Here is a 144,179-nt window from a genome sequence, read left to right as displayed (position 1 = left end):
GTATATTGGGCTTGTTGTCATGTTTCAGACACATCCATCCACCTGGTCCTCACCCACCTTGTATATTGGGCTTGTTGTCATGTTTCAGACACATCCATCCACCTGGTCCTCACCCACCTTGTATATTGGGCTTGTTGTCATATTTCAGACACATCCATCCAACTGGTCCTCACCCACCTTGTATATTGGGCTTGTTGTCATGTTTCAGACACATCCATCCACCTGGTCCTCACCCACCTTGTATATTGGGCTTGTTGTCATGTTTCAGACACATCCATCCACCTGGTCCTCACCCACCTTGTATATTGGGCTTGTTGTCATATTTCAGACACATCCATCCAACTGGTCCTCACCCACCTTGTATATTGGGCTTGTTGTCATGTTTCAGACACATCCATCCACCTGGTCCTCACCCACCTTGTATAGTGGACTTGTTGTCATGGTTCAGGCACATCCATCCACCTGGTCCTCACCCACCTTGTATATTGGACTTGTTGTCATGTTTCAGACACATCCATCCACCTGGTCCTCATCCACCTTATATATTGGGCTTGTTGTCATGTTTCAGACACATCCATCCATCTGGTCCTCACCCACCTTGTATATTGGACTTGTTGTCATGTTTCAGACACATCCATCCACCTGGTCCTCACCCACCTTGTATATTGGGCTTGTTGTCATGTTTCAGACACATCCATCCATCTGGTCCTCAAACACCTTGTATAGTGGGCTTGTTGTTATATTTCAGACACATCCATCCACCTGGTCCTCACCCACCTTGTATTTTGGGCTTGTTGTCATGTTTCAGACACATCCATCCACCTGGTCCTCACCCACCTTGTATATTGGGCTTGTTGTCATGTTTCAGACACATCCATCCATCTGGTCCTCACCCACCTTGTATATTGGGCTTGTTGTCATGTTTCAGACACATCCATCCATCTGGTCCTCGCCCACCTTGTATATTGGGCTTGTTGTCATATTTCAGACACATCCATCCACCTGGTCCTTACCCACCTTGTATATTGGGCTTGTTGTCATGTTTCAGACACATCCATCCACCTGGTCCTCACCCACCTTGTATAGTGGGCTTGTTGTCATGTTTCAGACACATTCATCCACCTGGTCCTCACCCACCTTGTATATTGGGCTTGTTGTCATGTTTTAGACACATCCATCCACCTGGTCCTCACCCACCTTGTATATTGGGCTTGTTGTCATGTTTCAGACACATCCATCCACCTGGTCCTCACCCACATTGTATATTGGGCTTGTTGTCATGTTTCAGACACATCCATCCACCTGGTCCTCACCCACCTTGTATATTGGGCTTGTTGTCATGTTTCAGACACATCCATCCACCTGGTCCTCACCCACATTGTATATTGGAGTTGTTGTCATGTTTCAGAAACATCCATCCACCTGGTCCTCACCCACCTTGTCTATTGGGCTTGTTGTCATGTTTCAGACGCATTCATCCTCCTGGTCCTCACCCACCTTGTATATTGGGCGTGTTGTCATGTTTCAGACACATCCATCCACCTGGTCCTCACCCACCTTGACTATTGGGCTTGCTGTCATGTTTCAGACACATCCATCCACCTGGTCCTCTTCCACCTTGTATATTGGGCTTGTTGTCATGTTTCAGACACATCCATCCACCTGGTTCTCACCCACCTTGACTATTGGGCTTGTTGTCATGTTTCAGACACATCCATCCACCTGGTCCTCACCCACCTTGTATATTGGGCTTGTTGTCATGTTTCAGACACATCCATCCACCTGGTCCTAACCCACCTTGTCTATAGGGCTTGTTGTCATGTTTCAGACACATTCATCCACCTGGTCCTCACCCACCTTGTATATTGGGCTTGTTGTCATGTTTCAGACACATCCATCCACCTGGTCCTCTTCCACCTTGTATATTGGGCTTGTTGTCATGTTTCAGACACATCCATCCATCTAGTCCTCACCCACCTTATATATTGGGCTTGTTGTCATGTTTCAGACACATCCATCCACCTGGTCCTCACCCACCTTTTATATTGGGCGTGTTGTCATGTTTCAGACATATCCATCCACCTGGTCCTCACCCAACTTGTATATTGGACTTGTTGTCATGTTTCAGACACATCCATCCACCTGGTCCTCACCCACCTTGATGAGTGTGACCACCAGTTCCGTGACAGAGCCAATCTGCCCAACCTGTACCAGTCGAGTAAAGTACAGGAAGCTGTCAGGTTGATGTCAAAGAAGACTGGCGTACTCCCCTCGTCTATCAGTTTCGTCAGGAACTACGTTCATGAAACAGATGCGGATGTGATCTCTAAACTCCAGCATCTCAGGGTTCTTCAGAGAATTCTGTCCAGCTGCGTGGACCAAGAAGAGAAGAAACTCAACCAAGAGCAGCAAGAAAGAATGTACAGTGAAATCAGCAAACATGATCAGAACAGTACTATCGGTCCCTCTACCTATGGGAGTGTTAAAGCAATGTTGGCCGTGTTACTTGTGGCCTTAATGATTGCAGTCATGATCAAACTTTGCAACCTTCCTCCTCCTGCATAGACATACTGAGATGTTGTATACATACTGATTATCTTTAAGGTGTTGTTGTTGTTGTTGTTGTCGTTGTTAGTGTCGTTTTTACCTAACGCAGCACGCGGCAATAGTTTAGCTGTGTGACGATGATCTTACAGTGTACGTAAGGCAAAACGTGGAGAACATAAATGTATTGATGTATATTAATGATTACGTAGCGTCATTCTTTCGTCAGTGTCATCACAAACTGTTCCACTGTTATGACCTCGATTTGATTGTTACAAAATGTGTCTTTCATATACAATTAGTAGTAGATTTGATTCAATTGTTTTATAGGCATTACTTAGAAGTTGTCGGATGACAAGATAGACACAATTTTATGGATAACAACTTCTTTAATACCCTGAAAAGCGACGTTTCGGTATCGATCCTTATAGCGTTGTCAAGCAAGACTGGAGAAGAAGAAGAAGTTTTGTATCCATAAAATTGTGTCTATCTTCTCGATTTGATTGTTACAAAATGTGTATTTCATATACAATTAGTAGTTATTCCTTCCTTATTGAATTTGGTGCATATATATTTAAATGGTTGGTTTAACTCTTTTCACATTTAGAAATTACAATTTCCTTATTGTGAAAGTGATGATTGCATAAGTTGAATCTAATATTTCCAGTGGGGAGAATGTTTATGTTTATTTACTCGATTTTCTTTACTCTCAACTATGAGACAACATGCTAGAGCTGATGCCCTATAGTTGTTAACGATTCACACCTAATCAGTTGGTACAGTACTTCTTTGGTAATTGGGCGGTGGGTAGGGTAGTTATTAAAGCGCTCACAAGAAACACCGAAAACCCAGCTTCACTTCCCTAAATGGGTACAATGTGTGAAGCCCATTTCTGGTGTCCCCCACCGTGATATTGCTGGAATCTGGGTACAAGCTCCATAAATCCATACTCACTCACTCACCCCTTGATACCTGTGTTAGAATCTACACCCCAGAATGTCACTACTGATGTATTCAGGAAGTTGTTCCATACAGTATGTCACCTCAACCCGCGCCCGTTTGAACAAACGGCTCCTGCTAAGTTCATGTTATTAGGCCTCACAAGTGATTATCAATATGTTACTAGAGACTTCCAGTTAGATTGTTATATTTGAGAGTGGGATTATTTTTGTGTGTCCCAAAGTATGTGCAGGTTATCTCACCTCATGAGAAAGTAATCCTTGTCAATTGCTTTTGAACACATTAAATATATGTAAAACTCCTTGCCCGTACATGGAGGAATGGAACTCGACATAAATATTAGAAATTACATAGAAAATGTGTTACATGATGCTGTTGTCTCAACATGTTTCCAGTGAAATACAAACTAAAAGCCTACCTGGCTCTGGCTGTCTAGAAATATTTGCGATACTGGTGCATCGGCTTTTATTGCCTGTGCTGTTTTGCTGAATCATTATCATATAATATTTTGTATTTAATTCATTTTACTCTTCAACGTTCAGTCTGACATATATTACAGTATTTGTGTTCTCGCTCCATGGTAAATTTAGAGACTTATAGTCAAGTGAAACAGATGCGTGTCATAAAACCAAATCCTTTTTCACATGCTTTTTGCTTACTCGCAGTGCAAGGAAAATAAAGTAGATTAACATCATTGAGAAAAGGAAAATGTGTTTTGTTTGATGATGCTGGTTCTACGATTAATGTTTGTTCTCCATGAAGGCATGTACAGAAGAAAATAATATCCTAATCCCCTGGTGTTTTATGAATGGGTCAAGCACCTCATGCATTCACCATTATCGGGAACACAAGCAATATATGTTGAGCATTATTTTCAAGCCGTTAGTTTCTTGGAATAACTGTAATGTGTATTTTTCACAAGGTTTTTGCACCTGGGTTTAGTTGTTGGGATCTTATAATGCACATAGCGCACCTGAGCCTGTTACTATGGCAACAAAATGCATCTCTTTGTTCATGTCGATATTTGTGTTATATAAATGTATATTACATCCACATTATCGCGAAATACTAATTCAAAATTTAATCGCAGCAACAACACATGTTTTTTTTTTCTCAAATACATGTGTCTCTGTCATCCCGGTAATGACCGCCTCCGTGGTCTAATGGTAGTGCGTCCGCCCGGAGAGCGGAAGGTGCGAGGTCGATGCCGACCGCGTCATGCCAAAAGACGTTGAAAGATGGTACTTGTTGTTACCCTGTCTTGTGCTCGGCATTAAGGGGCTAAAACAAGGACTGGTCGGCTCGGAGTCATTATACTTTGTCTGAGTGGGGTATTCATGTTAAACTGCGGCATGGTATCTCAGTGAACTAACACTACAAACCGGCATCAGTCCGGACTAGTACAATCAGCCACACACTAAATACACGTGCATGCACGTCGCTATATAAGTTCAATTGTGTTGAACGCGACGTTAAACCCCATTTCACCTTACACCTTACATCCCGGTAATGCTCCAGACTGTCAAGGAGAGCAGTACTGAACGACAGACAATGTTTGCTTGGATACACTTCAGGAATTTCCCTGTTGAGCTGGAGAAGATTGTGTCAATGTGTTTGCAATCAGTTGCACAATAGTGAGGAGAAATGACATGCAGTTATAGCCTTATGTACGTGTAGTGTTAGCACATAGTGTCCGTAAATGGTGTCAAAGAATAAAACACGATGAATAACGACAGACTAGACACTATTGTGGCCATGCATACATGTTTATATCACACATCCTGCTTGTGCAATCACCTGTGCAAAACATGGCAGGTTGTTTATGAGATATTACCACATTGTTGAGTATATACAGAATGTTTATGAAAGCATGTTAAATATTTGGATGCTTTCAACTCACTTGTGTTTTTGCTATGATTATTCTTATTCAAATGATCCCATTCTCGATACAGTCGCTGTATTCTTGTACCGTGCATGGCATTAGGAACTGTCTGTCTGTTACCATCGCCACGAACAACACAAAAAAATGTAGACACAATTGAAATTTGTCATGGCTTTCAAAGAGATATGACTAATGAAATGATCTATGAATTGTTACTAAAACGGCAATTCCGAAATACAGAAGTTATGTGCCTACCATTCAATACAAATACGTTCCTACGTCTAGTTTATTAACATTGTATAACGACAAACAACAGGACGATTTCCGACCGTTACCCCTGCTTCAAAGTATGCCTCGGTTATGGCAACCTAACCCTAACCCTAACCCTAACCCTAACCCTAACCCTAACCTTAACCCTAACCTTAACTTATCGCTACATTTAAACCCTAACCCTAGATATACATTTACATTAATTAAATACTTCAGCAAAGCGTTATGATTTCTTTTTAAATTCGAGGCAGGGAATATGCAAATTATGAAAATTGAAATGTTGTTAATCAAAATATACACCCAAAACATTTTTTCTAAGCATATTTTATGCAACTCTTAATTGCTAGGCAGTGTTCAATATGGGCTCGCTTAGTTCCCAATGTAAATGCTGTGTTGGGGCGTCAGTAGGTTATACTGGTCCCTGCAGCTACACATGATGTATAGTGTGGGTGTCGATAGTTACATATGCACTACAATACACTACACTAGAAATTAGGGGTTAGCTGTGTCGAGTTAATCAAATGTTTAACATTCTTTCTTTAATCAGTACCAAACGCGATTGGTTTGTGTTATATTTTACCTGTAGTATTGTTTAAAGAAAGTATGCAAAGATGTTTGTTTCCCGACCACAAGCAGAGACATCAACCCAGTCCCTCTTTTGTAGCAACGTCACCACATACATTGCATTATGAAACATGGATGACAACATTTCCAAATGTTTGCTTCTCAGCGCTGGTATGAATACATATATTTATAGCCCGCTCCGAGAACAACTGAACAATTTCTGTGAATCAGCATGAACCAACAAATACAATGCTCGATGAAAATAACTAGAAATAGTTTCTGACACACCAGTGTCCTTGTGGGTAATATAATGTGAATTTGTTGTTGATTTGTTTCCAGTGTGAATTTAAATGGCAGGGTCGACAGTTGACGTGAAACTACAGACCATGACATGAAAGGGTAACTGTAGTTACTGGTTTCAATAGCTCACTGCACAAGGACATATTTGCATTGTGATATCTAGGTCGCTTATCCGCAGGCTGTACACATGCAGGCATGTCAAATACAGGTACAGACGTTTGTCTCTGTTTGAAATAACTTTGTGTATACAATTTACGGCAAAATGAATATAGCCTTAAAAGGAGATGAAATAATTAATAGTAACTATAATTCACTGAACCGCAGAAATACCACATGACGAAGTAGGATAATTAAAACTTGTTTGATTTATTCATCACAAGCAGTACAACGTATGAATATATGTTAAGTGTTGAGAGTAGCATGAATATGTACGGTTGTACTTTCGTGTGCATGTTGATAAGTCTACACTTGTCTCAACATACTACCCGATGTCTCTTCAACACTCCAGTCTGGTCTCTACGTACTACCAAATATCTCTACAACACTCCACACCTGTGTGTATCTACTACTCAATGTCTCTACAACACCCAAAACCCGTCTATGCATACTACCCTAGCTGTGTCTCTACAACACTCAAAACCCGTCTGTACATACTACCCTAGCTGTGTCTCTACAACACTCAAAACCCGTCTGTACATACTACCCTAGCTGTGTCTCTACAACACTCCACATCCGTCTGTATATACTACCCTAGCTGTGTCTCTACAACACTCAAAACCCGTCTGTACATACTACCCTAGCTGTGTCTCTACAACACTCAAAACCCGTCTGTACATACTACCCTAGCTGTGTCTCTACAACACTCAAAACCCGTCTATGCATACTACCCTAGCTGTGTCTCTACAACACTCAAAACCCATCTGTACATACTACCCTAGCTGTGTCTCTACAACACTCAAAACCCGTCTATGCATACTACCCTAGCTGTGTCTCTACAACACTCAAAACCCGTCTATGCATACTACCCTAGCTGTGTCTCTACAACACTCAAAACCCGTCTATGCATACTACCCTAGCTGTGTCTCTACAACACTCCACACCCATCTGTACATACTACCCTAGCTGTGTCTCTACAACACTCCACACCCGTCTATGCATACTACCCTAGCTGTGTCTCTACAACACTCCACACCCGTCTGTACATACTACCCTAGCTGTGTCTCTACAACACTCCACACCCGTCTATACATACTACCCTAGCTGTGTCTCTACAACACTCCACACCCGTCTATACATACTACCCTAGCTGTGTCTCTACAACACTCAAAACCCGTCTGTACATACTACCCTAGCTGTGTCTCTACAACACTCAAAACCCGTCTGTACATACTACCCTAGCTGTGTCTCTACAACACTCCACACCCGTCTGTACATACTACCCTAGCTGTGTCTCTACAACACTCAAAACCCGTCTGTACATACTACCCTAGCTGTGTTTCTAAAACACTCCACACCCGTGTGTACATACTACCCTAGCTGTGTCTCTACAACACTCAAAACCCGTCTGTACATACTACCCTAGCTGTGTCTCTACAACACCCAAAACCCGTCTGTACATACTACCCTAGCTGTGTCTCTACAACACTCAAAACCCGTCTATGCATACTACCCTAGCTGTGTCTCTACAACACTCAAAACCCGTCTGTACATACCACCCTAGCTGTGTCTCTACAACACTCAAAACCCGTCTGTACATACTACCCTAGCTGTGTCTCTACAACACTCCACACCCGTCTATGCATACTACCCAAGCTGTGTCTCTACAACACTCAAAACCCGTCTGTACATACTACCCTAGCTGTGTCTCTACAACACTCAAAACCCGTCTGTACATACTACCCTAGCTGTGTCTTTACAACACTCAAAACCCGTCTGTACATACTACCCTAGCTGTGTCTCTACAACACTCAAAACCCGTCTGTACATACTACCCTAGCTGTGTCTCTACAACACTCAAAACCCGTCTATGGATACTACCCTAGCTGTGTCTCTACAACACTCAAAACCCGTCTATGCATACTACCCTAGCTGTGTCTCTACAACACTCAAAACCTGTCTGTACATACTACCCTAGCTGTGTCTCTACAACACTCAAAACCCGTCTGTACATACTACCCTAGCTGTGTCTCTACAACACTCAAAACCCGTCTGTACATACTACCCTAGCTGTGTCTCTACAACACTCAAAACCCGTCTGTACATACCACCCTAGCTGTGTCTCTACAACACTCAAAACCCGTCTGTACATACTACCCTAGCTGTGTCTCTACAACACTCAAAACCCATCTATGCATACTACCCTAGCTGTGTCTCTACAACACTCAAAACCCCTCTGTACATACCACCCTAGCTGTGTCTCTACAACACTCAAAACCCGTCTGTACATACTACCCTAGCTGTGTCTCTACAACACTCAAAACCCATCTATGCATACTACCCTAGCTGTGTCTCTACAACACTCAAAACCCGTCTGTACATACTACCCTAGCTGTGTCTCTACAACACTCAAAACCCGTCTGTACATACTACCCTAGCTGTGTCTCTACAACACTCAAAACCCGTCTGTACATACCACCCTAGCTGTGTCTCTACAACACTCAAAACCCGTCTGTACATACTACCCTAGCTGTGTCTCTACAACACTCAAAACCCATCTATGCATACTACCCTAGCTGTGTCTCTACAACACTCAAAACCCGTCTGTACATACCACCCTAGCTGTGTCTCTACAACACTCAAAACCCGTCTGTACATACTACCCTAGCTGTGTCTCTACAACACTCCACACCCGTCTATGCATACTACCCTAGCTGTGTCTCTACAACACTCAAAACCCGTCTGTACATACTACCCTAGCTGTGTCTCTACAACACTCCACACCCGTCTATACATACTACCCTAGCTGTGTCTCTACAACACTCAAAACCCGTCTATGCATACTACCCTAGCTGTGTCTCTACAACACTCCACACCCGTCTATGCATACTACCCTAGCTGTGTCTCTACAACACTCAAAACCCGTCTGTACATACTACCCTAGCTGTGTCTCTACAACACTCAAAACCCGTCTGTACATACTACCGTAGCTGTGTCTCTACAACACTCCACACCCGTCTATGCATACTACCCTAGCTGTGTCTCTACAACACTCAAAACCCGTCTGTACATACTACCCTAGCTGTGTCTCTACAACACTCCACACCCGTCTATACATACTACCCTAGCTGTGTCTCTACAACACTCAAAACCCGTCTATGCATACTACCCTAGCTGTGTCTCTACAACACTCCACACCCGTCTATGCATACTACCCTAGCTGTGTCTCTACAACACTCAAAACCCGTCTGTACATACTACCCTAGCTGTGTCTCTACAACACACAAAACCCGTCTATGCATACTACCCTAGGTGTGTCTCTACACCACTCAAAACCCGTCTGTACATACTACCCTAGCTGTGTCTCTACAACACTCCACACCCGTCTATACATACTACCCTAGCTGTGTCTCTACAACACTCCACACCCGTCTGTGCATACTGCCATAGCTGTGTCTCTACAACACTCAAAACCCGTCTATACATACTACCCTAGCTGTGTCTCTATAACACTCCACACCCGTCTATGCATACTACCCTAGCTGTGTCTCTACAACACTCCACACCCGTCTGTACATTCTACCCTAGCTGTGTCTCTACAACACTCAAAACCCGTCTGTACATACTACCCTAGCTGTGTCTCTACAACACTCAAAACCCGTCTATACATACTACCCTCGCTGTGTCTGTACAACACTCCACACCCGTCTGTACATACTACCCTAGCTGTGTCTCTACAACACTCAAAACCCGTCTATACATAATACCCTAGCTGTGTCTCAACAACACTCCACATCCGTCTGTACATACTACCCTAGCTGTGTCTCTACACCACTCAAAACCCGTCTGTACATACTACCCTAGCTGTGTCTCTACAACACTCAAAACCCGTCTATGCATACTACCCTAGCTGTGTCTCTACAACACTCAAAACCCGTCTGTACATACTACCCTAGCTGTGTCTTTACAACACTCCACACCCGTCTATACATACTACCCTAGCTGTGTCTCTACAACACTCAAAACCCGTCTGTACATACTACCCTAGCTGTGTCTCTACAACACCCAAAACCCGTCTGTACATACTACCCTAGCTGTGTCTCTACAACACTCAAAACCCGTCTGTACATACTACCCTACCTGTGTCTCTACAACACTCCACACCCGTCTATGAATACTACCCTAGCTGTGTCTCTACAACACTCAAAACCCGTCTATGCATACTACCCTAGCTGTGTCTCTAAAACACTCCACACCCGTCTATGCATAATACCCTAGCTGTGTCTCTACAACACTCAAAACCCGTCTATGCATAATACCCTAGCTGTGTCTCTACAACACTCCACACCCGTCTATGCATAATACCCTAGCTGTGTCTCTACAACACTCAAAACCCGTCTGTACATACTACCCTAGCTGTGTCTCTACAACACCCAAAACCCGTCTATGCATACTACCCTAGCTGTGTCTCTACAACACTCAAAACCTGTCTGTACATACTACCCTAGCTGTGTCTCTACAACACTCCACACCCGTCTATGCATACTACCCTAGCTGTGTCTCTACAACACTCAAAACCTGTCTATGCATAGTACCCTAGCTGTGTCTCTACAACATTCCACACCCGTCTATGCATAATACCCTAGCTGTGTCTCTACAACACTCAAAACCCGTCTGTACATACTACCCTAGCTGTGTCTCTGCAACACCCAAAACCCGTCTATGCATACTTCCCTAGCTGTGTCTCTACAACACTCAAAACCCGTCTGTACATACTACCCTAGCTGTGTCTCTACAACACTCCACACCCGTCTATACATACTACCCTAGCTGTGTCTCTACAACACTCAAAACCCGTCTGTACATACTACCCTAGCTGTGTCTCTACAACACCCAAAACCCGTCTGTACATACTACCCTAGCTGTGTCTCTACAACACTCAAAACCCGTCTGTACATACTACCCTACCTGTGTCTCTACAACACTCCACACCCGTCTATGAATACTACCCTAGCTGTGTCTCTACAACACTCAAAACCCGTCTATGCATACTACCCTAGCTGTGTCTCTAAAACACTCCACACCCGTCTATGCATAATACCCTAGCTGTGTCTCTACAACACTCAAAACCCGTCTATGCATAATACCCTAGCTGTGTCTCTACAACACTCCACACCCGTCTATGCATAATACCCTAGCTGTGTCTCTACAACACTCAAAACCCGTCTGTACATACTACCCTAGCTGTGTCTCTACAACACCCAAAACCCGTCTATGCATACTACCCTAGCTGTGTCTCTACAACACTCAAAACCCGTCTGTACATACTACCCTAGCTGTGTCTCTACAACACTCCACACCCGTCTATGCATACTACCCTAGCTGTGTCTCTACAACACTCAAAACCTGTCTATGCATAGTACCCTAGCTGTGTCTCTACAACATTCCACACCCGTCTATGCATAATACCCTAGCTGTGTCTCTACAACACTCAAAACCCGTCTGTACATACTACCCTAGCTGTGTCTCTGCAACACCCAAAACCCGTCTATGCATACTACCCTAGCTATGTCTCTACAACACTCAAAACCCGTCTGTACATACTACCCTAGCTGTGTTTCTACAACACTCCACACCCGTGTGTACATACTACCCTAGCTGTGTCTCTACAATACTCAAAACCCGTCTATACATACTACCCTAGCTGTGTCTCTACAACACTCCACACCCGTCTATACATACTACCCTAGCTGTGTCTCTACAACACTCAAAACTCGTCTATACATACTACCCTAGCTGTGTCTCTACAACACTCAAAACCCGTCCATGCATACTACCCTAGCTGTGTCTCTACAACACTCAAAACTCGTCTATGCATACTACCCTAGCTGTGTCTCTACAACACTCAAAACCAGTCTATGCATACTACCCTAGCTGTGTCTCTACAACACTCAAAACCCGTCTGTACATACTACCCTAGCTGTGTCCCTACAACACTCCACACCCGTCTATGCATACTACCCTAGCTGTGTCTCTACAACACTCAAAACCCGTCTGTACATACTACCCTAGCTGTGTCTCTACAACACTCCACACCCGTCTATACATACTACCCTAGCTGTGTCTCTACAACACTCCACATCCGTCTGTACATACTACCCTAGCTGTGTCTCTACAACACTCAAAACCCGTCTGTACATACTACCCTAGCTGTGTCTCTACAACACTCAAAACCCGTCTGTACATACTACCCTAGCTGTGTCTCTACAACACTCCACACCCGTCTATGCATACTACCCTAGCTGTGTCTCTACAACACTCAAAACCCGTCTGTACATACTACCCTAGCTGTGTCTCTACAACACTCCACATCCGTCTGTACATACTACCCTAGCTGTGTCTCTACAACACTCAAAACCCGTCTGTACATACTACCCTAGCTGTGTCTCTACAACACTCCACATCCGTCTGTACATACTACCCTAGCTGTGTCTCTACAACACTCCACATCCGTCTGTACATACTACCCTAGCTGTGTCTCTACAACACTCAAAACCCGTCTGTACATACTACCCTAGCTGTGTCTCTACAACACTCAAAACCCGTCTGTACATACTACCCTAGCTGTGTCTCTACAACACTCAAAACCCGTCTGTACATACTACCCTAGCTGTGTCTCTACAACACTCAAAACCCGTCTATGGATACTACCCTAGCTGTGTCTCTACAACACTCAAAACCCGTCTATGCATACTACCCTAGCTGTGTCTCTACAACACTCAAAACCTGTCTGTACATACTACCCTAGCTGTGTCTCTACAACACTCAAAACACGTCTGTACATACTACCCTAGCTGTGTCTCTACAACACTCAAAACCCGTCTGTACATACTACCCTAGCTGTGTCTCTACAACACTCAAAACCCGTCTGTACATACCACCCTAGCTGTGTCTCTACAACACTCAAAACCCGTCTGTACATACTACCCTAGCTGTGTCTCTACAACACTCAAAACCCATCTATGCATACTACCCTAGCTGTGTCTCTACAACACTCAAAACCCGTCTGTACATACCACCCTAGCTGTGTCTATACAACACTCAAAACCCGTCTGTACATACTACCCTAGCTGTGTCTCTACAACACTCAAAACCCATCTATGCATACTACCCTAGCTGTGTCTCTACAACACTCAAAACCCGTCTGTACATACTACCCTAGCTGTGTCTCTACAACACTCAAAACCCGTCTGTACATACCACCCTAGCTGTGTCTCTACAACACTCAAAACCCGTCTGTACATACTACCCTAGCTGTGTCTCTACAACACTCAAAACCCATCTATGCATACTACCCTAGCTGTGTCTCTACAACACTCAAAACCCGTCTGTACATACCACCCTAGCTGTGTCTCTACAACACTCAAAACCCGTCTGTACATACTACCCTAGCTGTGTCTCTACAACACTCCACACCCGTCTATGCATACTACCCTAGCTGTGTCTCTACAACACTCAAAACCCGTCTGTACATACTACCCTAGCTGTGTCTCTACAACACTCCACACCCGTCTATACATACTACCCTAGCTGTGTCTCTACAACACTCAAAACCCGTCTATGCATACTACCCTAGCTGTGTCTCTACAACACTCCACACCCGTCTATGCATACTACCCTAGCTGTGTCTCTACAACACTCAAAACCCGTCTGTACATACTACCCTAGCTGTGTCTCTACAACACTCAAAACCCGTCTGTACATACTACCCTAGCTGTGTCTCTACAACACTCAACACCCGTCTATGCATACTACCCTAGCTGTGTCTCTACAACACTCAAAACCCGTCTGTACATACTACCCTAGCTGTGTCTCTACAACACTCCACACCCGTCTATACATACTACCCTAGCTGTGTCTCTACAACACTCAAAACCCGTCTATGCATACTACCCTAGCTGTGTCTCTACAACACTCCACACCCGTCTATGCATACTACCCTAGCTGTGTCTCTACAACACTCAAAACCCGTCTGTACATACTACCCTAGCTGTGTCTCTACAACACACAAAACCCGTCTATGCATACTACCCTAGGTGTGTCTCTACACCACTCAAAACCCGTCTGTACATACTACCCTAGCTGTGTCTCTACAACACTCCACACCCGTCTATACATACTACCCTAGCTGTGTCTCTACAACACTCCACACCCGTCTATGCATACTGCCATAGCTGTGTCTCTACAACACTCAAAACCCGTCTATACATACTACCCTAGCTGTGTCTCTACAACACTCCACACCCGTCTATGCATACTACCCTAGCTGTGTCTCTACAACACTCCACACCCGTCTGTACATTCTACCCTAGCTGTGTCTCTACAACACTCAAAACCCGTCTGTACATACTACCCTAGCTGTGTCTCTACAACACTCAAAACCCGTCTTCACATACTACCCTAGCTGTGTCTCTACAACACTCCACACCCGTCTGTACATACTACCCTAGCTGTGTCTCTACAACACCCAAAACCCGTCTATACATACTACCCTAGCTGTGTCTCCACAACACTCCACATCCGTCTGTACATACTACCCTAGCTGTGTCTCTACACCACTCAAAACCCGTCTGTACATACTACCCTAGCTGTGTCTCTACAACACTCAAAACCCGTCTATGCATACTACCCTAGCTGTGTCTCTACAACACTCAAAACCCGTCTGTACATACTACCCTAGCTGTGTCTCTACAACACTCCACACCCGTCTATACATACTACCCTAGCTGTGTCTCTACAACACTCAAAACCCGTCTGTACATACTACCCTAGCTGTGTCTCTACAACACCCAAAACCCGTCTGTACATACTACCCTAGCTGTGTCTCTACAACACTCAAAACCCGTCTGTACATACTACCCTACCTGTGTCTCTACAACACTCCACACCCGTCTATGAATACTACCCTAGCTGTGTCTCTACAACACTCAAAACCCGTCTATGCATACTACCCTAGCTGTGTCTCTAAAACACTCCACACCCGTCTATGCATAATACCCTAGCTGTGTCTCTACAACACTCAAAACCCGTCTATGCATAATACCCTAGCTGTGTCTCTACAACACTCCACACCCGTCTATGCATAATACCCTAGCTGTGTCTCTACAACACTCAAAACCCGTCTGTACATACTACCCTAGCTGTGTCTCTACAACACCCAAAACCCGTCTATGCATACTACCCTAGCTGTGTCTCTACAACACTTAAAACCCGTCTGTACATACTACCCTAGCTGTGTCTCTACAACACTCCACACCCGTCTATGCATACTACCCTAGCTGTGTCTCTACAACACTCAAAACGCGTCTATGCATAGTACCCTAGCTGTATCTCTACAACATTCCACACCCGTCTATGCATAATACCCTAGCTGTGTCTCTACAACACTCAAAACCCGTCTATGCATACTACCCTAGCTGTGTCTCTACAACACTCAAAACCCGTCTGTACATACTACCCTAGCTGTGTTTCTACAACACTCCACACCCGTGTGTACATACTACCCTAGCTGTGTCTCTACAATACTCAAAACCCGTCTATACATACTACCCTAGCTGTGTCTCTACAACACTCCACACCCGTCTATACATACTACCCTAGCTGTGTCTCTACAACACTCAAAACTCGTCTATACATACTACCCTAGCTGTGTCTCTACAACACTCAAAACCCGTCCATGCATACTACCCTAGCTGTGTCTCTACAACACTCAAAACTCGTCTATGCATACTACCCTAGCTGTGTCTCTACAACACTCAAAACCAGTCTATGCATACTACCCTAGCTGTGTCTCTACAACACTCAAAACCCGTCTGTACATACTACCCTAGCTGTGTCTCTACAACACTCCACACCCGTCTATGCATACTACCCTAGCTGTGTCTCTACAACACTCAAAACCCGTCTGTACATACTACCCTAGCTGTGTCTCTACAACACTCCACACCCGTCTATACATACTACCCTAGCTGTGTCTCTACAACACTCCACATCCGTCTGTACATACTACCCTAGCTGTGTCTCTACAACACTCAAAACCCGTCTGTACATACTACCCTAGCTGTGTCTCTACAACACTCAAAACCCGTCTGTACATACTACCCTAGCTGTGTCTCTACAACACTCAAAACCCGTCTGTACATACTACCCTAGCTGTGTCTCTACAACACTCAAAACCCGTCTGTACATACTACCCTAGCTGTGTCTCTACAACACTCCACACCCGTCTATACATACTACCCTAGCTGTGTCTCTACAACACTCCACATCCGTCTGTACATACTACCCTAGCTGTGTTTCTACACCACTCAAAACCCGTCTGTACATACTACCCTAGCTGTGTCTCTACAACACTCAAAACCCGTCTGTACATACTACCCTAGCTGTGTCTCTACAACACTCAAAACCCGTCTATGCATACTACCCTAGCTGTGTCTCTACAACACTCAAAACCCGTCTGTACATACTACCCTAGCTGTGTCTCTACAACACTCCACACCCGTCTATACATACTACCCTAGCTGTGTCTCTACAACACTCAAAACCCGTCTGTACATACTACCCTAGCTGTGTCTCTACAACACTCAAAACCCGTCTGTACATACTACCCTAGCTGTGTCTCTACAACACTCAAAACCCGTCTGTACATACTACCCTACCTGTGTCTCTACAACACTCCACACCCGTCTATGCATACTACCCTAGCTGTGTCTCTACAACACTCAAAACCCGTCTATGCATACTACCCTAGCTGTGTCTCTACAACACTCCACACCCGTCTATGCATAATACCCTAGCTGTGTCTCTACAACACTCAAAACCCGTCTATGCATAATACCCTAGATGTGTCTCTACAACACTCCACACCCGTCTATGCATACTACCCTAGATGTGTCTCTACAACACTCCACACCCGTCTATGCGTAATACCCTAGCTGTGTCTCTACAACACTCAAAACCCGTCTGTACATACTACCCTAGCTGTGTCTCTACAACACCCAAAACCCGTCTATGCATACTACCCTAGCTGTGTCTCTACAACACTCAAAACCCGTCTGTACATACTACCCTAGCTGTGTTTCTACAACACTCCACACCCGTGTGTACATACTACCCTAGCTGTGTCTCTACAATACTCAAAACCCGTCTATACATACTACCCTAGCTGTGTCTCTACAACACTCCACACCCGTCTATACATACTACCCTAGCTGTGTCTCTACAACACTCCACACCCGTCTATGCATACTACCCTAGGAGTGTCTCTACAACACTCAAAACCCGTCTATGCATACTACCCTAGCTGTGTCTCTACAACACTCAAAACTCGTCTATAGATACTACCCTAGCTGTGTCTCTACAACACTCAAAACCCGTCTATGCATACTACCCTAGCTGTGTCTCTACAACACTCAAAACCCGTCTATGCATACTACCCTAGCTGTGTCTCTACAACACTCAAAACCCGTCTGTACATACCACCCTAGCTGTGTCTCTGCAACAATCAAAACCCGTCTGTACATACTACCCTAGCTGTGTCTCTAGAACACTCCACACCCGTCTATGCATACTACCCTAGCTGTGTCTCTACAACACTCAAAACCCGTCTGTACATACTACCCTAGCTGTGTCTCTACAACACTCCACACCCGTCTATACATACTACCCTAGCTGTGTCTCTACAACACTCAAAACCCGTCTATGCATACTACCGTAGCTGTGTCTCTACAACACTCCACACCCGTCTATGCATACTACCCTAGCTGTGTCTCTACAACACTCAAAACCCTTCTATGCATACTACCCTAGCTGTGTCTCTACAACACTCAAAACCCGTCTGTACATACTACCCTAGCTGTGTCTCTACAACACTCCACACCCGTCTATGCATACTACCCTAGCTGTGTCTCTACAACACTCAAAACCCGTCTATGCATACTACCGTAGCTGTGTCTCTACAACACTCCACACCCGTCTATGCATACTACCCTAGCTGTGTCTCTACAACACTCAAAACCCGTCTATGCATACTACCCTAGCTGTGTCTCTACAACACTCAAAACCCGTCTGTACATACTACCCTAGCTGTGTCTCTACAACACTCAAAACCCGTCTATGCATACTACCCTAGCTGTGTCTCTACAACACTCAAAACCCGTCTATGCATACTACCCTAGCTGTGTCTCTACAACACTCAAAACCCGTCTATGCATACTACCCTAGCTGTGTCTCTACAACACTCAAAACCCGTCTATGCATACTACCCTAGCTGTGTCTCTACAACACTCAAAACCCGTCTATGCATACTACCCTAGCTGTGTCTCTACAACACTCAAAACCCGTCTGCACATACTACCCTAGCTGTGTCTCTACAACACTCCACACCCGTCTATACATACTACCCTAGCTGTGTCTCTACAACACTCAAAACTCGTCTATACATACTACCCTAGCTGTGTCTCTACAACACTCAAAACCCGTCCATGCATACTACCCTAGCTGTGTCTCTACAACACTCAAAACTCGTCTATGCATACTACCCTAGCTGTGTCTCTACAACACTGAAAACCCGTCTATGCATACTACCCTAGCTGTGTCTCTACAACACTCAAAACCCGTCTGTACATACTACCCTAGCTGTGTCTCTACAACACTCCACACCCGTCTATGCATACTACCCTAGCTGTGTCTCTACAACACTCAAAACCCGTCTGTACATACTACCCTAGCTGTGTCTCTACAACACTCCACACCCGTCTATACATACTACCCTAGCTGTGTCTCTACAACACTCCACATCCGTCTGTACATACTACCCTAGCTGTGTCTCTACAACACTCAAAACCCGTCTGTACATACTACCCTAGCTGTGTCTCTACAACACTCAAAACCCGTCTGTACATACTACCCTAGCTGTGTCTCTACAACACTCCACACCCGTCTATGCATACTACCCTAGCTGTGTCTCTACAACACTCAAAACCCGTCTGTACATACTACCCTAGCTGTGTCTCTACAACACTCCACATCCGTCTGTACATACTACCCTAGCTGTGTCTCTACAACACTCAAAACCCGTCTGTACATACTACCCTAGCTGTGTCTCTACAACACTCCACATCCGTCTGTACATACTACCCTAGCTGTGTCTCTACAACACTCCACATCCGTCTGTACATACTACCCTAGCTGTGTCTCTACAACACTCAAAACCCGTCTGTACATACTACCCTAGCTGTGTCTCTACAACACTCAAAACCCGTCTGTACATACTACCCTAGCTGTGTCTCTACAACACTCAAAACCCGTCTGTACATACTACCCTAGCTGTGTCTCTACAACACTCAAAACCCGTCTATGGATACTACCCTAGCTGTGTCTCTACAACACTCAAAACCCGTCTATGCATACTACCCTAGCTGTGTCTCTACAACACTCAAAACCTGTCTGTACATACTACCCTAGCTGTGTCTCTACAACACTCAAAACACGTCTGTACATACTACCCTAGCTGTGTCTCTACAACACTCAAAACCCGTCTGTACATACTACCCTAGCTGTGTCTCTACAACACTCAAAACCCGTCTGTACATACCACCCTAGCTGAGTCTCTACAACACTCAAAACCCGTCTGTACATACTACCCTAGCTGTGTCTCTACAACACTCAAAACCCATCTATGCATACTACCCTAGCTGTGTCTCTACAACACTCAAAACCCGTCTGTACATACCACCCTAGCTGTGTCTATACAACACTCAAAACCCGTCTGTACATACTACCCTAGCTGTGTCTCTACAACACTCAAAACCCATCTATGCATACTACCCTAGCTGTGTCTCTACAACACTCAAAACCCGTCTGTACATACTACCCTAGCTGTGTCTCTACAACACTCAAAACCCGTCTGTACATACCACCCTAGCTGTGTCTCTACAACACTCAAAACCCGTCTGTACATACTACCCTAGCTGTGTCTCTACAACACTCAAAACCCATCTATGCATACTACCCTAGCTGTGTCTCTACAACACTCAAAACCCGTCTGTACATACCACCCTAGCTGTGTCTCTACAACACTCAAAACCCGTCTGTACATACTACCCTAGCTGTGTCTCTACAACACTCCACACCCGTCTATGCATACTACCCTAGCTGTGTCTCTACAACACTCAAAACCCGTCTGTACATACTACCCTAGCTGTGTCTCTACAACACTCCACACCCGTCTATACATACTACCCTAGCTGTGTCTCTACAACACTCAAAACCCGTCTATGCATACTACCCTAGCTGTGTCTCTACAACACTCCACACCCGTCTATGCATACTACCCTAGCTGTGTCTCTACAACACTCAAAACCCGTCTGTACATACTACCCTAGCTGTGTCTCTACAACACTCAAAACCCGTCTGTACATACTACCCTAGCTGTGTCTCTACAACACTCAACACCCGTCTATGCATACTACCCTAGCTGTGTCTCTACAACACTCAAAACCCGTCTGTACATACTACCCTAGCTGTGTCTCTACAACACTCCACACCCGTCTATACATACTACCCTAGCTGTGTCTCTACAACACTCAAAACCCGTCTATGCATACTACCCTAGCTGTGTCTCTACAACACTCCACACCCGTCTATGCATACTACCCTAGCTGTGTCTCTACAACACTCAAAACCCGTCTGTACATACTACCCTAGCTGTGTCTCTACAACACACAAAACCCGTCTATGCATACTACCCTAGGTGTGTCTCTACACCACTCAAAACCCGTCTGTACATACTACCCTAGCTGTGTCTCTACAACACTCCACACCCGTCTATACATACTACCCTAGCTGTGTCTCTACAACACTCCACACCCGTCTATGCATACTGCCATAGCTCTGTCTCTACAACACTCAAAACCCGTCTATACATACTACCCTAGCTGTGTCTCTACAACACTCCACACCCGTCTATGCATACTACCCTAGCTGTGTCTCTACAACACTCCACACCCGTCTGTACATTCTACCCTAGCTGTGTCTCTACAACACTCAAAACCCGTCTGTACATACTACCCTAGCTGTGTCTCTACAACACTCAAAACCCGTCTTCACATACTACCCTAGCTGTGTCTCTACAACACTCCACACCCGTCTGTACATACTACCCTAGCTGTGTCTCTACAACACCCAAAACCCGTCTATACATACTACCCTAGCTGTGTCTCTACAACACTCCACATCCGTCTGTACATACTACCCTAGCTGTGTCTCTACACCACTCAAAACCCGTCTGTACATACTACCCTAGCTGTGTCTCTACAACACTCAAAACCCGTCTATGCATACTACCCTAGCTGTGTCTCTACAACACTCAAAACCCGTCTGTACATACTACCCTAGCTGTGTCTCTACAACACTCCACACCCGTCTATACATACTACCCTAGCTGTGTCTCTACAACACTCAAAACCCGTCTGTACATACTACCCTAGCTGTGTCTCTACAACACCCAAAACCCGTCTGTACATACTACCCTAGCTGTGTCTCTACAACACTCAAAACCCGTCTGTACATACTACCCTACCTGTGTCTCTACAACACTCCACACCCGTCTATGAATACTACCCTAGCTGTGTCTCTACAACACTCAAAACCCGTCTATGCATACTACCCTAGCTGTGTCTCTAAAACACTCCACACCCGTCTATGCATAATACCCTAGCTGTGTCTCCACAACACTCAAAACCCGTCTATGCATAATACCCTAGCTGTGTCTCTACAACACTCCACACCCGTCTATGCATAATACCCTAGCTGTGTCTCTACAACACTCAAAACCCGTCTGTACATACTACCCTAGCTGTGTCTCTACAACACCCAAAACCCGTCTATGCATACTACCCTAGCTGTGTCTCTACAACACTTAAAACCCGTCTGTACATACTACCCTAGCTGTGTCTCTACAACACTCCACACCCGTCTATGCATACTACCCTAGCTGTGTCTCTACAACACTCAAAACCCGTCTATGCATAGTACCCTAGCTGTGTCTCTACAACATTCCACACCCGTCTATGCATAATACCCTAGCTGTGTCTCTACAACACTGAAAACCCGTCTATGCATACTACCCTAGCTGTGTCTCTATAACACTCAAAACCCGTCTGTACATACTACCCTAGCTGTGTTTCTACAACACTCCACACCCGTGTGTATATACTACCCTAGCTGTGTCTCTACAATACTCAAAACCCGTCTATACATACTACCCTAGCTGTGTCTCTACAACACTCCACACCCGTCTATACATACTACCCTAGCTGTGTCTCTACAACACTCAAAACTCGTCTATACATACTACCCTAGCTGTGTCTCTACAACACTCAAAACCCGTCCATGCATACTACCCTAGCTGTGTCTCTACAACACTCAAAACTCGTCTATGCATACTACCCTAGCTGTGTCTCTACAACACTCAAAACCAGTCTATGCATACTACCCTAGCTGTGTCTCTACAACACTCAAAACCCGTCTGTACATACTACCCTAGCTGTGTCTCTACAACACTCCACACCCGTCTATGCATACTACCCTAGCTGTGTCTCTACAACACTCAAAACCCGTCTGTACATACTACCCTAGCTGTGTCTCTAGAACACTCCACACCCGTCTATACATACTACCCTAGCTGTGTCTCTACAACACTCCACATCCGTCTGTACATACTACCCTAGCTGTGTCTCTACAACACTCAAAACCCGTCTGTACATACTACCCTAGCTGTGTCTCTACAACACTCAAAACCCGTCTGTACATACTACCCTAGCTGTGTCTCTACAACACTCAAAACCCGTCTGTACATACTACCCTAGCTGTGTGTCTACAACACTCCACACCCGTCTATACATACTACCCTAGCTGTGTCTCTACAACACTCCACATCCGTCTGTACATACTACCCTAGCTGTGTCTCTACAACACTCAAAACCCGTCTGTACATACTACCCTAGCTGTGTCTCTACAACACTCAAAACCCGTCTGTACATACTACCCTAGCTGTGTCTCTACAACACTCAAAACCCGTCTGTACATACTACCCTAGCTGTGTCTCTACAACACTCAAAACCCGTCTGTGCATACTACCCTAGCTGTGTCTCTACAACACTCAAAACCCATCTGTACATACTACCCTAGCTGTGTCTCTACAACACTCAAAACCTGTCTATGCATACTACCCTAGCTGTGTCTCTACAACACTCAAAACCCGTCTATGCATACTACCCTTACTGTGTCTCTACAACACTCAAAACCCGTCTGTACATACTACCCTAGCTGTGTCTCTACAACACTCAAAACCCGTCTATGCATACTACCCTAGCTGTGTCTCTACAACACTCAAAACCCGTCTGTACATACTACCCTAGCTGTGTCTCTACAACACTCAAAACCAGTCTATGCATTCTACCCTAGCTGTGTCTCTACAACACTCAAAACCCGTCTATGCATACTACCCTAGCTGTGTCTCTACAACACTCAAAACCCGTCTATGCATACTACCCTAGCTGTGTCTCTACAACACTCAAAACCCATCTGTACATACTACCCTAGCCGTGTCTCTACAACACTCAAAACCCGTCTGTACATACTACCCTAGCTGTGTCTCTACAACACTCAAAACCCGTCTATGCATACTACCCTAGCTGTGTCTCTACAACACTCAAAACCCGTCTGTACATACCACCCTAGCTGTGTCTCTACAACACTCAAAACCCGTCTGTACATACTACCCTAGCTGTGTCTCTAGAACACTCCACACCCGTCTATGCATACTACCCTAGCTGTGTCTCTACAACACTCAAAACCCGTCTGTACATACTACCCTAGCTGTGTCTCTACAACACTCAAAACCCGTCTATACATACTACCCTAGCTGTGTCTCTACAACACTCCACACCCGTCTGTACATACTACCCTAGCTGTGTCTCTACAACACTCAAAACCCGTCTATACATACTACCCTAGCTGTGTCTCTACAACACTCCACATCCGTCTGTACATACTACCCTAGCTGTGTCTCTACACCACTCAAAACCCGTCTGTACATACTACCCTAGCTGTGTCTCTACAACACTCAAAACCCGTCTGTACATACTACCCTAGCTGTGTCTCTACAACACTCAAAACCCGTCTATGCATACTACCCTAGCTGTGTCTCTACAACACTCAAAACCCGTCTGTACATACTACCCTAGCTGTGTCTCTACAACACTCCACACCCGTCTATACATACTACCCTAGCTGTGTCTCTACAACACTCAAAACCCGTCTGTACATACTACCCTAGCTGTGTCTCTACAACACTCAAAACCCGTCTGTACATACTACCCTAGCTGTGTCTCTACAACACTCAAAACCCGTCTGTACATACTACCCTACCTGTGTCTCTACAACACTCCACACCCGTCTATGCATACTACCCTAGCTGTGTCTCTACAACACTCAAAACCCGTCTATGCATACTACCCTAGCTGTGTCTCTACAACACTCCACACCCGTCTATGCATAATACCCTAGCTGTGTCTCTACAACACTCAAAACCCGTCTATGCATAATACCCTAGATGTGTCTCTACAACACTCCACACCCGTCTATGCATAATACCCTAGCTGTGTCTCTACAACACTCCACACCCGTCTATGCGTAATACCCTAGCTGTGTCTCTACAACACTCAAAACCCGTCTGTACATACTACCCTAGCTGTGTCTCTACAACACCCAAAACCCGTCTATGCATACTACCCTAGCTGTGTCTCTACAACACTCAAAACCCGTCTGTACATACTACCCTAGCTGTGTTTCTACAACACTCCACACCCGTGTGTACATACTACCCTAGCTGTGTCTCTACAATACTCAAAACCCGTCTATACATACTACCCTAGCTGTGTCTCTACAACACTCCACACCCGTCTATACATACTACCCTAGCTGTGTCTCTACAACACTCCACACCCGTCTATGCATACTACCCTAGGAGTGTCTCTACAACACTCAAAACCCGTCTATGCATACTACCCTAGCTGTGTCTCTACAACACTCAAAACTCGTCTATAGATACTACCCTAGCTGTGTCTCTACAACACTCAAAACCCGTCCATGCATACTACCCTAGCTGTGTCTCTACAACACTCAAAACTCGTCTATGCATACTACCCTAGCTTTGTGTCTAAAACACTCAAAACCCGTCTATGCATACTACCCTAGCTGTGTCTCTACAACACTCAAAACCCGTCTGTACATACTACCCTAGCTGTGTCTCTACAACACTCCACACCCGTCTATGCATACTACCCTAGCTGTGTCTCTACAACACTCAAAACCCGTCTGTACATACTACCCTAGCTGTGTCTCTACAACACTCAAAACCCGTCTGTACATACTACCGTAGCTGTGTCTCTACAACACTCAAAACCCGTCTGTACATACTACCCTAGCTGTGTCTCTACAACACTCAAAACCCGTCTGTACATACTACCCTACCTGTGTCTCTACAACACTCCACACCCGTCTATGCATACTACCCTAGCTGTGTCTCTACAACACTCAAAACCCGTCTATGCATACTACCCTAGCTGTGTCTCTACAACACTCCACACCCGTCTATGCATAATACCCTAGCTGTGTCTCTACAACACTCAAAACCCGTCTATGCATAATACCCTAGATGTGTCTCTACAACACTCCACACCCGTCTATGCATAATACCCTAGATGTGTCTCTACAACACTCCACACCCGTCTATGCGTAATACCCTAGCTGTGTCTCTACAACACTCAAAACCCGTCTGTACATACTACCCTAGCTGTGTCTCTACAACACCCAAAACCCGTCTATGCATACTACCCTAGCTGTGTCTCTACAACACCCAAAACCCGTCTATGCATACTACCCTAGCTGTGTCTCTACAACACTCAAAACCCGTCTGTACATACTACCCTAGCTGTGTTTCTACAACACTCCACACCCGTGTGTACATACTACCCTAGCTGTGTCTCTACAACACTCCACACCCGTCTATACATACTACCCTAGCTGTGTCTCTACAACACTCCACACCCGTCTATGCATACTACCCTAGGAGTGTCTCTACAACACTCAAAACCCGTCTATGCATACTACCCTAGCTGTGTCTCTACAACACTCAAAACTCGTCTATAGATACTACCCTAGCTGTGTCTCTACAACACTCAAAACCCGTCCATGCATACTACCCTAGCTGTGTCTCTACAACACTCAAAACTCGTCTATGCATACTACCCTAGCTTTGTGTCTAAAACACTCAAAACCCGTCTATGCATACTACCCTAGCTGTGTCTCTACAACACTCAAAACCCGTCTGTACATACTACCCTAGCTGTGTCTCTACAACACTCCACACCCGTCTATGCATACTACCCTAGCTGTGTCTCTACAACACTCAAAACCCGTCTGTACATACTACCCTAGCTGTGTCTCTACAACACTCAAAACTCGTCTATACATACTACCCTAGCTGTGTCTCTACAACACTCCACATCCGTCTGTACATACTACCCTAGCTGTGTCTCTACAACACTCAAAACCCGTCTGTACATACTACCCTAGCTGTGTCTCTACAACACTCCACACCCGTCTATGCGTAATACCCTAGCTGTGTCTCTACAACACTCAAAACCCGTCTGTACATACTACCCTAGCTGTGTCTCTACAACACCCAAAACCCGTCTATGCATACTACCCTAGCTGTGTCTCTACAACACTCAAAACCCGTCTGTACATACTACCCTAGCTGTGTTTCTACAACACTCCACACCCGTGTGTACATACTACCCTAGCTGTGTCTCTACAATACTCAAAACCCGTCTATACATACTACCCTAGCTGTGTCTCTACAACACTCCACACCCGTCTATACATACTACCCTAGCTGTGTCTCTACAACACTCCACACCCGTCTATGCATACTACCCTAGGAGTGTCTCTACAACACTCAAAACCCGTCTATGCATACTACCCTAGCTGTGTCTCTACAACACTCAAAACTCGTCTATAGATACTACCCTAGCTGTGTCTCTACAACACTCAAAACCCGTCCATGCATACTACCCTAGCTGTGTCTCTACAACACTCAAAACTCGTCTATGCATACTACCCTAGCTTTGTGTCTAAAACACTCAAAACCCGTCTATGCATACTACCCTAGCTGTGTCTCTACAACACTCAAAACCCGTCTGTACATACTACCCTAGCTGTGTCTCTACAACACTCCACACCCGTCTATGCATACTACCCTAGCTGTGTCTCTACAACACTCAAAACCCGTCTGTACATACTACCCTAGCTGTGTCTCTACAACACTCAAAACTCGTCTATACATACTACCCTAGCTGTGTCTCTACAACACTCCACATCCGTCTGTACATACTACCCTAGCTGTGTCTCTACAACACTCAAAACCCGTCTGTACATACTACCCTAGCTGTGTCTCTACAACACTCAAAACCCGTCTGTACATACTACCCTAGCTGTGTCTCTACAACACTCAAAACCCGTCCGTACATACTACCCTAGCTGTGTCTCTACAACACTCAAAACCCATCTGTACATACTACCCTAGCTGTGTCTCTACAACACTCAAAACCCGTCTATGCATACTACCCTAGCTGTGTCTCTACAACACTCAAAACCCGTCTATGCATACTACCCTAGCTGTGTCTCTACAACACTCAAAACCCGTCTGTACATACTACCCTAGCTGTGTCTCTACAACACTCAAAACCCGTCTGTACATACTACCCTAGCTGTGTCTCTACAACACTCAAAACCCGTCTATGCATACTACCCTAGCTGTGTCTCTACAACACTCAAAACCCGTCTGTACATACTACCCTAGCTGTGTCTCTACAACACTCAAAACCCGTCTGTACATACTACCCTAGCTGTGTCTCTACAACACTCAAAACCCGTCTGTACATACTACCCTAGCTGTGTCTCTACAACACTCAAAACCCGTCTGTACATACTACCCTACCTGTGTCTCTACAACACTCCACACCCGTCTATGCATACTACCCTAGCTGTGTCTCTACAACACTCAAAACCCGTCTATGCATACTACCCTAGCTGTGTCTCTACAACACTCCACACCCGTCTATGCATAATACCCTAGCTGTGTCTCTACAACACTCAAAACCCGTCTATGCATAATACCCTAGATGTGTCTCTACAACACTCCACACCCGTCTATGCATAATACCCTAGCTGTGTCTCTACAACACTCCACACCCGTCTATGCGTAATACCCTAGCTGTGTCTCTACAACACTCAAAACCCGTCTGTACATACTACCCTAGCTGTGTCTCTACAACACCCAAAACCCGTCTATGCATACTACCCTAGCTGTGTCTCTACAACACTCAAAACCCGTATGTACATACTACCCTAGCTGTGTTTCTACAACACTCCACACCCGTGTGTACATACTACCCTAGCTGTGTCTCTACAATACTCAAAACCCGTCTATACATACTACCCTAGCTGTGTCTCTACAACACTCCACACCCGTCTATACATACTACCCTAGCTGTGTCTCTACAACACTCCACACCCGTCTATGCATACTACCCTAGGAGTGTCTCTACAACACTCAAAACCCGTCTATGCATACTACCCTAGCTGTGTCTCTACAACACTCAAAACTCGTCTATAGATACTACCCTAGCTGTGTCTCTACAACACTCAAAACCCGTCCATGCATACTACCCTAGCTGTGTCTCTACAACACTCAAAACTCGTCTATGCATACTACCCTAGCTTTGTGTCTAAAACACTCAAAACCCGTCTATGCATACTACCCTAGCTGTGTCTCTACAACACTCAAAACCCGTCTGTACATACTACCCTAGCTGTGTCTCTACAACACTCCACACCCGCCTATGCATACTACCCTAGCTGTGTCTCTACAACACTCAAAACCCGTCTGTACATACTACCCTAGCTGTGTCTCTACAACACTCAAAACCCGTCTGTACATACTACCCTAGCTGTGTCTCTACAACACTCAAAACCCGTCTGTACATACTACCCTAGCTGTGTCTCTACAACACTCAAAACCCGTCTGTACATACTACCCTGCCTGTGTCTCTACAACACTCCACACCCGTCTATGCATACTACCCTAGCTGTGTCTCTACAACACTCAAAACCCGTCTATGCATACTACCCTAGCTGTGTCTCTACAACACTCCACACCCGTCTATGCATAATACCCTAGCTGTGTCTCTACAACACTCAAAACCCGTCTATGCATAATACCCTAGATGTGTCTCTACAACACTCCACACCCGTCTATGCATAATACCCTAGATGTGTCTCTACAACACTCCACACCCGTCTATGCGTAATACCCTAGCTGTGTCTCTACAACACTCAAAACCCGTCTGTACATACTACCCTAGCTGTGTCTCTACAACACCCAAAACCCGTCTATGCATACTACCCTAGCTGTGTCTCTACAACACCCAAAACCCGTCTATGCATACTACCCTAGCTGTGTCTCTACAACACTCAAAACCCGTCTGTACATACTACCCTAGCTGTGTTTCTACAACACTCCACACCCGTGTGTACATACTACCCTAGCTGTGTCTCTACAACACTCCACACCCGTCTATACATACTACCCTAGCTGTGTCTCTACAACACTCCACACCCGTCTATGCATACTACCCTAGGAGTGTCTCTACAACACTCAAAACCCGTCTATGCATACTACCCTAGCTGTGTCTCTACAACACTCAAAACTCGTCTATAGATACTACCCTAGCTGTGTCTCTACAACACTCAAAACCCGTCCATGCATACTACCCTAGCTGTGTCTCTACAACACTCAAAACTCGTCTATGCATACTACCCTAGCTTTGTGTCTAAAACACTCAAAACCCGTCTATGCATACTACCCTAGCTGTGTCTCTACAACACTCAAAACCCGTCTGTACATACTACCCTAGCTGTGTCTCTACAACACTCCACACCCGTCTATGCATACTACCCTAGCTGTGTCTCTACAACACTCAAAACCCGTCTGTACATACTACCCTAGCTGTGTCTCTACAACACTCAAAACTCGTCTATACATACTACCCTAGCTGTGTCTCTACAACACTCCACATCCGTCTGTACATACTACCCTAGCTGTGTCTCTACAACACTCAAAACCCGTCTGTACATACTACCCTAGCTGTGTCTCTACAACACTCCACACCCGTCTATGCGTAATACCCTAGCTGTGTCTCTACAACACTCAAAACCCGTCTGTACATACTACCCTAGCTGTGTCTCTACAACACCCAAAACCCGTCTATGCATACTACCCTAGCTGTGTCTCTACAACACTCAAAACCCGTCTGTACATACTACCCTAGCTGTGTTTCTACAACACTCCACACCCGTGTGTACATACTACCCTAGCTGTGTCTCTACAATACTCAAAACCCGTCTATACATACTACCCTAGCTGTGTCTCTACAACACTCCACACCCGTCTATACATACTACCCTAGCTGTGTCTCTACAACACTCCACACCCGTCTATGCATACTACCCTAGGAGTGTCTCTACAACACTCAAAACCCGTCTATGCATACTACCCTAGCTGTGTCTCTACAACACTCAAAACTCGTCTATAGATACTACCCTAGCTGTGTCTCTACAACACTCAAAACCCGTCCATGCATACTACCCTAGCTGTGTCTCTACAACACTCAAAACTCGTCTATGCATACTACCCTAGCTTTGTGTCTAAAACACTCAAAACCCGTCTATGCATACTACCCTAGCTGTGTCTCTACAACACTCAAAACCCGTCTGTACATACTACCCTAGCTGTGTCTCTACAACACTCCACACCCGTCTATGCATACTACCCTAGCTGTGTCTCTACAACACTCAAAACCCGTCTGTACATACTACCCTAGCTGTGTCTCTACAACACTCAAAACTCGTCTATACATACTACCCTAGCTGTGTCTCTACAACACTCCACATCCGTCTGTACATACTACCCTAGCTGTGTCTCTACAACACTCAAAACCCGTCTGTACATACTACCCTAGCTGTGTCTCTACAACACTCAAAACCCGTCTGTACATACTACCCTAGCTGTGTCTCTACAACACTCAAAACCCGTCCGTACATACTACCCTAGCTGTGTCTCTACAACACTCAAAACCCATCTGTACATACTACCCTAGCTGTGTCTCTACAACACTCAAAACCCGTCTATGCATACTACCCTAGCTGTGTCTCTACAACACTCAAAACCCGTCTATGCATACTACCCTAGCTGTGTCTCTACAACACTCAAAACCCGTCTGTACATACTACCCTAGCTGTGTCTCTACAACACTCAAAACCCGTCTGTACATACTACCCTAGCTGTGTCTCTACAACACTCAAAACCCGTCTATGCATACTACCCTAGCTGTGTCTCTACAACACTCAAAACCCGTCTGTACATACTACCCTAGCTGTGTCTCTACAACACTCAAAACCCGTCTGTACATACTACCCTAGCTGTGTCTCTACAACACTCAAAACCCATCTATGCATACTACCCTAGCTGTGTCTCTACAACACTCAAAACCCGTCTGTACATACTACCCTAGCTGTGTCTCTACAACACTCAAAACCCGTCTGTACATACTACCCTAGCTGTGTCTCTACAACACTCAAAACCCGTCTATGCATACTACCCTAGCTGTGTCTCTACAACACTCAAAACCCGTCTGTACATACTACCCTAGCTGTGTCTCTACAACACTCAAAACCCGTCTATGCATACTACCCTAGCTGTGTCTCTACAACACTCAAAACCCGTCTATGCATACTACCCTAGCTGTGTCTCTACAACACTCAAAACCCGTCTATGCATACTACCCTAGCTGTGTCTCTACAACACTCAAAACCCGTCTGTACATACTACCCTAGCTGTGTCTCTACAACACTCAAAACCCGTCTGTACATACTACCCTAGCTGTGTCTCTACAACACTCAAAACCCGTCTATGCATACTACCCTAGCTGTGTCTCTACAACACTCAAAACCCGTCTGTACATACCACCCTAGCTGTGTCTCTACAACAATCAAAACCCGTCTGTACATACTACCCTAGCTGTGTCTCTAGAACACTCCACACCCGTCTATGCATACTACCCTAGCTGTGTCTCTACAACACTCAAAACCCGTCTGTACATACTACCCTAGCTGTGTCTCTACAACACTCCACACCCGTCTATACATACTACCCTAGCTGTGTCTCTACAACACTCAAAACCCGTCTATGCATACTACCGTAGCTGTGTCTCTACAACACTCCACACCCGTCTATGCATACTACCCTAGCTGTGTCTCTACAACACTCAAAACCCGTCTATGCATACTACCCTAGCTGTGTCTCTACAACACTCAAAACCCGTCTGTTCATACTACCCTAGCTGTGTCTCTACAACACTCAAAACCCGTCTATGCATACTACCCTAGCTGTGTCTCTACAACACTCAAAACCCGTCTATGCATACTACCCTAGCTGTGTCTCTACAACACTCAAAACCCGTCTATGCATACTACCCTAGCTGTGTCTCTACAACACTCAAAACCCGTCTGCACATACTACCCTAGCTGTGTCTCTACAACACTCAAAACCAGTCTATGGATACTACCCTAGCTGTGTCTCTACAACACTCAAAACCCGTCTGTACATACTACCCTAGCTGTGTCTCTACAACACTCCACACCCGTCTATACATACTACCCTAGCTGTGTCTCTACATTTATCAAAACCCGTCTATGCATACTACCCTAGCTGTGTCTCTACAACACTCCACACCCGTCTATGCATACTACCCTAGCTGTGTCTCTACAACACTCAAAACCCGTCTGTACATACTACCCTAGCTGTGTCTCTACAACACTCAAAACCCTTCTGTACATACTACCCTAGCTGTGTCTCTACAACACTCCACACCCGTCTATGCATACTACCCTAGCTGTGTCTCTACAACACTCAAAACCCGTCTGTACATACTACCCTAGCTGTGTCTCTACAACACTCCACACCCGTCTGTACATACTACCCTAGCTGTGTCTCTACAACACTCAAAACCCGTCTATACATACTACCCTAGCTGTGTCTCTACAACACTCCACATCCGTCTGTACATTCTACCCTAGCTGTGTCTCTACAACACTCAAATCCCGTCTGTACATACTACCCTAGCTGTGTCTCTACAACACTCAAAACCGTCTATGCATACTACCCTAGCTGTGTCTCTACAACACTCCACACCCGTCTGTACATACTACCCTAGCTGTGTCTCTACAACACTCAAAACCCGTCTATACATACTACCCTAGCTGTGTCTCTACAACACTCCACATCCGTCTGTACATACTACCCTAGCTGTGTCTCTACAACACTCAAAACCCATCTATGCATACTACCCTAGCTGTGTCTCTACAACACTCAAAACCCGTCTGTACATACTACCCTAGCTGTGTCTCTACAACACTCAAAACCCGTCTGTACATACTACCCTAGCTGTGTCTCTACAACACTCAAAACCCGTCTGTACATACTACCCTAGCTGTGTCTCTACAACACTCAAAACCCGTCTATGCATACTACCCTAGCTGTGTCTCTACAACACTCAAAACCCGTGTGTACATACTACCCTAGCTGTGTCTCTACAACACTCAAAACCCGTCTATGCATACTACCCTAGCTGTGTCTCTACAACACTCAAAACCCGTCTGTACATACTACCCTAGCTGTGTCTCTACAACACTCCACACCCGTCTGTACATACTACCCTAGCTGTGTCTCTACAACACTCAAAACCCGTCTGTACATACTACCCTAGCTGTGTCTCTACAACACTCAAAACCCGTCTGTACATACTACCCTAGCTGTGTCTCTACAACACTCAAAACCCGTCTATGCATACTACCCTAGCTGTGTCTCTACAACACTCAAAACCCATCTGTACATACTACCCTAGCTGTGTCTCTACAACACTCCACACCCGTCTATACATACTACCCTAGCTGTGTCTCTACAACACTCAAAACCCGTCTGTACATACTACCCTAGCTGTGTCTCTACAACACTCAAAACCCGTCTGTACATACTACCCTAGCTGTGTCTCTACAACACTCAAAACCCGTCTATGCAGACTACCGTAGCTGTGTCTCTACAACACTCCACACCCGTCTATGCATACTACCCTAGCTGTGTCTCTACAACACTCAAAACCCGTCTATGCATACTACCCTAGCTGTGTCTCTACAACACTCAAAACCCGTCTGTACATACTACCCTAGCTGTGTCTCTACAACACTCCACACCCGTCTATACATACTACCCTAGCTGTGTCTCTACAACACTCAAAACCCGTCTATGCATACTACCCTAGCTGTGTCTCTACAACACTCAAAACCCATCTGTACATACTACCCTAGCTGTGTCTCTACAACACTCAAAACCCGTCTATGCATACTACCCTAGCTGTGTCTCTACAACACTCAAAACCCGTCTATGCATACTACCCTAGCTGTGTCTCTACAACACTCAAAACCCGTCTATGCATACTACCCTAGCTGTGTCTCTACAACACTCAAAACCCGTCTGCACATACTACCCTAGCTGTGTCTCTACAACACTCAAAACCTGTCTGTACATACTACCCTAGCTGTGTCTCTACAACACTCAAAACCCGTCTATGCATACTACCCTAGCTGTGTCTCTACAACACTCAAATCCCGTCTGTACATACTACCCTAGCTGTGTCTCCACAACACTCAAAACCGTCTATACATACTACCCTAGCTGTGTCTCTACAACACTCCACACCCGTCTGTACATACTACCCTAGCTGTGTCTCTACAACACTCAAAACCCGTCTATACATACTACCCTAGCTGTGTCTCTACAACACTCAAAACCCGTCTGTACATACTACCCTAGCTGTGTCTCTACAACACTCAAAACCCGTCTGTACATACTACTCTAGCGGTGTCTCTACAACACTCAAAACCCGTCTATGCATACTACCCTAGCTGTGTCTCTACAACACTCAAAACCCGTGTGTACATACTACCCTAGCTGTGTCTCTACAACACTCAAAACCCGTCTATGCATACTACCCTAGCTGTGTCTCTACAACACTCAAAACCCGTCTGTACATACTACCCTAGCTGTGTCTCTACAACACTCCACACCCGTCTGTACATACTACCCTAGCTGTGTCTCTACAACACTCAAAACCCGTCTGTACATACTACCCTAGCTGTGTCTCTACAACACTCAAAACCCGTCTGTACATACTACCGTAGCTGTGTCTCTACAACACTCAAAACCCGTCTATGCATACTACCCTAGCTGTGTCTCTACAACACTCAAAACCCGTCTCTACATACTACCCTAGCTGTGTCTCTACAACACTCAAAACTCGTCTATACATACTACCCTAGCTGTGTCTCTACAACACTAAAAACCCGTCCATGCATACTACCCTAGCTGTGTCTCTACAACACTCAAAACTCGTCTATGCATACTACCCTAGCTGTGTCTCTACAACACTCAAAACCCGTCTATGCATACTACCCTAGCTGTGTCTCTACAACACTCAAAACCCGTCTGTACATACTACCCTAGCTGTGTCTCTACAACACTCCACACCCGTCTATGCATACTACCCTAGCTGTGTCTCTACAACACTCAAAACCCGTCTGTACATACTACCCTAGCTGTGTCTCTACAACACTCCACACCCGTCTGTACATACTACCCTAGCTGTGTCTCTACAACACTCCACATCCGTCTGTACATACTACCCTAGCTGTGTCTCTACAACACTCAAAACCCGTCTGTACATACTACCCTAGCTGTGTCTCTACAACACTCAAAACCCGTCTGTACATACTACCCTAGCTGTGTCTCTACAACACTCAAAACCCGTCTGTATATACTCCCCTAGCTGTGTCTCTACAACACTCAAAACCCATCTGTACATACTACCCTAGCTGTGTCTCTACAACACTCAAAACCCGTCTATGCATACTACCCTAGCTGTGTCTCTACAACACTCAAAACCCGTCTATGCATACTACCCTAGCTGTGTCTCTACAACACTCAAAACCCGTCTGTACATACTACCCTAGCTGTGTCTCTACAACACTCAAAACCCGTCTATGCATACTACCCTAGCTGTGTCTCTACAACACTCAAAACCCGTCTGTACATACCACCCTAGCTGTGTCTCTACAACACTCAAAACCCGTCTGTACATACTACCCTAGCTGTGTCTCTACAACACTCAAAACCCATCTATGCATACTACACTAGCTGTGTCTCTACAACACTCAAAACCCGTCTGTACATACTACCCTAGCTGTGTCTCTACAACACTCAAAACCCGTCTGAACATACTACCCTAGCTGTGTCTCTACAACACTCAAAACCCGTCTATGCATACTACCCTAGCTGTGTCTCTACAACACTCAAAACCCGTCTGTACATACTACCCTAGCTGTGTCTCTACAACACTCAAAACCCGTCTATGCATACTACCCTAGCTGTGTCTCTACAACACTCAAAACCCGTCTATGCATACTACCCTAGCTGTGTCTCTACAACACTCAAAACCCGTCTATGCATACTACCCTAGCTGTGTCTCTACAACACTCAAAACCCGTCTGTACATACTACCCTAGCTGTGTCTCTACAACATTCAAAACCCGTCTGTACATACTACCCTAGCTGTGTCTCTACAACACTCAAAACCCGTCTATGCATACTACCCTAGCTGTGTCTCTACAACACTCAAAACACGTCTGTACATACCACCCTAGCTGTGTCTCTACAACACTCAAAACCCGTCTGTACATACTATCCTAGCTGTGTCTCTACAACACTGAAAACCCATCTATGCATACTACCCTAGCTGTGTCTCTACAACACTCAAAACCCGTATGTACATACTACCCTAGCTGTGTCTCTACAACACTCAAAACCCGTCTGTACATACTACCCTAGCTGTGTCTCTACAACACTCAAAACCCGTCTATGCATACTACCCTAGCTGTGTCTCTACAACACTCAAAACCCGTCTGTACATACTACCCTAGCTGTGTCTCTACAACACTCAAAACCCGTCTATGCATACTACCCTAGCTGTGTCTCTACAACACTCAAAACCCGTCTATGCATACTACCCTAGCTGTGTCTCTACAACACTCAAAACCCGTCTATGCATACTACCCTAGCTGTGTCTCTACAACACTCAAAACCCGTCTGTACATACTACCCTAGCTGTGTCTCTACAACACTCAAAACCCGTCTGTACATACTACCCTAGCTGTGTCTCTACAACACTCAAAACCCGTCTATGCATACTACCCTAGCTGTGTCTCTACAACACTCAAAACCCGTCTGTACATACCACCCTAGCTGTGTCTCTACAACACTCAAAACCCGTCTGTACATACTACCCTAGCTGTGTCTCTAGAACACTCCACACCCGTCTATGCATACTACCCTAGCTGTGTCTCTACAACACTCAAAACCCGTCTGTACATACTACCCTAGCTGTGTCTCTACAACACTCAAAACCCGTCTATGCATACTACCGTAGCTGTGTCTCTACAACACTCCACACCCGTCTATGCATACTACCCTAGCTGTGTCTCTACAACACTCAAAACCCGTCTGTACATACTACCCTAGCTGTGTCTCTACAACACTCAAAACCCGTCTGTACATACTACCCTAGCTGTGTCTCTACAACACTCCACACCCGTCTATGCATACTACCCTAGCTGTGTCTCTACAACACTCAAAACCCGTCTGTACATACTACCCTAGCTGTGTCTCTACAACACTCAAAACCCGTCTATGCATACTACCCTAGCTGTGTCTCTACAACACTCAAAACCCGTCTGTACATACCACCCTAGCTGTGTCTCTACAACACTCAAAACCCGTCTGTACATACTACCCTAGCTGTGTCTCTACAACACTCAAAACCCATCTATGCATACTACACTAGCTGTGTCTCTACAACACTCAAAACCCGTCTGTACATACTACCCTAGCTGTGTCTCTACAACACTCAAAACCCGTCTGAACATACTACCCTAGCTGTGTCTCTACAACACTCAAAACCCGTCTATGCATACTACCCTAGCTGTGTCTCTACAACACTCAAAACCCGTCTGTACATACTACCCTAGCTGTTTCTCTACAACACTCAAAACCCGTCTATGCATACTACCCTAGCTGTGTCTCTACAACACTCAAAACCCGTCTATGGATACTACCCTAGCTGTGTCTCTACAACACTCAAAACCCGTCTATGCATACTACCCTAGCTGTGTCTCTACAACACTCAAAACCCGTCTGTACATACTACCCTAGCTGTGTCTCTACAACATTCAAAACCCGTCTGTACATACTACCCTAGCTGTGTCTCTACAACACTCAAAACCCGTCTATGCATACTACCCTAGCTGTGTCTCTACAACACTCAAAACCCGTTTGTACATACCACCCTAGCTGTGTCTCTACAACACTCAAAACCCGTCTGTACATACTACCCTAGCTGTGTCTCTACAACACTGAAAACCCATCTATGCATACTACCCTAGCTGTGTCTCTACAACACTCAAAACCCGTCTGTACATACTACCCTAGCTGTGTCTCTACAACACTCAAAACCCGTCTGTACATACTACCCTAGCTGTGTCTCTACAACACTCAAAACCCGTCTATGCATACTACCCTAGCTGTGTCTCTACAACACTCAAAACCCGTCTGTACATACTACCCTAGCTGTGTCTCTACAACACTCAAAACCCGTCTATGCATACTACCCTAGCTGTGTCTCTACAACACTCAAAACCCGTCTATGCATACTACCCTAGCTGTGTCTCTACAACACTCAAAACCCGTCTATGCATACTACCCTAGCTGTGTCTCTACAACACTCAAAACCCGTCTGTACATACTACCCTAGCTGTGTCTCTACAACACTCAAAACCCGTCTGTACATACTACCCTAGCTGTGTCTCTACAACACTCAAAACCCGTCTATGCATACTACCCTAGCTGTGTCTCTACAACACTCAAAACCCGTCTGTACATACCACCCTAGCTGTGTCTCTACAACACTCAAAACCCGTCTGTACATACTACCCTAGCTGTGTCTCTAGAACACTCCACACCCGTCTATGCATACTACCCTAGCTGTGTCTCTACAACACTCAAAACCCGTCTGTACATACTACCCTAGCTGTGTCTCTACAACACTCAAAACCCGTCTATGCATACTACCGTAGCTGTGTCTCTACAACACTCCACACCCGTCTATGCATACTACCCTAGCTGTGTCTCTACAACACTCAAAACCCGTCTGTACATACTACCCTAGCTGTGTCTCTACAACACTCAAAACCCGTCTGTACATACTACCCTAGCTGTGTCTCTACAACACTCCACACCCATCTATGCATACTACCCTAGCTGTGTCTCTACAACACTCAAAACCCGTCTGTACATACTACCCTAGCTGTGTCTCTACAACACTCCACACCCGTCTATACATACTACCCTAGCTGTGTCTCTACAACACTCAAAACCCGTCTATGCATACTACCCTAGCTGTGTCTCTACAACACTCCACACCCGTCTATGCATACTACCCTAGCTGTGTCTCTACAACACTCAAAACCCGTCTGTACATACTACCCTAGCTGTGTCTCTACAACACACAAAACCCTTCTATGCATACTACCCTAGCTGTGTCTCTACACCACTCAAAACCCGTCTGTACATACTACCCTAGCTGTGTCTCTACAACACTCCACACCCGTCTATACATACTACCCTAGCTGTGTCTCTACAACACTCCACACCCGTCTGTACATACTACCCTAGCTGTGTCTCTACAACACTCCACACCCGTCTTTACATACTACCCTAGCTGTGTCTCTACAACACTCAAAACCCATCTATACATACTACCCTAGCTGTGTCTCTACAACACTCCACATCCGTCTGTACATTCTACCCTAGCTGTGTCTCTACAACACTCAAAACCCGTCTGTACATACTACCCTAGCTGTGTCTCTACAACACTCAAAACCGTCTATACATACTACCCTAGCTGTGTCTCTACAACACTCCACACCCGTCTGTACATACTACCCTAGCTGTGTCTCTACAACACTGAAAACCCGTCTATACATACTACCCTAGCTGTGTCTCTACAACACTCAAAACCCGTCTGTACATACTACCCTAGCTGTGTCTCTACAACACTCAAAACCCGTCTGTACATACTACCCTAGCGGTGTCTCTACAACACTCAAAACCCGTCTATGCATAATACCCTAGCTGTGTCTCTCCAACACTCAAAACCCGTGTGTACATACTACCCTAGCTGTGTCTCTACAACACTCAAAACCCATCTATGCATACTACCCTAGCTGTGTCTCTACAACACTCAAAACCCGTCTGTACATACTACCCTAGCTGTGTCTCTACAACACTCCACACCCGTCTGTACATACTACCCTAGCTGTGTCTCTACAACACTCAAAACCCGTCTGTACATACTACCCTAGCTGTGTCTCTACAACACTCAAAACCCGTCTGTACATACTACCCTAGCTGTGTCTCTACAACACTCAAAACCCGTCTATGCATACTACCCTAGCTGTGTCTCTACAACACCCAAAACCCGTCTGTACATACTACCCTAGCTGTGTCTCTACAACACTCCACACCCGTCTATACATACTACCCTAGCTGTGTCTCTACAACACTCAAAACCCGTCTGTACATACTACCCTAGCTGTGTCTCTACAACACTCAAAACCCGTCTGTACATATTACCCTAGCTGTGTCTCTACAACACTCAAAACCCGTCTGTACATACTACCCTAGCTGTGTCTCTACAACACTCAAAACCCGTCTATGCATACTACCCTAGCTGTGTCTCTACAACACTCAAAACCCGTTTATGCATACTACCCTAGCTGTGTCTCTACAACACTCCACACCCGTCTATGCATAATACCCTAGCTGTGTCTCTACAACACTCAAAACCCGTCTATGCATAATACCCTAGCTGTGTCTCTACAACACTCCACACCCGTCTATGCATAATACCCTAGCTGTGTCTCTACAACACTCAAAACCCGTCTGTACATACTACCCTAGCTGTGTCTCTACAACACCCAAAACCCGTCTATGCATACTACCCTAGCTGTGTCTCTACAACACTCAAAACCCGTCTGTACATACTACCCTAGCTGTGTCTCTACAACACTCCACACCCGTCTATGCATACTACCCTAGCTGTGTCTCTACAACACTCAAAACCCGTCTATGCATACTACCCTAGCTGTGTCTCTACAACACTCCACACCCGTCTATGCATAATACCCTAGCTGTGTCTCTACAACACTCAAAACCCGTCTGTACATACTACCCTAGCTGTGTCTCTACAACACCCAAAACCCGTCTATGCATACTACCCCAGCTGTGTCTCTACAACACTCAAAACCCGTCTGTACATACTACCCTAGCTGTGTTTCTACAACACTCCACACCCGTGTGTACATACTACCCTAGCTGTGTCTCTACAACACTCAAAACCCGTCTATACATACTACCCTAGCTGTGTCTCTACAACACTCCACACCCGTCTATACATACTACCCTAGCTGTGTCTCTACAACACTCCACACCCGTCTATGCATACTACCCTAGCTGTGTCTCTACAACACTCAAAACCCGTCTATGCATACAACCCTAGCTGTGTCTCTACAACACTCAAAACTCGTCTATACATACTACCCTAGCTGTGTCTCTACAACACTCAAAACCCGTCTATACATACTACCCTAGCTGTGTCTCTACAACACTCAAAACCCGTCTATACATACTGTCTCGGCAACGCTCCACACCCGTGTCTACGTACTACATCATATTTCTACAACACTCCACACCCGTGTGTATAGTTAGATAGATAGACGCCTCAATATAGAATCTATGGAATGTCGATGTATAATTGTAGCTCATGATATTATTAAACATGTCTTTTTGTATTGTACATTGAATATGAATGACAGAAATGAACTATTTGAAATCATTTGTGGTGATAGATGTCTCTACATTTGCAAGACTATTTAGTGAGGACGATGATATAATCCTGTCTGTACTACTCGGCGGTATGCGTAAGTGTGTTAGCTCTTTATCACAAAGTCTATGGGGTGACCTTGTGGTTATTGTGTCAAGATACTGTAGGAAATGGCTGTTTCTATACAAAACAGTTATAAGAATGCTTGATTGTCATGCATTTTGTAGTTATCATTTCTCATAATATTGTTAAATTGTACTACTGTACAGCTCTGTAATTATACATAATATCATATATGATATGTTTCTTCAATATCTGGAGGAAATAAAGAATATCTATCTATCTATCTATCTATCTATCTATCTATCTATCTATCTTTCTATCTATCTATCTATCTATCTATCCATCTATCTATCTATCTATCTATCTATCTATCTATCTATCTATCTATCTATCTATCTATCAACACTCGACACCCGTGTGTATATACTACCCCATGTGTCTACAACACTCCAGACCCGTGTGTATATACTACTCCATGTATCTACAACACTCGTTTATGTACTACCCCGTGTATCTACAACACTCCACACCTGTGTGTACATACTACCCCATGTATCTACAACACTCCACACCCGTGTGTATATACTACTCCATGTATCTACAACACTCGTTTATGTACTACCCCTTGTATCTACAACACTCCACACCTGTGTGTACATACTACCCCATGTATCTACAACACTCCACACCCGTGTGTATATACTACCCATGTATCTACAACACTCCACACCCGTGTGTATATACTACTCCATGTATCTACAACACTCGTTTATGTACTACCCCGTGTATCTACAACACTCCACACCCGTGTGTATATACTACCCCATGTATCTACAACACTCGTTTATGTACTACCCCGTGTATCTACAACACTCCACACCCGTGTGTATATACTACCCCATGTATCTACAACACTCGTTTATGTACTACACCGTGTATCTACAACACTCCACACCCGTGTGTATATACTACCCATGTATCTACGACACTCCACACCCGTATGTATATACTACCCCATGTATCTACAACACTCGTTTATGTACTACCCCGTGTATCTACAACACTCCACACCCGTGTGTATATACTACCCCATGTATCTACAACACTCCACACCCGTGTGTATATACTACCCCGTGTATCTACAACACTCCACACCCGTGTGTATATACTTCCCCATGTATCTACAACACTCCAAACGCGTGTGTATATACTACCCTACATATCTACAACACTCCACACCCGTGTGTATATACTACCCCATGTATCTACAACACTCCACACCCGTGTGTATATACTACCTCATGTATCTACAACACTCCACACCCGTGTGTATATACTACTCCATGTATCTACAACACTCGTTTATGTACTACCCCGTGTATCTACAACACTCCACACCCGTGTGTATATACTACCCCATGTATCTACAACACTCGTTTATGTACTACCCCGTGTATCTACAACACTCCACACCCGTGTGTATATACTTCCCCATGTATCTACAACACTCCACACCCGTGTGTATATACTACCCGATGTATCTACAACACTCGTTTATGTACTACCACGTGTATCTACAACACTCCACACCCGTGTGTATATACTACCCCATGTATCTACAACACTCGTTTATGTACTACACCGTGTATCTACAACACTCCACACCCGTGTGTATATACTACCCCATGTATCTACAACACTCGTTTATGTACTACACCGTGTATCTACAACACTCCACACCCGTGTGTATATACTACCCCATGTATCTACAACACTCGTTTATGTACTACCCCGTGTATCTACAACACTCCACACCCGTGTGTATATACTACCCCATGTATCTACAACACTCCACACCCGTGTGTATATACTACCCCGTGTATCTACAACACTCCACACCCGTGTGTATATACTTCCCCATGTATCTACAACACTCCAAACCCGTGTGTATATACTACCCTACATATCTACAACACTCCACACCCGTGTGTATATACTACCCCATGTATCTACAACACTCCACACCCGTGTGTATATACTACCTCATGTATCTACAACACTCCACACCCGTGTGTATATACTACTCCATGTATCTACAACACTCGTTTATGTACTACCCCGTGTATCTACAACACTCCACACCCGTGTGTATATACTTCCCCATGTATCTACAACACTCCAAACCCGTGTGTATATACTACCCTACATATCTACAACACTCCACACCCGTGTGTATATACTACCCCGTGTATCTACAACACTCCACACCCGTGTGTATATACTACCCCGTGTATCTACAACACTCCACACCCGTGTGTATATACTACTCCATGTATCTACAACACTCGTTTATGTACTACCCCGTGTATCTACAACACTCCACACCCGTGTGTATATACTTCCCCATGTATCTACAACACTCCACACCCGTGTGTATATACTACCCCGTGTATCTACAACACTCAACACCCGTGTGTATACTACCCCATCTGTCTACAACACTCCACACCTGTGTGTATATACTACTCCATGTATCTACAACACTTCACACCTGTGTGTATATACTACCCCATGTATCTACAACACTCCACACCCGTGTGTATATACTTCCCCATGTATCTACAACACTCCACACCTGTGTGTATATACTACCTCATGTATCTACAACACTCCACACCTGTGTGTATATACTACCCCATGTATCTACAACACTCCACACCCGTGTGTATATACTAACCCGTGTATCTACAACACTCCACACCTGTGTGTATATACTACTCCATGTATCTACAACACTTCACACCTGTGTGTATATACTACCCCATGTATCTACAACACTCCACACCCGTGTGTATATACTACCCCATGTATCTACAACACTCCACACCCGTCTGTATATACTACCTCATGTATCTACAACACTCCACACCCGTGTGTATATACTACCCTACATATCTACAACTCTCCACACCCGTGTGTATATACTACCCCGTGTATCTACAACACTCCACACCCGTGTGTATATACTTCCCCATGTATCTACAACACTCCAAACCCGTGTGTATATACTACCCTACATATCTACAACACTCCACACCCGTGTGTATATACTACCCCGTGTATCTACAACACTCCACACCCGTGTGTATATACTACCCCGTGTATCTACAACACTCCACACCCGTGTGTATATACTACTCCATGTATCTACAACACTCGTTTATGTACTACCCCGTGTATCTACAACACTCCACACCCGTGTGTATATACTTCCCCATGTATCTACAACACTCCACACCCGTGTGTATATACTACCCCGTGTATCTACAACACTCAACACCCGTGTGTATACTACCCCATCTGTCTACAACACTCCACACCTGTGTGTATATACTACTCCATGTATCTACAACACTTCACACCTGTGTGTATATACTACCCCATGTATCTACAACACTCCACACCCGTGTGTATATACTACCCCATGTATCTACAACACTCCACACCCGTGTGTATATACTACCTCATGTATCTACAACACTCCACACCTGTGTGTATATACTACCCCATGTATCTACAACACTCAACACCCGTGTGTATATACTACCCCGTGTATCTACAACACTCCACACCTGTGTGTATATACTACTCCATGTATCTACAACACTTCACACCTGTGTGTATATACTATCCCCATGTATCTACAACACTCCACACCCGTGTGTATATACTACCCCATGTATCTACAACACTCCACACCCGTGTGTATATACTACCTCATGTATCTACAACACTCCACACCCGTGTGTATATACTACCCTACATATCTACAACACTCCACACCCGTGTGTATATACTACTCCATGTATCTACAACACTCGTTTATGTACTACCCCGTGTATCTACAACACTCCACACCCGTGTGTATATACTACCCCATGTATCTACAACACTCCACACCCGTGTGTACATACTACCCCGTGTATCTACAACACTCCACACCCGTGTGTATATACTACCCCGTGTATTTACAACACTCCACACCCGTGTGTATATACTACCCATGTATCTACAACACTCCACAACTGTGTGTATATACTACCCCATGTATCTACAACACTCCACACCCGTGTGTATATACTTCCCCATGTATCTACAACACTCCACACCCGTGTGTATACTACCCCATCTGTGTACAACACTCCACACCCGTGTGTATATACTACCCATGTATCTACAACACTCCACACACATGTGTATATACTACCCCGTGTATCTACAACACTCCACACCTGTGTGTATATACTACCCATGTATCTACAACACTCCACATCCGTGTGTATATACTACCCCATGTATCTACAACACTCCACACCTGTGTGTATACTACCCCATGTATATACAACACTCCACACCTGTGTGTATATACTACCCATGTATCTACAACACTCCACACCCATGTGTATATACTACCCCATGTATCTACAACACTCCACACCCGTGTGTATACTACCCCATGTATCTACAACACTCCACACCTGTGTGTATATACTACCCTATGTCTCTACAACACTCCACGCCCGTGTGTATATACTACCCGATGTATCTACAACACTCCACACCCGTGTGTATATACTACCCCATGTATCTACAACACTCCACACCCGTGTGTATATACTACCCCACGTATCTACAACACTCCACACCCGTGTGTACATACTACCCCATGTATCTACAATACTCCACGCCCGTGTGTATATACTACCCAATGTATCTACAACACTCCACAACCAGAATCTCAACAACTACCACTCTCACCACCACAACCAGAACACAAAATAGCAATCACTGTCTTTGTGGTGAGGCTCGCTGACTTGGTTGATTCATGTCGTCGTATTCCAATTGCGTAATCGAGGCACATGTCTTTCTATCACTGGACTATTTGGTCCAGATTCGACTATGTAAAGACCGCGGCCATAAGCTGTAATATTGCTGAAAGTGGCATTGAACAAGAAAGAAAGCATTGTCAACATCAATACCGTATGAGCTTTATGACACTTATCGGTAGGTATATCAAAACTGACATAGTAGTGTGCCGATGGACATTATAGGAGAGAGACTTTTCCGTCTGGCTCAGGTCCGAAACAGTGATGTGGAAGAGGCTCATTGTCAGGACACGCATGGTGCAATGGAGACTACTCCTTCAGTCACACCAACCTCATCACATCAGTGAGGTTGAAGAGGCTCACTGTCAGGACACACACAGTGCAAGGGAGACTACTCCTTCAGTCACACCAACATCATCACAGCAGTGAGGTGGAAGAGGCTCGCTGTCAGAACGCACAGTGCAAGGGAGACTACTCCTTCAGTCACACCAACATCATCACAGCAGTGAGGTTGAAGAGGCTCATTGTCAGGACACGCACAGTGCAAGGGAGACTACTCCTTCAGTCACACCAAAATCATCACAGCAGTGAGGTGAAAGAGGCTCCCTGTCAGGACACGCACAGTGCAAGGGAGACTACTCCTTCAGTCATACCAACATCATCACAGCAGTGAGGTGGAAGAGGCTCATTGTCAGGACACGCACAGTGCAAGGGAGACTACTCCTTCAGTCACACCAACATCATCACAGCAGTGAGGTGGAAGAGGCTCACTGTCAGGACACGCATAGTGCAAGGGAGAGTACTCCTTCAGTCACACCAACATCATCACAGCAGTGAGGTGAAAGAGGCTCCCTGTCAGGACACGCACAGTGCAAGGGAGGCTACTCCTTCAGTCACACCAACATCATCACAGCAGTAAGGTGGAAGACGCTCGCTGTCAGGACACGCACAGTGCAAGGGAGACTACTCCTTCAGTCACACCAACATCATCACCATAGCAGTGAGGTGGAAGAGGCTCACTGTCAGGACACGCATAGTGTAAGGGAGAGTACTCCTTCAGTCACACCAACATCATCACCATAGCAGTGAGGTGGAAGAGGCTCACTGTCAGGACACGCATAGTGCAAGGGAGAGTACTCCTTCAGTCACACCAACATCATCACAGCAGTGAGGTGAAAGAGGCTCCCTGTCAGGACACGCACAGTGCAAGGGAGGCTACTCCTTCAGTCACACCAACATCATCACCATAGCAGTGAGGTGGAAGAGGCTCACTGTCAGGACACGCATAGTGCAAGGGAGGCTACTCCTTCAGTCACACCAACATCATCACAGCAGTAAGGTGGAAGACGCTCGCTGTCAGGACACGCACAGTGCAAGGGAGACTACTCCTTCAGTCACACCAACATCATCACAGCAGTGAGGTGGAAGAGGCTCACTGTCAGGACACGCATAGTGTAAGGGAGAGTACTCCTTCAGTCACACCAACATCATCACCATAGCAGTGAGGTGGAAGAGGCTCACTGTCAGGACACGCATAGTGCAAGGGAGAGTACTCCTTCAGTCACACCAACATCATCACAGCAGTGAGGTGAAAGAGGCTCCCTGTCAGGACACGCACAGTGCAAGGGAGGCTACTCCTTCAGTCACACCAACATCATCACCATAGCAGTGAGGTGGAAGAGGCTCACTGTCAGGACACGCATAGTGCAAGGGAGAGTACTCCTTCAGTCACACCAACATCATCACAGCAGTGAGGTGAAAGAGGCTCCCTGTCAGGACACGCACAGTGCAAGGGAGGCTACTCCTTCAGTCACACCAACATCATCACAGCAGTAAGGTGGAAGACGCTCGCTGTCAGGACACGCACAGTGCAAGGGAGACTACTCCTTCAGTCACACCAACATCATCACAGCAGTGAGGTGGAAGAGCTCACTGTCAGGACACGCACAGTGCAAGGGAGACTAGGCGATACTGTGTCATACACAGCTACTTTCACATGTGTTTCTTTTGTTTGTTTGTTTGTAAAAGATCTCGGCGAGCGGAGGCCAGTTAACAAGTTGTATTTGTTATCCCTACATATTTGACGTATTGACAGCTTTCATGTTCCCTGTACTGCACTGATGCTTGTTGAACACCTCCCGGAGAGGTTGCCAAGAGTTATTCCCTTCAGCTGTTCATGATCTAAAACCTTACTCTGACGCCCTCTGTGCTTAAATCTGAAACTGTCAGTTCTCGTCCAGGAGAATCTTGTAGCCAACAATTGGTATGTGGATTAACCTCTCAATTCTCATCCCAGATAATTTTTAATACACAATTATGATTTATGCTTTTCGTTTACAATTTCATTTAAGTAAGAACTCAGTTCTGGAGAACCTGATCTTTTTTATTATCCGCATGACATTAGAACATTGCGGAATCCACCTGAAAGTTTAATATAAATACTAAATTATATTTTCTATAACTTCATCTGGAATGACAAACCTGATAACATAAAGAGGATCAATTTTATAATGAATAAGTTATCTTACGATGATAGACCTCAGTGCTTTTACTGATTCTTTAAAATTGTCATTTCTGAAACAAGCTATCAATATAACTGCAGCCAAAATATCATATTTTCCATTTCCACATTTTTTATTGAAGGAGCACGTGTCAGTATGCATTATTATGTCGATAACCCATGTTGGAGAGACGTTTTAAATACTTTGGCAAAGTTTTACAGTAGAGTCTTGTTGTTGAAACCCTGGGGCTTAATATTCACTTAATAGATTCGGACTTAGTGATAAAACTTTGAGTGAATAGGACGGTACATCCAGTTAAAAACATAGATAACGAAAAAGGTTTAATGAGTTTCCAGGTTTCCAGGACAACTGTGTGTGTGTATAAGCATACGTTTTTAGATCATAACAAATTGTTGATGAACATTCCTCAAAAGACAGCGGTATAAGGATCTACATCAAATCGTCGCCTTTTCAGTAAATTGTATCTACTTTGCCATCCGTCAGCTTCTGAGTAATGCCTATCAAACAATTCAACATTCCTCCATCCTGAAGGACAGGGTTGAAACACGCCCACAATTTGAACCTTTAGCGTAGGTGTTCCAAGAGCATGTCTTGCACTATCATTAACATCAAATCATATTAAAAGAGAGAGAAAATGTTATTATACCTTAATAAAACTAGTAAAGTACTCTATGTATGCTTTTAATGGCAAAGACAACTTACTGAACCTTTGGTTTTGCCCGAAATATTTAATCAATGTCAAACATATACAAGAGATATTAAATCAATAGATTTCCACTATAAATTTATACATGAGATAATGTATACAAAAGAGTAGCCTTTAGGCGTTCATTTCCATGTGATATGCATTTTAAGTATTTATATCTATCTGTATTTTCTGGTTGATGAGACAAACAGTTGTCACAAAAGCACTCTTCAATACGGATGAAATGTTTCATCAGTGTCTGAAGGCCTAAGTTCAACAATTGTATAGAATGGTGCCGTACTACAGTATCAAAATATCATCGACATGAGCTGCCAAGTATTTACTTTCAAACACTTCACTTTCTGAACGAATGACATGGGCACTGATAACAACTATTGCATTATATTTACACAATGTTACTTCAATGGGAACCTTGTGGTAAAATATGCAGGAACCTGGATGTCTGGCACTCTTTTCTAGTTCACTCTCGTCGAGAATACAGGATTCACGCTTTGCACAGAGTCGTAGACAGTGTATACTGTATAGCCATTGTATGTTTCTTATTTGTAAGGGGCGGTCGGGTAGCCTAGTGGTTAAAGCGTTCGCTCGTCACGCCGAAGACCCGGGTTCGATTCCCGACATGGGTACAATGTGTGAAGCCCACTTCTGGTGTCCCCTGCTGTGATATTGCTGGAAAATTGCTAAAAACGGCGTAAAACTATACTCACTCACTCACTCACTCTTTTTTGTAAACACATCAAATTCAATTCAAGTCTGTTAAATAAAATTAAGTTGTAGGTGTGAGAGGATCCGTTATTCGTAGATTCGTGGGTAGGGGATCATTTTCCATTGGTGGTCATTTCCATACCCTCTCTTGGGTGCCACGTGTTTAATGTGACACGATGATCAGAATATAGTGCAAAGGTGCTTCGTCACTCAATGTGTTTGCAAGCACCACGTGTTATCCTTAACATCTATTAAGCCTTATATCAGCACAGATGAGTTAAGCTTACGTACATACAAAAATATAACAAACAACAATACCACTACATATGTTCTGCAAACTCTGAAAGATATTCGGCCTTGCACATACAAAGCAAATAGGAGCATAAGCTAAACATCACACACTCAAATTTCAACAATCAACCTTATTAACAGTCTAACATGGAACATAGATTCGTTTGCTTTTGCCTGGCCAAGCCTAAAGTATCTACAGTCTGGTATGGTATATAAAACCTGATATGTAGAGTCTGCTGCCTGGAACTTTGATGACTATTTCACTACATGTAGGTATTCGAGATCGGCTAACCTCCTGCATATGCCCTTGAAAGTTGCTGGATAAGACAGCTACGTCCTTTATGTATATCGCGTCAATCAGTTCGCACACTCATGTTGATTTAGTTCCTCTGCCTAAACCTGTTTGCCTACAAGCTGCTCACTTTGAGGCGCCATATGAAACTTCTTCACAACAACTCCCTCAGACTTTCTTCATCGTACCCCATTCCACCAGTTCATCAGTCTGAAAGGGATACTCCATTTGCTCACTGCTGGCTGCACCTGAAACAAATAGTCCACACCGTAGCCTTCCTCCCACATGATCATCATCGCTCAGCTACAAAACATTCAATGAGAAACAGCAACTTCTCATCAGTTCAGATCAGTTCATCTGCTGTATCACTGATTTTGTTTCTTTTTCTTTTGTGTCCTTCAAACAAAAGTAAAAAAAGGCTTGGAGTACATTTACACTTGGCATGACTCCGAGCTATGGGACAAATAACACTGAAATAGTCATGGTGTATCATCTGTGTAAGGAAGTGCCTCCAAGTGGATAAAAGCACCAGACTTACCTAACACAGTTCTATATTACAGCCCTGAAGTGAATGTACCTTTAGCAGAGATGTTATGATCTTATTAACTGATCCTTCATCCAGTGCAAGTTGCTTCTCTATCTTGCCGGCCACATAGACGCAAAGCAGAGGCGGAGCTGTAGATAATTTCAATCATTATCACATCCTTTTGCATAGATAAAGCAATTGACATTAAGTGCGTAAGCATTAATTCTGTATCAAAATAATAAGGTGAAATAAAAAAATAAAATATTGATTTTGCTCAAAAGTAGTCCATGTCATTCATTCAGGATGTTCATAATTTTTATTTAAGCATCAGGAAACGTATATTTAATCCATTGATAAGTGATTTAAAGGTGTATGAAGACTCTTTTTTGTCAGCATTATACTGATAATGGTAACATGTTAAACGTACATTGAATTTATAATCTCATTAAATGTTTCATTGATGCCCCATTATATATTTACACTACAAATACATCACATCTGTATTTACTTTTCTGATTACAAACGTCCATTTGGAACTTACATCTTTCCTTTATCTCCGAAGTTGCTGCAGCCTGAAAAGTATGAAAATGTATCTTGTTAAACGTCTCTTGAAATACAAGCAGGGCACTATTAGTTTGTTTAACAAGTAATATAATTCCATTTTTCTCTCCGCCACAGAATCCTGGTTTCCGTTCCCGAAGTTTAACTAGTAATTATATATGCACTGTTATATATGATATACCTTTCTAAAACACTATCAATCTTCCAAAATATGACACAAAACGCATTTCAACTGATAATGGGATGAATTGCTTTGACATAAACATAAACGTTAATCTCTTTTCATGAATGGATTTTGAGGAAACAGTAAGAAAAACGTACAGCTTTATTTTGCCAACTTCTAGAATACCAATCAAACAGTTATTTGGAATCAATAAGACCGTTTATAGTTTCCACAATAACATTGAAATGGTGCACAGATATTGAAATATTTAACCACTGTACTAATTATTAAGTAAATAAAAAGCAGTGAGAATATACTGGTGATCACCAAGTCACATTTTGTATCACAGTGTCCTGTCATTATCACAATGATCCAGATAAACCAGTAATTGAAGCCATTAATATAGGACTGTGAAACCTGCAATATTTCAGAGGAAGAAATATACACGTTTGACAAGCTCAGTCTAAGAGATATGATTGATGACAAAAAGCACAATATCCGAGATCGAGTGATTTTCGTTACCTCTTGTTCCTGGTCCAGATATTTCAGCACCTCATCAAGTATTCCATTTAGTTTTCCTGGTGGCAACTTGAACTTCGTCTCCACCTTCTCTTGCAAAGCAGTTGTTGTTGTCTTCATTTCTTTCTGTATCTCCCGTAACCTGACTGAAATATGCCAGTTGAGAGAGGTTTTATCTGGTGACGAATCTATATTTAGAAACTGTACCTTCAGGATAATTACTGTGAACATTGATATGCATACAACGTGACATACCCATGTTTGGTTAATCTGGAAATATGTTACTCTGAACGATTACAGAGAACCTTACTGTCAGGATTAATGTGGTTTCGTGGTTAATACTCACGTATGTCTTCAAACTTTATGTCGCCCCCAGTTCTGGAATGTATAAAGAGTTATATCCTGACTCCAAGAACAAGAGTAAAGCTGAAGAGTTGAAGGATTAAAAGAAATTATTATATGGAGCTCTTTTGCTTGAATGAACTAGAAAAACACAAACCATCAATCTAATGTCATCAACAAAGTTGGTAGATATACCTGTTAGCTGTTCTTACAGACCCAAAGACCTAATGTGTGACCGTGATCGCAATCCAGTGTTTCCATCCAGCACATACGTTTTGATTTTTTATACAATAGCTGCATCAAGTTCTATTAAAGTTGATTGTTTGTCACTGCCTGTGGACTTTTACATCCCACGACCTACTCACTGTTCCAAATGGCAGAATTCATGTACAGGTTCGGTTACTTGCTTCAAATGTGGCGAGGTTAATCTTGATGGAAATAAATGGAAACCTCTGAACTCTCTAACTGTCAAGGTGATCATATGTCATCTTCAACTGAGTGCAGCAAATACAAGTATCAGTCCATTATGCAAAAAGTTAAATGTGAGCAAAAGATCAGCAACAAATAAAGCATCTCACCCAAGCGTCTTTTGATATTAAATATATCAACACGAGGCAAGCCTCGGAGTTTTTCCACTTTTATCAACGAGTGATGATATATGTGATATCAAAAGATACGAGTGCGAGATTTTATTTATCATCCAACATCATTCTTCCAACTTTTACAGTTTGTAGACAACAATAAGCAGTGTCTGCAAAAAGTACTGTACAAATCACTGCTAACAACTTCTTCAGTTGCAGAGCCATTAGTGATGTAATTTGATTGTGACGTCATGTTAACCAATGGCGTCAGAATGGCCTGCAAAGCATTGTGATGCAATTTCTTTGCAGCAATATCTACAATGTAGATTTTGCTTGATCTCACCCAAGCCATTTCTACTGTTGGAGCCAGTTTTGGATGATAAAACAAAATTAGTCGCACCTGCGAACACAACAGGACAATCTTATGGACAAGGAGGTATTCCCTCACATGAGTATTAGTGGTCGTACAGGTGGCCATTCTCCCCAAAACAAAGTCTGGTGTCGTTCCCCTTTTACTCCACCTTCATGCACAAATTTAATTCAGTAGTATTGCAGAGTTATACTTTTTAATTCAAAATTATTAACAGTCAGCAATCTGTTTTCAAGAGACGCATCGTAAACATACAGATCTAGACATATTTGACCTAAGGCACATTTTACAACTGCGCAAGTATGACTAGTGGTATGTTATGCAGTCTCTTGCGGCGTTGCTTAGTAACAGCCTCCATCTTGTACTCATCTCTCTGAGAATAAATCTTCGTCTACATCATTTATTTTCTCCTCAAGGTGATAAAGCGACTAGAGACTCTACTATTTCAGTCAGAAAGAACATTATTCAAAGTGCTGTTCATCTGAATACTAATCTTCAAGCTGTTGCTAGCCGACTTATATTGCATTACTCTTTGTATATCCCATCTACATCTGCAGTCTGACCTTCAGAATCTTTATGATAAGCTGCATCCTGCATCACCGTAGGGGATGTAAACGGGCAATCCACGTTAGTTGGAAGTACAAATACAAGCAAAAAGGGGAAAGTCATTGAAGATTTTATTTCTAATAATAACTTAGGTATATTTAATGATGATTCAAGCATCTACTTACATCCTGCCACTTAAAGTTTATCTGCCCTTGATTTGTCGCTCACAGACTTCGATGTTTACAATGAATTTGAATGTTTTTTCCATGACGACCTTTTTGGGAAGTGATCGCTTCCAAACTGTCCTAAAAGCTGTAAAACGGGATGATGACCCACCTTCATCACAATTGAATTTTACCAAGGCCAATTGGTCCTTGTGTGAAAAGTTAAGCACTGAAAATTTTTAATCTGTAAATTTCATAAATGTACCAGATCACATCCAGTTCTTTTCAGCTCAATCAATAAAATCGCTGACCAAACAATTTCTCAGTCCTCTGCCAATCGTAAAATGCAAAGGGGTGGTCGGGTAGCCTTGTGGTTAAAACATTTGCTTTTCATGCCGAAGACCCAGGTTCGATTACCGACATGGGTACAATGTGTGAAGGCCATTTCTCGTGTCCCCCGCCATGATATTGCTGGAATATTTCTAAAAGCGGCGTAAAACCATACTCACTCACCTAATATGCATAAACTTTATATTAATATTGAGTTTAAAGAAGCAAGAAAGTGTTGGAAGACAGCGGATAATATTTCCGCCGACATCCCACAGTTCACAATTTTAATAACGTCAAAATTGCTAGTGCCAAGGCACGAAGTGCTTATTAGCGAAATAAGCAACAACCATGTAGGACCTGTCTCCAAAAATTAATTCACTCACGCCCATGTCTAAGGTATGGAACATGGTTAAAAAGTAGAAAGCAAGTTTTCAAAATCTTCTGTAAACTATCTTAAAGATGGTGACACATTAATAACTGATAAATCTGAAATTGCAAATAAATGTGGTGACACTCTTGCCAAACATTCTTCATCATCAAAGTATGTCCCTGTGTTTCAGAAATATCAGAAACAACAGGGAACGAAAAAAGTAGATTTTGCTTATATTAACTGTAAGTATTTCATTGCATTAGCTACACACCGCTCTTGAGCAAGCTCGTGATCCTGCTGCAGGTGATGGCAATATCCACTGACAGTTACCGAATAATGTCCTGAGACACTTTTAGATATATTTAACCAAATATGGACTTCAGGGAATTTTCCTCCTTCCTGACATTATGCCATTTTAGTCCACATACCAAGACCTGGCCGGGATCATACAGATCCCTCAAATTACCGACCTTTATCCTTAACCAATTGCGTTTGCAAACCATGAAACGAATGGTGAATAATTGATTGGTTTGGTATTTGGAAAGAAATTATCTTATCACAAAATTTTAATGAAGTTTCCATCAAAATAGAAATAATATTGATCGTTTGGTACGATTATAATCCTTTGTAAAAAAATGATATTGTCAACAAACATCACAAAGTGTCAATATCTTTCGGTCGTGAGAAAGCTTATAAACTACTTAGAAGCATTTCATTCTGAATGATTTACATGATTGGAGAAGTTGTTCACCCCTTATATATCACAGTTATTAACAGAAAGGCAATTTCAAGTCCAAAAGGGTTCCATCCTGCCTGAAGATTATAGCCCGGATCAGGGTGTACTGCAAGGCAGTATTTTGTCTCTCACTCTGTTCAGTATTAAAACAAATAGTCTGCCAAAAGATTTAAGTGAGTCAGCAGATGGGTCACCTTCCGTGGGTGATTTTAATAATTTTTGTGGTAGAAATATGCACACAATAGAGAGGCACCAAATCTGTCTGAATGAAAGTTACAACTGGTCTATTGAAAACGGGAATAAATGTCCTAAATCCAGAGCAAATTCGATACATTTCCTAGAAAATATCTGCTGCATTTCGAATAGCAACCCAGCATTTGTTCAGGTCACTGATCCGCTCTAGACTTAATTACGGCCCCATTTTCTTTCGGCTCGGCTGCCTTTCAGACGTTTCCTATTCTTGTATGTGGAGGCAAATGAGCTATCCCTTCAGCAACGCTGTCTGAAATTATCCTTACTGTACATCACCAAATTATATTCTAGTCAGTGAAATCCAGTTTTAATTGCTCATTTTATCCTCTCTTTGAAGATATTCACAAAAAGAAATCATCTCCTGTTCCACACATCTGAATCAGAATCAGATCTGGGACATTTCGGCTTTTAATATTAAACTTCAAGATGTAGCTCCAACTCAACTTTTCTTACTTTGGCCTCATATTAAAAAAACTAAAGAAATCAGAACCAACCAACTATTTCACCAACCAGAATTCAATCAATAAAGAATCACCGATGACACCTATCAATCTATATTTACAGATGAATCTGTGATACCACTTCTTGTTTCCATACAGCGATTATAAACATGTGACCAAAGGTTACATCAACGAAAAGATGCAAACCAAGTGGTGACGCACATTACATCGAATCAAACCAATTATCGCTTATACCTTCTTGATTTGAAAGTATCGGAATGGGACGACATCGTACAACCAACCACACAGTTGTAATTATTTTAGTTACCAAGAATAATTTCACAACCAAGAAATTCACAATGAACAGTTATTACCTTTGGACAGAGTATATATTATTCTTTGACCGGTATCATATACAGCTATACATAAGGTGTGCACAAGTTTGAACACGGCGATACAGAATGATAATAATGAGTATATTAACCTCGGTTTTCCCAAAGGATTGAATCAGACAAGAATATAATTTATAAGATGGAAACTTACATCTCTCGAACTCGGTCTGGATCCGGCAATGCTTCTTACCCAGCTTCTTTAGATTTACAACAACTGATGTAACTGTCAACACAGTGACGTCATACTGGAAGTAGTCTCTCGGCTCGAGGATACGGTCGAAGGAACGTGGAGAATTGCATTCCACTAGTGATAGAAGTGTTTTTACGCCACTTTTATATAAGAATATACAATGCATTTAGATGTACTCGATGCATTTTTGTAGTTATGCAAGGTGGATTTAAGCCATTATGCTACAAGAAGTAGTACGTGGAAAAAACTCGGTGATATAGGTGACGTCACATGAACTATCATGTTGGCAAATTAAAATAGGTGATTTGGAACGTATTCACATTTTGTTTTTGCACATTAGACAAACAGTCAGTAAGATCGGTGTTGATATATGCTATAGTGATATCGTATATGTTCACGGTTGTATGCTGTACTGCATTCAACATGTACAATATGATTAATCTCACAATCACATTACAGTTAGGATCCTCTATTTAGTTCCCCTTGTGATGAAAGAATCACACTCAATCAAGTACTACTTGACTGTGTTGATTTTGTCCATCAAAAGAGATACATATTTCACTGTTAGAACAGTCACCTGTTTAGTCATGTTTATTCTTATTTAATACTGTGTTTTCTTAAAGAAATAGAAGTTATTGCTAAAGTGTGTTATCTTAATAATTGGTAGTGCTATTTGTCAGTCATATAGCTGGAATATTACCGAGTGCGGCGTTAAACAACAAACAAAGAAACCAACTTGGCTTGTTAGTGGTTGTATCCTCGCGGGAGGTTGAAGTATCGTAAAAGTATTGTCCCCCTAAGAGGGTGTGTACGTTCCACGTCATTCAAAATAGCTTCTTGCATCCGCGAATTTTTAAAGTAGAATATTTGTCTTTCTACCATAATATTGGAAATTATTCGATTCTGATTGGTCAGTTAGAGATGGTCAAATATCAATTAACCACTGATTCATAGAAAAGTACTTCTTTCTGTCATTGTCCTTAGTCATATTTAAGTAATTGTATCTACAATTATAGGTTACAAAATGCAAAGTTGCGGTCACTACACTATTCAAAGGATGTGTGGCAATACATTTCGTGCAGAAAACACTCTAGAAATCTTCAAAGAGAATGTTTTTAAGTTTTGGGGTCAACAGAGAGCTTGGAATTTGACCCTTTTGTAAATATGACTTGACGTCATATCTGTTGCGTCTCAATGAGCAATATGACCTCACTATGGTTACAAGTGATGTAGAATGAAAGCTTTGCAAAGCTTGCTTAGATTTCTTAAGGGTTGCCCAATTCATGTTATTTTCCATGCAGCCGTGCTTTCAATGTCTGTCGTATGTTCGAGTGTAAACAAAATGCCTGAGCATAATTGTACAGCGCCATATTTTGCTTAAAGGCTGTTATCGGTGATTCCGTAATTCAGATCGACAACCCACTCAAAACACTGAAATGAACCCATGCAACTTCATTCAATTTATTTTCTAATATCAAAGCGTTCGCGTTTATTTAGTCGTGGTACATAAAAATACTGTGCTTTCAATGTACGAAACACAGTATGTTTTTCTCCTTATGTTACTTTAAAGGCTAAGCGTGCATACAATCGCCAGCAGCTGAAGGGATGGTGTAAATCCAGATGTGCAACTGTCGAGGCAGCAGACGTATTTTAAGTCCCCATGGTCCCCAGCATATTGGCCTCATTTTGGTTGCTGGCAATCTATAGCCCGTTTTTATAATTCTTCATTTCAACGTTTTCTCAACTAGTTTTAAAATCGAAACTATGATACTCTAGTTGTGAAACAGTTCGTGTTATAAATTCTCGTCAAGAACTCACTCACTTGTCATCTTGGTTGTCCTTGTCCGCTTGCTTTCTGGCACCACCCACACCACCGTTGTCCTTGTCTTTGTTCTCCTGGTCCCTGGCATCACTAACCATAAGTTTGTCGTTTTCCATGTGGTTGCTAGGATCACTAGCAGTAGGGTTGTCCGTGTCCGCTTGCTTTCTGGCACCACCAACACCACCGTTGTCCTTGTCTTTGTTCTCCTGGTCCCTGGCATCACTAACCATAAGTTTGTCGTTTTCCATGTGGTTGCTAGGATCACTAGCAGTAGGGTTGTCCTTGTCCGCTTGCTTTCTGGCACCACCAACACCACCGTTGTCCTTGTCTTTGTTCTCCTGGTCCCTGGCATCACTAACCATAAGTTTGTCTTTTTCCATGTGGTTGCTAGGATCACTAGCAGTAGGGTTGTCCGTGTCCGCTTGCTTTCTGGCACCACCAACACCACCGTTGTCCTTGTCTTTGTTCTCCTGGTCCCTGGCATCACTAACCATAAGTGTGTCATTTTCCATGTGGTTGCTAGGATCACTAGCAGTAGGGTTGTCCTTGTCTGCTTGCTTTCTGGCACCACCAACACCACCGTTGTCCTTGTCTTTGTTCTCCTGGTCCCTGGCATCACTAACCATAAGTTTGTCTTTTTCCATGTGGTTGCTAGGATCACTAGCAGTAGGGTTGTCCTTGTCTGCTTGCTTTCTGGCACCACCAACACCACCGTTGTCCTTGTCTTTGTTCTCCTGGTCCCTGGCATCACTAACCATAAGTTTGTCGTTTTCCATGTGGTTGCTAGGATCACTAGCAGTAGGGTTGTCCTTGTCTGCTTGCTTTCTGGCACCACCAACACCACCGTTGTCCTTGTCTTTGTTCTCTGGGTTGCTAGCATCACTAACCATAAGTTTGTCTTTTTCCATGTGGTTGCTAGGATCACTAGCAGTAGGGTTGTCCTTGTCCGCTTGCTTTGTGGCACCACCAACACCACCGTTGTCCTTGTCTTTGTTCTCTGGGTTGCTAGCATCACTAACCATAAGTTTGTCTTTTTCCATGTGGTTGCTAGGATCACTAGCAGTAGGGTTGTCCTTGTCCGCTTGCTTTGTGGCACCACCAACACCACCGTTGTCCTTGTCTTTGTTCTCTGGGTTGCTAGCATCACTAACCATAAGTTTGTCTTTTTCCATGTGGTTGTTAGGATCACTAGCAGTAGGGTTGTCCTTGTCCGCTTGCTTTCTGGCACCACCATCACCACCGTTGTCCTTGTCTTTGTTCTCTGGGTTGCTAGCATCACTAACCATAAGTTTGTCTTTTTCCATGTGGTTGTTAGGATCACTAGCAGTAGGGTTGTCCCTGTCCGCTTGCTTTGTGGCACCACCAACACCACCGTTGTCCTTGTCTTTGTTCTCTGGGTTGCTAGCATCACTAACCATAGGTTTGTCTTTTTCCATGTGGTTGTTAGGATCACTAGCAGTAGGGTTGTCCTTGTCCGCTTGCTTTCTGGCACCACCAACACCACCGTTGTCCTTGTCTTTGTTCTCTGGGTTGCTAGCATCACTAACCATAAGTTTGTCTTTTTCCATGTGGTTGTTAGGATCACTAGCAGTAGGGTTGTCCTTGTCCGCTTGCTTTCTGGCACCACCAACACCACCGTTGTCCTTGTCTTTGTTCTCTGGGTTGCTAGCATCACTAACCATAAGTTTGTCTTTTTCCATGTGGTTGTTAGGATCACTAGCAGTAGGGTTGTCCTTGTCCGCTTGCTTTCTGGCACCACCAACACCACCGTTGTCCTTGTCTTTGTTCTCTGGGTTGCTAGCATCACTAACCATAGGTTTGTCTTTTTCCATGTGGTTGCTAGGATAACTAGCAGTAGGGTTGTCCTTGTCCGCTTGCTTTCTGGCACCACCAACACCACCGTTGTCCTTGTCTTTGTTCTCTGGGCTGCTAGCATCACTAACCATAAGTTTGTCTTTTTCCATGTGGTTGTTAGGATCACTAGCAGTAGGGTTGTCCGTGTCCGCTTGCTTTGTGGCACCACCAACACCACCGTTGTCCTTGTCTTTGTTCTCTGGGTTGCTAGCATCACTAACCATAGGTTTGTCTTTTTCCATGTGGCTGCTAGGATAACTAGCAGTAGGGTTGTCCTTGTCCGCTTGCTTTCTGGCACCACCAACACCACCGTTGTCCTTGTCTTTGTTCTCTGCGCTGCTAGCATCACTAACCATAAGTTTGTCTTTTTCCATGTGGTTGTTAGGATCACTAGCAGTAGGGTTGTCCTTGTCCGCTTGCTTTCTGGCACCACCAACACCACCGTTGTCCTTGTCTTTGTTCTCTGGGTTGCTAGCATCACTAACCATAAGTTTGTCTTTTTCCATGTGGTTGTTAGGATCACTAGCAGTAGGGTTGTCCCTGTCCGCTTGCTTTCTGGCACCACCAACACCATCGTTGTCCTTGTCTTTGTTCTCTGGATTGCTAGCATCACTAACCACAAGTTTGTCTTTTTCCATGTGGTTGCTAGGATCACTCGCAGTAGGGTTGTCCTTGTCCGCTTGCTTTCTGGCACCACCAACACCACCGTTGTCCTTGTCTTTGTTCTCTGGGTTGCTAGCATCACTAACCATAGGTTTGTCTTTTTCCATGTGGCTGCTAGGATCACTAGCAGTAGGGTTGTCCTTGTCCGCTTGCTTTCTGGCACCACCAACACCACCGTTGTCCTTGTCTTTGTTCTCTGGGTTGCTAGCATCACTAACCATAGGTTTGTCTTTTTCCATGTGGTTGCTAGGATAACTAGCAGTATGGTTGTCCTTGTCCGCTTGCTTTCTGGCACCACCAACACCACCGTTGTCCTTGTCTTTGTTCTCTGGGTTGCTAGCATCACTAACCATAAGTTTGTCTTTTTCCATGTGGTTGTTAGGATCACTAGCAGTAGGGTTGTCCTTGTCCGCTTGCTTTCTGGCACCACCAACACCACCGTTGTCCTTGTCTTTGTTCTCTGGATTGCTAGCATCACTAACCACAAGTTTGTCTTTTTCCATGTGGTTGCTTGGATCACTAGCAGTAGCGTCGTCATTGTCCGCTTGCTTTCTGGCACCACCAACACCACCGTTGTCCTTGTCTTTGTTCTCTGGGTTGGTAGTATCACTAACCATAAGTTTGTCTTTTTCCATGTGGTTGCTAGGATCACTAGCAGTAGGGTTGTCCTTGTCCGCTTGCTTTCTGGCACCACCAACACCACCGTTGTTCTTGTCTTTGTTCTCTGGGTTGCTAGCATCACTAACCATAAGTTTGTCTTTTTCCATGTGGTTGCTAGGATCACTAGCAGTAGGGTTGTCCTTGTCCGCTTGCTTTGTGGCACCACCAACACCACCGTTGTCCTTGTCTTTGTTCTCTGGGTTGCTGGCATCACTAACAGTTGGGTTGTCATTGTCCGTTTGGTTGCTGGTATCACCACCAGTAGGGTTCTGCTTGTTTTCTTGGTTGCTGGCATCACTAACAGTAGGGTTCTGCTTGTTTTCTTGGTTGCTGGTAACATTATCAGCAGGGTTGCCTCTGCCCCCTTGGCTGCTGGTAACATTATCAGTTGGCTTGCCTCTGTCCCCTTGGCTGCTGGTACCATTACCAGCATGGTTGCCTCTGCCCCCTTGGCTGCTGGTAACATCAGCAGGGTTGCCTCTGCCCCCTTGGCTGCTGGTAACATTATCAGTTGGCTTGCCTCTGTCCCCTTGGCTGCTGGTAACATTATCAGCAGGGTTGCCTCTGTTCCCCTGGCTGCTGGTAACATTACCAGCATGGTTGCCTCTGCCCCCTTGACTGCTGGTAACATTATCAGCAGGGTTGCCTCTGCCCCCTTGGCTGCTGGTAACATTATCAGTTGGCTTGCCTCTGTCCCCTTGGCTGCTGGTAACATTATCAGCAGGGTTGCCTCTGTTCCCTTGGCTGCTGGTAACATTATCAGCAGGGTTGCCTCTGCCCCCTTGGCTGCTGGTAACATTATCAGTAGGGTTGCCTCTGCCCCCTTGGCTGCTGGTAACATTATCAGCAGGGCTGCCTCTGTTCCCCTGGCTGCTGGTAACATTAACAGAAGGGTTGCCTTTGTTCTCTAGGCTGCTGGCAACATTATCAGTAGGGTTGCCTCTGCCCTCTTGGCTGCTGGTAACATTATCAGTAGGGTTGCCTCTGCCCCCTTGGCTGCTGGTAACATTATCAGTAGGGTTGCCTCTGTCCTCTTGGCTGCTGGTAACATTATCAATAGAGTTGACTCTGTCATCTTGGCTGCTGGTAACATTAACAGTAGGGTTGCCTCTGTGCCCTGTGCTCTGAAGCCAGTACTTGCTTGAACCTTTGTCAGAGATCTTTTCGTCTATTTGATGCAAGCATTGACATACATTATTAAGCATATTCATTGGCAGACTATCATAGCAGGTAGTAGGAAATTAATATTAGATCTATTACAATGATCTGGTAAACTCAACAGATAACGTTTCCCGTGAAGCCATGATTCACGCAAAGTCACGCACAATAGTATTTAGATCTGTTGGTTACAATTGAAACATAAAACAAATAATAATACGAAAATTGTCACATTGTTTCTGAGAAATCACATGCCCCGTTTATACCGATATCATAATTATACCCCCATTTACGAAGTAAATAGAGCGTATATAGCGTTCCGTTCGTCCGTCCTTCCGTCCGTCCGTCCTTCCCTCCGAGCTTTTGTACAGCCCATATTTTTTTAACCATTCACCCTAGCTTCACTTAACTTGCAACACACATTTACCACAATGAGTACTTGTGCATTTTGCTAGTTTGACGATTCTGAATTTTTTAATTACTCATCATCTTCAACAAATTAAACATGCTTGCAAATTGTTGCGGTTAACAACTTCTGAACAGCGCGGGCGTGTATCTGATATTTCCTGCACCAATTTAGAACAGAACAGAACAGAGTTTATTCTGGAAAACACACAATGGTGGTATAGAGAACATACATTACGAAGTATAATACAATTGTATGACGAATGTAGCACAATACAAGCAATTCGGAGTTAAAATATAATATGCATTATATATACATACATTATACAATATATACATACATATTTGCATACAATATATACATCATATTTGCATACATACTTGCGTAAATAATTATATATTAAGGTACTATCTTGATATGTAGTGGCATGTAGATCACTCATTGTAGCAGTGCGAGTTCATTCTATATATATTTACATAACTTTGTAAGAAGAGGTTTGAAATCACATTTCATTAAGTAGTTGTATTATGCACAGTAGGATACTTACAAAAATAGTCTGGTAATAGGGTTGTTCTAAGGTTGAGTAATTCATTACAGCTTAATAAGAAATGAAATTCGTCGCCGACAGCGGCTTTACATAAAGTACAATATCTGTTGATACGTGGTATTCCGTGCCATCTTCCTATTTCTATTGGCAACTTGTGATTTCTTGTTCTAAAACGCGTTAGCCAAATGTGCAGATTTTGTGGGAGAATTAAAAGATATGGTTCTAAAGTGGGTTCGCTTTTGAATAGTTTATAATTATCTGCCTTAGAGGAATTTTGAGTATAAGCTTGCCAAGATTGTTTATACTGATCTATACTATTTTCACTTGTTGTTTGACCCCCTGGACATCTGGTACAGCTTGTGATATCCACAAGTAATGCAGTCCAGCTTCTTGCAGGATTTGTTTTATCATATTCAATAGAGGAAATTGTTCCTTTTCAGATTTAGATGACAGGGATAGCATTATTGAGTACATGATTTGTGGTAGCGGTTTTGGGGAAAGTAGGATCTTACACCAGGACGAAATGATTCTTATAACTTTGATGTTAATTATTATAGGGTATCTTCCATAACTCACCATATACCATATAATCAGGGGTTGACTGCTGAATATTTAATTTATATTTACAGTATTTCAGATGAACCTTTTCCAATATATTAAGCTTTTCCAACCCACAGATTTCGCATCCATATAATAGTATAGGGAGAACTAATTGATCAAACAATTTCAGTTGACAGTCTAATGGGACATCTAGTTGCTTTATAAATTTGAAAACAGAGAACACTGCCCTACTGGCCTGATCACTAAAAAATCTTCCAGTCCCTGAAAAAGAACCCCTAGATAGACATATTCTTTCACTATTTCTATCTCTGATCCTTGTAATGTAAATTCAAAGTGTTTCCTGACATATCCCTTTGAGAATATTATTGTCTTTGTTTTATTCAGATTAACGTTGAGTTTCCATGTGTTACAATAATCTCCAAATACGTCCAGGGCATTCTGCAAATCTACGGCAGTTTTTGACAACAGAACTGTATCGTCCGCATACAAAAGTGAAAAAAGTTACAAGCGAAAACCAATCTCGTTTTCTGCATAGCCATTTACAAAATCAAACCCCTTTATAATATTTTCAAATAAATATGATTCTAGATAATTTATGTATAGTGCAAATAAGAAAGGTGAAACGTTTTCTCCTTGACGGACGCCTATGTTACATTGAAAAAACCCGGGATATTATCTTTATTATACTTAAAGCATGACTTGATATTTTGGTACATATTGTACATCAATCTGAAACACCTTCCAGTAACATTACTTTCAATCATTTTAAACCATAGTCCATTTCTCCAAACAGTATCAAAAGCTTTACTGAAATAAATAAATGCACAAAATATCCTTTTGCCGGATGCTTGGTAGATATCAATTAGCGATTTTAGTACATAGATATGATCTAATGTGCAGTGATTCTTTCTGAAGCCTGCTTGCGATTCACAAATTAAACAAATGGTGTCTGAAAAGGCTTGTAGCCTATTGTTTATTACAGAGGTGAAAAGCTTACCCAAGCAGCTTACGTGTTCTGTGGCTTGAGCCCTTACAAAATGAACAGCAGATGTTGTCATTAAGAAGTTGATGAAAATATTTACAAGTGCGCAGTGCCACACATAATCAAATCGGGGAAGGGGCGAGGGTTTAATAAGAAGAAAGTGAGAACTTATTTAAAAATGAAAGACATCCTGTATTATGGTATACAGAATGAAACCAAAGCCTCCTATGTAGAGCAAGTTATCCATCCCCCTGAGACCACCATGTGCAGATACTTCACTCACAAGCAGATTTATCATTATTTAGATAGTTGGCAATACAACCATTTAGACAAATGTTAACATAAGTATACAGCAATGGAAAATTACAAGCTAACAAAAGAAAAACTTGAAAAAGCTATCGAAGCATTTATGCTCCTGGACAAAATTATCAAATGGCGAGAATTACCACAAGGTGTATATCTTATCAAGGATGGGAAGCCATTCAAATACGGTTATCGATTATTTCTTTTCAATTGTGAAGAAGAGTATACCATGAACCAAGAACTTATCAAACATGTTGAATATCAATATGTTCAAATTAATAGTATGCGTATGAGTAAAAAAAAGTAGAAATATTTTTATTACAAAGTACATGACGATCCTTGGATATTAATCATATAATTCATATAAACTTAAGACCCCATAGAAGCATTGATACGGTCTTGTTCTGGCCCAAGTTGTGGTGAGCCAGGATCCTTTTTCTTAACAATTTAGCCTAAATACATGACGATCATTGGATCTCATCTCATAATTCGTATAAAAATAAGCATTCTGGGGGTATGGATCTGGTCTAGGTGTAATAGGTCCAGAATCCCCATCGTCTATGCTACTTAAGAGCTACGGACACAGGATCAAACTCTCCAGGAAGTGTGTGAAAGAAATATGCTGGTGGGTAGACAATCTGTCTGTCGGCCTTAAATGCCAAACCCCTTTAAGCAACCCACCCATAACTTATATTACAAACAGATGCTTCCAATCTCGGATGGGATGCAGTATGCAATCAAGATCAGAGTTGGGGTTGGTTGAGACTGGAGGAGAGCAAATTCTATAGCAATCCTCTCCAACTAAAAGCAGTTCCACTAGATCTTCAGTGTTTCTGCAAAACTCGGACGGACATGTCCCAATCTCAAAAGAAGAAATTAAATCTGCTATTCAAAATCTATAATAAAAAAAAACACGTAAAAAGCAATGGAATTGATAGACTAATAACAGAATTCTTTCAATACGCTCTTGAATCATCCGGTCGTATTTGGAAATATGATTTAATACAATAATGGATACCTCTTACTTTCCATAAGATTGGACACTTGGTACTATCGTTCAAATTCTCAAGAAAGTCTCAGTGACAGATGGTTAAAATTTTAGGGGATTATACTTACAAGTATATTCAGTCAGGTATTTATTAGCATTGTTAAGCAAACGCTAGGTATTGTGGTCGGGTACACTTGATAAGACCGAGGAAGAGAAAGCAGGTTACTCCACCACTGATAATATGTACTTACTTACTTACTTACTTTGGAGATTTAACGTGCGCTTTCCGACTGATGCGTATTTCGCACACGGGCCCGGCCAGGCCATTTAATGTGTTTCCGAAAGGGGCGAAAGTGGTCTGTGCAACCCAAGAGGGGGGTTTAGGGGTTGCTTATATAGAATTTGGGAATTTTGAGATTTGGAATAGATGCCGATGGGGTTGGGGAGGAGAACTAAGGGAGCTGGGTATGGTGGATGTTTGTTTCTTTATGTGATTTTGATTTGGTAGGTTATTATGTTTTTAGATGCGTTTTATTAGTTCCGTTTTTATTAAGAATACGCCTAAGGCCTTGAAGTTTTCCAGTTTATTTTGTGGGTTTAATATTGCTGCTAGAGTGAGAGCCTTGTTTAGATTGAGGGTGGTTTGTAATGCGGTTCGATGTGTTAGGTAGTGTGTGCAGTGGATGAGTGCGTGTTCTGGGGTTTCTGGTTGTTTGCAGTGTGGGCAGTTATCTGTAGTGTGTTTTTTTAAATTTTTTTAGGTGGTTATTTAGGTTGGTGTGTCCTGTTTGGAGTTAAGTGATTACTCTGTCGATTTTTTTTTATGGATGGAGAATTTTTGGTTTGGTTAGTGGTTTGCTGAGCACTTTTTTGATTTGGCTATTTGAGTTTAGATATAGGTTATGCCATTTTTTGGTGATTTTTTGCTTGTTTACACTTTTAATTTCTGATTTTGAGATGGGTAAGTTTAAGCTTATTTCTGGGATTTTGAGGGATAGTTTAGCTGCTTTATCGGCGTTTTCGTTACCGTATATTCCTACGTGGGCGGGTATCCACAAGAAGGTTATTTGTTTGCCTGCCTTAGTTAGGTCGTTGGAGCTTTTAAGTATTTGATATATTAATTTAGGTCGGTTTTTGGTATTTTTGTTTTGGAGGGCTGGCAGTCCACTTAGGGAGTCGGTAAGTATCAGGATTTTTTTGGTGTTTTTTGGATTCTTGATTATGGAGGGCTGAGGCCATGCCCATTAGTTCTGCCGTGAATATTGATTGGTTGTTTGGGAGTCGGAAGGATTGTGTGGTTTTAGTTGGTTGTGTGGTATGGACTCCGAAACCTGTGTGTTTGGAGGTCGGATCTGAGGATCCGTCCGTGTAAATGTGACACCAATTTGGCCAATTTTCGTGTATGTATGCTAGTGTGGTAGTTTTAGCTATGTTTGGGTCGGTTTGTTTATTTATTTGGCTAGCTAGTGTTGTGTCTATTTTGGGTATTTTAAGTTTAGGGGTGAAGATATTTGATTGTTTGCAGTTATGTTAAAGATTTTTAATTTGGTGTTCATTTAGGTAGTTTGTTATTCTTTGGGATATTGTGGTAAGTAAGGGGTGTTTACGAGCTAGAGCTTGTTTTTTGGGGCTGATGTTTTGGTTTATTAAGTTTTGGATGAGAGGGTTTGATTGGGACGCGGCCCAGAAATTTAAGCTTAGCTGTTCCCTGCGTAGACTTAGTGGCATTTCTCCTGTTAAGTGAGGTGTAGGAGGTGCCATGTTGGGTGCGTGTAATTCGTTTGAGAGCCTGATATTGTATTGAGTCAAGTTTTTTAGATAAAGATTTGTTTAGGGTGTTGTATATGGCGCAGCCGTAGTCTAGTTTTGATCTAATTAGTGATATGTAGAGAGAGAGGAGGGTATCTTTGGATGCTCCCAGTTAGAGCCAGTTAGGCATCTTAGGGTGCTTAGGTCTTTACTGCATTTAGTTGTTAGGTTTTGGATGTGAGTATAGTGTTTGGTCTATACCCACGGTTATTTTACGACTGTTTAGGAAGTCCTGGATGTAGTTTATTATCTGACCTTTGAGTCCTATTTTTTAAAGTTATTGTATTAGCCCATCGTGCCATACGATGTCGAAAGCTTTAGAGAAGTCTAAGAAGATGCCTGTGGTATATTGTTTATTTAGTTGTCCTGTCTTAATATCTTGTTCTAGTCGGGCGAGGTTATCTAGGGTTGAGCGGCCAGGAGTGAAACCGCTTTGATCTGGGTTTATGATGTTATTTTGGGTTAAGTAATGTTGTAATCTATTTTTAGCCATTGATTCCATTATTTTACATAAGTTTGAAGTTAGGGATATTGGTCTATATGAGGTAGCTTGATTAGCTGGTTTATTAGGTTTAGGGATTGGTATGACTAGGGCCTGTTTCCAGGGAGTAGGAACCTGTCCGTTTAGGTAGATGAGATTGTATAGTTTGAGTAGTGCCTGGAGTAGTTTTAGGGGGAGTTTTTTAATTATTTGGTAAGAAGTTAGGTCTAATCCTGGGGCTGTGCCCTTTTTCCTGTTTTGGATTACGTAGAGGAGCTCCTCCATTGTGTAGGGTTGATTTATTTCTAGATTGTTATTGTTTGGTTCTTTTGTGGGTTTGTTTTCTGTTTTAAGTTTATCTTGGAATTATTGACTGAAGTTGGTGTTACTGCTGACGGCCGAAAAGTGGTTGGCGAGATTATTTGCTTTTTGGGCGGGGTTGGTTGAGTTTTCAATGTTAGGTTGTTTTTTGTGTCGTTTTAAGCCTCTGATGGCGTGGATTTTGCGCCAGACCATTCTGGCATCTGTACGGTTATTTATACCTTCGCAGAATTTTTTCCAGTCTCTACTTTTGGCTATTTGGACTAGTTTTTGAACCTAGTGGATTAGTTCGTGGGCTATGTTTAAATATTTGTAGTCTCGTTTTGCTTTATTGAAGGCTGATTTACGTTTTCGTCTAGTCTGTTCTATTTCCTCATAATATGTTTATCCTCCAAGTTCTTATAGCGAGGTATATTCAACGTAAATGTGGACAATTGTGCGCTTTATTTCGATTCAGTCTGTAGAGACAAGTTATGGTGTGAAAAGACAATTAACAGAAGTAGTCCACATTCGCCGCCACAGGCAATCAAGCAACAGAGATCAAGGCTATTTCATCCAATCCGCCTACTATAAACTCATTAAACAATAATCACCTCACCTATGTACACATATATTAATCCTGTTCGATTGGCTTCCTCCTCATGTGGCCTCTGTCCATCATGTTGTTTCAGTATCATCCTTCTGTTAATCTCCCTGATGTATGAAATGTTAATCCTCTGCTGTCACTGTTAATCCTCCACCTACTATATATATTCTGTACTATGCTCATTGTTAAGCCTTGCTTGGCAAGGGTATAAGGATCTATACTGAAAGGTCGCCTTTACAGTAAATAAAGAACTTGTTATCTATAAGTTATCTCTACTTTGTCATCCGTCAACTTCTGAGTAATGCCTATCAAACAGTCCATATTTAATTATTGTGCATGAATTGTGATACAGCGAAGGTTTATACGAAATAGATGTTATTCTACATTGTCTTGCGCTTCACAGAATACCATTTACATTCTATACATGCAAGTGTGATTGTTAATTGCCACTTATCCAAAGAAATGTCCATAGTATAATAGAAGTATATTGTTACAGTTAGAATTATAGGCAGCAGAGTACTACCTCACCTATGATCTGTTGTGAATAATGCATACCTTTTAGTTGTTTTTCCAATAGGTGGGTTTTCATTTCCTTTATCTCATCGTGTAGCTTTTGATTCTGCAATCAAGTGTACAGATCACTACATGGAATTTTTTGGTATGGGCGTTTTGCAACGTTTTGGCACAATTCGAGTACCGTTATCAAGCAAGATATGATCACCACACGCAACTTAAGGAGTTATGTGCTGTTTGGGGAATTAAGGACAGATCGTTTTGTCTAAAAGTGTTCTTTTGCATGTATTGAATTCCCCATATAATTTAGAGAGATGGGGAACAGATCTTAAAATTGTTAAAAAAAAAATATAATTTCATTCTATTTTTTCTGAAAATAAATACACTGTAATTATCTTCTGAAAAAGAATATATTTGACATCAAAACACATCTGTGTAATATGGGGGTCACACGCTACTGAAAACCACAGCCCATTTCCTCAAAATCTGTCAATCCAACGTTTCGGTACAGGTGCTAATATAACGCTTTTATCGAGCAAGTGATCAACAACCGGGTTAACTTGAGGAGTTGAAATATTATAACCAGATATATTGAGGAGCCAGTTCACATAATTAGTCATAACATTTCGATAGTTTAATAGGCATATGCACAAATAAACTATTTGTGAAATGACTGCAACCCAAAATCATGATAAGGTGTCTTCAAGACGTGCCCAGCACACTTTAAGAAACAGTGATGTTACAAAGATGCTAAACAGACGTATTACCACGAAGATCATAGTATACACTTCCATTTTCGATTGATTTGGATTATACAATCTTTTGCCCACCCATCTCATATTCCTTCCATATATAATGTGTATGCGGTCTGGATGTTATATTTTCTGATAAAAAGGACATTTTGAATGACAGTGTTGAGAGCAGTTAGTCATGTAACCAGAAAGAATGTGCAAGAACAAAGTGAACTCGTAGTATATTTTATATATTATGGTGATGCGCCGTTATTTTCTTTTGGTCGCATAAAACATTTCTTTGAATCTATCCTTAACATCTGATTTTGATGTGTTCAGCTCTGTAAGTAATAGACATGCTGCAGTAATGGAAGGACTACTTACCTCTCTGTCTGATGCTTCTCGTGCCGTCCTTTCATCTGGGGATAACAAGTGTCTTACAATTTAGTTAATGTCGCTTGATTTTTGAAACTATCGATAATATTTTTAAAAAAAGAGGTCGCACTGTGTTATATAAGCACTTCATCACACGACATGACAGCTGCAACAAATGGTTATCATTTCTATATTTCAATGGTGTATAAGGCATACCTCGCAGTTGTTGTTTGATCCCATTCAAATCCACGTCCCTCAGCTTTTGTATCTGTAACGGTAAATAACGTCCATTACCGTTTCCTCAGTGCAAGTTGTCGAGATTTATACACATCTACATTGATCATCAATCAACTCTGACGTATAGGTAAGGTGCAAAGGCGACATGTATGCATGTATGTCTGTGTGTATGGCTGCTTGCACCAGTGAGGACTAATGCCGAGTTTATAGTTCCTGCCCACTGAGATACCATGCCGCAGTGATTAATGACTCCAAGCCGAACAGTCCATGTTCTAGCCCTTTTAAGGCCGAGTGCCGCCAGGGAATCAAAAAGGCCATTGGCATGGGATCAAACCCCCGGCTTTCCACTCTCCTTGTAGATGCTCCACTACTAGAACATGGTCTCATCTATTACGCCTACCGCTTGTGTCTGTGAAGATACAAAGTAACTTGCCTCTGCACGAATTGTCTCTCGTTCTTTCCTCTCATCTGAAACCAAATATGTCATGTTTGTTTTGGCAAGTGATTATGAAACGCCCCCATGGTCGCCCTCCCCACCAATGTGACGACAATTCACATTCAACACCAACCAAGCACCTTTAATTCATACGGCATTTTAATCTTGTACTAGGCCCGTAAGCAAACCCACTGGAGCTTATTTTAAATAAGTTTGGTAATATTAATATCAATGCAACAAAACGAACCTGCTGTTTGGTTGCGGAACTCAGTTTCTAACTTTGAAATCTGGAAATACAAAAAAGATAATTTCCATTCATTTCAAAGCAGAAACAACAAAATATCCATATAAAGGAGCGCAAAATCAAGTAGGAATCGCTTTATCCAAAGATTTTCAGCAGAAGAGGCATAATTTCAGAATTCAATTCTCATACAAGCATAGTTCGTTTGAACCATCACTATTGTATCAAGGACAGTGCACTTGCATCACAACAAGATGTCACTCCACTATTGTTTTGACTATTGTTACATGTTGATTCCCAAATTGAAACAATATGTTAACCCGGAAATCTGTCATAACAGAATTTAGTGTGAAACCAACAAACAACCAACATGTGGTATGCGATCAACCAAATTCACTAGGTTTACAAATCAATACAAATGTTACGGCCCAACAATTACAATGGCAGTGCACAAAAGAATTGTAGTACAATATTCAATGGCAGTTTAAACTGTGCAGAGGAAATGACAATGAAATAAAAATTATCACCTCGCAGTGACAGAGCTTCCGAAATAGGCCTAGGCTAGGAATCCAGGATGAAAAGTAATCTGCACATGAAAGCTGGTCCCTATATTATGTCTGATGAAATGTGTGAGATCAGATAGATATGCGATCAAACTAGCTTCCAGAACTTTCTGTACATTACCATACCAGACTAGTGGCACACAAACACTATAGAATATTCAACAGTCATGTTTCTATAACGCTTGACATCCATCCATGGTATTCAGGAAGTTCCATGAAATCCCAGTAGCACCACACTAGCATCCTGAATATAAATCTAACTTTACAGCTCAAACATACTGCACAATACCTTTCAACGACCTCTTATGTGAAACTAAAAACGTCAAATATGGCATTGGATGTTCCCTTTGTGGATTGATTTATGTTGGAGAGACACAACATAAATTATGGACAGCCAGCACAGATGTGTTTCCAATTGTGCCTACCAATAATCAAATTGTGAAAAAAAACACTCCATCCTCTTCATGAAATATTCCATACATCTTATAACAGTCGAATGCAGTCGAACTTCAGGAATGTCCAGAGAAAATCTTTGCATTCGACTGTTGTGTTCATCAATGCAATATGGATGTAATGACAAAATAAAAGATGTTGGCCGTCTTTCTAACCAGCGAACTGCCAACGTCAATGTATTGAGTATGTTTCCAGCATCACAAAGACGTCAACGCAGCCATGGTCAAAAGAAAAAAAGAGGGCCAAATGATGCCATTCATTTGGAAGATTTGTTATCTCACCTTCAGGAACCATTGGGACTGCACAACGTAAGAACAAGATTGTGCTCTGTATCATTGAAAGAAATGAATAACAAATAACGTGAGCAACGTCCTACCAATTGGGACCACAACTTTAAAATCATTGTGGATACTGTCGATGCAGATGCCAAACTATGGGTCAAAAGAGAAGAGGAACCTTTTGAATGTCTTTCAGAGTGGGTTAAGTCAATGCGTGGAGTTGTCATTGGTAAAGTGCACAAACTGGAAAGAGGAAACGGAATGGGAATAAAACCATTCTTTCCCAGCCACCTGACATCCAAAGTCTGGCTGCCTTACATGAAAAGTTTGTAGTTGACACTGACAAGGCCTCAAATTACATAACCATTATTTGTAAGCATCAGTACATCCAATTATTCAACTGTGCTAACTGAGGAAGAGATCTGTCAAAACCATAAATCAGTACTATCAACTTTTGGCTTGACTCAAAAAACTGAAAACATGTCCTTTCCTCTTTGTACTGGATTGCTAAACTCCCATAAAAGTCCGTTCTTAGAGAGATATATTGCTTATATACCACCAGATCCATGTATCAAAGACTAACAATAATCCTTAATACAATCAAGAAAGGACTTTCTTTATATTCATAGAAAGTATCTGAGACAAGTGGAATTAATACAATAAGGATTCTCAAAAACTCAAAGGCTTTGCTTGCCTTTTTGCAAATTCAAAAAAAGAATGAAGTTCCATTCTGTCAAAACAGTTGATTATTCAACCTTGTACACTATTATCCCACATGACAAACTTAAGGAAAAACTTCAGGCGTATATCGAAGATCTAATATCGTTCAATAACCATCAAGCAGCCATTCGCTGATTTACCCACCTAAACTAGAAAGACCAGTGAGACCGTTTCATCTGTTTCATATTTGGATCTATGCATAACGATTCAGAGTGACAAAGCACTCCCCACAGGACTGTATGATGAAGAGGGATGACTTCAACTTCCCCTCATGTCGAGCAATATTCCAGTAGCTGCAGCCTTTGGTGTTACATTTCCAAACGTTCAAGGCCTCAGTAAAGCTTTCAAAAAGCTTTATGGTAGGCATATGGAGGACTTTTCAAAAATTGATATTCAATCCAATTCCCTATTTAGACTTGTACCATATCAATAATGATGTTTTAGGTGAGCAAATGACTTACTTTCTTTTGCTGGTGTTTGCTACCAGGTAAGGCAGGTTATGCTTACCTTTTCCCAAACACCTGATATCATCTCTTTTTGATGGTGATTCATAAACACATGCTCATGATACAGAAGATATATCCATTGAATATTGAAAGGGTTTGTCGCATTGACCTAAATATAGTAACTCATCGCCTTTGCTTACATTTACTTGTACTACAGTCCTGAGAACCTTCTCCTTTTTGCACAGCAACTTAGTGGGAAAGTTTGACAACAATTCTGGTAGTAACCAGCCATTTAGTTCTTGGATCCTTTGAAATAGCTTCAACCTTTGCTTGTTTGAAATGTACCTGACCTTGGTCCGTGTCATGACCTAAAACTTGTACATGTGCCTGTGCAAATTCACTTTTCACTACATGTACAGTCGACTTGCTTCAATGAGTCTCTTGAAGAAGGCACAGATCCTCCTCAGGTGTTTGTCCCGGCTCCATTGAATGATTTATGAAATCATCAACGTTGGCTTCAACACCCTCAAGATTGGCTGTAATGTCATAGATGAGATGTTGTAAGGTGGTTGGAGTGTTCTTGATCCCAAATGGCATCACTTTGTATCGATAGACTCACTTGGAGTCACAAAAGCTGATACCCGCTTGGCACGCTCAGGCAGTGGAATCTGACAATACCCCTTCAATAGGTCAACCTTGCTGACGTACTTGGCTTGACTGTTCCTGCCTGCAAACCCTGACTTCTTAAACCTAATCCTGGGAGCTCTCAAATAATCAACCAAAGTAGCAGCCTTCTGTAACCTGCTCATCAAGATATGTCCGAATATCCGTTGACACACACTGCTTGACATTGTTATGGATGAGTGTTTGTGTGGGATGGATGAGTGTTACTGTGTGATGGATGAGTGTTACTGTGTGATGGATGAGTGTGTGGGATGGGTGAGTGTCACTGTGTGATGGATGAGTGTGTGGGATGGATGAGTGTTACTGTGTGATGGATGAGTGTTACTGTGTGATGGATGAGTGTGTGGGATGGATGAGTGTTACTGTGTGATGGATGAGTGTGTGGGATTGGTGAGTGTCACTGTGTGATGGATGAGTGTGTGGGATGGATGAGTGTTACTGTGTGATGGATGAGTGTTATTGTGTGATGGATGAGTGTTACTGTGTGATGGATGAGTGTTACTGTGTGACGGATGAGTGTTACTGTGTGATAAATGAGTGTTTCTGTGTGATGGATTACAGTTAGTAAGTGATGGATGAGAGTTTCTCTGTGATGACTGAGGGTTACTGTGTAATGGAAGAGTGTTACTGTGTGATGAGTGAGCGTTACTGTGTGATGGGTTAGTGTTACTGTGTGATGGATGAGTGTTATTGTGTGATGGGTGAGAGTTACTGTGTGATATATGAGTGTTACTGTGTGATGGATGAGTGTTACTGTGTGATGGGTGAGCGTTACTGTGTTATTGATGAGTGTAATTGTGTGATGGGTTAGTGTTACTGTGTGAGAGATGAGCGTTGCTGTTTGGTGGATGAGAGTTACTGTGTGATGGTTTTGTGTTACTGTGTGATGGGTGAGTGCTACTGTGTGATGGGTGAGTGTAATTGTGTGATGGATGAGTGTCACTGTGTGACAGATGAGTGTTACTGTGTGATGGATGACTGTTACTGTGTGATGGATGAGTGTGATAGGTTAGTGTTACTGTGTGAGAGATCAGCGTTGGTGTGTGATGGGTGAGCGTTACTGTGTTATTGATGAGTGTTACGGTGCGATGGATAAGTGTTTGTGTGTGATTGATGAGTGTTTGTGTGTGATGTAAGAGTGTTACTGTGTGATGGATGAGTGTTAATGTGTGATGGATGAGTGTTACTGTGTGATGGATGAGTGTTACTGTGTGATGGATGAGTGTTATTGTATCATGGATGAGTGTTAATGTGTGATGGATGAGTGTTACTGTGTGATGGATGAGTGTTACTGTGTGATGGATGAGTGTTACTGTGTGATGGATGAGTGTTAATGTGTGATGGATGAGTGTTACTGTGTGATGGATGAGTGTTACTGTGTGATGGATGAGTGTTATTGTATCATGGATGAGTGTTAATGTGTGATGGATGAGTGTTACTGTGTGATGGATGAGTGTTACTGTGTGATGGATGAGTGTTACTGTGTGGTGGATGAGAGTTACTGTGTTATGGTTGTGTGTTACTGTGTGATGGGTGTGTGTTACTGTGTTATGGTTGTGTGTTACTGTGTGATGGGTGAGCGTTACTGTGTTATGGATGAGTGTTTGTGTGTGATTGATGAGTGTTTGTGTGTGATGTAAGTGTGTTAATGTGTGATGGATGAGTGTTTTTGTGTAATGGAAGAGTGTTACTGTGTGATGGGTGAGCGTTACTGTGTTATTGATGAGTGTTACGGTGCGATGGATAAGTGTTTGTGTGTGATTGATGAGTGTTTGTGTGTGATGTAAGAGTGTTACTGTGTGATGGATGAGTGTTACTGTGTGATGGGTGAGCGTTACTGTGTGATGGGTGAGCGCTATTGTGATGGATGAGTGTTACTGTTTGATGGATGAGTGTTACTTTTTGATGGATGAGTGTTAATGTGTGATGGATGAGTGTTACTGTGTGATGGATGAGTGTTATTGTATCATGGATGAGTGTTAATGTGTGATGGATGAGTGTTACTGTGTAATGGATGAGTGTTAATGTGTGATGGATGAGTGTAACTGTGTGATGGATGAGTGTGTGGGATGGGTGAGTGTCACTGTGTGATGGATGAGTGTGTGGGATGGATGAGTGTTACTGTGTGATGGATGAGTGTTACTGTGTGATGGATGAGTGTGTGGGATGGATGAGTGTTACTGTGTGATGGATGAGTGTGTGGGATTGGTGAGTGTCACTGTGTGATGGATGAGTGTGTGGGATGGATGAGTGTTACTGTGTGATGGATGAGTGTTATTGTGTGATGGATGAGTGTTACTGTGTGATGGATGAGTGTTACTGTGTGACGGATGAGTGTTACTGTGTGATAAATGAGTGTTTCTGTGTGATGGATTACAGTTAGTAAGTGATGGATGAGAGTTTCTCTGTGATGACTGAGGGTTACTGTGTAATGGAAGAGTGTTACTGTGTGATGAGTGAGCGTTACTGTGTGATGGGTTAGTGTTACTGTGTGATGGATGAGTGTTATTGTGTGATGGGTGAGAGTTACTGTGTGATATATGAGTGTTACTGTGTGATGGATGAGTGTTACTGTGTGATGGGTGAGCGTTACTGTGTTATTGATGAGTGTAATTGTGTGATGGGTTAGTGTTACTGTGTGAGAGATGAGCGTTGCTGTTTGGTGGATGAGAGTTACTGTGTGATGGTTTTGTGTTACTGTGTGATGGGTGAGTGCTACTGTGTGATGGGTGAGTGTAATTGTGTGATGGATGAGTGTCACTGTGTGACAGATGAGTGTTACTGTGTGATGGATGACTGTTACTGTGTGATGGATGAGTGTGATAGGTTAGTGTTACTGTGTGAGAGATCAGCGTTGGTGTGTGATGGGTGAGCGTTACTGTGTTATTGATGAGTGTTACGGTGCGATGGATAAGTGTTTGTGTGTGATTGATGAGTGTTTGTGTGTGATGTAAGAGTGTTACTGTGTGATGGATGAGTGTTAATGTGTGATGGATGAGTGTTACTGTGTGATGGATGAGTGTTACTGTGTGATGGATGAGTGTTATTGTATCATGGATGAGTGTTAATGTGTGATGGATGAGTGTTACTGTGTGATGGATGAGTGTTACTGTGTGATGGATGAGTGTTACTGTGTGATGGATGAGTGTTAATGTGTGATGGATGAGTGTTACTGTGTGATGGATGAGTGTTACTGTGTGATGGATGAGTGTTATTGTATCATGGATGAGTGTTAATGTGTGATGGATGAGTGTTACTGTGTGATGGATGAGTGTTACTGTGTGATGGATGAGTGTTACTGTGTGGTGGATGAGAGTTACTGTGTTATGGTTGTGTGTTACTGTGTGATGGGTGTGTGTTACTGTGTTATGGTTGTGTGTTACTGTGTGATGGGTGAGCGTTACTGTGTTATGGATGAGTGTTTGTGTGTGATTGATGAGTGTTTGTGTGTGATGTAAGTGTGTTAATGTGTGATGGATGAGTGTTTTTGTGTAATGGAAGAGTGTTACTGTGTGATGGGTGAGCGTTACTGTGTTATTGATGAGTGTTACGGTGCGATGGATAAGTGTTTGTGTGTGATTGATGAGTGTTTGTGTGTGATGTAAGAGTGTTACTGTGTGATGGATGAGTGTTACTGTGTGATGGGTGAGCGTTACTGTGTGATGGGTGAGCGCTATTGTGATGGATGAGTGTTACTGTTTGATGGATGAGTGTTACTTTTTGATGGATGAGTGTTAATGTGTGATGGATGAGTGTTACTGTGTGATGGATGAGTGTTATTGTATCATGGATGAGTGTTAATGTGTGATGGATGAGTGTTACTGTGTAATGGATGAGTGTTAATGTGTGATGGATGAGTGTAACTGTGTGATGGATGAGTGTTACTGTGTGATGGATGAGTGTTAATGTGTGACGGATGAGTGTTACTGTGTGATGGATGAGTGTTACTGTGTGATGGGTGAGCGTTACTGTGTGATGGGTGAACGATACTGTGATGGATGAGTTTTACTGTGCGATGGATGAGTGTTACTGTGTGATGGATGAGTCACAAGAAAAAATACCCATATATACAAAATATACAATTTTGTATATTTGGTATTTCCAAAATATACAATTTTGTATAGTTGGTATTTCCAAAACTATACAATTTTGTATATATGGATAGATTTTACCACTGCTTCATTGAATTTTTGATCTCGTAAGAGGTTTTCTTGCGGTTTAAAAACCAATGTTACCGAACAGTATTTTTGCACGTGACAATAACACGTTAATACTAGTTCATTATGGCAACTATATTTGGAGAGTTATGAAATAATTTTTATTTCTTGATGTTGACAGCATTTTACATAAGAAATAGAACATTTGTGCAGATTTTAGTAACAGATAATGTAAATAATACTGCTGTCTTAATTAGATTGCGGTTTGAAAAAGCACTGTTTGTATAACGAAAGGCTGCTGCTGTTTTAATTAGGTCGGAGTTAGAAAAGCACTGTTTGTTTAACGAAAGGCTGCCGCTGTATAAACTTAATTGGGGTTAGAAAAGCACTGTTTGTATAACGAAAGGCTGCCGCTGTCTTAACTAGGTCGGGGTTAGAAAAGCACTGTTTGTATGGGGAAAGGCTGCCGCTGTCTTAACTAAATCGGGGTTAGAAAAAACACTGTTTGTATAGCGAATGATATACGCTGTCTTAAATAAATCGGGGTTAGAAAAGCACTGTTTGTATAACGAGAGGCTGTCGCTGTCTAAACTAGAATAACCACTAAACAGAATAGCAAGAGAGTAGCCTTTTAGCGATTGTCACGATCATTGCAAAATAATAGATAAAAAATCCATGAATTTAAAATTGAACAAGGAAACATATATAGGAAACACATCGTTGAAATAAATTCCTATTATATTACGTTCACGACATTAGTTCTGGAGTTTTCAAAGTAAAATTTAATATATATGTTTCTGTGATTTCATGTAATGGTGATTCTAAATATGAAATATTGGTTGATATTGTTTGTCAAACAGTTGTACACACCGTCCATTGTGATACTTCTACTTAAGGATGTTTGTTTAGTCAATTGGCATGCGTTCATTGTAAACAAGGATCATTAGTGTGAAAGGATTACTAAGTTTGTCATCCAGTATAATGCACTTCCACGATGAGCATAATTAGAACAGAGTTTGTAATTAGGTACATCCGGACTCCAGTTAATCAAGACAGCTACATCAGTTGAGAGTGTGAGCAACTGGAGAAGAGGCAAGCAACTCAATGTGATTAATGAATTAGTGGAATTTTAAAAATAAACGAAAGCCTGTCGCAAAAATGCATTCGAACATTGAACACGCACAATCGCAGATTTCTATGGTACATTTGAGGGTGAACGTGAACGAAGCCGTGCAGGATGCCTAACAGCGATTTGTCTTCAGAACACACAGTGAGCTCAGGTGAGTTTATTAATGATGATATTTTTATTCATTCATAGATATGGCGATCATGAGCGCTGACACTATATGTGTTCGCAATAGAACATTTGGAAGACTAGACACATATTGATTCACTATATGACTACATCAAATCCAGTATTTGTTTAATGCAACAGGTTTAAAGCATTCAAAATTGTGCATTATTATAAAATAAAATGTGTGTCGCTTCGTCTCCCATGTAAAATACATTAATTATTTGTTTTAAATATAATTTAATATTACTATGAGTTTTACATTATAACTAAAATTATGGAGTCTTGCATGTCGAGCCAACAAACTGTTGCACATATTATTCACATTGGAATTTCTGTTTACTGTGTTTGCGGTGGGGTCCAGACAATTCCCCAAAGGGACAATTCCAAATACTACTGCGTAAAATTTTAATGCTGATTTTGAGAAAATTACCAATTGGATGAAAGAAAGTAAAAATGAATCCAGAGAAAACAGAAGCTTTCTATTTCACGTTAAATTAAAGTCTTCCCAAGTGCAAAACCTAATCTTAAAATGAAAGGAATTAATATTTATGACTTTGGGAATAATATTTCAGTCAGATTCTGATATTGACGAGTTAAAAAGGAAATCCCTATGATTAATTGCCTAGAAGTCTTAGATACCTTTCTGGTGTCCACCGCCGTAAACCATACTCACTCACTCAGTTAAATAACTCCTTTCACATAAATCGTTAGAAGTTATGAACAAGCATATAATGCCCATATTTTGGATAATTGTACCAAGAACAAGAATTAATCCTTGAATGTTTCCACTAAGATTCATTCCGGACGCTGAAATATTGCCGAAGAGACGTTAAATTTTAACTCACTCACTCTATACGGACTATTTGTGGGGCGATAACGGGTACAGGCCACGAGAAAATATATAGAGAAACTAACACAGCCATTACACCTTTTTACAAGATGGAAAACATCTTTGCTGTTAGTAATTACATTTATAGAAATCAAACCAATATACAGGCTATATGTTGTAGAACAGAATGCTATGCCAAGTTATTCCTACCTGATACCATTAATAATTTGAATAGTCATCTGATATAGAGGATTATTAAACTTGGACAGTGTGACTTATATACAGTTAAGCCATGATACCAAATTTTGTCACATAATCCTTTATCGCCTCGGACTCGGTTGTAGTGATTTAAACTTCCATCGGCTTAAAAGACAATATATTAAGAAACGATTCGCCTTTCTATTCTAAAGGCAAAGTGAGTTTATATTCAGTGGTTTATGGAAAACAATTTGTCAAGTTAGCTATTTTGAAATCGGTCCATGTACATCCTACGTTCGGGTGAATTTGCACTAATGTTATAACTTAAGAATTAATTCATATCTTAAGACACGTATTAAGTATTAAACAGTTAAATAGCTTTTCTTATTAATTGAACACCTTTCCATCGACCGCACCAAACTGTTGACCAATCGTTTTTCATGTATTCTACGTCAAATAAGATCAGAACACGTGTATAATTACAACATCCCCAGGATACTAATAACAACGAAATGTACAAATTAACAAACATGACCAACATTATTATTTCATGATAATGTAGGTGTCATGCATGTAATTATAGCTATATAAACATATGTTTAATTATTCAGTTTGTGTGAAGTCGGTCAAAAATACAAGAAACAATTGATTCTGAAATTCTTTAATCATGTACTTTTAAGTATATTTTCCCAATATTATGTTATCCCCAAAAGGGCAATTATATTCCTGTTATATTTATCAGTCAATTTTTTAATACGAATTACGTAACATTTATGCTACTTTGATTTTTTTAAGACCAATGTTGTTGTTACAGATTCAGGGACCGACTAGGTTCATTACATGTCATAAAAGTGCCGGGACATAATGTGGTGGCAATACATTCTCTAATTAACACCTGTCACAAAGGGACGGGCCATTTGGGTTTGTCCTCAGGGAATGTGTTATGCAATTTGTGTATTCACGAAGTAACATTCAACAAGTCGGGTGATTAAGGATTGATGCATTTGTACTTCATATAAATAAATGAATTACATTATTTTCTTAATCGTGTGCGAAATACGCATTATGTCGGAAAGCGCAAGTTGAATCCCTAAATACTGACTTCGTTCCTAAATAAATCACAACCCTCACTTATAATTGTATCACTGTATCACTTTAAATTTTAATTATGTAAATCACGTATCTGTCACTTTTTAATGTAGAATACGTCAGTCACTCAACCAGTTCCACTATTATTTTCCCAAAAGATCAAAGATTAAAAACAGTTATCAAGATTTAATTTCCATATCGTTAGATATATTTAATGTTAACATTGAAACATCTTCATGTATTATTCTGTATTGAATGACATTAGATATATGCTCCTATACCGCCGCTGGTGTCTTAATTTGCGAGAATTAAACATTTAGTTTGCATCCAACCATGCGCGTCCCAAATTATACAGCGTCAAGCTTTCAGAGCTCCAAATAAGTTTTCCAAAGTAGAAATTAAGCAAAATGAATATTTATCAAGTTTCCTTTTGCTAGAACATATGCATGCTGTTATGGTTTTTCAAAAAAAATCTTCGTTCTCTCTGTTGTTAACAATATTAAAACAACAAGTACTATAAAATATAATACGGAAATATATTACATATCATTTACGCATCCGGCTGCTCACAAAACAATGCTATTAAACAATATTTGTGTCCCAGGGACTGAATACCAATTAGACCAAGCCAGCTCTACAGATACTGACTCTCTCAAAGACAGCAAGCTACATTATACAGTTAATTGAAAACTGTAATCTCAAACATATCTAATGCTACTTCAACACTTTATCATATACTTAGCAGTTGAATATTCTGTAAAATTGAAATTAATCCTCTATTAGTTTACAGTGACGATTCTTGCAGGCTATATAATGCAGGCACGGCCCGTTATGTATCATTCAATCTTTATCTTTCTCACTTTCTTATAAAGGCATAATGATCGATAATCTCTTCTGTTGCAGTGTGAAATGTTAATTTATTGTGAGTAAGTCTAATCCCTTTCTCCAGGCATAAATTGATCACTCACCAACAACTGACAAGGGATTACTCCTCGTTAAGGCAATACTAAGTGATACAATATACTGCAGATTAATTAACTAATTAAGGGTTAAATGAGATTGTTTACTCAGAGTGTGATGTAATCCGTTTGATGTTGAATCTTCAAAAAGGGTAAGCAAACCCAACACTACCAGTAGCACCTGGCATTCCCAAATAGTGTTGTTCTAATACATCAAGCTATAATACTGACACGTTGCTTAAGGGTTATCGGAATAAATTTGAATTTGATTTTCACATATTCTCCTCCATTGCTCATGAGCATATACATGGATATACATACATATGCATTATGAATTTGAAATGCAATTGTAAATAAAGTTGTTGTTTTTCTTCAGAAGAGTCGTAACCGAGTCCTCGGGATACGCCATCGCAATCTTCCCGTCCAGAAGAAACAGAGGTACGAGGACGCATTAAAGATAGCTCAGTTGATGCCCTCCGAGGAAAGTAACTATGACGAAGACGGCATAAAGATTTTTTACAGTACGATCAAAGAACTGCGAGTCGACGGAACTGCAGATGGCGAAGAGGCTCGCAGATGATACATACATGAAGAAGCTGGACAGTACAGCAGCTTTCCCTAAGGCAAGACGTGTCCGTTGACCACCATCCAAAAACCCATTCCCTGACATGAAGAAGTATATGTCATGGGTCAATACCGAGTATGGATCAATACCGAGTATGAAATCCCGTGGTGTGGTGTGGTGTGGTGTGGTGTGGTGTGGTGTGGTGTGGTGTGGTGTGTGTAACGTAATATATGTGGGTGGGTTAGTGACTGAATTTACGTGTGTGTGTGTTCGTTGTACTTCTATGGGGGGTGGGGGTGGGGGTGGGGGTGGTGGTGGTGGTGGTGGGGGGGGGGGGGGGGGGGGGGGGTTGTTGGTTTAAATAGTGACACTTTAATAAACTATTCTTCTTCTTCTTCTTTTTGTTCATTGTCAAGATGCTGTGTATTACTTCCCAGACTGCTGACATGTGTTATCATTTTTTATCTTCAAATATCACGATGTGCCCCCTGATACCGTCATTATGTTGATTGCCTGATTGTTTAGAACTATCAGTTGCGATATGTTATATGATTGCTTTGTATAACATCAGCATGCTGTTCACTTTCATTGGGACTGGATGCTTTGCACAATAGCGATAGTATCTCACTGTTAATTATTTTTTTATCATTTGCATTTACATAAGTAAAGAACATATCAATTTAATCTGAATACGTCAATGTGTCAATTTCTTGTTCTAAAAAGTACAGGTATAAGTATTCATATTCGACTTCTTATCATTTGTATTTGTAAGAATTTTTTAAAATTTTCTTGCGCCTGTTGTACATTACATTTATGGTCGTAGTTTGTTGACTTTGCTAACAATATTAGACTGAGCCCCAAGAAATGTTTTGAACATTTGATTGCATTTTAAGCAATTTTGTGCCGTCTGGACAATATATGGAGTTAAATCAGTACTTTTAAAAAATCGGGAATAGTTTCTGCGCACCCGGCCACCTGGGTTCCAGCCACTAATGCCTAAGTCCACTTTTGCCTACAAATAAATAAAACAGTGTGAAATAAATCCTACACAATGAAAACAACATACCCATGCTAGGAATGAACTCTTTGAAATTTCTTTGAAATCATCAAATATCTGCTGGTGTATATACTATAAGAACTAATGCAATGATGCAGAAATGATGCACTGATAGTAGGTGTCGCTGAAAATCACTGGTGCATGACTTTGTTTATTGTAGGCCGTAGGCATTAGTGGATGTAGGCATTAGTGGACAAGGACGCCACCTGGGAGCAATACTGCCACAAACGTGCAATGTCCCTTTCCCCATGTTGAAGCATATTGAGAAAAGCATACCTTTGTACTTATTATCTTTTGTAAAACATAAAACATTAATACAACATATATCCCCGTGTTATGGGTTTTCGGACGCTGAATAAACATTCATAGTTTTTTCACATGAACAACTGTAAAACATCTCATTCACTTATAAAAGACGAGTGTTATTGTGTGATGGATGAGTGTTACTGTGTGATGGATGAGTGTTACTGTGTGATGGATGAGTGTTACTGTGTGATGGATGAGCGTTACTGTGTGATGGGTGAGCGTTACTGTGTGATGGATGAGTGTTACTGTGCGATGGATGAGTGTTACTGTGTGATGGATAAGTGTTACTTTGCGATGGATAAGTGTTACTGTGCGATGGATGAGCGTTACTGTGTGATGGATGGGTGTTTGTGTGGGATGGGTGAGTGTTACTGTGTGATGGATGAGTGTTTGTGTGTGATGGGTGACTGTTACTGTATGATGGCTGAGTGTTAGTGTGTGATGGATGAGTGTTACAGTGTGATGGGTTAGTGTTACTGTGTGATGGATGAGTGTTTGTGTGTGATGGGTGACTGTTACTGTGTGATGGATGAGTGTTACTGTGTGATGGATGAGTGTTAATGTGTGATGGGTGAGTGTTACTGTGTGGTGGGGCCTGTTACTGTGTGATTGATGACCGTTGCGGTGTGATGGATGAGTGTTTGTGTGTGACGGATGACTGTTACTGTGTGATGGCTAAGTGTCACTGTGTGATGGGGACTGTTACTGTGTGATGGATGAGTGTTTCTGTGTGATGCATGAGTGTAACTGTGTCATGGATGAGTGTTACTGTGTCGTGGATGAGTGTTACTGTGTGATGGATGAGTGTTAATGTGAGACGGACGAGTGTTACTGTGTCATGCATGAGTGTTACTGTGTAATTGGTGACTGTTACTGTGTAATAAATAACTGTTACTGTTTGATGGATGAGTGTTAATGTGTAATGGATGAGTGTTACTGTGTGATAGATGAGTGTTACTGTGTGATGGATGAGAGTTACTGTGTGATGGGTGACTGTTACTGTATAATAAATGACTGTTACTGTTTGATGGATGAGGGTTACTGTGTGATGGATGAGTGTTACTGTGTGATGGATGAGTGTTACTGTGTGATGGGGACTGTTACTGAGTGATGGATGAGTGTTACTGTGTGATGGGTGAGTGTTACTTTGTGATGGCTAAGTGTCACTGTGTGATGGGGACTGTTACTGTGTGATGGATGAGTGTTATTGTGTGATGGATGAGTGTTATTGTGTGATGGATGAGTGTGACTGTGTGATGGATGAGTGTTACTTAGTGATGGATGAGTGTTATTGTGTAATGGATGAGTGTTACTGTTTGATGGATGAGTGTTACTGTGTGATGGATGAGTGTTATTGTGTGATGGATGAGTGTTACTGTGTGATGGATGAGTGTTTCTGTGTGATGGCTGAGTGTTATTGTGTGATGGATGAGTGTTAGTGTGTGATGGCTGATTGTTACTGTGTGATGGGTGAATGTTAGTGTGTGATGGAGGAGTGTTAGTGTGTGATGGATGAGTGTTGTTGTGTGATGGATGAGAGTTACTGTGTGATGGATGAGTGTAACTGTGTGATGGATGAGTGTTTCTGTGTGATGGATGAGTGTTATTGTGTGATGGATCAGTGTTATTTTGTGATGGATGAATGTTACTGTGTGATGGATGAGTGTTACTGTGTGACCGATGAGTGTTACTGTGTGATGAATGAATGTTTCTGTGTGATGGATGAGTGTTAGTGTGTGAAGGATGAGTGTTATTGTGTGATGGATGAGTGTTACTGTGTAATGGATGAGTGTTACTGTGTGATGAATGAATGTTTCTGTGTGATGGGTGACTGTTACTGTGTAATTAAAGGGCTGTTACTGTGTGATTGATGAGTGTTACTGTGTGATGGATGAGTGTTACTGTGTGATGGATGAGTGTTATTGTATGATGGCTGAGTGTTACTGTTTGATGGATGAGTGTTACTGTGTGATGGATGAGTGTTATTGTGTGATGGATGAGTGTTACTGTGTGATGGATGAGTGTTATTGTGTGATGGATGAGTGTTACTGTGTGATGGATGAGTGTTATTGTATGATGGCTGATTGTTACTGCTTGATTGCTGAGTGTTACTGTGTGATGGATGAGTGTTAGTGTGTGATGGAGGATTGTTATTGTGTGATGGATGAGTGTTACTGTGTGATGGATGAGTGTTTCTGTGTAATGGCTGAGTGTTACTGTGTGATGGGTGACTGTTACTGTGTAATTAAAGGGCTGTTACTGTGTGATTGATGAGTGTTACTGTGTGATGGATGAGTGTTACTGTGTGATGGATGAGTGTTATTGTATGATGGCTGAGTGTTACTGTTTGATGGATGAGTGTTACTGTGTGATGGATGAGTGTTATTGTGTGATGGATGAGTGTTACTGTGTGATGGATGAGTGTTATTGTGTGATGGATGAGTGTTACTGTGTGATGGATGAGTGTTATTGTATGATGGCTGATTGTTACTGCTTGATTGCTGAGTGTTACTGTGTGATGGATGAGTGTTACTGTGTGATGGCTGAGTGTTACTGTGTAATGGATGACTGTTATTGTGTGATGGATGAGTGTTAGTGTGTGATGGCTGATTGTTACTGTGTGATGGGTGAATGTTAGTGTGTGATGGAGGAGTGTTAGTGTGTGATGGATGAGTGTTGTTGTGTGATGGATGAGAGTTACTGTGTGATGGATGAGTGTAACTGTGTGATGGATGAGTGTTTCTGTGTGATGGATGAGTGTTATTGTGTGATGGATCAGTGTTATTTTGTGATGGATGAATGTTACTGTGTGATGGATGAGTGTTACTGTGTGACCGATGAGTGTTACTGTGTGATGAATGAATGTTTCTGTGTGATGGATGAGTGTTAGTGTGTGAAGGATGAGTGTTATTGTGTGATGGATGAGTGTTACTGTGTAATGGATGAGTGTTACTGTGTGATGAATGAATGTTTCTGAGTGATGGATGAGTGTTAGTGTGTGATGGATGAGTGTTATTGTGTGATGGATGAGTGTTATTGTGTGATGGATGAGTGTTACTTTGTGATGGATGAGTGTTACTTTGTGATGGATGAGTGTTAGTGTCTGATGGATGAGTGTTACTGTGTGATGGGTGACTGTTACTGTGTAATAAGTGACTGTTACTGTTTGATGGATGAGTGTTTGTGTGGGATGGATGAGTGTTACTGTGTGATGAATGAATGTTTCTGTATGATGGATGAGTGTTACTTTGTGATGGATGAGTGTTACTTTGTGATGGATGAGTGTTACTTTGTGATGGATGAGTGTTACTTTGTGATGGATGAGTGTTACTGTGTGATGGATGAGTGTTACTGTGTGATGGGTGACTGTTACTGTGTAATAAATGACTGTTACTGTTTGATGGATGAGTGTTACTGTGTGATGGATGAGTGTTATTGTATGATGGCTGAGTGTTACTGTTTGATGGATGAGTGTTATTGTGTGATGGATGAGTGTTATTGTGTGATGGATGAGTGTTACTGTGTGATGGATGAGTGTTACTGTGTGATGGGTGACTGTTACTGTGTAATAAATGACTGTTACTGTTGATGGATGAGTGTTACTGTGTGATTGATGAGTGTTACTGTGTGATGGATGAGTGTTACTGTGTGATTGATGAGTGTTATTGTGTGATGGATGAGTGTTACTGTGTGATGGATGAGTGTTACTGTGTGATATATGAGTGTTACTGTGTGATGGATGAGTGTTTCTGTGTGATGGATGAGTGTTACTGTGTAATGGATGACTGTTATTGTGTGATGGATGAGTGTTACTGTGTGTTGGCTGATTGTTACTGCTTGATTGCTGAGTGTTAGTGTGTGATGGAGGAGTGTTAGTGTGTGATGGAGGAGTGTTATTGTGTGATGGATGAGTGTTACTGTGTGATTGATGAGTGTTACTGTGTGATTGATGAGTGTTATTGTGTGTTGGATGAGTGTTACTGTGTGATGGATGAGTGTTACTGTGTGATATATGAGTGTTACTGTGTGATGGATGAGTGTTTCTGTGTGATGGATGAGTGTTACTGTGTAATGGATGACTGTTATTGTGTGATGGATGAGTGTTACTGTGTGATGGCTGATTGTTACTGCTTGATTGCTGAGTGTTAGTGTGTGATGGAGGAGTGTTATTGTGTGATGGATGAGTGTTACTGTGTGATGGATGAGTGTTATTGTGTGATGGATGAGTGTTACTGTGTGATGGATGAGTGTTACTGTGTGATGGATGAGTGTTACTGTGTGATGGATGAGTGTTACTGTGTGATGGATGAGTGTTACTGTGTAATGGATGACTGTTATTGTGTGATGGATGAGTGTTACTGTGTGATGGCTGATTGTTATTGCTTGATTGCTGAGTGTTAGTGTGTGATGGAGGAGTGTTAGTGTGTGATGGATGAGTGTTAGTATGTGATGGATGAGTGTTAGTGTGTGATGGGTAACTGTTAGTGTGTGATGTTTTTGATGTGCTATTGACAATATGCGACCGATTGTGATGATATTTAATTTGTTAATAGTGTGTGATAGTAGTGTGAAAAAAAGTGTGACGTATGTTTGATTCGTGTGTGGCAACATGAGGATGTACAACGTGTACGTGAGAATTAGTGATTAGGTTTGTAACGAGTATGTGAGTATTACGAGTTATGAGTAAGCGTTACAGTGTTTTAAAAGTGTCCTGTGGATGTGTGACAACAAATTTATTTATTACAATATGTTGCGATAAGTTATCCGATGGGTGTGTGAGACAATAAGCTAGATAATGCATGCACAGTATGCTGACCATATACGCGCAGGTAACCAACCACAAATCATCTCTGGCTAACAGGACCACAGTTTCCAACAGTGCCCAATCAGAGTAAAATGTCCAGGTATCTTATGGTGTGTGGGATACAATCCGAGATGAAAATATATCTTACCTCTCTTGACAACCTTGAAATATCCTCACGTACAGCTGTAATTAAAGACAAATATATAAAATCCCGGAGTTATCATTTGTTCAAAGACTGGATATTACATAATCACTTCAATTCTTGTAATATTACATTGTGTACTTAAACTATTTAGCTGAGAAACTGTTTAAAGTGGGGTAATAAAACTTAAACGTACATTCAGGGACTATATTCTTGCTTGCATATGTATTGCTGAATGACATGTATATGCAATAGTACATATACTCAACAACAAAAGTTCCTGTGACACCAATTTTTTTGTCTATTTTTCAAACAAGTAAAGTTTGATTTTCAATCTTGTAGTACATGTATGGAATCAAGTCACAAAAACGCAACTGCTGTAGAAAAGCATGCATTCCATGCAAAAGTTGACTTTTATGCAAGCCCCATGCATTTCACGACCCAAGAATGGGTACAAAAACATGTGCGTTAACGGGATTCCATATGCATTGTTTAGCATCTTGCTGACAACAACCACTCAGAAAAACAACAAAATTACGCAATTATTCAACATTATGAAATGCCACGCCTGTCCGAAAATGAGCGTCTGCGAGCCATTGGTATGCTTGAAGCAGGATGTTGCAAGACAATTTAACGTCCATAGAAACACCATTTGGTTTTTATAGCAACGTTGGCAACAGACGAATGCAGTCAGAGACCATCCTCAGAGTGGCAGGCCACGTGTAACCAATAATCGACAAGACAACTGGATTAGAACAAGACAACTGGATTCGTACAACACACCTACGAAATCGATTCCAGCCACCAACAGTGACTGCAAGAAGCATCCCTGGCCTTCGACGAATATCTTCACAAACCGTACTTCGTCGCCTCAGATGTGCAGGGATTGTCGCCAGAAGACCCGCCAGACATCCCATTTTGACAGGAAACCAGCGCCAAGCACGTCACGCTGGTGCAGACAGCGTCTACGCTGGACGGCCATGCATTTGGGACAAGTTCTATTCCTTGACGAGTCTCGTTTTCATCTCAGCCACAGCGATGGACGGATTCGAGTGTACCGACGTCGAGGTGAACGTTACGTCAATCATTGTGTCATGGAAGAAGATCGGTTCGGGGGCGGCAGCGTTATGGTATGGGGTGGGATTACAGCAAGACAGAGGACCCGTTTGATAGTGGTAGAGGGAAATCTCATTTGACAGCGCTACCGCGACGAGATCATCGGCCCTGTTGTTCTACCGTTTTTGCGTCGTTATGGCCCAGGCATTACCTTTCAACATGACAACGCCCGGCCCCGTATTGCTCGACTTATTCAGGATTCTCTTCAACAAAACAACGTGAATGTCATCCCCTGGCCGGCTCGCTCCTCTGATCTCTCACCAATCGAGCACATGTGGGATGAGATGGATCGGCGCCTTCGACGTCAATCACGTGTTCCACAGACACTCCAGGAACTTCGAAACATGCTCCAGCAGATATGGACAGATATCCTAAAGGACTTTGTGCGACGCCTGGTCCATTCCATGATGTGTTGCTTGCATCACAACCAGAGATGTTGACACACACGCTATTGATTTGTAATTTGACATTTTGGCATGTTCATGTTTTTTTTTATGAAATGACGCATTTTCTGAAGTCAGTATGGCAAGTTAAATCATTTGAACACTTACAGGAGTCTTTTATCTTTTGCAAACCGAAATTGTTTCAAATTTGGTAAAAAACATAACTTTGCATTAAATCTAATTCAATGTCACAGGAACTTTTGTTGTTCTGTATATATTTATGAAAACCCAAGTACTAAATGTGACTTACATGACACGTCATTATGATACTGTTCCAGTTTATCCGCCAGGTTCTTCAACTGCAATTTGGAAAACAAGTTTCAAGAAAAAGTTTCCTAGAACTCGAAAAGGGGCAGTAGTTTTCAGTGTAGTTTTCCACGATTCAAGTGCGAGAGATACAAGAAGAAACCCATACTGGAAAAGGACAATCGAAAGGACAATACTTATGTATACCTTTTTTTCAAGAGCCGGGATGCCATCCACTTTCTCTGAAAAATTAACAATACTGCACTTGAGCTTTCTTTTTGTGTTATCTATTCTTATGTATTGTACAGATATATTTTGATGTGTATAAAAAAACTCAACCGAGAAGTTCATGAAATAGACAATCTGCAATCAGTGTATGACACATGCTGTCACGTTAAACGACATTGACGGGATATAGTTTTTCGTCTCAATATTTCTGACAATCAGACATTAGGAAAAGAGAAATAAAGATGAACGATAATCCAAATTACCTTTTGTATTATTTGAATGTTTTTGAAGCTGATTTTGCACTTCATCTCTCTGTAAATATAGCAACAAATGTATTCACAATCATCCGATGATGCAGAAGTATTGAAGCAGTGCATCTTTAGATATTGATAACAAATATTAATTGTGGAGGCTTGTACTGTGCAACCTGTAGACGCACGTGCAGCAAATACTTACTGCCTGACATGATATATGCTGCACATTAACTAGACTCTCATTCACGTGTGGGCCGCCAGAAACATATGGTAGTTGGTTCGAATCACTATTTATGCTTCTAGGTATGTCAGCACCATACTCGTGCTAGGGGGTTTCACCAAAGTGGTAAACGTCTAAGACCTGTATCACTTCAGGCTTATCTTGCTCATTGAACTGAAGCGCATGTGATATGACTGGAACACTGGTCAAAGCAGCGTTAAACCCCACTCACTCACATTTGGTCAGGTGTTTATAACCACTGAATGAATGAATGTATGGTTTACCTGTGCCATAAGCTGTGGTAGTACTTTATCTTCCAGTCCTGCATAACATGAAATATTGCAATCTTCAAACACGCACAATTTCGATTCATTAGAATGTGTTGCGACATGTCTCAAGTTGGTTGACATTATCAAACATGATGTGAGACATATGTTCAATGAAATCTGTCGTTATTAGCAATGTCTATTTGACACAAAGCATTTGATGGTGCAGGGGATATTATACTGACTTGATAGTTCATCAGTGCGTGATCCAAGCTGTTCCTTCAGCCCTTCCAGCTGGAGACAAAATCATTGGCATACATCATTGACTGTATCGGGGTTTTCACATAAAAGTAATGTAAACACAGATAGTTTACTTAGGGCATCATTCTGTCTTCACGCTAACCATTTTCCCATTTCAAAACAGCCTTACATAACATTTTCAGTGGAATCATAAATATATATGAGTCATATAAAAGAATATATGTTTCCTCTTAATACTTTAGTTTGTATGTGTGAAATGCGTTAACAAAAAAGTTGAGCACTTGTCTGATGTGTATGCAAAGTTTAAATTAGTCAGTTGTACAGTTCATGAGTTATGCTCCAGAAAATAATGAACGGGAGACTGTTTTTGATTAATTAGTTGTTACTCAAGAATGGCAATGTTATTCTAGTAATATGCATGTTGTTAGGAAGATCGTATATTGTTCCCCGGAAGTTACCTGACAGTGCGTCGGAAGGCCAGAAATTAGAGGAGAATATGCTTGAACAGGACCAAACAACCACAACTTTACATTGAAATAATAAAATTGTATTCATAACTCGTTTTGTAGCAAAGACCCGCAAGTTTGACATTATGTCGCTTCACTGGTTAAGAGTTTGTCCATAGTGTCTTTATGATTATTACGATTATTATTAAATGCTGCAAAGAGAGTTTGTGTGATCTTGGCACTGTCATGCTGGTTAGGCTCATCATCAGCTCAGGGCCTTTGTCCCCTCTACACGCAGCCCAGACTGCGAATCGGACTTCTCCCGGGAAGCGCTGTATTGCTGGCAGCAAACCCAGGTACTCTCTCAGTGTCCGTCAACAGATTGAGAGGTTCCAATCTTCAGGCCCCGAGAACAATGGGGAGTCAGACAACTCGGTACATGGGATGCAAGCGTGACATTTCAAAAGTGAGGTCCGCATATTTGTCATGTTTTTCCTCAATCTTCCTAACTTTATTGCGAGCGTTCACCTCTGAACTCCAGTTTGTCTTATGTTTACATTATATTTTTATTATTTTTATTATTATTATTAGAAGTAGAAGTAGAAATAGTAGTTGCAGCAGCAGCAGCAGCAGCAGTAGTATTAGTAGTATTAGTATTAGTAGTAGTAGTAGTAAGAGTAGTTATCTTTACAGAAGGGAGGTAACTCTAAAATTCATTACATTGCGGGAAGATTCAGCCATTTTAACTAATATTTCCGCGGACATAACAAAATAATTACAATTTTCCTTTCACAAATCACAATGAATACATGGCACCCGTAGATACATTCTCACTACATTGTTAACTGCGTGCGCTGAGTGTATACGTACCAGTGTTATGTCACTATGAAGGAATGCTACAGTACCTGGCCACAGATGTTGCGCGTGTCCTCAACATTAGCTGCAAATGTGATAAACGAAAACTTCAAACTATTCACTCGAGGAACCTATTTGAATATTCATCACAAAAAAGACATACAATTAATTTTCGTGACACACATGAGGGTTCGATATCAATCTCCTATCGTTTCATATGATATTTTCATGACAAAACACACAATAATGTATACATACCAAAGGCTTCTTGTTGTTGGAGGGTTTTTTCCAGCTTTTTAATCTGCAACGTCAAACAAAATTAAAATTACCTACTGAATTTGTTATCTTAGTGAAGAATGGTTAATGTTGGGTGTTCAACTTTCTTTCTATTCTATAATGTATTTATGTTGTCCGCCCACAGCTACCTTATGACAGACATACAATAATATTGAACAAACTTCTAGCGTCTACTCACCTGTGATTCTATGCTCATGACGTTGTTTTTCTTATCTGTTGAATAATAATGTTTGGAAATATTAATATATCTATATGTCATTATCTAAAAGATCAACGTTTGATATATTCTTTTGTTTGACATTACATTGACACTTTTATATCATGCATGATGAATTTTCCATGACCATTGAACCACAAATCTAAGCTGCGATTACGTTTAGAGAAATTTTATCAGGTTCAGACGTTCATAAGAAAACAATGGTAATGTTTCAAGTGTTCATCCATTAGCCATTCAGTTACACTGGATATATGATATATAAACCTGTCAATGGAGAAGAATTACTCGGATCAAACGTGATGCAAGAAGTGAATACCAACCATGTATTTTCCGCCCTTCTATGCACAGTTTTCCCTCTAATTCCCCGAGCTGCAAACATACATTATGTAATGCATATTCTACCATGAATTTGGAATTTACTCGATTCTGATTGGTCAATCAGAGGCTATTACATCACAATAAACCCCCTCTGATTGAAACAGCTGGTTTGACGGCCGCATCACCTCGGAAACTAATATTCATAGAATAGTACTATTTTCAGTCATTGTCGGTAGGCATATTTAAATAATTATATCTAAACTTACAGGTTACAAAATACACAGATGCGGTTACTACAATATTCAAAGGGTGTGCAGAAAAACACGACAGAAATCAACAAAGGGAATGTATTTACATTTTGGAGACAACAGAGAGCTTGGAATTTTGGCGCTTTTCTATATACGACTATGATGTCATATCTTTTGCGTCACAATGAGCGATATGACGTCATAATGGTGACGTGCGATGTGGAGCGAAAGCCTTGCAAAGCTTGCTTTGTTTTCTTTAGGGATGCCCACCTCATGTTAGCTTACCAAGTTGCTGTGGTTATATATGCTTTCAATGCCTTGTCATATGTTCGAGTGAAGTATTACGGTGTAAACAAACTGCTTGAGTATATACATCACCATATTTTGTTCGGTGATTCCGTCATACAGATCGTTAACCCACTCAAAACACTGAACTTAACCCGTGCCGCTTCACTCAGTATATTTGCTAACACCAAAGAGTTCGCGTTTTATTTAGTCATGGTAGAATGGAGATAAACATACTGTGTTTTCAATGTAGAGCTAGGTTACCTGTAGATTTAACCGCGCTAAATTTAACATTTGAAACCACACGCTGCGCGTTCGGTTCCAAATTCAATTTAGCGGGGTTAAATCTACAGGTAACCTAGCTCTACATTGAAAACTCAGTATGTTTATCTCCTAAGTGAAGAAAGTAAAGATCAATTGGTGAGAAACATAGTGCTCTTTGAGGATGCCATGAATTTTGTTTATATTATGTTTATACAGCTTTGTAAAAAAAACAATTAGTGCGAGATTAAAGGATGTCTAACATGTATGTTCTGTTTTTGAAAGGAATATTTGACAAGGTGATGGCAAAAGTAATTGTGTTTTTGCAGACATAGGTTTCCGTATATGGTGTTTTGAGTATAAATCATTGAAATGATCAGGAATAAGGTATTCCTGACATGATGTGGAAATATTAGTACAGTAGACGTTAATTGGAGATAAACACTGAGGTAGCTTGAAGAAACAGCTTCTTTGGCCAGGGGGTAAACACTTGTGAGGGATGGTAAAATGGACTTATTGTATTTAAATTCAGACACAAATACTAAATGGAAATTTGATTAATTCACAGTTCTACTAACATAATACAATAGTGATAGCGACCCATCTGGGCTCACATCTTTGGTCCCGTCGTTGGCAATATAGAAGGGAAAGAGGGAGTGAGGGTTTCTATTCCTCGGGGGCATAGCAGGGGGCGGCTTGGATTTCTGTATCGAGAATAGATATTCAGTGACAAAACCAGATATTTTATTATTTATTATATTTTTATTTTAAACTGTTAGCCTTTTTTTTTTATTATGACAAAGACGTTCCAACGAAACAACCAACAAATGGTATACAGCCAACAACTGTATAACACAACTAAGTATACAAAGGATATAATTACTGCACAGCAATTTCAATGGCGGAATGGAATAGAGTGGTAGTACAATATCCAATTGCAGTGTAAAATTTTAAAAAGTATGGCAGGAGGAGCTGTATTTTTGAATTGCACACGGTCATCGTATAGCTCTTGTTCATATTCGAGGAAATCTTAATCTGATGCGCTACAGGGACGTGATTCTTGCTCAGCATGATGTCCCGTACCTCAACGCCAACAAGACGTTTCAGCAAGACAGTGCCACAAGTCACACCGCACGCACCAAAAGTCAGGACACGAATCCAATAGAACATTTGTGGGACTCTTTGGACAGACGTGTAAGGTGACGTCAAACTCATTTCCGACCTATAATTAAGCCAATGCTCCTGCAAGTGCTTGAAAGGTCAATGAACAGTATGGCCAAACATATGTCAAAAGGACTAAAACCAAGGGACTCCTGAACTGACTCCCTCCAAGCAAACACCAACAAGAGGGATGGCAAATGGGACTTTTTGTCGTTGATGCACACACCAAAGTAATTTTTTTATTATAATGATAATAATCGATGTATTAATATAGCACAACAATTCACAAAATAAATATGCTCTTTGTGATTTGGCAACTGCAAGACTGTTGAAACATAAATATCCTAATCTGATATTTGATAGAGGAAACAGAGGGAGCAGATTTTCCAGCAGATTGTTCCACGAAGACGGAATGTTCTTTTGCCGAAAGTTTTAACATGGGGAACTGTGGAGAGATGTTTGTTGTTTGTTTGTTGTTTAACGCCACACGCAGCAATATTCCACCTTAATGACGGCGGTCCGTAAGAAATCGAGTCTGGACCAAACAATCCAGTGATTGAGATCGATCAATGAAATTGGGATTGATGACATGTATCAACCAAGTCAGCAAGCCTGACCACCCGATCCCATAAGTCGCCTCTTACGACAAGCATAGTCGCCTTATACGGCAAACATGGGTTGCTGATGACCTTTTCGACCCCGGATCTCCACGGGTCTGAACAGATTTAGGTGAGTATTGAAGATTAGGAGGACATTGCATAGTACATTTGAACATACTAAATGTGTGATATTTGCATTAGTAACATTGTCACAAATGATACACTGAAAACATATTGAAATTTTTTCAATTCTGATGAATTTTTTTTTAAATTTGAAATGAGACAAGCTCATTATGCCATTCAAATTAAATCAACAAATCAACGAAACCTGTACCCTGACAAACTTCAATATAAATATGGTTATAATATTTTGGATGAATTGTCTTGAAGAGTGAGTGAGTGAGTGAGTATGGTTTTTTACGCCGCTTTTAGCAATATTCCAGCAATATCACGGCGGGGGACACCAGAAATGGGCTTCACACATTGTACCCATGTCGGGAATCGAACCCGGGTCTTTGGCGTAACGAGCGAACGCTTTAACCACTAGGCTACCCGACCGCTCCTGTCTTGAAGGGAAATATACTTACGTTTTGTCTTAGAGGCTGTTCGGTGTCTGCAAACAATTTGTAATGAAGTAAGACATGGATATTGTGCACAGTTTGATTGTCCTGATGACATGAAATATACTCTTCAAAAGTAGAAACGCAAAGCCAGATTTGTGTGAGGTTCGAAAATACCTTTATATGAGGAACTGTACAAGTTATGGAGGCAACATGTTGCAGAGAGAACACATGGTGGTCATCTCAGTTATCGGTACACGGGAAAAGTAAAAGGTGAAGGTCTATTACCATCAATGACGCGTATGTCCCCCGTTGGAATCGATAGCGGCCTGACAGCTCCTGCCCATGGAAGAGACGAGTATGCGAATCCCACCCTGGGGCATGGTAGCCCACTCGGCCTGCAACGCAAAAGCCAAGTGCTGCAACGTCTGGGGTTGTGGTTGACGTCTATCCATTTTATCTCATTGGTGCTCTATCGGGTTCAAATCCGGGCATCTGGAGGGCCAGGGGAGAACATCAACGTTGTTGTTGTGTAGACAGGCTCTTGTGATCCGTGCTGTATGCTGTCGAGCGTCGTCATGCTGGAATACACCGTTGCGGTTGGCTGTAATTGGGAGGACGTGTGGTTGGAGAATTTCGTTAATGTATCGTTGAGTCCTGGATATGAATCAAACCTGTCCTGTCATGACGAGAGATATCCGCCCACATCATAATGCTACCCCCGCCACACCTCTCCACTTCCTGTACGCAGTTTCCAAAGTAACGATCTCCCCGACGTCTGTAGACCCGTTCAGTCCCTTCGACGGAGGAGAAATCGTGACATCTCTCCATCGCAGTTGAGGCCATACCCTGTGTTGACGACACCAGTGCAGTCGTTGTTGACGATGTTGTCGACTCAATATGACGCGTTGGACAGGACGTCTTGTTTGCAGATCTGCTGCTCTAAAGCGGTTTCATATGGTCTGGTAGGAGATTCTGCGCAGTCCGGGTATTTGGGATGCGGTTGATGGCTGTGGTCGTCCTTTCACGTAGGTGGCGCAGTCGGATGTAGCGATCTCCGGCGGGGTTTCTTACTCTTGGTCGTCCCGACCTTGGCCGATCACGTGTTGACTCATGCTGTTGAAACCAATCCAATAGCTTTATGCTGGTGCTGGGCGCTACATTGAAAACACTGGCTACAGCTGATTGGGATTCCCCTGTCTGCAAGCAGCCTATGATGTCGTTTCTTTGCATTTCTGTTAATCTTGGCATGTTCTGGAACTATCACTGTCCGATTGACGCAGATGCCAGGCAATCAACCTTGCACTTTAATACCGTTCACAGTGCTGCCGCATTAAACCTCTTCATTCCGCACCTTTTGGACCGCTAATTCTGATTTTATGGCATTCCTTTTTCTGAAGAGTATATGTCATGAATAAACAGAATATGAAGCACGACAAGAGTCACCAGAATGAAACGGCAGAACGCAGTCATATGACATTATAAATCATATTATGAGAATAACTAATGAATTTATCTTTTGAAGGGAAATTTATGTCAAACATCTACAGGTTTCATGTGCCGTAAACAGATCTGAGATGTTTTCTCTTTGATAAACGTATGGGACAGGATGCAACCTGGTTTTGACTGGTGCAACTAGTGAGTGAGTGAGTTTGGTTTTACACTGCTTTTAACAATATTCCAGCAATATCACGTCTCAATGCAGAATGCCCGTTGTTTCACGTTGCACATAAGGATCCAGGTTACTATTGTCGGGAACGCACTGTTCACTGTTCTCGGAATTCAGATTAAATTTTAATTTCGCTTATTGTTCCTATCCAGACTCAATCTACTCTCCTTGATGTAAAAAATAATGTAATCAATTTTTTTGGCTTACCACTTATTCAATCAAGTATGCATGTCACTCAGGTTATGAATTTACCGGATTATCTGGCTGCTTCGGAGGCGAAAGATCAGTATATTGAATTTTCGGCTAGGGATTTTCAAACATGTTATGAAGAGAGCGAAAAACACTGTCCAATTTTTCATAGTCCAAACAAAAAAAATCGCTCACATGCGCACTTCTTTGTTTACTCAAGACGCACAAGAAATTAAATCCTTGTGTGATACTAATAAATTCCGATTATATGGGCTACTTTAAATGGCTCTCGAAACCGCACCAAGCACAATTCTTTTAACTTTCCCTGTCACTGTGTGTTGAAACTTGATGAATTCAACATAGACATGAAAATTCATAACTGTGAGAAAAAGACAACTGCTTCAAAATTATATCCACCTAATCTCTTACTTCTATCTGATTTTTTTAATGCATCCACCTTGAAAAACATTAAAAGTTTACATACCCTTCTTGAGGATTCCGCTTTTACGATCCAACATTTATTAATTGATGATAAAGATTTTGATGAAATTCGTAGAAAGGACAGAATTTCAAGTTGATTTACGCTTTGTTTCACAACGTATGAAAGGCTCAGGTCATTTCTGATATTTTAACTGATGGTAATTGGATGGAGTCCCTTCCACCCTACGCCCGGGATTTAACCAACCCATATCACTTAACGGCAAGCATAGCTGTGGGTTTATCCCTATTTCTCTTAATAATCGTTATTTTCTAATTGCCGAAGTTCGACGCTTATTTTTCGCATTGACCTTACTTACAACAGGCTCCCCAACTGACGGTTTGACAATTTGGAAAACACACCAAACTACACCCTATTCAAATTACCCCCGTCCTTCATTTATGTCATTGATTAAATCCGCTATTTCCATGGATGTTTTATTGATCATATGACAGTATTTCTAGTATTTATTTTACCTTTTCGAAGAAACAAAAAGTTCAATCGACCGGTTACGTCATTGGTTTTACACTTGACAAATTCCTTTGCTTGTCATGAAATTATGGTCTCACAATTATATCTGTGTCCCTGAGACCTCACGTTAACGGCTGGAAATCCTTTAACTAATTTTCGTATTCAGCAGGTATTCGTAACTTATTTTGTTCTGTTTGATTGTCACAATCTGCAAATTCACACCCCAACACAATCTATATATATTTCGGGAAAAATTTGTGTAAGTTGGGTAATGGCGTTTGGTTTAAAACGATCCCTTCCTTCAACGACAGGTGTTTTTATGGTACTGTAACATTGTGGAGTCGCCTTTCCGTTACCTCTGACATAATTCATATATTAATTGCAATCTGCCATGAGAAGATGATGATGATGATTCCTTTATCTAGACAGGTTATTCTTGCCCGTAATATCTCATATTGCAATGGCCTTGTTTCAACCATTCTACGGACCAGTTATTTGTGAGTGTTATTAACGCTTGTCAGCAGGGTACAGTGAAAAGATAAGGCTATAAAATGGTTACTAATTTGAAACATAATTTTATCTGTTCAATGTTCCATGTTCCAAAGTAAATGTAATATCTTGTGTTAAGTTTTAATGTTACATATCATATTAGTTCTCCTCTTTTACAAATACCGAATCACAATGAGAAAGTTTAATTCTGTTTATTATAACTCATTATTGCGACAATATTGTATTAATTATGTTTCTATAAATACAATAGTTGTATTCCGCATTGGTGTCTCTTATATGATGGTCACTTGGTAGTTACCTTACGTTACATTAGTCTGTTTTTGCAATTGTATATCTTCTATATTACTCGTTACGTTCAATTACTAGATCAGTGTTTCAGTTACAGCCAAAAGGCTGGCAGCCCTATTGTAATCGGCCGATTTATTTATTATTATTGTTATTCCGCCGTTTTTTGTACCAGAGCTAGCAAAGTAACCACTGGCTCGATTTAGTTAAGTTCTAGATACGTAAAAATTCCCAAGGCAGTAGGCCCAAAGGCCAAGGGCAGATAACTGAAAACAAGTAATTTTTGAAGCTATATTTTGCCCTATTGCTCCAAAACCGATAGTCCGATTATTTTCAAAACTTGCATGTGTCTGCTGCTTAACATTATGTGTTCTTTGACTTTGGTCATTGGTTACTTTGTTTGGCAGCCATATTGGATTCAAAGTTTTCACAGGTGATTTGGGGTACCTGTCTTCAAAGCCATTCACCCACCTATGAATCTCCTGCATGAAATGCATTCAAACTTTCTGTGAATTGTCTCCATACACAATACAACAAGTTGTCTTAACCGATTTTGGATATCTTTTTTAGTTGCAAAATTGGATTCAAGGTTTTCAAGGCAAAAAACTGACAGTTCGAGTATAAATACTGAATGAAGCGCTCATACAATATACGATTTACCCCCGTTCACCGGCTTTGACTCCACAGCAATAGCCAGTCTTGTCGCAAATGTCTCCCACATTATGTACATGTCTACTACCTTTGAAGATCAGGGTTAGAATTGGTCTTCAGAAACCCATGCTTGTTTTAAGAGGCGACAATGTTTGTCTTAAGAGCCGATTATCGGTATCGGGTGGTCAGGCTCCCTGACTTGGTGCTTCATTACCCAATTGCCAAATGCTACCGTACCTTACTTTTGACGACATTGTTAAAAGCATTCCATTTGAGGACTCGAACATGGTCTAGGTCGAAAATGGGTTTATAGTCCGGTCAATATAGTGTCAAATCCTACCAAACCCACCACAAATTGCAACAGAAATGATTTCTCCTGTTTCATGTTCAGAAGGCATCCCCTCACAACATATTTAAAATCTAGGAAATGCTAAGTTGGGGAAAATTGTTTAGTTTGGGTATGATCTTTTGAGGGTAAATCAATGTAAAATACAAAAAAGCCCAAAAACTTAATGTTTCATTTTTCCTTTTACCATATTAAGTTAGATATTAAATGAAAGCTGGCATCACATGCAGTCTTTTTGTATCTATAGTTTGTATCTAATTTGCATAAAAGTGAAATAATCGGCCTTTGAAACAAAAATAAAAACAAAATTGGGGGGAAAATACATATATCCATATTTATTCATCTACATAATTTTTGTTAGTCTTAACTATATTTATTTGATAATATTAAAAATTGTTTATTTGTTTGAAAACCTTCATTTTAAAACATTTCCTTTTTAAATGTTATATGTCAAGAGAGGTCATCAATAAATGTTGACAAATATAAGATTCCCAACAAGTTACACATTGGCGGCCAAGTTTACCAAGGAGACAGGATAACAAGGTCATCAGTAAAGGCAATGGCAAGAGCACATGTCTTTGTAGATACCAGTGTGAAGGCTTTGCTGGTAGCAAAGGTTTTTCAAGTTTCAACAAACAAATCTGAACAGAAGTTTGAAGGACTAGTCCAAGAGATCATGAGAAAAATGATCTCTTTTTTTTTTTACTTAGTACCAGTCTGCTGCGATTCGCTGTGCAGAGTTGCGTCCCTTGGGCACGCCAGAAACCTATGGTTGTGGGTTCGAATCCCGGTTCGCCCCGATTATGTTTCTAGGTTTGTCAGCACCATAGCCATGCACCATGGGCTTCACCGAAGTGGTAAATGTCTGAGACCTGCATCACTTCGCCCTTTCCTCCCACTTTGAGCTGACACGCCGTGATATAACTGGAATACTGTTAAAAGCAGCGTTAAACCCAACTCACACACTCACTCACTCATGAGAGAACCAATGGAGGAATTGTCAGAGGAACCAGTAGTGAAGCGACAAAGGAACACCCAGATTGCTCACCTGACAATGAAGATCTTACAGACATATGTACTCTATTTGATGATTTGATTAGTGGAATGTTTTCTACTGATGATGTTAGCTCATCCAATGCCTTGTCGAGTGTTGTCGACAAACTTCAAACAATGATGGACTCCATGAAGAACTTGAGAACAGCAAAGCTCATGATGCAATACATGGAGATGATGGATATCCTAAGGAGTTTGATTCGAGGTGAGAGAACTGGCAATAGGAATCTCAAATCCTTATATTATATGCTCCATGATCGCACAACTGCAAGAAATGCATCCAGAAGTTCACAAGATGTTTGAGGATGGTCACCCCATTGTTCTGATCTAGTTATCGAACAGGTCCTCATGTGAAATTTAAAAACAAATGGTGGACTAACTATAACAAGAGGAACTGGAATGAACGAGACACAACGTCTTGTATGGCTGATGCCCATGCCTGTCTGAACAGAGATAAACAATACAATGCAAGAGTTGACTCAGGTTGAAAACAGAAGCAGTGAACAGCATACAGATATGACCATGGCAAGGATTCACAGAAATGCATCAGATGTGAAAAACCTGGTAGACTATCTCGCTGATCGAGATCCATTTTATGAAGACCCTGTCCTCAGAAATAGTGCAAATGACATCACAACTAATAACACAGTCAACGCAGATGAAGCAAAAAGTGTTGGATCGATGATCTTGAATTCAATACCTGGCAAAATTGTATCTGACTTTCATTCAAGAAATCCAATCAAGCTGTGACATGATATTGCAGACCATCTGTTTAAGGTGAGGAAATTGCAGAACCTGTTAACCCTCTACTCTTGTTCCAGAGACTAGTTACAGCAGCTGGTGATACATCAGACACCTTGAAGGAACCTTGTATGAGCTGTACATATCCAACTTCTTTGTTTGAATCCACTATTCTACTGAAGCAAGCTAACAAACCACTTCTCTCTAATGCCACATGGGAAAGGTTTGATGTCAGGCACTCGCTTCTGATTCCAAAAGAAGTTCAGTATATGCTTGATGGTTGATTACTACTGCAGCGTTTACCATGGCCTCGTGGAATCACTTACCATGATGTATGTGGCATGTACTGCAAATATGCCACCGGTCATTATGGCATGCCAACAATTGTCTTTGATGGCTACAACGAGAACCGACGTCTACATCTACAGGTGCTCACAACCCCCGCATACACGCTGTGACTCTATCGGCATACAACACCTGTAGATCTTTAGGCAGCGACCAGTTAATACTCAAGCAGTGTCCAGAAAAGTCTAACTCTCGCTTTGTCACCCCATCTGAGGCCCAGACTGTGTGCACAGGACATGTATTCAGACATTTACTTTAAGAACGTTGGACAGTGTTCCATTAGTTGACTTTTCGAAACAAGAAAGGAGCTAGTGAACTCGATTGGGACCAGCAACACATGAACCTTCGTGAATGGTGGAGCCATTTTAGGCCATGTGCAGTGACATTTATGAATCACTATTAATTAATTAGATATTGTACTTGAATAACATATCGCGAAAATTATGTTTTGTGGTTATACGAAGTAACGTAGGATCATTTATCTTAGTCTATAGCATGTAAATACATTTTGACTGTTAACGTATTCCTTGTTTTCCGGATATTTATAAGATTTTGAAATTGGTTACAATTTAATATATGGAATGATCGATTCTGTTTTACTTTTATTGTGTATATTGTGATTGTTTTTTAACCTATCAGCTCTTGTCAACAGGCGGAGGATGATACAAGGTAAAAATGCATCCTAAAACTTTAGAAAACTATAACAAAGTCAACCTTTAAATTGAAGGTTATTGCTTTAAAAACGATGGAGACAGAGAGCCGAAGTGTTGGCGCAAAGAAGCAGGAAATCAATAGGGCGATGACAGTGGCAGGATATTTCGGAATAGCTTCAGTGTTGTTGTCGCCAATTAATCCTAAGACATCTTTTAATCGGTCACTAGGTTCCGCTAAATTTCCAATCACGACACAAACAGGAGCTCATGGTCTGATATTGTTTTCATCCAATTAAAATGGTATACGAGGACATGTGACAAAAGACAGGCGAGCCCCGAACACTTTCTAATGATACCATCACCATCAGGAGAGGAGAGCGTGGTTTGCAGTCGATCGAGTCGAACCCCGATCGTTCTAAGTTCACCCCCCTTTGTGACGAGCCTGGCTGGTCTGATCCTGTCGTGTATTGATAGATGGACTGGGAGTAAGAAAAACTAATGTAAGTATAAAGCTGGTGTTGCGTTTCTTTATTATGCGCGTATAAATGCCGATGGAGACAATTCGGAGTAAGCGTCGTTAGACCTTGACTGAGCTGAGCCAATGCTGACAAGGCGAGTTGCAAAGTCATGGCTTAACTGACCATGATGACCAGGAACGGCAATACTTTCAGTGATTGTAGTAGGGTCGCACTTGACACCCGAAAGCAGTTACGACTGCTCAAAAGTCTGACTACTTTACAAACCATTTGTCAAATTGAAGTTTTATCGGTCTGTGACCGATGACGGACGGACAACTTAAATGTAGCACAACATTTTATCGCTACAATGACAAACAAAAATTGGAATCAGAAATTGATTCGGGGTGAAAATCCGGGGTGGAATAGGTCTTCAGCAGCCCATGCTTGCCGTAAAAGGTGACTATGCTTGTCGTAAGAGGCGACTTACGGGATCGGGTGTCAGGCTCGCTGACTTGGTTATTGCATGTATCCCAATTGCGTGGATCGATGCTCATTATCAATCACTGGATTGTCTGGTCCTGACTAGGTTATTTACAGGCCGCCGTCATATAGCTGGAATATTGCTGAGTCACTGAACCAAGGCTTTTAACTTTCTCAACTGATTGTTAAGGATATTTGAAAATGTGATGATAAAATTATTAATAAATGGTTCGTAGCGTTGTCATGGTAAGACTGTGATTGCTGTGATAGTGAACAAGGAAGTGTGTTTTACATTTATTTACCTTGGTTATTTGTGATCTTGCAACCAAATGAGCCATACACAACTGCTGCAGCATTTGCGATATTGGCTTTAAGGTTTGTCCCCTTCATTGCTGCAACAGATTGGGGGGATGTTCCAGGCGTGTCATCCTGGTGCTGGGCCTCAGTCGTCAGTCCCGAATTTCTTTCTTCCTTTCTGATGTTCTTTCTTTCGTCAGTGAACCGCGTTTGAGAACACATGCTGATAGCCGATCTTGTGTTTCCTAACTAAAATGACAACACTTGCAAAACCGGTGGGACACAGAGAGAGAGAGAGAGAGAGAGAGAGAGAGAGAGAGAGAGAGAGAGAGAGAGAGAGAGAGAGAGAGAGAGAGAGAGAGAGAGAGAGAGAGAGAGTATATATATTCTTGCTTCATGATAGATAACTGCATCTGGCAGTAAACATTGGTTCCCTCAATCCCTCAAAAGCGTTTGAGCAGCAGTATGGTTTGAATATCAGGTGCAATGTTTCGTTATTATTGTATATATTGCAGTGACTGTGTTCAAAAGATTCTATTGGTAAAAACAGCACATTGCTTGTAAATGCCATTATTGTCAAAGGCCAATCTCTGCACTTGTATAAACTTAACTAAAAAATAACATATCGTTTTTTTATTGGTTCCCAAAAAAATCATTTAATGTACTATAGTCAAACTAGATTTTATTGTTCATCGATCACTTGATTGTCTGGTTTGTTTACAGGCCGCCGTCGAATGGCATGAGTACTACTGTGCATCAGACAATAATTACTTGTTTTTTGTGCTAACTGTGTGAGTGGCGGGCCCTACCGGTAGGCAGAACATGCTTATCTCTTTCGCAAACATCTGGTGTCATCACTGATTTTTAGTGATCCATTCATATAATTTGTACATCTATATTGACCTTTACGCCACATTGTGTATCCTTTTCGGTGGAAAATCTAGACAGGTTATTCTCTTGTATTTACAAAATATATTTCGTAAATGAAATATGTGCACAGAAGATCCTTCTATACCAAATACTAAAGCAAAGTCTATAAGTAATACATGTTACTCACATGTCATACAGCAATGATTAATTCAAATTTTTACCAATTAATAAAGTTTGTTATAAATAGCAAATCTGTCATTGTAATTTGCTGTACTAATATAGCGATGTGGATAATAATTATGATTATTATATGTGGATAATAATAATAATTATAATCATAATCATTATGCACGCAAGCATATTTTGTTAACTTCAAGACAAATTATTTGTCTTGAAGTTAACACAATATACTTGCGTGCATTTGTTCTCGTTATGCCCTTAAAATAAAATCAGGAAATCAATCAATCCTTACAAATTGCAAAACAATTATGGTTATATGGATAAATTGTGTTTAGAGAAATATACCTACGTTATGTTTTGGAGGTTCTTCTGAGTCTGTAAACAACAATTTGTGATAAGTATGACATGAATATTGAACACATTTTGATTGTTTAGAGGTGATGATACATACGTTAAAAATATATCATTAAGGAAAACAATGATTACGAGCAGTAAACATACAACAGAATAAGTCATAAGGGTTATGAAAGTAACCCGTAACTTTTTCAAGTGTGGGTGTTGAATCATGTGCGGATATGGGCTACTGTTTTGTGTTGTTGTTTGGCTCCTTCTGACACTGTGAATATTGTGATAGCGGCGTATTGGACAATGTATCATACGTTTACATGTATTTACCTGTGATCTTGCTAGCAACTGGATCATGTACAACTCCTGCAGCATTTGAGGTACCGAAGTTTGCGTTTATCACCGTTGTTGCTGGTTGTTGGTGGATAAATGTATCTGGACTGTCATCTTGGACCCTGGTCTCTGTTTTCTTGAGGTTCCTTCTTGCGTCAATGAGCACTGTTGAGTAACTCATGTTGATCGCCGATCTTGTATTTCCAATGCAAGACGTACACTACCTGTAAAAACATGCGCATTCAAATAGAAAACATCTGGCAGTAAAGATTAGTTCTCACAGCGTCCAGCGTTCAATATAGAGCACACAATCATCCATGACACTCCTGTTGGGAGATTTAAGAGCTTGTGGAAGATTAAATATGGAACTAGCAAATTCTAAATAGAGCAAAACATACCTGAATACATGTGTTGAATCCCAATACAAACTACATACAGACCACATTTTATTACATTACATATTATGGCCACAGGAACAAGCACATGTATTTCCAGCTCCTTTGGCGTAGTGATTTCACAGAAGACCTTGTTTAAAACGGTAGACGGACTGCTGACTAAAGGTCCACGATTTGCCATTGAACTGACACAACCACAACAATTTCACTAAAATGCTTATCGAGTTTTGAAATTTGTTTGTACGTTTTATGGACACCTGGAGTCATGACTATTTGATAGTGATTCTCTAACACATGCTTATGACTTTTTGTTGATTTCATTTCCCTATTATTGCCTTGTTGGTTACAGGAATGTGACCAAAAATATAAACATGACCTGGATGCATCGGGGCAAGATCAACCTTCAAGCGCGGATTTATATATGACGTCAGATAAGTAATCGAGTCGAACGGGAGCATGAGGATGGAAAACACCCTGACGCGTGAACCTTCTTATGGCTCTAGCAAATTGGGAATAGTACCGATTGATGAATGTATTGCTTGTGTTCGGATAATCGCAAACCAATTCGGACGATGTTGAATTGACCGGTGGGAATTGAACGGAGTGCTCTGAAACTTGTGTTTTGTGTTAATTTTCAACGTCAGGGTGTGTTATATTTGGAGTTTTAGATTTGTCATGTGTGCTGTAATACTTTTCTTAGCTGGTGTTTCTTGTCACCTGAGATGGACCTACTCTATGACTTGATACCAGCTTCATTTATGTGCCCCGTCATTCCTCATGTGCCACCGCTTCTCGGCCTAGAATGCACGGAGAATGTTCGCCAATTCCGTCTACGGATATTTTGTCGCCTCCGATGACCAATCGGAAAAAACAGGTAGGCAAGTTTTTTAAATTTAAGTTTCTTTCCTTACCTTTTTATGTTTTATGGTTTCGATAGTGAATCAGGTTTTAGTTTGGGAGTGATCAGGAGCAGTCGCTTTGATCTGTGTCAGCAGCCACATCTGAGCAGGGTACGACATTGTTTTCATTCGTGCTAGTTCCTGTCATTTCCGAAAACAAGGCATCAAGGTCAATATCGCTCAATAAATCAATTTCGTTCACCTCTGTAATTTTACAGAATTCATTTTCTTCACTTGCGTTATTAGTATTGAAAGATAGCCATTCCATATCCTAATCACGGTAAGGATAAGCCATTTTGTTTCATCTAGCAGCTAGACGACATTAAATTCCAGAACCAAAGCATTTATTTATCTTTAAGTCAGTTGAAATGTTACAAGACAAGGCAAAAATACTCAATTCATTATATTCCTGATAAATGCAGGGATTAAAAAGAAAATAGAAATATGAGTTGATTGTAATCAAAAGTTCTCACAATCAATTTCACAAAAAAATGAACTACAAATATCAGATCACGTGTCTACCTATTCAGCCAATCAGCCAATCAGCATGAAAGAAACAGTGTAAACTTTAAAGTATGAAAGTATAGGGGGTTATTGTATGTTCATTGTTTATAAACGACATCATTTTTCCATATCTGATACAGGAATGTTTCAAATGTCGACGGATCTGTAAAACCATGAACGAGTTGTTTTATTTGTATGCTACCCTCCCTAAATGTTGTGTATAATGTTGGTTTTTGGTCATGAAACTTATTTTACAACCCCAAAACACTTTGTAGAAAACTCAGCGTAGTAGCTCACATTTAGATATTTTTCTGTTGCATGCTGACTTTTATGAGATCTGTAATTATGCATAATACCTTGCACTATCTGCTCATAAAGAGCTCCAGTTTAGATAAAACATCTCTTCAAGCTTTTTTCGAAAACCATGAACAAACATATTTTCATACGCAACACCTTGATTTAAACACACATAGCCAAATCCACAAGAAAAATGCAAGTTATTTATTTTGGAAGCCTATGTTGTGCAGCCAATATTGTCATAATGAAACATCATATTATATGAATTTTTTGGTCATTGTTGTTCGCCTATTTTCTAAATTTGAAACTAGTACTGTGTTTGGCATACACCATAATTTTAGGGGTCGGTAGACCGACGTTAAGACATTTTTCACATGCAAATAAGTGCATTTTATCAATAAACTCAAGCCTCTGAAAAACCCATACTTCAGCACAATATATAAGCATTGGTTGAAATTGTGATTCAAAAAGTAAAAAATAGCTTAATAACGTTGACAATAATCCATGCAGTGCTTTGCTACCCTTTACAACCAAATGTGAAATCATTTCTTTCCAAATCTATATTATTGACTAATATAATCAGATGATAGTTGTGCGCACTGTGTACCATAATAATATTGATATGGTGTCAAATGTGGCTGTTGTAAGAACTTCAATTAACTTCTTTATTATGAGGAACACAACTTTCCGGAGTATATGCTTACTCCTTCATCAGGTGAATGAATGTCAAGAGGCAGAACAGAACAGAACAGAACTTTATTACTCATGAATCACGTATTGTGATATAGAGCATACAATATACATGATTATATTTACATACGTGTATCAGTGTGCATAAACATAATGTAATCACAAACATAGTATATACAGCAATTGAATTCTTACTTAAAAAGTTGTAAACCATCCTTTAAGTATTTCGCCAGCTTTATAACAAGAGGTTTGTAGGAGCAAACCATAAGCCATATTTCTTAATTCATGAAGCGATGGACCTTGTAGAAGAAAGTGGAATTCATCTCTAATATAACTGTTGCATAATGTACAGAATCTCTGATCTTTATTAACATTGAACCATCTTCCCTTTTCAATTGGTAATCTGTGTTAGCTCTTCTAAATTTGACTATCCACTTCGCTAAGTTGTATGGTAATGATAATAAATATTCCCCAAGGCGAGGCTTATCTTTGAACATTGTATAGTATTTACCCTTGGAAAATAAAGTAGCAGTTTCATTCCATTTTGGATAAAAGTTATCTAACAAGATGGCTTTAGTATTTGTCTTTAACCAAGTTAAACTGGGGAAGGACTCGGTGTCCCAAATCCAATTCAAACCAACCTCATACAAAATATCTCCTATTGTTGTTAACCATACAAAATGTATATTATTTGTGGAATTAATATGAAAAAGAGGTCGATACATTCTACTGGACAATTTTTTTCAGAATTTAATATGATCTTTCCCCAAAATGCAACCATTCTGACTTTTATTTGAATTTCTAGAGTATACTCCCAAGGCCACCGTATACCATGTAGTGGATGGCTTCAATCTTAAGATAAATTTGCAAAATTTTAAGTGAACACGTTCTATGATTGTTACACTCTTATATCCCCAAATTTCAGCTGCATATAGAGGAATCAGTTGTACTAACTGCTCGAAGAGTTTAAGTTGACAATCAGTTGGAATATCCAGCAATCGTGTCTTTCTGAAGATAGCGTACATTGCTTTTGAAGCTTGGTCTGATAATGTCTTCATCACTTTACTTAATCTGCCAGTGTTAATAAAAGTTATACAAAGCTACGAAAATTCTTTCACAATATCTAACAGACTGTGGCGTTTGGAAAAGACTCTTACTTTTGTTTTTGAAATATTTACCTCAGGTTTCCATAATTCACAATTCTCTTAAAAAGCATTAAGTGCTCTTTGCAATTCACATGTTGATTCAGCAAGCAATACTGTGCCATCAGCATATAATAAAATAAAAAGCTTTACATATAAACTCAATTGCAAATCAAACTTTTCGCTTACATATTTTAAACCGGATACATCTTTATTTTCAAGGAATGTTTCTAGATCATTTAAGAAAAGGGCAAACAGGAAAGGTGACAAGTTTTCACCCTGTCCCACGCCAATCTTACAAAAAAATAAAGAAGAGTTATTTCCTTCCAGGAAAACATATGATTTTATACCTTGATACATGTTATATATAACATTAAAACACTTTCCACCAAGATTTGAGTTTAACATTTTGAACCATAGACTGTTTCTATCAATAAAACAGTACAGTATAATTTCTTGATCTGGTTTAAGTACAGTTCAAATAAGACTTTTAATACAAAAATATTGTCAAGAGTTGAGTATTTCTTCCTGAAGCCGGCTTGGTTTTCCTTTATAAGATTGATTGAGTCCGAGAAAGCTTGGAGGCGATCGGAGATTATTGAGGTGAATAACTTGCCGAGGCAGCTTACTATCGTTATGCCCCTATAGTTACCATGGTCGCTTGGGTCACCTATGTTTTTATATATGGGCTTTATTTCACCAATTAACCACCTGTTAACGCAAGAATATTTTATATAATGCTTAGATTTACCTTCGTGATATATTTTACCACTTATAAATTCTACTTGTATTTTTTTTTATGTCTCTCATAACTCATATTGAGTGGTTATGTACTTTTATCTATGTTCTATGTATATATGTATGTAGTATGTGGTACAGAAGTGAGACGTAAATAAACAATTGTCTGTCTGTCTTATTGTATACACAATCTAATCCACTGGCCTTATTGGCCTAATCCACTGTACTTCATCCTCAGTTATTTGGACATCTGATTGTGCATGAATTAGTGACGTGTCAATATAATTTACATTGTCATCATTAGGAACACCATACAAGTTCTTACAATGTTCATATAAACTGTTCAGATCAATACATTTGTTACATTTATGTTTCTTATAAAACGATTTTGATAGTGACCAAAATGTTTTCTGGTCTTTAGCCTTTGTTTCTCGCAGCTTTATTTTACATTCATTTTTGTAATTTTTAATAGATGCTTTAATAGTTTTATTATAGTTTTTACTTGCCACATTGAAATTATATTGAACTGTTTTGGCTTTCCCATAAAGACGTTTGCATTTGAGATATTCTTTACGGGCCGCCCTACAGTCCGCGTTGAAACAAGCTTTGTTATGTTTATTTAATTGCTTTACACTTGTGGTGCCAAAGGTAAATTGTGCTGCAGAAACACGATTTTGTGCAATATTATTTACAGGGATATTTACATCATCTACTGTAATATTTTCTGCTAGAAGATCTAGGAATTGACTAATCTCATGTACACATTCATCCTTTATACTATTTACATATTAATCTCTCTTTTCAGGAATCCATCGTTTCACCTTAGGTGATGTTGATGTATTGTTGCGCTCGTGGGTATCAACATTATTATTATAACTTGTGCACGAGAGTGTAAAACACAAACCACAATGAACATCAGACATGAGTCCATCATAATCTAGCACCTTAAAGTTATCGAGTATTGAAATCAACTACACTTGAGTTTTTGCAGGTGAACTTCCCGATGCACCTGTCTTCCCCACGATAAAAGCTTATGACCATGCGAATTACCAACTTTATCCATATAAGTTCTTTCTATAGATGAGTTATGATGAGACAGTACATCAAGATCTTGTTTCAAAATATCACCTGCCAGGTTATTTTCTATGAGGTATTCGTCAATTACGATATAATCAGGTAGGTCTTTTGTCCTCGAGTTAATATCTCCAGTTAAACTTACATATTTAGACATGTTCATTATATCAACAATATCTTTCTCTAGTTTGTCAAATAATTCAATATGATAATACTTATTATTCTCAGGTGGCATGTATACACATCCTAATATAACATCATCAGTCTCGCTTCAAAGTGACTTGATATTTTGCACCATAGTGCAATATCACATGTTTTACTTAACAGTGTCACGTGTTTACTTATAGTGTCCTTTACTGCAATTAACATATATCCTGTTATATTTACATCGTCTAGGCTTGTGAGTTTAGTTTCTGTGAAGCACAGTATATCATGATCACTTATGTTGTTAAGAAAATCTGAATTTAGGAGTCGAGTTCGAATTCCACAGACATTAAGCGATAGGACCATAAGCTTACAGTGGTCACATGCATGCCCGTGTCTGTCCTATGTAGGTGTTCCAGTTGGTCTCCTTGTGTCGGCTCGCAGTTCGTCTATGGTATGATCTCTTACTAGGATCCTAGAATTGGATTGTGGCAAGGCTTTTCCAGGAACATATCTCTGTCCATTAACATATAGCCTGTCCACAGTCAGGGCAACTCTATCTCCTGCTCTATTAGCTGCTCTCCTCGCTGGGTACAGTAGTTTGCGCCTTTCCTCTATTTCCTCAGGGAATTGTTCCTTAACATAATATTCCTCTACCTTTAGTTGATCAAACGCTGCTTGTCTTACATGTTGACACTCCTTGAAATCACCGAACTTTACAATGATCGGCCTAGGTCTCTGATCATTCACTCTTCTGGCTCCCATTCTATGTACACGCACTAGATCCTGTTCAATTTTCAGTTGTTCCTGCATAAATGTTTTTAGTACAGCCTCTGCATCTTCTTCCTGTGTTTCGTCTATACCAACGAATATTAGATTGTCCCTCATTGACCTAGCCTGTAAGTGTAATTATCTTTCGCGCAAACTTTCAACTTCTGACTGAACAGACTTACTCAATTCAGGCCCTGAACTTGAGATGACGTCCTTTAGCTCCTCTATATCCTTTCTGCTATCTCCAATGAATTTCTTCATTTGTGTTATTTCTTCTTCTTGAAATTTCGCACTTACCTCTAAATCCCTTGTACATCCTCTTTCATGTTCGTAATCCTGGTGTTCATCTGTCCTAGTGTGGATTCTGTTTGATCAAGCTTGGTAAGCTTAATATCCATCAGCTCCATCTTCTTAAATACGTCACCCATGTTTGAGGCAGAGAGCATATATATGTACATGTAAGGACAAAAAAAATACTAAGATAACAAAAGGTGGAAACTAAGACAAAATTGTTATGGATGAGCAACTTCTTTATTACAAATGGGCGACGTTTCGGTGTAGATTCTAACACCATTATCAAGCAAATGATGTACAAACTATACATCATAAAGCCATAAGCAGAGACCTAGGATACTACATCACTCCAGCTTACCATGATCTCATCAGCTCGCCAAAACAACACTGAACTATTATCTCCCCACTGGCTTCCCACACATTCCTTCTTAGTAAACCTTGTGTTAATCCCATACCCTTCAATCACTCTACATCAACCCTATATCTTGTATAAACTTGTCTTATCATAACTACCTATCAATCAGTGTACATCAACCTCATCTGTTATATAAACATCTATCTATTGTTATGTATATATATCATGCTCATACCTAGTTTGTACAGTATGTCATTTCGTTCGATTTTTCATTTTCATAGTTTTCACGCCATTTCATAATTTTCATGTTGGAGTAGATAGTCATGTCCCCGGCACGGGAACCCAAACAGCCGTCCTAGGACATCCCTAGTCACCAACCCCACTTCAAACGTCGTTACACAAGAAAAAATACCCATATATACAAAATATACAATTTTGTATATTTGGTATTTCCAAAATATACAATTTTGTATAGTTGGTATATCCAAAACTATACAATTTTATATATATGGTTAGATTTTACCACTGCTTCATTGAATTTCTTCACCCCTTATAGAAGGTTTCACATAATATGTGGTTGCAAAGTTTACTAATGATACCGAACAGTATTATTATTGCATGTGACAATAATGCTTTAATACTATTTTCATTATGACAACTATATGATGTTATGAAATAATTTGTATTTCGTTATGCTTTACATAAGAAATAGAACATTTGTACAGATCTTAATAACAGCTTGATCAATATAAAATGCGTACGCCAGCTGTTTATGATCTATACATACAAGTAGTTGAAAGTAGTTTTAAACATTGATGTTTATCGTTCCAAAGCTCTGTTCTCCAGCTCAGTTCATGTTTGTTTACGAGAACGTTTTTAATATGGGCAATTCTCTTCTTTCGGGACATTGAAGCAGTCATAATATTCATAACATCATAAATATTTAGATTACAGGCAATTCTAACAACTTAAGTACTCCGTGAAATTTTACATAGAAACCATTTTCTTCATCAAAGCGTTACAAGTACTGTTATTAAATCTTGGGGTAGTCTAAAAACATTAGCATGTAATGTAACAAACGGGGAGGAGAGACCCATGTCTCCATTAGTGGCTATACTGGAGGTACCGTTACTAACACCAAGAAATAATTTACAGGCTCTATTTTGGATTAGATTAACGTTTTATACCTCATATACCAGAGCCATAGAACATTACCGGCTCAACAAGACTTTCATACAGTTTCATAAAAACATCATAAGACATACACCCAACAGAATAAGACAAAGCATGGCTGGCAGAATTGTACAACTCTTTCACAGTTTCACATATCTAGATGCTCGTCAACCTGTAGTCCCAGATAACGATATGATTCTACATAGACCAGTGTTTGCCCAACGTAGAGGAATCTGGTTAATCTGTATCACTTAACGAGTTTTAATAGCTTACTCTGCCCACAGTCGAGAGCAGCACAGTAATTAGTAGTTTAGACCAGGTGAATACACTGGTCACACTTGACTGGTCTGTTTGATGATTCGGTCACCTGCCAAATGGGATGTCTGACAATTGGGTGTGAACCTTACAGAGGAAGTTATTTTATGAATGCGTCACGTGTTTCAAAAGAGATGACCATTATCTAAGTAAAATACTTCTAAGATCATAAAGGACATAACATTTAATAAAGTGAAATTCATTTTCGACAAACTTTTATGAACAAATTTAAAACAGTGCGGGCAGATTCTATTTTCTAAAAGGGTTGGGGGGTTGTAAATCGTCCTGTTTCGATCCAGATCTAAAACTAGCTAAAATGCGACGGTGGTCCCTGTATTTAAAACATAAGGAGCAACAACGTTACGATCATGAAAGTTCTCAATGTATTGCCCTTAACGTTATGTTTATCGTTCCAAAGCTCTGTTCTCCAGCTCAGTTCATCTTTGTTTACGAGAACGTTTTTAATATGGGCAATTTTCTTCTTTCGGGACATTGGAGCAGTCATAATATTCATAACATCATAAATATTAAGATTACAGGCAATTTTAACAACTTTAGTACTCCATGAACTTTTACATAGTAACCATTTTCTTCATCAAAGCGTTAGAAGTATTGTTATTAAATCTTGGGGTAGTCTAAGAAAATTAGCATGTAATGTAACAAACGGGGAGGAGAGACCTCTCGTGGCTATACTGGAGGTACCGTTACTAACACCAAGAAATAATTTACAGGCTCTATTTTGGATTAGATTAACGTTTTATACCTCATATACCAGAGCCATAGAACATTACCGGCTCAACAAGACTTTCATACAGTTTCATACAATCATAAGACATACACCCAACAGAATAAGACAAAGCATGGCTGGCAGAATTGTACAACTCTTTCACAGTTTCACATATCTCGATGCTCGTCAACCCGTAGTCCCAGAAAACGATATGATTCTACATAGACCAGTGTTTGCCCAGCGTAGAGGAATGAAACCGATGATCTCGGTTGTGATTTCTAAAATGAATTACGTTTGTCTTATTCATATTCACTGACAGTTGCCAACGTGTTGACCATTCATGCAGTACATTAAGCGTGGATTGTAATGAACATTCATTGGGGGCAGTTAATGCAATATCGGCAGCATACATTAAAATGGAGAGCATAGTCTCATCAACAAGTACGACACAATTGAGATTGTTAATAGCCAGGTCGTTAACATACACAGAAAATATAGCTGGGGATAATTTACAGCCTTACTTTACACCATGTTAAACAGTAAAACGTACTGTAAGAAATTCTCCTACAAGTGCAGTACAATTGACATCAACATACAATCGACTGGATAGCATTCAATATCTTTCCTCGAACTCCAATATTCCTCAGCTTCGCTATAAACGGTGTGTTTTTTTACATCAACAAATGTAACAAAGGATGATTGTTTTGTTTTTTTCTATACTGAACTAAAGACGTTTAAACCTATAAATGATCAATACAGTCTCATTTGGATCTAAAATCATTTTGCTTATCAGCTATGATATTGTCCTTTTCAAGCCACTCAGTCTTTATTTGAGTAGATAAGCATACACTTGTTAGGAATAGATGTTACAATGATACCAAAGGGTTTTTAAAATCCTTCATACCTCTCTTAGGAATAGGATGGATATATCGCTGTTCCACATAGCTGGTACAGTTTCATTTACAAAGCAATAGTTAATAATTCTGTACAACAAATCAACTGAACTTACATTTTTACACTTCGGCAGGAATATCATCCACACCTGTAGCCTTTCCATTCTTAAGTCTAAAGACTAAAGACTAATGGGATGTCTGGGAGTGAACCTTACATGTTTATCATTTATCCCATCCATTTCTTGAACTAGCTACTCCGAATTGAGCCATAATTCATTCACCACAGTCCTAAGGGGAAATTCAAACATATCCACCTATAATTCACGACTACTGCAATCTTGTCAAATAACATGTGCTTGACATCAGGTCGATTTTATTGATATCATGAAATGACTGTTGGAATATCATCTATGCATTATCCTGTCTAAAAATCTAGATATATTTACAATATGATGTATGCATTTTTGAATCATTGTATTCCGGAGTGGTCTTGACCAATCCGCTTCATGTACATTTTCAGAAAAACAGAACATAACATGGGAATACCGTTCGATTTGAGCCTCGCTCAATTTCCATCTGCGCTGTGATTTTTTATTTATTTTTTTTAAATGAAAATTTTACAGGGACTAGCTGTGCTACCACAATACTTGTGTTAATTAATATTGATAACATTGAATGTTAAACCATTTTTACAGTTTTGTCTAATTTTAGCGATAATGAAAACTGAGTAGAGATAAGATATATTGATGAACAACGTCTTTATTACAGTAAGGAGCGACGCTTAGGTGTATGTTGTAACACCATTATCAAGCAAGTGATGTTGTTCATCCACAGATCTTATCCACTCTCAATACTCCAACTTCTAAATTCCTCGCAAAGAAGATAATGATACTTGTTTTGAATCTTGCCATCGTACAAAATATTCTTCGCACAGTATTCAAGAAACAATGTAATATTAATATCATATTACGCCATCAATATATGTTGTGCAATATTTGAGAGGTTGGCACCTGTCGGGACGGTGTGAGATGCTAAAACTGTTCTTGTATAGTCTAGTATCCTTTGGCTAGTGACAGCTACCACTGTTTATTCCCATTCAAGTTGCTAACGGTGTTTCATCTAAACAGTATTATGGGAACGGAAATTAAAACATTACTTCATTCGTTATGCTACCATTTTTGAATATATGTCCATGAGATTAATCTGTTCATTTTTCCGTATTTTTATTACGGAACTTATAGCTTTGTGTGGCATAAACGATCAAATAGTAAGATGACTACAATTAAAGGGCATTAATAACGAGAGGCTGTTCACATATATGTACATCATATATGTATCACGCGAATCATTTCTGATTTTACCCGACGTAAGAGCTAGAAACGTTACCTACTTCCGGCGCAGCGGTTCAAGATGTTGGCGCTATCTAGATTGGGTCCCTGATACATGCAGCTCTATTTGATGGGTGTATTGTACTTAATAAGCTAAACTTTTATAAATCTATTTTTTGCAAATATATACTAGTCACTCCAACTAATCATTGTTACTAAAATATATAGGATTGTTGTCGATAACGTGTCCATTAGTATGTCTGTTTTACGTCTGTTCTACTAATTATTGACACTAAGAAACTCGTACAATTTTTTAAATCGTTACTAAACGTGTTTTGTACTTGTCTACATCTTAATTGAAAAGTGGGAGAAAAGTTGCTTACTGTATTTTGCGGCCTTTGATGGTTCTGATGAACAAGATGACAACGTCAAAATCGTAGTATTCAGGAGTCGATGAGGATTCAGGAGTTTTTGAATTGATGCAGAATCAAGGTTCATCCCTTCCGACCCGTTGGGGGTTATTATAGGCCTAATAGTGCACCACGTGATTTATGTCCAGGCCCCCGTGACATGCAGTTGACATGTGACATGTAATTAACTAATTGAATTGCAAAAACAATTCCGACAGCAAATAACCGCATCCACAACAACAATGTGTGGATGCAAAGAAAGAAACCATTTTTAACCCCTTTCTGTATATTTGTATTTGTATTTCTTTCTGAAACTATCATTCTACAAACAGTTGTGTTCACCGCCCATTGTGATACTTCTACTTAAGAAAATAAAAAAGGATGTTTATTTAGTCATTTGACATGCGTTCATTGTAAACAAAGATTAATGTAAAAGGATTACTTAGTTCGTCATCCAGTATAATGCACTTCCTCGATTAGCATAATTAGAACAGAGTTTGTAATTAGTTATAGCCTGACTCTAATTAACCAAGGCAGCTACATCAGTTGTGATTTATGAATTTGTGGAATCTTAATAAATAAACGACCGCCTGTCGCAAAAATGCATTCGAACATTGGACACGCACAGTCGCAGATTTTCCTTTCGTACATTTGAGGGTGAACGTGAACGAAGCCGTGCAAGATGCTTTACAGCGATTTGTCTTCAGAACACATATTGAGCTCAGGTAAGTTTATTAATGATGATATTTTCATTCATTCATAGATATGGCGATCATGAGCGCTGACACTATATGTATTCGCAATAGAACATTTGAAAGACTAGACACAAATTGAGTCACAATATGACAACATCAAATCAAAGAATTTGTTTAATGCAACAGATTTAAGGCATTGAAATTGTACATTATTATAAAATACATGAGTGTCGCTACGTCTCATGTCAAAAACAGCAATGAATTATTTATAAAAAAAAATAATTTAATATTACTATGACTTTATAGCTAAAATTATGGAGTCTTGCATGTCGAGCCAACAAATTATAGTACATATTATTCACCTTGGAATTTCTGTTTACTGTGCTTGCGGTGGGGTCCACCCAATTCCCAAAATGGACAGTTCCAAATACTACTGCGTAAAATATTAATGCTGATTTGGAGAAAATTACCAAATGAATGAATGCACGTAAAACTTAATACAGGGAAAAAAGAAAACTGTTCAATATCACGTCAAAGTGTGCCCAAGTGCAAAACCTAATCTTAAAATGAAAGGACTTTGTTATTAATATTTCAGTCAGATTCTGATATTGGCGAGTTAAAGAGGTAAGCCCTATGATTAATTGTCTTAAATACCTTTCTGGTGTCCACCGCCGTGAACCATACTCACTCACTCAGATAAATAACCCCTTTTACATAAGTCATGAACAAGCATATATATATTGCCAATATTTTGCTCCCATGTTTTGGACAATTGTACCAAAGAACAAGAATTAATCCTAGAATGTCTACACATAAATTCATTACGGACGCTGAAATAATGCCGATGAGACGTTAATTTTTACCTCGCCCACTCACTGATTACGGACTATTTGTGGGGCGATAAGAGGTACAAGCCACGAGAAAATGTATAGTGAGACCAACGTAGCCATTACACCTTTTTACAAGATGGAAAACATCTTTGCTGCTAGTGATTACATATAAAGAAATCTAACCAATTCACAGGCTATACGTTGTAGAACTGAATGCTATGCCAAGTCATTCCTACCTGATACCATTAATAATTGGAATAGTCACCGGAAAAAGAGGATTATTAAACTTGGACAGTGTTATATTCAGTTAAGCCATGATACCAGATTTTGTCACTCTAAACTTCCATTGGCTTAAAAAAAACATCTCAGATAACACATCATGCATGCTCTTGTGGCTGTCACAATGGTACACTGCATTTATTTTTTCACATGCCCCAACTACAATATATTAAGAAACGATTCTATGCTAAAGGTTAAGTGAGTTTCTAATCAGTGGTTTATTGGAAACAATTTGAACAGTGCCTAATTTAGCTATTTTAAAATCGGCCATGTACATCCGACGTTCGGGTGGATTTGCACATATATAATAACTAGTAGTAAGAATTAATACATACTTTGAGACACGTATTAAGTATTAAACAGTTTAATAGCTTTTCTTAGGAAACCCCTTTCCATCAACTGCACTATTGACCTATCTTTTTTGTTCTGTTTTGATGTATTGATGTATTATTTAATACAATATGTATATCTCCCCTCATCCCAATGTTAATAAAAGGAAGCTTGGTGGGGACTTTTGGGATATAAGAAATGAATACAGACTGCCATATTGTCTGAATGTCTTAACAATCACCGGGTTTGACCACGTAGACAGGATATCATTCGGGTTTCTCATAATTACTCCATGAGCATGCTTGGTATTTTAGCTTGGGGATATTAAATGTAAGTTTGTTATCAGAGGAGATTGATAGTGAACTTTTAGTACCAGTTTGATATGATATCTATATGACTTTTTTCTGTTTGACAAAGGATTAAGGGTATATGTGTGGGTAATCCTTCCACGCTGATGAAAGAAAGTCACTCTACTAGTTCATGTAATCTACGTCAAATAAGATCAGAACACATGCATTATTACAACATACTCAGGATACCAATAACAACGAAATGTACAAATTAACAAACATGATCAATATTATTATTACATGTTAATGCCATGTATGTAAATAAAGCTATATAAACATATGTTTAATTTTTCAGCTTGTGTGAAGTCGTCCATAAACGTATATTTTCCCAAAATTATATTATCCTCAAAAGGGCAATTATATTCATATTACATTTTTTCAGTCTTTTTTTTAATTCGAATTACGTAACATTTATGTTACTTTGATTTTATTAGACCCATGTTGTTGTTACAGACCCAGGGATTGACTAGGTTCATTACATGTCATAAAAGTGCCGGGACATAATGTGGTGGCAATACATTCTCTCAGACTGATGCCATTCGGTTCATGGATGGTCTTTTTATAGAGAGGGAGAGATGTTTTCTTAGGTTGTGCTAAAGGGTATCCATGAACCTCGCCTGTGGATGAATCTGTCCTGTTTGGTATCAGATGGAGGTTCGGTCATCAACCATGGGGTTGGCATCTCATCTTCTTTTTCTTCCGCTTGTGGATCCAGCTGCCTCGAAGAAGGTGGGGTTGGCATCTCATCTTCTTTTTCTTCCGCTTGTGGATCCAACTGCTGCTGCCTCCTTCTTCTCTCCTTGTGACTTTGGGGGGAGAGCTTGGGGAGGGGGAACTGGGTGTGGGGTGTTTTTGTTGTGGCGTGAGGTTGTTGTTGTTGTTGCTTCTGCATCCATTGCCATCGTTGAGGATTTCCAGTCATTTCATGAGGGACATGACTGTTGGCCAAATGGTGACTCAAAATGGTCCAACCTGCATGCCCCTCTTTGTTTTGTTTTTTCGTTGACGCACTAAATCGTTGACCAAGTCAACCATGTGTGTGCCAGGGATAGGTTTCCCTTCCACGATCACGGTTCCCTCTGGGGTCCAACTCAAGTTAGGATTGTTTTGAATCCTTGTCATCAAATTCATGGCTTTACTGGTCATGGCTTTAGGAACACTCATGACCACTTCGTCTATCACTTGTTGAGGAGGGGCAGGTCTACCTGGGGTGCCCATCGTCGATGGTGGTGGTGGTGATGGTGTCACTTTAAGTTGATGTGGTTTGGTGTTGTTGTTGTTGTCGCTGCAACTCTAGCATGTGTTGCAACAGTTGGTTGTATTCTTGTTCCCGCAGGGGGCACGGGTGGCCCAGTTGTCTAAGGCACCGCGATTCGCTGTGCAGAGTTGCGTCCATTGGTCGTGCCAGAAACCTATGATTGTGGGTTCGAATCCCGGTTCGCCCCAATTATGTTTCTAGGTTTGTCAGCACCATACCCGTGCTCGTGGGTTTCACCGAAGTGGTAAACGTCTGAGACCTGCATCACTTCGGGCTTTCCTCCCACATTAAGCTGACACGCCGCGATATAACTGGAATACTGTTAAAAAGCGGCGTTAAACCCAACTCACTCACTCACTCACTCTTGTTCCCGCAAGTGAAAAGGCTGCTGTGCCCTCTGCATCAACGTGTCCATCTGTTCCAAATTTTGGAGACGTTTCTTTTCCAAGAGGGGCGTGTGAAGTGTCTGAAGATGCCATTGTTTGGTGGCCTGTAGACTTTCCATGTGTCTTCAGGCACTAACACCATCATGCGTGCGTACTTCATGGTGGTACTTCACACACTGATCCCAACCTTTCTGGTGTCAGACCATTTATTACTTTCCTCCACACAAAGAGGCTAGGGCAGAACCGATCAGAGGAATGAGTCCTCCTAATAATCCTCCTCTATGTTTACGCTTCTTGCTCAGAGGGACTTTTTTTTTCATGAGCGTATTCAAGACTTTGCCGTGACGTTGCAAGTGTTGACGTTGAGTCGTGGTCATGGGAATATTGCCTGCATACAAGTTCACAACACGTTCACAAAGGGCATGGATGAGATAGTAGGAGCATGTTTGAGAATGGCTTTGCGCATTGCTGGAGCCGCAACACACCTCTGTTTCCTAAGGCACCAAGACATCATTCTTTCCTGCATGACAGTGTTCACCTGAATGAGGGATCTGCAGCCTCTCTCTTTTATCAAGCAGTGGCAGGATGGAGACGCAGCCGTTGTTCTGCCTTCTTGGACTTTCTCTGGGTGCGCATAACCAATCGTCTGAGGCCATCCGCTTGATACGCTTTCGTGAGAGGATTTTGAGCCTTGGCTCCTTTGGGCTTCCTTTTGATTCTCGACATCATCGTAGGGCGGCAATCCTGTTTTGTGAGGAGGGGTGCTTGAAGATAATGTTGTCATTGCATTTATTCTTTCCCTTCGTAGGATCAACCTGTTTCTGTCTTCGCCCCATGATGACTGTGGCTCAACTGAAGGGAGGTCAGTGGGTTTGCCTGCTTTTAAATCTCAACATGTCATAGGATCGACACATACACGAGTGGCATCTTGGATCAGGTGGGCACGTGCTCGATAGTCTTGCAACGTGATGGTTTTCAAGTCCAAGAACAGGTAAGTGTAAGGCTCTCGGTTGGCATTTTCATAGGCTTCACGCAGAAAAGGAACTTTGCCCAGAAACACCTGGCGAGCCAGACTGTCAATCTGTGATGCATCTCTCGGATTTTTAAAGAGGACCATGTAGAGAGCATTCAGACTGATGGTGCGATGTTGCGGTGATTGGGTGAACAAGTTCTGAGTGAGATACAGCACAGATGTGTGACTTTTCTTGGTGAACCATAGCAGCACTTCCATTTCTTCTTCTTTCGTATTGTCGCCCAGTAAATCATCGATGACCAGCCAATGAGGGGCCACCCCTTTTTCTGGCAAGGCACGATCCGCTTCTTTCATGCTATGCACAAACTCAAGAGCGACACCTAAGTGGTCTGCCATCTCTTCCAGCTCATGATGGAGCGGTTGCCATTCGCTGTACACCCACACGATGCAATGAGGTGGTGTATGCAACACCTCAGGGCGATGCATGTGCTCAATACATGATTTCACAAAGGAACTTTTTCCTGACCCTGTGGGCCCTGCAATGAACATCGTAATAGGGGGGTGTAGGGTCAAAGGGGAGGTCATGACCTCTTCCTCCTCCTCACGTGATGCCATCCTGTGTTCAGGGTGACTGACACAAGGCGACGGTGGCGGTGGGGGTAGAGGAGGGTGGCTTCCTGGATAAGTGTTGTCCTGTCGGGGTTGCACAGGTTTATGGAACCGTCTCCTATGTCTCTCCATATTATCATGTCTAATGAACTGACTTCCACAGTCTGAACACGAAGTGGACTCCGTGACGTCTTGCATGTGATAAGAATCTATCATGTGTGCTGGGTGACTGACACCAGGCAACTGATTCTTTCAAGCATGACTTTTCTCTTTTCTCTTTTTTCTTTTCTTTTTTCACACACAGGTGCGGGTCTCTGATTGATCGAACAGTGGGTTGTGCTTTCTCTCCCATGATCCATACAATTTCCTGTCAAAAAGAAACACAAGGGTCAGACCGTTTAAGAAAACCGAGGCTAAGGCCAGTCGCCAGAACGGACCAATCGGCACGCTGCGTTGTCGACCAATCAGCGAGCAGCATGTTGTTCCAATCAGCGTGCAGCAATGTTCGATCCGGTCCCTCTCCTATAAAAAGGGTGAAGCCACTCACCTCGTCACAGTCCTAGCACTAAATGAGATCAATCATGTCGTCTCGATACAGCTGTCTGAAGTGTCAGACCAACAGTCAACAATGCCCGTGGATGAGTAAAGACTATTCGTCGACAAGGGTGGCCTACCCACCTGATGATCGCAGAGTGCGCACTGTTTTGAGAACAAGTCTGAGGCTATTGCACCATTACAACGAACCATACAACGCGGAATTGACATACCCGACCGTTGGAGTGGACCGTATTATTATCTAGTATCGAGATCAAGGAAAGGTCGTATTATTATCTAGTATTGAGATCATCTTCAAGATCCAACGGCGCTTTTCAGGGCCACCCGGCTCTCCCGAAAGAATGCTTTTCATCCTTTGCTTTGACTACCCTCTCACCATCCGTCCTCCAAAACAAAGAATCCACCTCCTCCTCCCTCCCTCCCACCTTCCCGCCTCAACTTAGTATTCAGGCGTCCATTCCACAATATGATCGTAGCGCTAAGGTGATCGCCGCTCACATACTTTGCCTTAGACGAACGACTGTCATCGTGCTACAATACGATCGCCTTGTGGAACGAAACCTTGCACCTCAAAGTTTACAATCATGTCTTAATACCCGAAGACATGATTTGTGGAATTTTGTTATGCAAGATCCTTCGGCAACGTGACGTCAACCTAGCAACAAATTTGCTCGGTCATCGACTGTGCATGAGCTCGTTAGTGATCTATCATCTCCACACCCAATCGACACACACCCTTCCACACCCTCCCCACCTCCTCCTCCCTCCCTCCCTTCCCTTCCTGCATTCCTCCCTTCCCGCCATCTTGGAGGGGCAAGCCTGGCCTCAGACCACAGTTATCCCCCTAAGTTTTACCATGAACCGGAAGGAAAATAGGAGAATATAGTTCCCTGTTTAAATGGGCTGTTCAGCCTGTGGCAATTTTTTTGGAGTGACTTGTGATAGCTTAAATGAAAGATAAGACATTGTAGTTTGCTGTCAATTTTTTGTTAGCCCCAATCTGTGAAGGTATTGATTCCAGCTTCCCATGATTTGACCCCAAGTTGAAGGCCGTTGTGTGTGTTTCGGCTCGAAACTTCCGGTGAGCATTGTTGACAGTGGTTACTGCGAAAGCGAGATGGTGAATGCTGGCCGAAACTTTGCATGTTAAGTGACAAGTGGAAGGTTGGTCAGCATGCAACAGGAGAACAGCCTACGACTGATAATAATTATGGTGGGCTGTCATGTCACTGTAGATAGCAAAGAAGGAAATTAATTGTGGTCTGAGGCCTGATATGGTGAGGCTAGTGCATATGTTTGATTCACTATATCTCTATCATTATGCAAGAAATTGACTTGAAACTTGGCACATATATTCATAGTAAGTGTTGAAATCTGTGTACATGTGTTTTCAGGTTGAAATATTTTTATATTTTTTTTAACGATTTTGTGTACTTTTTCGAACGTGCGATTTTATGCATGTTGTTGAAATGAGTGAATGCTAGCATCATAATAAGTCACATGAGTTCCAATATGGTAGAATCATGTATCACTACACCTGTCGTGCCTCGTTTGCACTTGGACAATATTAATATGGCCAACATCGAAGCCTTTTTTAAGAAATACAGAGAAATATTTGCTCGGCATTCAGCCAAAAGTGACCAACATGGCACGTGTCAAAACGGCCCATGTCACATCTGGTCAAGGGCATGTAAGCCCAGTGGATATGGGGTTTTGAGATACTATTGCCCCATATCCAACAAGTGGCGCACCATAAATGCCAATAGACTCAGCTACATCGTGCATAGGGAAGATTTCGACATAGGTGATTTGGACATCAGCCATTTGTGCCATAATTCCAAATGCACCTATGTCGAACATCTTTCTGCTGAGCCTCATAGCATTAATGCAGACAGAGTAGCCTGTGTCAACAGGGGTGCATGCAAAGGCCATGCGCCATATGCAGATTGCCTTTTGGCTTTGAAGCTGTGAAAAGAAACAACAACAAGCAAAGTAAATGATTAAGATTTTATTCATTAACTGATGTTCAGCACAGTGACAGCTGATTGTTAGCATTGCATATACAAAAAACATAGCTGTACAGCAACTGTTACCTATTTCAACTCAATTTTTTACACAAAGTCAGTCATAAGCTAGTCATTAGCTACAGTATTACTGCACATGTTCATTTCTTTGAATATGAATGGTCAGCTTGTTTGCTAAAACATGGCACAGGGTCAAGTTGACCCTTTTTGTAGTCCCCCCTCTGTTTGTCACTCAGTTTTGACTTTAAATGTTCACTAATTTTGCTCCCATGCTGTACAAGCTTTCTTTTCACAACACTGGGGCTTTTCTGGTATTCCTTGTGATAGGCAGCTTCCTTGTCCATTTGTTCAAGTGACCGCACTGCTCGACTTGATAGTTCAACACCAGAGTTTTGGCACTTGTCGATTGCTGATGTCCCGGGGCCATTGTTGAGCCTATGAATAGTCGATGAAGCCCTCCCGATCATATTTCTTGAAAAGTTCACGTTCTTTGGCAAAGAAATACTCATTGATCGGTTCACGGCTTCACATTTCTGTGTGTCTGTGTACAGTTTCATTTGTTCGACAACTTCAACACTCAGCTTCATCTTGAGAATTTCAATCAGCAAGTGTTTATCATTGTCATCCATATTGAAATGAGTGATTTTGTTGCAGACGAGGAACATGGACCGCTGCCACCAGCTGTTTGTTACACCGCCTCGACACACAACAGAGTACCGGGCACACCTGGAGCAGTCGCCGCTGTAGCACTTAAGGGTTGCTTCGAGCACTCTAGGTAAGATACTACGAAGTGCTTTCATGTCGCCTGCATGATCCTTCATGAGTTCTTTCAGTATCAGGCTGCACCGTGCCTTTACATCCTGACTTAGCACCTTCTTAGCCTCCAATTTCTGTGTACGAGTAGTGCCGGGGAACATATCTGGGTTGAAATCAGCTCTGTAGCATTGCCGAAACTGTCCTTGAGCCAAGTGGGTGGGATCAGCTAGCCTCTGCACCTTCCACATAGGGTCTAACACTTTCAGAGCTTGGTCTATTCCTTCTGCAGACTTAGAATCCCCATCAGTAGTAGCATACTTAATGAGCACACCCTGTAGCGCAAGCTGATTTCCAATGTCCTCTCCCATATTGAACTCGGAAAACGGAGCGAAGGCCGACATGTTTGCTGTACAGTCTGGGTGCCCCCCTGGACACTTCACATCCATTCCTTTTCCTTTCAGCCAAGCACCAGTCCAGCACAGCTTATTCTGGAATGACGCGCCGATGATGAACTTCTTATCGGTAACAGTTTCGCAGGCTATGCCGATTGCTTGTGATGCATTCTGCCCTGGCTTCTTCCTGCTTGCTATTGTCGTTGAGTTGTATCGGCCATCCATGGCAATATTCATCTCGCATGGCTCAGTACCCCTCTTCCGATTAACTTCCTTTACCAATTCAACTTTTTCAGCCATATGCTGTGTATTCAGTTCAGTAACAGCAATAGCCACCTTGTTAGAGGTCCTCTGCATACTGCTCCTGCATGGGGGCGGAATGTCCATGTTCGCCATCAGTAACCTGGCTCTTGTGTTTCCAATAGGGGTGTCTTGAAGACCCAAGGCAAGTCCTACGTTAGGGGCTGCTGGGTTTGGTCCAGGTTTGCCTGTCTTGATTTCTTTATACAGCTTCATTTCAGGTGCTGTGAAGTCACATACAACACATTTCAGTGTCACTTTCCAGCATGCTCCCCATTTTCTCTCCTTGGCTATCTGCAGCTGAGGGTCGTCGCAGTCAGTGGATGTCGAACGATGCAGTCGCAGAGCTGTGTTCCATGCTTCGGCCACCTTTTCATTGTCAACTAGTCGCATACCCTCCAAGTCATCTTTGCTTGACTCTTGTTTCAGGTCTTGCATGCTGGCCGCAGTAGGCCGCAACAGCCTCACAGAGGTAGAGATGCCCTCACAGTCAGGTGTCGACAGCCCAGTGCCATCCAGCCTAGACTTGGTAACCAGTGAGAAGTCTTCAGCACTCATCCTAGTGACAGTCCTGGGTATCTGGGGTGGAGAGTCACTTTCTGTCTCTTCAGACTCAAGGGTGAGACCTTTGTTCCAGGGAGTGTGGTCCTTGCTGAACTGTGACTTGATTCTCTTGCGATCGCCTTTCATCGTGATTGTCTCGGACAGAACTAATGTGCTCTGAGCACAAGATGTACCTATATACCCCATCACTGTGTAATGTCAATGGCAATGACAAGCGTGTAAATGTATTAGAAACTCTCGAGACATACATATGTCTTGTGCCAGCAGTCCAAATTGCAGTTGAGCTGTACACGCAGTTTGACACCTTGTCATGTATTGGCCTGGTGTCAGCTGAGAGTGGTCACACCTGGTGACTCGCTGCACTTGATTGGCTGTACACAGCTACCTGTCCCACCAATCATTTTAATGAGTAAAGACAGGGCTTTCATGTGAATAAAAATTTAACAGTTTCAATTTTCATTTTTGTTGAAAAATATGAACTTTAATTCAATTTTTTTGTTAAAAAATGCATGCATGTACCTAAAAATAGGCCAAAAAAAAAGGAATTGATATACCGGACTGAAATTGATGTCTGTTGATAGTATATGTAATGACGAGACAGGAACACTTGCTTGTTTTGTCCATTTCCTTTTGGTTATGGAGTTATGGACAAATTAGAATTGCATTTGAAATGAATTCATGACAAAAATTGTACTCTCAAGTGCTATGGATGCAGCATGATTTCAAATGACTATAAGTCAAGCTGTGTATGAGTTAGGGATTCCAAATTTTCTGTGAGCCTTCAACAGTGTATGGGCTTAGTATTGATGAAGTTTTATTTGAATTGCATACTTTTTCCTGTCCTGATAGGCCTCAGACCACAGTTATCCCCCCTAAGTTTTACCATGAACCGGAAGGAAAATAGGAGAATATAGTACCCTGTTTAAATGGGCTGTTTAGCCTGTGGCAATTTTTTTGGAGTGACTTGTGATAGCTTAAATGAAAGATAAGACATTGTAGTTTGCTGTCAATTTTTTGTTAGCCCCAATCTGTGAAGGTATTGATTCCAGCTTCCCATGATTTGACCCCAAGTTGAAGGCCGTTGTGTGTGTTTCGGCTCGAAACTTCCGGTGAGCATTGTTGACAGTGGTTACTGCGAAAGCGAGATGGTGAATGCTGGCCGAAACTTTGCATGTTAAGTGACAAGTGGCAGGTTGGTCAGCATGCAACAGGACTGATAATAATTATGGTGGGCTGTCATGTCACTGTAGATAGCAAAGAAGGAAATTAATTGTGGTCTGAGGCCAGCCTCCCGGAACCGGAAGTGACGCCATCTTGGAGGCGCACGCCACTCGAAACCGGATGTGCCGCCATCTTGGAGGCGCACGCATGGCAAACAATGCCCTCTGCGCATGCGCACAGGTCAGGTGACCGGAAGTGACGTCATCACAGAACCGACCAATCAGAAGCCAGGAGCGGTTCCAGAGTGCTGGACCCAAATACTTCCGGACACTTTAATGTTTAAACTATCACTGGACATTCATGTACAGAATTTCTTTTATCAATTTATATTGAGCATGTTGAGGGTTTTAATATAACGTACACAAGAAACCGTAACAACGGGAGCGGACCACACTCTACACCACATAGGACTTTGAGTATGTAATGTAATGTAAATTACATAGCATTTTCAAGCTCAAGTTTGCGAAATGCTACTTGGAGAATGAAGAGCATAAAAGATGCTAGACCACAGGACTACTAGCGTGCGCCTTGACCTTATAATATTATGCCCCGTCATGTCGATGAGTCAGTATGATGTTAATAAGACGTCCAGAAGAAACTTTGGTAAAAATTTGAGCTTTCAGAATCATGGACAATAGACGGAGTACATACATAAACAATCGCTCACGTTCAATAACAAGTTATTAGTAGCGTGTGTGACCACCAAATGCCTCAATACACGCAAAAACTCTTCGACGCACAGAAAAAGGCAGTCGTCTGATGAGGTCAGGTGGGATTTGACGCCATTCTTCTTGGAGGGCAAAGATCAGTTCTTGCCAGTTGGCTGGAGAGTGTGGTCGTTGTCAATCCCCAGAGGTGCAGGCGTGCAGGCCACGACAGGACGTTGACGTTGTTGGCTGCGATGAAGTTAGTGACAATTCTGGCTGTATGGGCTCTAGCATTCTCATGCTGATAAATGACACCACGTGGCTGCTGTTGGAGAAATGGTAGGACAACTGGACGAAGAATGTTATCAATGTACCGCTGAGCTGTCAAGTTTCCTTCAACGATGACCAGCGGTGTCCTCTCCTGCCTACAGATCCCTCCACCATATGGTACGACCTCCTGCACGCAACACGCCGCCGTTCGTTCACCCCTTCGGCGGTAAACACGTTGTCTTCCATCAGCCCCAAACATACAGAATCGACTTTCGTCAGTGAAGACAACCCTCTGCCAGTCACGTCGTTGCCAACGTCGTACAGTCCGGGCCCATCTCAATCGCAGACGACGATGTTGCGCTGTCAATAGCTGTCCTCTGTATGGTCTAAAAGCCCTGATTCCATGAGCCCTGAGTCTCCTGGCCACTGTCTATCGACTAACCCTGTGACCTAAGGCATTTGTCGCCGATGACGTCACTGTCAGGAAGCGATTTCGGAGGTGCAAGGTCACAAGAACCGATCATCATGGGGCGTGGTCACCCTAGGTCTGCCTGTTCTTGGCCTGTCAGCGGTCCGCCCTGTCTGTCTGTAACGTTGCATCAAGTTGGTAACGGCAACACGGGAGCAACCAAAGGTTCGTGCAATATGGGCGTGGGTGGCTCCCATCTGTACCATACCCAAGGCTCGTTCACGTTGTTCGACTGCGAGTGTTGGCATTTATTTTGTGTTTTTTTATCACTGTGGATGTCTGACTTGCCGTTGCAATCATTTTATACCCTTACCCGCACGTGCATTTGCAGTTGTCCGTGAAGCACGTGTTTTTGTCTTTTTCGCGTGCTATCTCGCAAACATGTAACAGCCGATTAACATTTTCTGCATACACTATTGTTGTATTTAGGTTATGTGTTTTAGATAGACTTCATCGGGAAAAAATGTATACTTTGTCTGAAATGTATTTTTTCAGTTGGTAAAGTTTCTTTTGGACGTCAGTTTATAACATATCTTATATACACACTCCCCCATCGAGGACACTGAATGATGTGTGTATATATATATGTTGAACATAAAAGAATGTTTGCCCTGATATTTGGCACCCTTGTCTTATTAATCCAACTAACAAAACAGGTACTGATCATCGTGATCGTCTTGGTTTCTCTGCTTTCAGTACCATGTAAGACTTATTCAAATATATACTTAGGCAAATACACGATAAATCACAAAGAACAATGAAGAACGAAAAGTGATTTATTTCACGATAAAACATTATTAAAAAGACACAAATTTTTGGATAACAACTTCTTTGATACTCTAAAGGCGCATTTCGGTATAGATCCATATACCGTTGTCAAGCAAGTAATGCCTATCAAACAATTTGTATATAACATATATAAAATACACCTCCCCCATCGAGGACGCTGAATGAGGAGATAAACCTACTGTGTTTTGAAATTTGATGTAGTCCCACTGTAGAATAGATATCTCTTTATTTTAATTTGGAACCGAGCGTTTTTTTAGCGCGAGGCTCCAAAATTTAATAACATATCTAATGTACACTCTTCCTCATCGATGACCCTGACTAATGTATATATAACATATATACAGAATATATATATAGCATATATGATATACCCCGCCTCCCCCCCCCCCCCCCCCCCCCCCACCATGGAGGACTGTGAATGATGTATATATCACATCTGATATACACCCACCCCTAGCGAGGACTCTGAATGATGTATATAAAACATATCTGATAAATTTGAAGATTCTGAGTGATGTATATATCATATCTGATTTACACCCTCCCCCATCGAGGACGTTGAATGATGCATATATAACATACACATGTATCTGATATACACCTTCCCCCATCGAGGACTCTGAATGATGTTTACATAACATATCTCATTTACACCCTCCCCTGCCGAGGACTCTCAATGATATATTTATAACATATCTGATAATCAACCTCTCCCATTGACTGGTGTATATATAACATATCTGATGCTGAGGACTATGAAGGATGTATATTTAACATATTTGATATACACCCTCCCCTGTCGAGGACTCAGAATGATCTATATATAACACATCTGATATACATCTACCCTCATCGAGGATTCTGAATGATCTATATATCATATCTGATCTAGAACCTCTCCAATCGAGGAATCTGAAAGATGTATATATAGCATATCTGATATACACCCTTCCCTGTTGATGAATCTGAATTATGTATATATAAAATTTTAAGTATTTCTGTTGATTATTATGACTCGTATGTAAAAGTAATATTTATAAATATGTGCAAAAACAAATTGAATTTCCTTTCTCGAAAACGATGATCAACTCGACTGAACTCTTTCAACACCGAGTCCCCCAACGCCCCAGGCCGGTAAACCGACCAAGCTGTAGTCACGTTCAAATAGACTTCATGAACCTGCCTGTCATATCATTCATTTATTACATCTGTCACGTTTCACAATGTCTGAAATATGTATTGTATTTCCATTGATTATTTTTTATCGATGGATTAAAAGATTATTCACAAGATATATTTCCCGCAATGTTATTGAAAATGTTGTTCTCGGACACACACTTCGACAATGGGTCCACATGGAACAAGTCAAAGAGCAAACTAAAAACGTGTCAATAAAATATTGATTAAATAAAATCAACAACAATATATCGAAAAGTTGTCAAACTTACATCTGAGTCATTTTTTCCATCTTTTCGTGCGATCGCGTGTAATGAAAATCAAATAACATCTCGGCTTTTGTCGCCTCGATTTCTTCTCACGGACAATGTCTAATGCCAAAATATATGCATGAAAAAGCTCGTAGCCTAGCACGATACATCAGCGAAGTTTCATATTTTTTTTAATATAGATCGTGATATCCTGCTTAAAACATTTAGAATAACGCGATTTAAGAAAAACCTTTCCTCAAAATCTGAAATTCATCATACACGAGGACGGTACCATTGCTGTAATTTGAGTTGACTGTCGTATTGATGACAAAATAAGCTTTGTAGATAATGGTGTGTCACATGGCACGTGTTATTCATGCAAAGCTTCGAAGACGGAGATATTTCTTCATGCTACTGAGTGGACTGCCGCTGTTTTCGGGAAAATGATGATAAAAGATATTATCTTTCTGTTCAAATCCAACGATAAGTTCGTGTGTTGTATTGCTATGATTGTTATGTGTCCAGGTGCTGCCTGCCCCGCTTTTAATTCTTTTCAAAATAATTTTCCGATTACATAAACAATAAAAATTAAAAATACAAATAGGTAAGTGGATTTTATGAAATTTTATATTTCCCGAAAATCGTCAAATTTGTGCTTCCTTGGTCCTCAACCTGGACGCTATGAATGTGTTAGGTTAGACTGTTTTATTTACAACATACTTAATTTAGTTGAAAACGCATTATTTAAAAAAATGTCATATGTCTAAACAGTAGGATTAGACCTATCAAATGGTGTATAACATGAAGTAGCAAAGATGCTTTACAAGCTGATAGGCTGAAATCCGAGACACTGTCAAAGATGAAATGAGTAACTTGAGTGATGTGTGTTTGAATTGACTGATTGATATTTCATTCTAATTCAATTTGACTTGAATAAACACTATGACAATCACTTGTATTTGATTTATGATTTTAACCATTAGAACAGTTTAGAAGCCAATCATGTATTTCCTGGCACAACTAAAAATGTGATGGCCAATTAATATGGCATAACTGGGCCCAATTGCACACTTGAAATAAATCTAATTTCGATCAATTCTTGAAACAGACCAATACGACGTCGTTTTTTTTGTTGGTTACCCAGACTTGTTAGAATCACTGGTAACACAATGGTGGGTGCTGCTGCAAAAGCAGCACTCAACAAATCTGTGGCACCAGTTCTGATCACATACATTGATTTTAAACCCGTGATTAGATCTTACATCCGAGATCTAATGCAAAAGAAGTGGTACACACAAGTAGGTATCAATAAATTACATGAAATAAAGCTAAATATCGGTTACATCTATTTGGGTTGTCAGTCTAGATTTGAAAAGGTCATTATGTGACGATGTCGTATTGGCCATTCCAGATATACACACGAGTATGTATTTCAAGGTTAGGGTCTTCCGATCTGTATCCCTTCCGAAGAAAGAATCACAGTCAAGCTTTTCCTGCTTGACTGTATTGATTTTGCGATCACGAGGGATACCTATTTCTAATTTTCATCTATAAAGGATCTTTTTAATAACAGTTCTAATTTAGTTAGTGGTTTGTTAAAAGAAATTGAATTGTTCCATAAATTTTGATTAATACTGTGTATATTATACAGATTTTTTATAAGTGGCAGATAAATGTGATAACTGAGATTGTAAGTTGCTCTATCCTCGAAGGGGGTTGAAGTAGTGAAAAATGATTGTCCCCTGGAGAGGGTGTGTAAGACCACGTCATTCAAAGTAGATTTATGCTTACAACATCCTTTAACTGTAGAATATATGTTGTTTTAATAAGTCTAAATGTGTTAATAATTGACAACAGCTAAAGGATGGATGCAAATACTGCTGGGGTCCATGCAAGTAGCAAAAGTACCCTAAGTCCCCATGGTCCCTAGTTGTTTGAGAGCAATAGCCTGTTTTTATAACGTATTGTTATGTATCGTAATATCCATTTTATGATTCCATACTGGTTTAAATATTTCCCTATGAGAAGTCTAGTTATTTCACTGCCCTTCGTTGGCAGATTTTATACGTTTCAAAGTATTTATAATGTTTAACCTTTGATAGTCACGTTATAGCTGAAATATTGCACGATATGGCTGAAATATTGCCTATGTCACTTAAAACTTAAAGGCCGGGGTTCAAGCCTATGCACAAAGGGGGTGTGGCCACAATGTATGGTTAAAACTGTCTTTTGATGCAAAGCAAAGCAGTAGTCAAATACATTCGATGAAATATCACAAAATCGACTTACCAGTTAATGATGATATTCAGCCATAGTACACAGAAGGATGTTATGAAGACTTACTATGAAAAAATATGGATACAGATAGTCTACAAAACGTACAATTTGGAAAATATTTCCCCCTTATTGTAATCCAGATTTGAATTTGCCACTGTATCAGTCAGGTGACCAGAGGAGGTGTGTATCCATAGCAACATGTCTGCTAGTGGAGGAAAGATTGCCATTCAAGGTTTCATATTTCACTTTCTCCCCAGACAGTGAAACTGACCCCCACCCCAACTCCCCCTGTACGGGAGTTTACTCTGTTTTGACACTGACACCAACAAGAACATTTGATTCTCCCATGAGGGGGTGATATTTGTTTGGAATCTATGTGATCATTACCAACACTCCAACTAGTTAATGTTCATTCTATTTGATGGTTAACCTTTGTTGTACTAACTTCTTTATAATAACCTAAATTGCACAAGACCCAGAGCTCCAGATAAGCTTTTGGTGTTGTGGGTATTTTTACCCATGCATTTTAAAATCATTGGGTATCAGTAATTCTATCTGCGTATTCAAATTTATGTTACCCACTAGTTTTTACACGTGGGTATTTAAGTTAAATATTTAAAAACACTATTCATCTAGTCCCTACAAACTGGTGTCGTGTGGGTTCGAGAGCTTTATAGGACTAAAAAATACCACGATACTTCCACAAGAAAGTTTGATGGCAAATGATCATGATGTAACTGTCATCGTGGAGTTTGGCAAGGTTGACGGAATGCCCGTTATAATTTCAAAATAAGTTGAATAGAGTATAACTGAAGTGCTGTGATTGAAACTTTTTGTGAATAATACTTTTGTCTTAGAACTCATTTTTTGGTAAATATGTACATTCATGAATAAGAAAAATTTCATATATGGTTATCAAATGATTCTGTCTTTTTTCTTCTGAATTTGTAGAGAAAGTGTAGTTGGATTCAGGATTTACTACAAGGCACATGTTTATTCTTGTAGTAAATTCCATGCTTAACCTTTGACCTCGCCAGGCTCTCACCAAGCAGCAAAACCGTTAGAGTTCTGTCACTCATGGGCAGATAAAATCTACACTGCTGAGGAGTAGCCAATGGGAGACTAATTAGAAACCCATGGGGTTTTCTTCAGTTTGCACTCCGGCCTTTAACTCACTCACTCACTCACTCACTCACTAACTCATCATTTTCAGAAAGAAAATTAAGATATTGTCTGATCCAGCCTCGATTATATATAGACCGTCGTCAGCTGGAATATTGCTGAGTTAGACAGTAAACAATCAAACGCAAACAAAATAGTGCGTGATGGGCTTCACACTAATTGTCTTATACATTCATTGTCAGGAACACGTTCATGAAGTGGCATGTATGTAAAATTGTAGGTTGTCTAACACAAACTGATATGACTCAGAAATACCATAACCGTCATCGATAATATTAACAGTGAAGTTATCTGGTGCTGACAATCCGTATTTCCTCGTAGGTTTCTGTCACAATAAAGGTTGTCTCACTTACCTTCACGCTAGTTGGTACCACACAAAATACAGTACATGTCCGGCAGCATGGCGGATACCGTCCAGATTCACGAGCATGTAATATAACACTGCACACGCCTATGTGGTGACCTGTATTTATTGTGAAAGTCGATACTGATAGGCTTCTACACTTGAACTTGTTTGTACAAGCCGTTCCGGAGATAACATGTCATCACACGGACCCGGTCTGCGCTAGATAAAGTGAATCTCACCCGAGTGAGTTTTCCCACTTTTATCAACTCGTGTTGATATATTTGATATCAAAAGACACAATGGTCTGCAATGCATTCTGATGCAATTTCATTGATCTCATCCAAGAGATATCTCCTGTGGGAGCCACTTTTGGGTGCTAAAATTTATATTTGAATGACCTACATGTACTTGCATATTGTTGCAAGGTATTCATTTGACGTATTCGTAACTGGTAGACATTACATTTTCCGCAGCATACATCTTTTTCAGGTGGTGGCGCAGTGTGCATATAGTTAATAAAATGTATGCTTAATCTCAAGTTCATCTTGTCATTATTGCAGAGTATATTTGAAGATTGAGTTGACTCCATAATCGAGTCAGGAAAGTCAGTGGTTGATATTATGAGCAACATCACACTAATCAACTAGCGGTCGTGTTGTTTCTGGAGATATGTTTTCATGCGAGTCAGGTGGATTACAAGAAGCTATGCGCAAAGCTAAGTGTTAAAAGTAGTAAAGGAAATGAGAGTTTTACATCACGTACCGTAGGTACGTCAATCTGATTGGTTCACGAGCGTGTAGACAGTAAACAACCACGTTATTTCAAAGTGTGGTGCAATAAAGGGGAATCCCCGCGCTAAAATAAGGTCAAAGAATCTGACGCGAGTGTAAATACACTGCATGCTACATGATGTAAAAATATCTCTACAGTAATATACATATTTGTCAGTGTTAACATTCAAGGGGAAATAAAATAATTAATAATACATTGTATATTTATCAAGGTCGCAAAACATCCTGCTTGCTTAAAGTATTATATAAAAGGCCTATCTGTCGAGGTCGGCGGGTCTCGCTATAACAAAGCTTGTTTGTTCAAGCGAAGCATATCCTGTGTAACTTGGCTATTGAGGTCGACTAGTGGCTATCAGCTGAGTCAATCAATCAATCTTTATTCAAGTACTTAGAAGTCCCGGGCCTATAGTGCATGTGACAGAGATGTTGCACACAATTTTAACGATTATTTACAGATTTGGTTCTATATAACAGTTGGAGAACATGTACATGGCTAAATTTTGCATTATTAATTTATCTAGACAGTTGTCCGAATTATACA

General features: G+C 41.2%; 3 protein-coding genes across 3 annotated transcripts; all 3 read right to left on the bottom strand.

Annotated features, from left to right (window-relative positions):
* Positions 1–51,140: 51,140 nt before the first annotated feature.
* Positions 51,141–60,975, bottom strand: LOC139458092 (uncharacterized). Its single transcript, XM_071239398.1, has 6 exons — positions 60,739–60,975; positions 54,550–54,581; positions 54,207–54,349; positions 53,502–53,532; positions 53,012–53,109; positions 51,141–52,682 (listed from the first exon to the last, which is right to left on the bottom strand). The coding sequence occupies exons 1-6, from the start codon at positions 60,966–60,968 to the stop codon at positions 52,614–52,616; spliced, it is 603 nt and encodes a 200-aa protein (XP_071095499.1). The 5' UTR covers positions 60,969–60,975; the 3' UTR covers positions 51,141–52,613.
* Positions 60,976–61,002: 27 nt separating this feature from the next.
* LOC139458027 (dentin sialophosphoprotein-like) lies at positions 61,003–142,918 on the bottom strand. The gene is made up of 22 exons (XM_071239343.1): positions 142,855–142,918; positions 111,767–111,993; positions 111,441–111,466; positions 110,047–110,290; positions 101,443–101,468; positions 98,304–98,352; positions 97,945–97,979; positions 97,728–97,770; positions 97,520–97,554; positions 96,153–96,201; positions 95,926–95,963; positions 95,431–95,479; positions 95,147–95,181; positions 94,944–94,992; positions 93,141–93,175; positions 74,597–74,636; positions 74,347–74,381; positions 73,893–73,944; positions 73,686–73,720; positions 72,613–72,676; positions 61,098–65,083; positions 61,003–61,035 (listed from the first exon to the last, which is right to left on the bottom strand). The coding sequence occupies exons 2-22, from the start codon at positions 111,948–111,950 to the stop codon at positions 61,003–61,005; spliced, it is 5,142 nt and encodes a 1,713-aa protein (XP_071095444.1). The 5' UTR covers positions 111,951–111,993; positions 142,855–142,918.
* Positions 118,055–118,540, bottom strand: LOC139458026 (uncharacterized). The gene has a single exon (XM_071239342.1). It carries the CDS (start codon positions 118,538–118,540, stop codon positions 118,055–118,057), a length of 486 nt encoding a protein of 161 aa, XP_071095443.1.
* Positions 142,919–144,179: the final 1,261 nt, after the last annotated feature.

This window comes from Haliotis cracherodii, unplaced genomic scaffold (genome assembly GCF_022045235.1).
Source record: "Haliotis cracherodii isolate W230 unplaced genomic scaffold, xgHalCrac1.p SCAF_12, whole genome shotgun sequence".
Taxonomy (NCBI): Eukaryota; Metazoa; Mollusca; class Gastropoda; order Lepetellida; family Haliotidae; genus Haliotis; species Haliotis cracherodii.
The sequence above is the reverse complement of the archived record's forward strand: the minus strand, read 5'-3'. Positions and strand labels throughout refer to the sequence as shown.

Coding starts and splice junctions, on each gene's coding strand:
- LOC139458092 (XM_071239398.1), bottom strand. CDS start 60,968: ATGGTTAGTGATGCCAGGGACCAGGAGAACAAAGACAAGGACAACGGT. Junction 54,350..54,549: donor CATAAAGTTTGAAGACATAC/GTGAGTATTAAC, acceptor GGCATATTTCAG/TCAGGTTACGGGAGATACAG. Junction 53,533..54,206: donor ATCTGGACCAGGAACAAGAG/GTAACGAAAATC, acceptor CATACTTTTCAG/GCTGCAGCAACTTCGGAGAT.
- LOC139458027 (XM_071239343.1), bottom strand. CDS start 111,950: ATGAGTTACTCAACAGTGCTCATTGACGCAAGAAGGAACCTCAAGAAA. Junction 101,469..110,046: donor CAAGATCACAAATAACCAAG/GTAAATAAATGT, acceptor AATTGTTTGCAG/ACACCGAACAGCCTCTAAGA. Junction 74,382..74,596: donor GTTCCGCAACCAAACAGCAG/GTTCGTTTTGTT, acceptor ATTTGGTTTCAG/ATGAGAGGAAAGAACGAGAG.
- LOC139458026 (XM_071239342.1), bottom strand. CDS start 118,540: ATGAGGGACAATCTAATATTCGTTGGTATAGACGAAACACAGGAAGAA.